Here is a 141,873-nt window from a genome sequence, read left to right on the forward strand (position 1 = left end):
TATTGTGGGATAAACTTTCCCGTTTGCCTCCTCTGTTCCGTTTCTTTCCTGCTGTGATGCCTCCTAATTCCTTAAATCTTTCTGTAGGATCTGAAACGCAGTAGAGGAGCGAGGGTCTGGTGTTTTCTGTTCATCTGATTCCCAGCACAGAGGAGCAGCGGCCAGCACTGCTGGGGCCCAGTCTGGCCCGGAGCTGCTGTCTGTGTGGAGTCTGCACGTCCCCGTGGGTGTCCTCCCACACTCCAAAGACATGTCTTCTGGGAGGCCGGGCCCCGCTGTGAGAGTGTGTCTGTGTGTATCCTTCCTGGGATAGGCCCGGGACCACCATGAGCCTGGACTGGGTGAGCTGGTATTGAAAGCGCTGTGACGAGGGTGAGCTGGGGTCCGGCGGCGGGGCTCACGGCGGAGACTCCTGGAAGAACCGGGAGCGGCGGCAGCCTGCCAGCGCCACTCTCCTGCGCCTCTCGCCGACTTGGCTGCGGGCCTGCACCAGTGACGAGTCCCGGGTTCGAACCTGCAACTCCTGGGCCACGGTGCTGGAAAGGCAGGCTGGCGAAGCCGGCAGCAGGTCCTCGGGGAGATCCCTCATGGCAGGGGAGTGGAGCGGGCTGCCGCCTGCGCGGGCGAGGGTCTCGCTGGCATCGTTCGGAGGACGCTTCCTCCCGAGTCAGTCCGGCTGTCGGGGAGCAGCTCACCGGAGTGTGTTCTCGAGCAGCCGGCACTCTGGGGGAGCCGCGTTCCCAGCGCCGAGCCCGAGGGACGTCCCCGGGATGACTGCGGGTGAAACTCCAGGATCTCTCGATCTCGCACAGACCCAGTGTGGGAGCGTCGGCAGCGCAGGGCAGGGAGCGGCACTGTCCTGCTGGGGTTCTCGTGGCCAGTCGGTTAGCCCAGCTCTCGGAGAGCATGCAGCCAGCAGGTCTTTCCTGAAGTACCTGGTGTTTCTTGTGAAAACTGGTGGGAATGGACGTCCACCAGGATGATTTGCGATTTGCCCCCGGGACACTGTGTTAAAGATGTGCTCTTGTAAATTTGCTCTCATGCAAGTCTCCAGATGTCTTTGCAAGTGCAGAGAAGTTTATTGATTACAGCAAAAGCAATGGAACAGATCTTTTAATACAGTCACAGTCTTTGTTGCTATTAAATAGCACAGAGCATGGTCAGCTAATTTCTTTTGCACAAACAGGCTCTGTTCATCTGGACAGCCACCCAGCCAGTGTCTGAACGCTGGTTATTCCTGGTCGTACTGCTTCTTCCTGGATGGGAAGCCCATTCAGCGCAGGTCACGCATACACAGGGGAAAGCTGGGTTTCCCAGAAACCAGTGAGAGAACATGCAAACTCCTCACAGAGTGGATCTGAAGGGACCTGTAGGACAGCAATGAACAGACACACCATCATGCTGACCTCACCTGCAGGAGAGTTTGGAAACACAGCAGGTTTCTCTTGGGTCTTTGTCTTATATTGTGTTGTATAAGTCTTCAAACCCCTTTCAGACTGGCAGCAGTGGTTGAAACCTTTGGCCCCGTCTACTGGAACAGACTTGTAAGCCAGCAGGTCCACCCTGTTCCTCTCCCCTGCCTCATGCTGGCGCCTGTGCTGACCGTTCTCCACCGAACGGCCCGCTGTGTCATCCGGAAAACGCAGTAGAACCCGCTCTCCAGCCAGCCCTCGCCCGCCGTGACCTGGGAGCACCGCTGACGTCTCTCGGAGCAGGGGGAGAGGGGACGGAGAAAGGCAGGCAGCCAGCGAGCCTCGCTCTGTGGCTGTCTGGGCGACAGACTGGAAAGCTGCCCCCACACCCCTGCGGTCCTGGAGTGACTCAGTGCCACTGAGAGCGTGTCTCTGCTGCTCGCAGTCAGTGCTTATTCCTGCAGCAACGTGGGCACAACGTGTGCCTTCACTGGTGGAGTTTCCACAGGAGCGAAATACTGCAGGTTCCCCCTCTGACAGACAGCGCCAGCGTCTCCGACCTGCGTCCCCAGGTGCTGTGCGGTCAAAGGTCAAAGGGCACAGCTTTGTGAGCAGGGGTCGCCGCTGGGGAATTCTGTGGAATCCGGGCGTTGCCATGGAGATCAGAACAGCGCCAGGAGATGGGGGGGGGGGACAGGGGGACAGGGGTACAGGCTGGAGGAGGGAGGGAGAGCCCAGGTCACCCCCGGAGCAGGAGAGAGGGAGACTGCAGCTCACCCAGAAGAAACACAGGGGCTCCTGCGGTTCAACAAGAGGGGCGCGACAGACCCCAGAGTTAGGGGGGAAACGTCCGCCTGTCCGCCGGTCTCCCTCCTGCCCATTCCTGACTCCAGCTCTGCGGACGTGTTCGTCACCTGCTCTGGACTACCCTGTGAAAGCTCCCCTGCGCCATCAGACACACGCAGCGAGGAAAACAAGCACTGACGTGACAGCACCTGGGCCAGTTACTGCACAAGGAGCAGATTCATCCACTTCTCTTGTCACGAACCGCTGACTGGCTCTCCCTGCCTGCTGTTCGTCATGTGTCGCAGTCAGAGGGCCTTAACCCTTCGCTGCCAGCAGCATGCTCCCAGAAAGGAATGGGACTCCCCATTAATGACTCGGGTGGGATCTTGAGTGGCTGAGAGTGAACTGCCTGATTGTGTCCTCTGGAGTTGGTAAAATAACATGGAAAAGCTGCTCTTCAAGCTGAGTTCAATTGCACGCTTTCCTCTTGCAGGCTGTTAGGAGGAACCTCCTGGGTGGGACTGGTGATCTGTGGGATTACAGGGCTCAAGATTCAGGAATTCGGGATCCGAGAAGTCAGCCCAAGAGGAAGAGCACGAACTCCAGCAGGGGCTCCGGTCAGCAAACACTTGGCCACTGAAAGCCGAATGAAAAGTACACTTGTCTTGTCGGTATGGACAGAGGGTCGTCCTTCCTCTCCTCTCTCTCATTTTTAAATCAGAAAGGTCATCTGGAAGCCCCCGGGGTGAGGTCGCGCCCCCTGACCCCTGACCTCTCCGTGGCAGGAGTGAATGTGTGAGAGGGCCCAGGTGAGGAATGGGGGCCGCGGCCACGGCGTGTCCGAGCCCGTCTGTCCTTCTCATTCCATCGCTCCTCGTCTTCAGGGCTCTGCTCTCGCCCGCCAGCGCCCTCTGTGGCAATGTCTGTGTGCAGGAGGCTCTGTGCCGTGTGTGTCGCCTGCTGACATGGGCACGCTGGCCGTCTGGACAGGAAGGAGGGGGCTGCCGGGAATCCGAGGTGACCTCACGCTGTCCGGCGGCGCTCCGTCTGTGCTGTGGAGTCCTAACTCTCCGCACTTTCTTTCTTCCAGTGGAACGGCCCCCTAGGGGCGTCCGCCATGTTCTGCTCCTCCGCGGGGCAGGCTCCTGACCTGCGAACGGATCTGAAGCAGCTCGGGCCGACAGCCGTGTCTTAGTGCTGGTAGAGCCGTCCATGTGAAAGGACTGTTAGACCCACATGAGCTGCAGCCGGACATGGGTGAGTGCAGGGTGTGCACTGGTGTGTACGGGACTCTGTGGGTGTCGCAGGTTCGAGCTGGGGTCACGTCACACAGTCAGAGGAGAGACTAGGATCTCGCAGGAGCTCGAAGCTCGTGCTGCTGCAGGACTCTGGAGCCAGTCCACCCTTTCCAGCCTGGGGAAAACAACAAGAACGTGTATTGTGCTCCTGCATTCACAGACTTCTCATCCCAGAGGACTGGGACACCAGCAGCCCCGCAGCACAACCCATCGTGTGGGCCAGTGGTCAGAGCTGAGAGAGAGAGGGGCAGTGTGGGCCAGTGGTCAGAGCTGAGAGAGAGAGAGGCGGTGTGGGCCAGTGGTCAGAGCTGAGAGAGAGAGGCAGTGTGGGCCAGTGGTCAGAGCTGAGAGAGAGAGAGGCAGTGTGGGCCAGTGGTCAGAGCTGAGAGAGAGAGGCAGTGTGGGCCAGTGGTCAGAGCTGAGAGAGAGAGGGGCAGTGTGGGCCAGTGGTCAGAGCTGAGAGAGAGAGGCAGTGTGGGCCAGTGGTCAGAGCTGAGAGAGAGAGGCAGTGTGGGCCAGTGGTCAGAGCTGAGAGAGAGAGAGGCAGTGTGGGCCAGTGGTCAGAGCTGAGAGAGAGAGGCAGTGTGGGCCAGTGGTCAGAGCTGAGAGAGAGAGGGGCAGTGTGGGCCAGTGGTCAGAGCTGAGAGAGGGGCAGTGTGGGCCAGTGGTCAGAGCTGAGAGAGAGAGAGAGGCAGTGTGGGCCAGTGGTCAGAGCTGAGAGAGAGAGGCAGTGTGGGCCAGTGGTCAGAGCTGAGAGAGAGAGAGGCAGTGTGGGCCAGTGGTCAGAGCTGAGAGAGAGAGGCAGTGTGGGCCAGTGGTCAGAGCTGAGAGAGAGAGAGGCAGTGTGGGCCAGTGGTCAGAGCTGAGAGAGAGTGAGGCAGTGTGGGCCAGTGGTCAGAGCTGAGAGAGAGAGGCAGTGTGGGCCAGTGGTCAGAGCTGAGGGAGAGAGGCAGTGTGGGCCAGTGGTCAGAGCTGAGAGAGAGAGGCAGTGTGGGCCAGTGGTCAGAGCTGAGAGAGAGAGGCAGTGTGGGCCAGTGGTCAGAGCTGAGAGAGAGAGGCAGTGTGGGCCAGTGGTCAGAGCTGAGAGAGAGAGGGGCAGTGTGGGCCAGTGGTCAGAGCTGAGAGAGAGAGAGGCGGTGTGGGCCAGTGGTCAGAGCTGAGAGAGAGAGGCAGTGTGGGCCAGTGGTCAGAGCTGAGAGAGAGAGAGGCAGTGTGGGCCAGTGGTCAGAGCTGAGAGAGAGAGGCAGTGTGGGCCAGTGGTCAGAGCTGAGAGAGAGAGAGGCAGTGTGGGCCAGTGGTCAGAGCTGAGAGAGAGAGGCAGTGTGGGCCAGTGGTCAGAGCTGAGAGAGAGAGGGGCAGTGTGGGCCAGTGGTCAGAGCTGAGAGAGAGAGGCAGTGTGGGCCAGTGGTCAGAGCTGAGAGAGAGAGGCAGTGTGGGCCAGTGGTCAGAGCTGAGAGAGAGAGAGGCAGTGTGGGCCAGTGGTCAGAGCTGAGAGAGAGAGGCAGTGTGGGCCAGTGGTCAGAGCTGAGAGAGAGAGGCAGTGTGGGCCAGTGGTCAGAGCTGAGAGAGAGAGGCAGTGTGGGCCAGTGGTCAGAGCTGAGAGAGAGAGGCAGTGTGGGCCAGTGGTCAGAGCTGAGAGAGAGAGAGGCAGTGTGGGCCAGTGGTCAGAGCTGAGAGAGAGAGGCAGTGTGGGCCAGTGGTCAGAGCTGAGAGAGAGAGGCAGTGTGGGCCAGTGGTCAGAGCTGAGAGAGAGAGGCAGTGTGGGCCAGTGGTCAGAGCTGAGAGAGAGAGAGAGGCAGTGTGGGCCAGTGGTCAGAGCTGAGAGAGAGAGGCAGTGTGGGCCAGTGGTCAGAGCTGAGAGAGAGAGAGGCAGTGTGGGCCAGTGGTCAGAGCTGAGAGAGAGAGGCAGTGTGGGCCAGTGGTCAGAGCTGAGAGAGAGAGGCAGTGTGGGCCAGTGGTCAGAGCTGAGAGAGAGAGGCAGTGTGGGCCAGTGGTCAGAGCTGAGAGAGAGAGGCAGTGTGGGCCAGTGGTCAGAGCTGAGAGAGAGAGGCAGTGTGGGCCAGTGGTCAGAGCTGAGAGAGAGAGAGGCAGTGTGGGCCAGTGGTCAGAGCTGAGAGAGGCAGTGTGGGCCAGTGGTCAGAGCTGAGAGAGAGAGGCAGTGCGGGCCAGTGGTCAGAGCTGAGAGAGAGAGAGGCAGTGCGGGCCAGTGGTCAGAGCTGAGAGAGAGAGGCAGTGTGGGCCAGTGGTCAGAGCTGAGAGAGAGAGAGGCAGTGTGGGCCAGTGGTCAGAGCTGAGAGAGAGAGGCAGTGTGGGCCAGTGGTCAGAGCTGAGAGAGAGGCAGTGTGGGCCAGTGGTCAGAGCTGAGAGAGAGAGAGGCAGTGTGGGCCAGTGGTCAGAGCTGAGAGAGAGAGAGGCAGTGTGGGCCAGTGGTCAGAGCTGAGAGAGAGAGGCAGTGTGGGCCAGTGGTCAGAGCTGAGAGAGAGAGGCAGTGTGGGCCAGTGGTCAGAGCTGAGAGAGAGAGGCAGTGTGGGCCAGTGGTCAGAGCTGAGAGAGAGAGGCAGTGTGGGCCAGTGGTCAGAGCTGAGAGAGAGAGGCAGTGTGGGCCAGTGGTCAGAGCTGAGAGAGAGAGGCAGTGTGGGCCAGTGGTCAGAGCTGAGAGAGAGAGAGGCAGTGTGGGCCAGTGGTCAGAGCTGAGAGAGGCAGTGTGGGCCAGTGGTCAGAGCTGAGAGAGAGAGGCAGTGCGGGCCAGTGGTCAGAGCTGAGAGAGAGAGGCAGTGCAGGCCAGTGGTCAGAGCTGAGAGAGGCAGTGTGGGCCAGTGGTCAGAGCTGAGAGAGAGAGGCAGTGCGGGCCAGTGGTCAGAGCTGAGAGAGAGAGGCAGTGCGGGCCAGTGGTCAGAGCTGACAGAGAGGGGCAGTGTTGGCCAGTGGTCAGAGCTGAGAGAGAGAGGCAGTGTGGGCCAGTGGTCAGAGCTGAGAGAGAGAGGGGCAGTGTGGGCCAGTGGTCAGAGCTGAGAGAGAGAGAGAGGCAGTGTGGGCCAGTGGTCAGAGCTGAGAGAGAGAGGCAGTGTGGGCCAGTGGTCAGAGCTGAGAGAGAGAGAGGCAGTGTGGGCCAGTGGTCAGAGCTGAGAGAGAGAGGCAGTGTGGGCCGGTGGTCAGAGCTGAGAGAGAGAGGCAGTGTGGGCCGGTGGTCAGAGCTGAGAGAGAGAGAGGCAGTGTGGGCCGGTGGTCAGAGCTGAGAGAGAGAGGCAGTGTGGGCCAGTGGTCAGAGCTGAGAGAGAGAGGCAGTGTGGGCCAGTGGTCAGAGCTGAGAGAGAGAGGCAGTGTGGGCCAGTGGTCAGAGCTGAGAGAGAGGGGCAGTGTGGGCCAGTGGTCAGAGCTGAGAGAGAGAGGCAGTGTGGGCCGGTGGTCAGAGCTGAGAGAGAGAGGCAGTGTGGGCCGGTGGTCAGAGCTGAGAGAGAGAGGCAGTGTGGGCCGGTGGTCAGAGCTGAGAGAGTGAGGCAGTGTGGGCCGGTGGTCAGAGCTGAGAGAGAGAGGCAGTGTGGGCCAGTGGTCAGAGCTGAGAGAGAGAGGCAGTGTGGGCCAGTGGTCAGAGCTGAGAGAGAGAGGGGCAGTGTGGGCCAGTGGTCAGAGCTGAGAGAGAGAGGCAGTGTGGGCCAGTGGTCAGAGCTGAGAGAGAGAGGCAGTGTGGGCCAGTAGTCAGAGCTGAGAGAGAGAGAGGCAGTGTGGGCCAGTGGTCAGAGCTGAGAGAGAGAGGCAGTGTGGGCCAGTGGTCAGAGCTGAGAGAGAGAGGCAGTGTGGGCCAGTGGTCAGAGCTGAGAGAGAGAGAGGCAGTGTGGGCCAGTGGTCAGAGCTGAGAGAGAGAGGCAGTGTGGGCCAGTAGTCAGAGCTGAGAGAGAGAGAGGCAGTGTGGGCCAGTGGTCAGAGCTGAGAGAGAGAGAGGCGGTGTGGGCCAGTGGTCAGAGCTGAGAGAGAGAGGCGGTGTGGGCCAGTGGTCAGAGCTGAGAGAGAGAGGCAGTGTGGGCCAGTGGTCAGAGCTGAGAGAGAGAGGCAGTGTGGGCCAGTGGTCAGAGCTGAGAGAGAGAGGCAGTGTGGGCCAGTGGTCAGAGCTGAGAGAGAGAGAGGCGGTGTGGGCCAGTGGTCAGAGCTGAGAGAGAGAGGCAGTGTGGGCCAGTGGTCAGAGCTGAGAGAGAGAGAGGCAGTGTGGGCCAGTGGTCAGAGCTGAGAGAGAGAGGGGCAGTGTGGGCCAGTGGTCAGAGCTGAGAGAGAGAGGGGCAGTGTGGGCCAGTGGTCAGAGCTGAGAGAGAGAGAGAGGCAGTGTGGGCCAGTGGTCAGAGCTGAGAGAGAGAGGCAGTGTGGGCCAGTGGTCAGAGCTGAGAGAGAGAGGGGCAGTGTGGGCCAGTGGTCAGAGCTGAGAGAGAGAGAGGCAGTGTGGGCCAGTGGTCAGAGCTGAGAGAGAGAGGGGCAGTGTGGGCCAGTGGTCAGAGCTGAGAGAGAGAGAGAGGCAGTGTGGGCCAGTGGTCAGAGCTGAGAGAGAGAGGCAGTGTGGGCCAGTGGTCAGAGCTGAGAGAGAGAGAGGCAGTGTGGGCCAGTGGTCAGAGCTGAGAGAGAGAGGCAGTGTGGGCCAGTGGTCAGAGCTGAGAGAGAGAGGCAGTGTGGGCCAGTGGTCAGAGCTGAGAGAGAGAGGCAGTGTGGGCCAGTGGTCAGAGCTGAGAGAGAGAGGCAGTGTGGGCCAGTGGTCAGAGCTGAGAGAGAGAGGCAGTGTGGGCCAGTGGTCAGAGCTGAGAGAGAGAGGGGCAGTGTGGGCCAGTGGTCAGAGCTGAGAGAGAGAGAGGCAGTGTGGGCCAGTGGTCAGAGCTGAGAGAGAGAGAGGCAGTGTGGGCCAGTGGTCAGAGCTGAGAGAGAGAGGCAGTGTGGGTCAGTGGTCAGAGCTGAGAGAGACACACCCCCTGGTCAGTGCATCACTCTCTAGGCAGGGGTGAAGCAAACACTTCCAGTGTGTCAGGCAGATACACCCTGTGCCCCTGATGCAGAAAATGACCTGTGTGTTTAAATAGCCTGTCAGGGAGAAAACCAGCAGGCGTGTCAGATAAACAGCTGCAGTAACAAGTGGGGATTAGTATTCAACTGCATTGCTTACTGCTTTATCCCCTGATGCCTCCTCTTTAAACTGAACACACCCAGCGACTGAACACACCACTGCCCAGCACCGTCCACACCCAGCAACTGAACACACCGCTGCCCAGCACCGTCCACACCCAGCGACTGAACACACCGCTGCCCAGCTCTCTATACACCAGTCAACCCTGCTGCTGTGACTCAGGCCTGAATTATCCACTCGCTCCAGGCCAGCCCAGCCAGCAGCTCCCTCTCCCCCTTCTCTCCAGCCTCCAGTTTTCTGCTCCGCGGCACCGGAGGAGCAGGGGGTCGGGGAGCCATGACAGGAGCGACCTCGGGCTCGCGGGGCAGAGACCAGGCATGCGGCGGCACCGGGCCCAGGGCCCAGGGCACACAGACACACGCGGCTCTCTGTGTGTGTTATCGCCCATCACGGTGCGCCCGTGCTGCAGTGTTTTCCTTAATGTGCATGTTTTCATCAGGCCAGAAGCGGCTCCTGGCTTCTGTTGCAGAAGTATCGGGAGCGCAGTCCTACCTGAGGTAAGTCGGGAGAAGAGCATGATCTAAAGAAACCTTCTTGGCAGACCGCGAGGTGACGTCATGCGTCGGGTCCGGGGGGGTGGGGGAGTGTCTCAGGGCTGCACGCCCAGTGGCCACATTCCCTTCCTAGGGGTTTGATTCCACCTGGCAGCTCTGCTGTCTTGGCTCGGCTGTGGGCTGTGGGCGTTGGCAGACGGGTCGCTGTCGCTCCGGTGCCGGGCCGAGGGGCTCGGGGCGGGCAGGCCCGGCGGGCTGAGGGGACCCAGCACAAGGGGAGCAGGGAGATAAAAAGCTCGGAGAGAGAGAGGTTGGACTTTGGAAATCCCAGCACATCTGGCTTCTATTAGGATGTGGGGGCCGCTAAAATAATGTTTTTCACCCTACAAGCCTCTCTTTGCTATAAATTACCCACCAGCCACTGAGTCTTCCTGACTGAAGCTCGTTCAGACAGCCCTCCCCACTCCCCCTGCCCGTCCTGTCCTGGATGGGCCTCCCTCGCTCCTGAGGCCGGCGTGTGTACGAGGGCTCTCCGGCAGGTGGAGGAGGCCCGCGCTCTCGGAGCTGGGGCAGGAGGGCTGTGCTGGGGGGTCGTCTTCCCACGAAACACCAATTAGATAAATCGGGCCTGACAGGGGCAGGCACATGAAAGGGCGGCTGGCCTAACGAGGGGGTTTGCTCAGGATGGGACACTGGCCGATTTTCTGCCAATTAAGGGCAGGTCTGGTCTGGCGCGGCCGCGAGCGCAGGGCTGTGGGGTACGAGCTGGGGGAGCTCAGAGTTTGATCAGAGTGGGCCGGTGACAGGGCTCTCTCTAGATCTGGGTAGATCGAAACGTCCTGTGACACATTCACGTACACAGGACTGCTCTCCTGGCACCTGACCTGCTCCACCATCGCAGTGCAGCACAACACTGAACACCCTGCCACTGAGACACTGAGCACACTGCAGCCCAGCACTGACCCTGAGACACTGAACATGTATCCCTTCTCTTTTGTGTTGCTGAATCAAGTAAGAAATGAAGAGCTGAAAACTTGAGAAGAGAGAGGTATGTGGAGACGTTTCTTCCTCACACTCTCTGCCTGCCATGCTAAGTTGTTTTGCCCAGTGATGTTTCTTCTCCCTGCAGGTTCTTACTGGGATGCTGGCTCAATGCCACAGTTTCCAGTGCCCATGTCTAATATCTGTTTGTCTTTCCATCTCTCCATGAGAGATGACAAGTGTGTATCTCACTGTGGTCTAATCCGTCTTGTGTGTGCTTGCCAATTTCTCACATAGTCTGTGAGCTGTTACACACTGGACAGCTCCCAGGCAGCTTCAGTCTGCTGTTACTGAGCGCTGCAGACAGTCTGTCTGTCTGTGGGGTACAGTCATTCTGTCTGTGGGGTACAGTCTGTCTGTCTGTCTGTGGGGTACAGTCTGTCTGTCTGTGGGGTACACAGTCTGTCTGCGGGGTACACAGCCATTCTGTCTGTGGGGTACAGTCAGTCTGTGGGGTACACAGTCTGTCTGTCTGTGGGGTACAGTCTGTCTGTCTGTGGGGTACAGTCAGTCTGTGGGGTACACAGTCTGTCTGTCTGTGGGTTACACAGTCTGTCTGCGGGGTACACAGCCATTCTGTCTGTGGGGTACAGTCTGTCTGTGGGGCACTGTCTGTCTGGCTGACTTTGAGGGTGACAGTGTGTTGGTCTCGGAGAGATGAGAACGATTCGTTGTTCAGTCATTAGTCAGGTCATGGCTGTGTCTGCCGCGGAGCAGTGTGACCAGGCTGCAGGGAGAGATCCTCTGTGGGTTAGAGACTGAGGAAGAGCTTCAGCCGAGCAGTCCAGCTGCCAGGGCTCAGCTCCCGTCCCAGAGCTGGCTGGTCCAGGCTGTAGCCCTCTGATGGGCTAGACTGCCCTCCTGCCCCGCTGGCTGAGATATCAAAGCCGGAAGGGTGTGTGTGTGGGGGGGGCTGTCTTTGTTCCCCTCCACCCTGAGATTCCTTGAAAAGATGGCTGAGCGAGCCGATCCGTCACGCCTCCCTGTTCTCATTGCTGATTGGACACGGTGAGCGAGCCACTGTTCCGCTGCCTGCGGGGGGCCGGAGGGGGTCCAGCTCCTCGACTTTCAGGCCCCTGGGAAGGGGCGGGGCAGGGCGGGCTACCTCGCGGTACAGCGATGTTCCTGCTGGAAGCGCTGTGACATCAGACCTCTGGAAGAGGGACCCGCGAGCCTGCAGCCCCTCGGGCAGCTCGTCCAGCGACCTGCAGGCCAGGCGCTGCTGTGAGGGGTCGAAGCCGAAGTGCACACCCTGCCTGCGGGGGGCGCCATGGAGCCAGGCTTGCTCCAGCCCCTATGCGTGAGGGGGGCGGACCACCCTGCAGATGTCTCTGGGACTGCGACAGTTGTCATTAGGACCGTGATATCCAATAAGCACAGGAGGCACTGAGCCTGGGCCCTACCACAACTACAGGGCCTCAGGAGTGCCCAATGCCTGAGTCCAGGAGTGTCCAGAGCCTGAGGACCAGGACTGTCTACTGCCTGAGGACCAGGAGTGTCCAAGGCCTCAGGACCAGGACTGTCTACTGCCTGAGGACCAGGAGTGTCCAGGGCCTGAGGACCAGGAGTGTCCAGTGTCTGAGGACCAGGAGTGTCCAGGGCCTGAGGACCAGGAGTGTCCAGGGCCTGAGGACCAGGAGTGTCCAGAGCCTGAGGACCAGGAGTGTCCAGTGTCTGAGGACCAGGAGTGTCCAGAGCCTGAGGACCAGGAGTGTCCAGTGTCTGAGGACCAGGAGTGTCCAGAGCCTGAGGACCAGGAGTCCTCTGTTCTGTACACAAGGCCAGGTAATGAACAGCAGCTGTCAGGCTGTCCAGCACTTTTGTCAAAGTGGCTTCTGAACCTTTTCATTCAGTCCAGGTGGCAGCTCTCTCCATCTCTCACACACGTGAGCGTCTCCAAGTGGCAAAAAGCGAATTTCTTCTTTCCAACACCCAGAAGCCCAGCAGCAACACCAGCGCTGGCAACAACAGTGCAGGAACACCTTTAAAAGACTTGCATACACACTCGATTTTCCACATGACTTAAAATCAGTTATCTATGGGGCGAGAGAATTATCTTAATAAGTGGAGGGAAGAAGCTTAAAATGGACGTTCTTCTGACAGACGAAGCACAGCAAGTTGAGGATCCAAATTTACGAAAGTTACAGCATAACAGCATCCAAAAACCAAAACATTTTTGCTCTTGCAAGTTCTCATACTGAAGATATGTTAACAGCTCCTCTCCCTTTCAGAATTGGTAACACAACACGTTGCTGAAACATGTGGCCTGTGTTCTGGAAACCAGATTTTCAGCGGCGAAGCAGATCTCAAGGCGCTATATACTTTGTGCACTTTATCTCGCTGGCGAGCTGCGACAGATCTGCAGCCAGCAGGCGTGCCTGTGTTCAGTTGTGGACGCTGCTTCTGAAGCCAGAGCAAGGAGCACATCCGAGTTCCAGCCTCCGTCCGCAGAGCTTGGCTTGACTTTCCAAGCGAAAGCACCCTCCTCCCGCCCCCCTCTGCTTCCAAGAAGAGCTTCGTCTCTCTCGCGGTGGAGTGAAAACAGGCCTGCTCATTTTTTAGAGGTAAGGGGAGCAGCGGATTGCCTTTAATACAAACCAAATGCCCGGCCCGTCCCTATCTCTCTCCCCAGCCCCGGGACACACAGACACCGAGATGAAAAACAGATCCCCTTCTTAATCCGGCCTCCTGTGCTGCTCCGGCTTTGTGCGGGAGGGACGTTTTGGAGCGCAAGAAAATTTTCCGACTCTTAACTCCAGCCCAGGCAGAAAGCAGAAAGTCTCCTGCCATTTTGTTCAGTTTGAGCGGACAGTTTTCTTAAGCGCAGAACTTGTGTGTGTGTGTGTGAGGAGCACATGCAGTGTGTGTGTGAGAGTTTGTGCACGTTCTTGTGTCTGAGTGAGAGTTGGTGTGTATGTGTTGGTGTGTGTGTGAGAGAGAGAGTTTGTGCATGTACACACTTGTGTGTGCACGTGCTGGTGTGTGAGTGAGAGTTTGTGCACATGCTGGTGTGTGAGTGTGAGAGTTTGTGCACGTGCTGGTGTGTGAGTGTGAGAGTTTGTGCACGTGCTGGTGTGTGAGTGAGAGTTTGTGCACATGCTGGTGTGTGAGTGTGAGAGTTTGTGCATGTGCTGGTGTGTGAGTGAGAGTTTGTGCACGTGCTGGTGTGTGAGTGAGAGTTTGTGCACGTGCTGGTGTGTGAGTGTGAGAGTTTGTGCACATGCTGGTGTGTGAGTGTGAGAGTTTGTGCACGTGCTGGTGTGTGAGTGAGAGTTTGTGCACATGCTGGTGTGTGAGTGTGAGAGTTTGTGCACGTGCTGGTGTGTGAGTGAGAGTTTGTGCACGTGCTGGTGTGTGTGAGAGTTTGTGCACGTGCTGGTGTGTGAGTGTGAGAGTTTGTGCACATGCTGGTGTGTGAGTGAGAGTTTGTGCACGTGCTGGTGTGTGAGTGAGAGTTTGTGCACGTGCTGGTGTGTGAGTGTGAGAGTTTGTGCACGTGCTGGTGTGTGAGTGTGAGAGTTTGTGCACGTGCTGGTGTGTGAGTGAGAGTTTGTGCACATGCTGGTGTGTGAGTGTGAGAGTTTGTGCACATGCTGGTGTGTGAGTGAGAGTTGGTGTGTATGTGTTGGTGTGTGTGTGAGAGAGAGAGTTTGTGCATGTACACACTTGTGTGTGCACGTGCTGGTGTGTGAGTGAGAGTTTGTGCACATGCTGGTGTGTGAGTGTGAGAGTTTGTGCACGTGCTGGTGTGTGAGTGAGAGTTTGTGCACGTGCTGGTGTGTGAGTGTGAGAGTTTGTGCACGTGCTGGTGTGTGAGTGAGAGTTTGTGCACATGCTGGTGTGTGAGTGTGAGAGTTTGTGCACATGCTGGTGTGTGAGTGAGAGTTGGTGTGTATTTGTTGGTGTTTGTGTGAGAGAGAGAGTTTGTGCATGTACACACTTGTGTGTGCACGTGCTGGTGTGTGAGTGAGAGTTTGTGCACATGCTGGTGTGTGAGTGTGAGAGTTTGTGCACGTGCTGGTGTGTGAGTGAGAGTTTGTGCACGTGCTGGTGTGTGAGTGAGAGTTTGTGCAGTGTCCGGAGACCCCAGGTGAGCACTGTGACTGTGTGCAGCGAGTCATGCAGTACGCTGTTCCAGCCCACGTCCTGGAACAGACAGAGGCCAGAGACATGGAGGAGTTCTGCTCTAGGTGTTTGTGTTCTGCATGTACTATGTATTGTATTGTATTGTATATCTTTATCCTGGATCTGGACAGGTCCGTTGCATCACGCACAGTTCATATGCCAGGCAGCGTGGGGGGGCTCCAGTCCCGCCAAGGCCTGTCGAGAGGCGCCAGAGGTGTTGCAGAGTAACTGCTGGTCTGAGAGCCGGGATGGGCGGCTACAGAACGACTCTGTGACTCGGCCTCAGGCGCGGACAGGTGGGCCCAACTTTGACTCTCTTTATACCGTTGTGTCTGGTTCCCGTAGTGCGGCGCTTGAGTCTGAAGCACCCTCGCTGTTCGGAAATCTCAAGGTGGTTTAATCTTCCCTTCGTCTCATTTTCCAGGGACAAGGACAAAGGAATGTCAGAAATGTTTTCGACAGAAACAGGTCGGTTTGGACCACTTTGCTCAGTTGTTCGATCGTCAGCCCCATGTTCCCAGGTCTCTTGGCCTGCTTTCTGTTCATCTGCACCTCGACTTCCTCCTGTGTCCCCTGGTGCCTCTTCATACGAGCTAGCTCTGCTCGCAGGGCCACTGCCAGCTCATCATGTTCTCCACTGCTGGGATTGGGATAACGAGTACTTACCCATGGGCTGACGACCCTCAGAATCAGGCACCGGGAAGGAGAGGAGTGACCTCTGACCCGGATCAGCCCGGGGCGGGGGGCGGCTCAGTGAAAGCCGTCTTTCTGGAAGTGCTGATCCTCTCCTCCCCGTCCGCCGCACGCGCCCTCCGGGCTGATCGATCGTGCAGATAAGGCCAGCGAAGAGAGGGGTCTTTCACACCCCGGGCCCCACTCTAATCCGCCCGCTGCAGGGCAAGCGCCAAGGCCAATATTAGCTCTGCTGTGGACACCGTGTGTGCGCGTGTGTGCGCGTGCGAGCATGCTCGGGTCATCCTGCCTCTGAGGGGGTAGGCACTTCTGCACTGCTGTTTGGGGATCAAGCCCCAAAGTCATTGGACTTTGTGGCTTTCCAGAACCGGCCTGCGCGTCCCAGGAGCAGCTGGGGTGAAGGGCCTTGCTCAGGGGCCCAACGGAGTAGGATTCCTCTGCCAGCTGCGGGATTTGAACCAGCAACTTTCCAGCCACAGATCCTGAGCCACAGAGCCACCGCACCGCCCTGATTTGGTTGCTCTGTGTGAAATGTGTGAGGGTTATGGTTGTTTCCAGTCCATTCTGCCCCGGTGTGCTCTCAGTAGGTATCCACGGTTCAGTCTGTGTTTAAGGGGCTCAGCTGGCTTCCTCGCTGGCGCTGTGCAGGAGAGACAAACTCAGAAGCTGATCCTCCCTGGAGCAGGCCGGAGAGAAACACAGTGTGTCTGGGGAGTCCCAGTCAAGCGAGCCCATGAGCCCCTGAGCCTGTGTCCACCTGGCCTGCCCTTGGAAAGTATATATCTTGGCGGTCTGCACTAAACACACTCAGGGTAATCCCAGTGGAGTATTTTGGCTGCATTACCACCTTGTAGCCCCTCCTCCTCGAATCTCATCCAGTTATTATTCCTAAAGTATCGTATGCTAGTATTATTCAGTACACATGAAAGGGAAACTGTGAGAAGTCAGCGAGAGTGCTACTTTTAGCTTCATTGGGTTGTTTTAATCACTAATTACAGAGGACACGAGGGGATCTGTCCAAATCCCAGCTGTGTCCTTATCCTGAGTTCTTGTCCCTTCAGAGAGCACCCCAGTGCTCTGATGAAGTGCACGGGGCTGCTGATGCCCTGATGGGGGTTGATCTGCCCCTGGTATTCCGAGTGAGAAACCGCGAACATGTGTCAAGCTGTGTCATTGTGAAACACTATCCTAGGGACACAAGTGGAAACCATGTGGAAATGTTTTTCAAACTAAAACACATGGGCGTACATCTTTACACAAAGTGTTGCGGGGGTATGGAACAAGCTGCCCAGACATTCTGTTGAAGCTGATAACCTGGCTTCTTTCAAGAGCTGCCTACCAGGGGGCTAGATGGGCTGATCGGGCCCCTCTCATTTGTAACTGTTCTTATGTGTATGTGTTCCTGTGTGTGGCACTGGAGTTGTCAAATAATTACAAACATCAACCCCTGGCGATGTTTACAGAACTGCAACGCTGTTTTAATAAGGTTCGTTGCGTTTCGTGCAGAACCCTCTTGGCTGTAAACAGCGACAGTCCTCTCGCTGCAGATCATATTTAGACAAACATTCCTCAACCTGCTCAGTTTACACTTTTTTCCCCTTAACAAGACACCTATACATTCTGGCTGTGCCGTGTCCTGTAGCTCGTTCAAGGAGCTGAGCTCGGGGTCCCTGCAGGCGGGCTGTTTTGATGTGGTATCCCGGGCGGAGTGGCTTTGCGGGAGTTTCTGGCAGCGCTTTCCGAACGTGTTGTGGAACGCAGTGCCATCCAGTTCTTCTCACTTCGAAACTCCCCCCGCTCCCCGTCTGCCTGTGCTCTCCTCTCTCTCTCCCCTCTCGCTCTCCCCCTCCTCTGTCTCCTCCTGAGGCTGAAAGCTATCTGCCCTGGCTCTCATTAAAGAGGATCAGACTGGGCAAGTTCAGAGGCTGGAAAAAAATGCCATTTTTTTTTTCCAAATGATCCTTTAACGAGGGTCCAGCCATCTCCGCGGCAGCAGGATTTACGACCCCTCTGCCCGAGATCAGAGCGCGGGCCTGCAGCTCCCCGGCCAGCCTGCAGCCTTTCCTGACTCCCCGGCCAGGCTGGGGACAGTGCTGGGGGGCTGCAGCTGCGCCGGCCGGGCTGGAATGAGCAGCTCCGACAGGGCGCCTGCAGCAGGGGTTATGATGGCGTTTGGGCCTGGTGCTAATCATGACGAACACAATAAAGAACAGAAATAAATACTGCCCCCTGAACATCTCAGCTCTTTCCAAGAGTTCAGAACGACAGGCACATAAATGCTCCCAGAGGCCGGACTCCCGCAGAAAGATCCTCCATGTTGAGCCCCTGGCAGCACAGGTCTGAGGGAAAGGAGCCCTGCCTGCCTGTCTGTCTGTCTGTCTGTCTGTCTGTCTTTCTTCTAATAAGGCATGGCATTTTGTAGCTTTTTAAAAAAAAACTCTCCAAAAGAAGTTCCAGAAAAGTCTTATTCTGATCTTTTCAAAAAACGTCCATGTGATTTCATAACATAATATTATAGTGACAATACGATCATGGGTCAGGATTGATGAGACCCAGGATAGATGTGTGACATATGCTGAAACGGTATTATGTAGGAAATGGTTTGATTTTAAAATTCTCCTTTCGCTCACCCGAGCACGGGGAACGGCCTGGACGTGCTCTGCTCAGCTGCCCCTCTCTCTCTGGTCCTCTCCAGTTCGGCCACACGCATCCTGCCCAGCGACAGCAGCCCCTCTCGAACCCGCCCTGTGCCGTGAGGAGATCTCCAGCCCTGTGCCGTGAGGAGATCTCCAGCCCCTCTTGAACCCGCCCTGTGCCGTGAGGAGATCTCCAGCCCCTCTCGAACCCGCCCTGTGCCGTGAGGAGATCTCCAGCCCCTCTCGAACCCGCCCTGTGCCGTGAGGAGATCTCCAGCTGTTCTCGAACCCGCCCTGTGCCGTGAGGAGATCTCCAGCCCCTCTCGAACCCGCCCTGTGCCGTGAGGAGATCTCCAGCCCTGTGCCGTGAGATCTCCAGCCCTGTGCTGTGAGGAGATCTCCAGCCGTTCTCGAACCCGCCCTGTGCCGTGAGGAGATCTCCAGCCGTTCTCGAACCCGCCCTGTGCCGTGAGGAGATCTCCAGCCCTGTGCCGGTGGGCCTGCCTGCTCGCCTGCAGCCGGGGGTCTTTAGACAGTCACGGCAGCTTGGGGGGACCAGCAGACAGCGTAACCGATCCCCAGGTCACCCTGGGGTCGTCCTCGTATTTCTTCTCCCCAGAACACTGATGCGCCCTCTCCGCCCGTCCACAGTGCCCCCTGGGAGTTCAAAGGGGCCCGGCAGAACCTGAGCCTGGTAACCGAGCCCGCCGCCTCTCGGTCTGGGGTGGGCTGTGTTCCCAAAGTGACCCCGTTCTGAAAAAAGAGGGTCTCATCAAGCCCCTCCCCCGCAGACACTGGCCAGGCCCGCTTGTGACCCCGAGAGCTCTGGCACAACATACCTTACGTTGCTGGCTCTTTAAATTTCCCTCTCGGGGCGCTCTTGCAGTTTTTAATTGTGTTGTTTTTGCGGCAGGACAGCAGAAAACAGGCAGCTGAGAGTGCTGGGCTTGATCCTGTGTGAGGCTGTGCCAGGCTGCGGTCAGCCGGGCCCTGGGTGGGCTTGTATAACAGGGAGAACAGGCCGTGAAATTGGGTCTCAGCGGAGAGCAGTTTAACTGCAGGTTAACTGGCCTGTAACCTCGCCTTCACCCGCCTGACTCCTGACCTCTCTGCACCTCCGTGCTGCACACCTCAGGGCCTGCAGGTGTCCTCTTTAACACGCACAGAAACAGCTAACCGGACCCCCGGCAGACACACTGGCCCAGGAGGACCGGACCGGACCCCCTGCAGACACACTGACCCTGCAGGACCGGACCTGACCCCCGGCAGACACACTGGCCCAGGAGGACCGGACCGGACCCCCTGCAGACACACTGACCCTGCAGGACCGGACCGGACCCCCGGCAGACACACTGGCCCAGGAGGACCGGACCGGACCCCCTGCAGACACACTGACCCTGCAGGACCGGACCTGACCCCCGGCAGACACACTGGCCCAGGAGGACCGGACCGGACCCCCTGCAGACACACTGACCCTGCAGGACCGGACCTGACCCCCGGCAGACACACTGGCCCAGGAGGACCGGACCGGACCCCCTGCAGACACACTGACCCTGCAGGACCGGACCGGACCCCCGGCAGACACACTGGCCCAGGAGGACCGGACCGGACCCCCTGCAGACACACTGACCCTGCAGGACCTGGCTTTACACCAGAATAGCCAACCGGGTCAGGCTCTGAGCTGACAGAACGCCAAACCGGGCTGGGTTTCAGTATCTGAAACAACAGACCCGTCTCCTGAGCACTAGGTCATGAGCTACATGTCAGCAGTTGACTCTCCCCCTGCTGGTGTCCTGGGCTCCCTGTTAGCCCTGTCTTGCAGAGATGCAGACAGAGAACAATGAGGAGCTCCTTTCGACCGGTTGTTTGTTACTCTCTGTGGTTTTGGCCAGCACTTTGGCACCGTTCATCAGAATGTATTGGCTTTCCTGTGGGCAGGATATTGTTCTTTCTCCCCATCGGATGCATTCCTGTTTTCAGTCTGGACTGGGAAAGTGCTGAATTGAGAGAAATGCGGGGCAGGGCTCTCAGAGGCGTGGAGAGGAGAGGCCGAGAGCACAGCTCGGCTGTCGCGGGCGGTTGTGTCTCGCTGTCGGGAGAATTCTGTGATAAAGATGTGTTTGTCAGGGCTTCTACCAGGAGAAAGAGGAAAGAAGCAAGCCCCTTGCTTATTAGAATAATAGCTGCAGTTTTTCTAGTTAAGATCATATTAATGCAAGAATCAAACTCACTTCTGTTTTCCTAGAAAGATCCCAGAGAAAGGTTCCGTATCTTTCATGTGCTGGGCTGAGGGCTGCCGAGTCCTTGTGTAAACAAACGCCCTGTTTGGAACTCGCTCCTCATCTCCACTGTGCCTTTCGGGGTGACTGTCTTGTGCGCGGAGCCCCTCTCTCCCCCTGTTCCCCTGCCAGTGACCCCTGCAGCCGCAGGTCAGGGATGGAGGGCGTTAGTCATGGCCGAGGAAGACAGAGGGCTCTCATGATTGAGACATCGGAGCCTCCCGCCTGGACACCTGCTCCGCTCTGTCTTCCCCCCGATCGCCCCATGCAGGAGGCAGGCGGGGGTCCGGTATCCTGACACAGAGCCGGGAGGCACAACTACAGGATGAGCACAGCCCAACGCCATCAGCTCCCATAAAACACTTTGCAGGATCTTGATGAACTTCTAGTGCCGGGATCCTTACGGAATCTTGGATTTATCCTGCATTCTGCCCCGGAATTTCACAGGAAAAGTTTAGGGCAAATCTTTCAACAATTCTTGAATCTGTCCTGCAAAATAAGACAAGAGACCAGTAGGAGCGCAGGAATCCTGTTTTTGAGTGTTTTGCAGGATATGCACCGTGAGCATGAGAAGTGCTGAGGGGCAAATCCCCAGTGCTTAACTGCTGCACAGCTGGACGCGCCAGCGGTCTGAGCAGCTCAGTTCAAGCAGAGGCAGCGAGATCTCCTGGAGGCCTGTCTCAGTGTCGGCCCCGCTCGCTGAGAGCTGGCGGAGTTCCTGGCCCAGACGCGGAGCAGAAATGATACTTGTGTTGGATGAGGTGGAGAAGGATGGGGGTCTTCACTGCTCTCTCTCTCCTTCACCTCCTCCCCACGTCCTGCTGACAGGGCCGACGAGCCACCTGTATTAACTGCAGGGGCACGGCAGGGGTAACCGTGTGCCCACATACATCTCCCCAAATTAGAGTGCCACTATACTGGAGCTGGTATTCTTTTTAAGATCACTTTATTGGCCCTTTACAATTTCTTGTATCAGGAATTTGTCTTTTCGCAGACCCCAACTTGCTCTCCACAAGGCACACGGACAGGGAGAGAAGTTGGGGGTCAGAGCGCAGGGTCAGTCATTTATACGGCGCCCCTGGAGCAGCTGGGGTGAAGGGCCTTGCTCAGGGGCCCAGCAGAGTAGGCCCCCAGTCTGTGCTAGGGCTCGTGGTGAGGATAGCGAAGGCAGTCCTCCTGGGACAAGGCTGTTTGTTTTACTACTGCTTAACAGATTCCTAGTGACAGGAAGTCCTTAAAACAGCAGCAGTTGCTATTCATGTAGCCTGGGGAAGAGTAAACAGTCCCTGCCACCCCCTCCCCCTCACTCTGCCCCCAGAGACCCTGCTGTTGAGGAATTTCCCCATTCACAAGACGGCGGCCATCTTGGGAGCTTTCTTGGCCGTTCCTGTCTCCACGGCAACGCTGTTTACCAGGAGCCCCTGCGCCCAGCAGTGCCAGTTGCTGTGGTAGTGAGTGAGAAGGGCAAACAGGAGCAGGCCCTTACACATACCCTTGACGTAGCCCTCGGAGATCAGGTTTTATATAGAAAAGCGTAGAAATGACCTATGTTTCTGAAGAGGGTTTTTGAAAAATATAAAATGAGAATAAAATAAATTCCCTGGTGGAAATCTCTGTAGAAAAGGCCCATCTGGTATCTACTGGTGACCAGTACCTTCAAGGTCAGAATGTTTCAAAACCCACCAGAGACCAGCTTATTACAGCATCGATTTGGAAGAAACGGTTATACTGTCCTGCCAGTCACTGGATGAGTCTTCTTGCACTTTCCCATACCCTTGGTGCCCCAGCTAGCCTTCAGAGCTGTGCCGTACACTGCCCTGCAAACGTGCTGGATGCCAAAGTCAAAACTGCGGTTTCTTAAACTCGTGCACTTTTATTATTGCATGTTAGCATTGATGTCCCACAGTCCCACAGTCCCACAGTGCCAGGGCCCTGGGTTCGATTCCTGGGGCGCTATCTGAGTGGAGGGCGTGAGTTCTCCCCCTGTTCAAGTGGGGTTCCTGCAGACACCCTGCTTTCCTCCCGCACTCCAAAGACACACTAGTAGCTTAATGGGCTTCTGGAAAACTTGTCCCTGGACCGAATGTGTGTGTGTCCTGTGATGGACTGGCGTCCTGTCCAGGGTGTGTGTGTGTGTGTGTGTCCTGTGATGGAGTGGCGTCCTGTCCAGGGTGTGTGTGTGTCCTGTGATGGACTGGCGTCCTGTCCAGGGTGTGTGTGTCCTGTGATGGACTGGCATCCTGTCCAGGGTGTGAAAATGCTAGAAAATGGATGGAGCTTCACTGTTAAACACATTTTATTTTGGATAATTTTGGATAATTTCATGCACACATTTGGTCATATTAGATCAAACCAGTGTTCCCCCTGGCATGAGGGATTTCACATGGCCATGAGTGCTGAGAGACATTCTCTTTCAGCAAGTTTCAGAGTCAGTGTTTGGTGTCATATCCTTTTGAGGCAAAAACTGCATGAAATCTGTGACCCATTTCCCTCTCCGAGCTCCTGGAGTAATCACTTGAGCTGCTTTGATGTGGCCTTTGAGCTCCTGCTGGTTCTTGGCAGGCGTGTTTTGATTTTCTTTCTCCTGATGAGCTCCTGGGCTGCTCTGGCCTGTGTTTGGCGAGACTTGACGTTTCTGTGAACTTCAGAACTCATTCTGCTGCTGCCCTTGTTAGTGACATCATCAGTAAAGATGCATGAGCCAGTTCCAGGTATTGCCCCATAAAACATCCAGAGGTCAAGAGCTTCGTGAGACTACCCTCAGAGGCACAACACCCTGAGTGTGGGGAAAAAAGATACACATCACCCAGGATAATACTGAAAAGGACCAAATGACAATCAATCAATTGGGCATCTTCTCAAGTGACAAGAACAGGTTAGACAGCAGACAAAGGTACCGCCCCAGTCTGGAGCAGTACTCTGTAAAGACGTCATGAGACTGGGGAGCTCGGAGCGACGAGACTGAACCAGTACCAGAGACAGAGCGACGGGCGAGACAGGCCTGGTAAACTGGGTTTATAGTGCGGGTTCTACCACCTCAACACACATGACACACACCACACATAGACTTCATACATGCAAACACATCACACACACACCCCCCCCAAGTGCCTGCTCACCAGGAAGGGACACTTCTCCATCGTGAGCAGGGCCAGTTCAATAAGAAACGCTGGACGGCAATGGAGACGGCAGTGGAAGGCCCCGAAGATGGACACGCCAGCCCCCTTATCTTCCACTGAACACATTTCCTCCCTTTACAACGCTGGCCTGGAGAAAGCCCTCTCCAGCAGGGAAGACCGCGCTGACAGGCCCTGACTCTCGGAGCACGTCCCGGGGGGACAGCGTGAGCCCCACACTGAACACCGAACGGGCAGCTTTGGTCAGGTGGGAGAGAGATTGTCCCTTGTGTAAATAAAATCTCATTGCGGACACTGTATAATGTTACAAAAAGACACTGATGCTCGTGAAGCCTTTCGAAGCGGAGCAGCAAGTTTAAAGTTCGCTCTTAAAGAGACGCCGCAGACAGAAAGGAGACAGGAACTCAGTCCCTTTAGTCTGGAAATTGGGCAGAAGTGAAACACCAGCACCTGAGGCCTGACTGAAGACTGGAGACACGTCTTACACAAAGAGAGGTGGGAGAGGGAGACAAGTGGCACGAGTCACATCACTGAACCTGACTCCAAGGGACTTTGAGAAACAGAGATCAGATCCCTGATGGGATCACTGAGCTCCTGACTCTCGCACAAACTGCTGTCAGTTCAGGATGAAGACATCGGCCAGGGACTCACATCCACACTGTCCACACTCACTGTACCCTCCGGGCACCAGGGCATCCAGCACAGAGCACTATTTCCCAGCTGCCTCAGCCAGGAGACCGGCAGCAGCCTGGGGCTCAGTCTTAGAGAGCTCATCTGTGGAGGAGAGCCTCAGCCTGGCAGTGGATTTCAAGAGCAGAAACACCAACAGTCTGTCTTCAGTGGGAGGGCTTGAAGGAGCAAGCTTCCCAATGGGTCTTGGCAGATTTCACTACCTGCTGTGACCTGAGTGACGGGACCGGAAGGCCAAAGGCGACAATGCTCATGGTTTGATATGCTTTCTTGTTGGCTTCATTGCAACAGCAAGTGTAGAATTTGGTTGGCTGGTTGTAGTTGTTAGAATTAATATTATCTATTGGGTGGCACAGCGATTGGCACTGCTGCCTCGCAGTGCTGGGCCCTGGGGTGCGGTCTGCGTGGAATTTGCATGTTCCCTCCGTGTTCATGCAGGTCTCCTCAGGCACTCTCGTTTCCTCTCACGCATGCTGGTGCTTTAACGGGCTTCTGGGAAGCTTGCCCCTGGTGCGAGTGTGAGTGTGTACCCCGCTTGCTGCCTTGTTGGGACCCCCCATCGGAAGAAGCGCTTCGGAAATAGACGGATATTATCTGTTTATCGTGCACAGACAAGGAGACGTGCGCTGTGTGCGGCTGGGCTGGGACACCTCTGAAGTGACCCAGCTTTGTGCCTCTGCAGCAGGGCCGCAGGCGGAGAGCGAGACCACTGGTGAGACACTGTGAGGCTGCTCGTGCTCTCCTGGCTGCTTAAAGCCTCCCTTGCTGTAAGCGCTGAAGTCGTTCTCACCGCTGGCCTGGGGGCGCAGGTCCGCTCCTGGACAGAGGCGCTGCGCTGGGGGAGGACAGCACTCTCCAGAAGCGGTTCGCTGTTAATGAGTACCTGCTGACCCCACGGGGTCGGGCTGGCGGGCGAGAGGCCCGGGCGCCTTGCGGGCTTTGTTGCCAGAGCCTGTGAGCACACCGGCACCCGGGCGGCGCTCCCCCTCCCCGCCCTCCTTACGTACGCGGCGCTGGGCCGGGACGCGGAGTGGCTGCGGTGATTTGCTGAGCAATCCGACACTCGCTCGCAGGCTGGCTGGTGTGTGTGTGTGTGCGTGTGTGCGGGCAGGGGGAGAGAGAGCGCGGACTCTGCTCTCCTTCACACTCGCCCGGAGTATCTGTCTGGCTACACGCGTCCGAGCTGCAGAAGCCGCTGGTCCCGCGGCCAACAAGAATGAGCCGCTTCCGATAAAGGACGGACCGCTTCCTGTGCCGTTTCTGCTCCTTTCGGACTTTATTGATCCCCCCCATGTTTCCCCCCCCTGGTTTCCGCGCTCTCCGCCCGTGCCTAATGGAGGGCCCCGTACGGATCTGCCAGCACAAGAATGCGCTCCCCCGTTCCGCCCGGCTCGCCGCGGCTCGCACCCTCCTGTGAAAGAGGTAAGCGCGGAGCCGAGAGGGGCTCAGCGGCCGGCGCCGTCCGCGGACAGAGGGGGACAGAGGGGGAGAGAGGGGGGCGGGAGGCGCGCAGCTCCCAGCGGGCCAGGAGCGGCGGTCGGCTCTTCCACCCCGCGTGTCGGCGACTTCTCTGTGGAAGCGCGGCTCGTGTCCAGCCGCGGGTCTCGGGGCTGACGCGCCGCTTGAAACAAACACGCGGTGGGTTTCTCGGGTGGAGGTGGGGGGCCTCCGTGTCTGTGCTGTTTTTGAAGTGCTGCTCGAGTTCTTTTAAAAAAAAAAAGCAAAGTTCAAGCGCCTTCGCCGACGCCTTTCGTCTGTGCGGTGGAAGCGATGGCAGTCGCCGCGCTGCGCTGGCTGGGTCCGCCGGGGGTGTAAGTGCCGAACCTGGACTCCGAACTTCCTCCGCTCCCGGCCGGAGCCGGACCCGCTCCGCGGCAGCGGGGTCGCAGCGCTTGTTTCTGCAGACTGGGCTTGAGTTGGTTATTTTCATACCACGCGTTTTTGTTTGGGTTCGGCGTGTTTAGTTTGGCTACCAATCAGTCTTTTGACTCATCCGTTGTCGCAGGTTTTTCAGTGAAAATAAAACAACATTTTAAACGTCAATCGTCGACCCGGGCGCCTTTCCACCAAGCAATGGCAGAGCTGTTCATTTGTTGTCTTTTAAAAAAAAAAAGTTTTCGGAATTTTGGTTTGTATGTTAAAACCCGGTTTAAAGGAGAAAGGGGGGTTTGGAAACAGGTTGACCCGAGCGCGGACGAGCTGGGTCTGCAGACGTGTTCACCCCGAGAACTGCGCCCGGCGGTCCGGGAGCCGTGCCGGGCGCTCGCCAGCGCGCTGCGGGCAGTACAGGTGGCTTGTCGTGCCGTCTTCCCGCTGAGCGGGGGGGGTGTCGCAAAGCGCCGGAGACACACTGGGGGAGCTGTCCTGCTCGGTCCTGGCTCGGCTCCTGGAAGTGCGGGCAGACGCGGACCTGAACCCGCAGTCCCGCTTCCCGGTTCTGAACTCGCGTGTGAAGCCTGTTGTTGATTTGCTTTCTTATCCGAGCTCTGCGTGGAAAGCGCCGCACGGCAGTCACCATAATTGCGCTGTTACTATTTCCAGTACTGTTGCGACATTGTATACAGTGACATGTTAGATTCGTGTGTTGACATTTGCCGTCCTGAAGGTTTAATCTTGTGACGATTGGCGTGGGGAGAGCCTGGAAAGACACGCAGGGCGCGCGAGTGGCCCTTGCCTCGGGTTCAGAGCTACTCCTGGAATTATTTTCTTTAGAAATATAACGTTTTCAGGCGTGGTGTTGCCCTACGTCTTTCATCGCGTTGAAGGATGAGTGTGTTTTTGAACACCAACTGCATGGCCGTGGGGGGCTCGAACGCGTGTCCTGTCTGGCCAGCGTGGAATTGCCCCAGTCCGTGGGCTGCTGATAATTCTACATTGTTGACATTGGGTACAGCAACACTTGAAAATGTGTGAGATGTGCTCCTAGCCCGCAGACAGGGTCATGCCAGACGGCGAGCGCTGTTTACCTCAGGGACTCTGGAGTGTGAACCCCGGCCGGCCCGGACACTTCTGGCTTAGTCCCGTAGTTTGCATTGCTGTCCGCACATTGGCCCCCAATTCATAGATCCAGCGCCTCGTCAGAGACGCACGAAGACGCCGAGCTGACCCTTAGTGAAATGTTAAAGCAGAAGAGGCGCAGCCTGCGGGCTCTGGGAGAGGGCAGACAGCTCTCCTCCAGGAAGCCCGTGCCAGGGAAACGGGTCTCATCACCACGACCTGCCGCGGTGCCGTTTCCTAAATCCGGCTTTGAAGACCCTTTCTGCTGTGAAAATAATATTCCAGGGCGGGTTTCTGTCCCCGCTCGGCGTCCGAGAGCTCCTCCGCCGCCTGGCGACACGCCGGCCTCAGAGATCCCCGCAGAGACGCTGGAAACCCGGGTTCACGTCGGATCAAGCACCGCTTCTGCAAACACCTCCTCCCCACCCGTCCGTCTCCTCCCCCCTCCTTCACAGAACAGGGCGCCCACACTTTTTTGGGGGGGCTCATTATAGCACCCTACATTATCGCGCGGCTTAACGGTTAATTGCACCACCACGCAGACGGCCCCCCTTCAAAACGGACCGAAAACACTGTCGCAAACGATAATCTACCGGTGCGGAGCTGAGGTTTCTGAACTGATGCTCAAGCATAACGAGTCCTCTGCTGACCTGCAGCGTGTTGTGTGACACGTCTGGTTTGCAGCGAGCCTACCGAACACTGAACCACCGCATCTCTTTCACGACGATGTGATATCTGGCGGAAAGCAAATTCTCTTTAAAAAATGACAGACAACCCGAGCTGGCTTCTGTTGATGAAGCTGTGGACGTGGGTGAGGGCAGCGGGCAGACCACGGGCAGAAGGGAGGTGATGGCAGGCTGGGCCGACCGGCGCTGGAGTCGCCATTTGACTCTCATTGATGTTGACTGCGCAAGTGGCGCGGCGCAGAAACCCGAGAAATGAAACCGTTTGTGTTAGAGGCGGCATTTCACTTCCACCTCCTCGTACAAAAAGCGTCTTTCATTCCAGCGCGTCTGTATGAGGTTGGTCTCCGTTTGCGTGTAGCTCTGCAGCCCTCTGTATGTGCCTCTGCTCTCTGCCGGCCGAGCACGGATTTTTAATTTCGTGTAGGAGTCGCGGAAGCAGAGCTGTGAGGAATCCGTAGCCCGGGGGTTAGAAAAGGTCTTTCACACTGACGTTTTAAGACGCCTGACGTGTCTCAGCCCCGCGGCGCTCATAAAAACGACTCTCTTGGGAAACGCGCAGCATCAGATCAGATCACTGTATTGGCCATATACAATGCCTCGTACCAGGCATCCCCGTCAGTCCCGTGGTCTCGGGGACGGACCCCCGGTGTCAAACCCGCGGAGGGGGGAGAGCAGCAGACCCGCGCCTCCCGGGGCTCAGGGGCTTTCTGCAGCGTCGCGCCGTCTGAGGCGCGCGAAAATACATTTCCTCTTGCGGCTGAAGAAAACCCTTTCCTGGAGTCCCCGCGGGAAGGGGCTGCGTGTGCCAGCGGCAGGAATTCTCTGCGGAGCTCTCCTGTAAGACAGGAAACGAATCGTCCTCGTTTCTCAGCACGCTCGTCAGACGTGTCCGCCCTGTGTGGGACAGGTCTGGTGGACACCAGCTCGTTTGGACGCGCAGCTGAGGAGCCTGCTCGAGTCTGACAGCATGTCAAAACACGACTGGGGCGGACCATTCCCCCTGCTCACTTTCACTTTTAGTCTTATGAACACCTTACATGCTGTTATAATTTTCCGCACCTCTGGTCCTCGCCTCCGACAACCAGCCTCCACAGTTTCCCGAAGTGAAATACTGCGAGAAGCGACGCCGGCACGACCGAAGCCTCCTGTCCAATTGCGCCGAGTCCAGAAGACGAAGCACAATCTTCTGGCAAAGAAATCGAAAGATAAGCCGCGCTTAGCAACTGTGTCGCCAGCGACCCCTTTGAAACCGCTTTCCGTTTTAACCCTAACATCTGCGCTGCCGGGCTGGAATAAATCATTAGCGTGCCTGGACTTACTGCGCTGAGCAGCGCCGCGCCATTAAGTGCCCTGGAATAATGTTTGGTCGATTAGGCTGCCGGGCTAATTAGAAACACATGTTCGTGTTGGTAGAGCTGTGCTAAACGAGCGATTCAGTCTGCGAGGACGTGCGGGGGTATAAACGCGCTCTCTAGTTAGTATTGCCCCAGGAGCCCAGTCCGCTGTCCGTCCTCGGTGGCAGAGGGGACTTTAAAAAACCCCAGTCTGGTGTATAGAGGAATCGTCTTATAGTGGAATAAAGGCTGGTGATGCGGGATTGCGCACAGGAGCTCACGGGTGGAAATGTACTGGGACACACGGAGTCCAGAGTGTTCCCCCTAGTCCCCGGGACAGCAAACACTGAGGCACTGTAGGCTCCTGTTCCTCCAGAAACGGGCCTTCGCCGCTGGCGGTGTTCCTGGCAAAGGCCCTCTCCGAGGGAAGTCACGGCAGGAGGTGGGCGCGAGGCCTCCGCGTGCCAGCTCCCGAGGCCGTGGGTGGCATTGGCTCTGCTCAGTGTGGCCCCCCGACACGGCTCGTGGGAGCGCCCCGCTCTCGGCAGCGGTGTTCCGCCTGTAGGGGAGTGTAGAGGTGAACCGGAAACAAGCCCGTGTGTTTTGTGCCCCGTCAGAGCTGTCGATTCGGGTGTTGCGGACGGGCCCGGCCAGCCGATCCAAGAACGGTCTCAGTTTGTGTGGGTAGAAGCTGCAGCATCAGGGCGATCAGCCGTGGCTGCCGCAGCCCGAGGAAGTGGTAGAGGCTCAGATGAAGTGAGGGAGGCGCCGTGTGTTCAGGTAACCGCTCATATCTGTAGCAGCTGACTGCGCTGAGAGCTTGTGTGCGACGGTGCTGCGCAGAAGTGGTGTTGAGTAAGAAGGCCGAGCTGCTTGCAGGGCGAGAATCCAGACACCAGCGTCGCAGGAATGTTTCTTCGGAGCGTAATATTATCTAGAAGGTGTTTGTTCACACTAAACTCCCAGCAGAAATTATACAGAAACTGGAGTTGCAAAGGAATTTCATTTAAATTGTAACCTTTCTGCATACTTTATTGGAGGGCTGCCAAGACACAAAAGCACCCTTTGAAATATTACCAAGTGTCCAGTTTCTGTCGCTGGCTGTGACTGCGGTCTGCGAGGCTGTTTCCCCTCCTCGCTGGCGCTCCCCCTGCTCCAGCAGGATTACATGTGTCGTGACGGGCGCTATGTAACACTACAGCCCACAAGTCAGCCCCCTACTGAGAGCTGCTCCGAGCTTCACAGGAAAGCAGGTGAATCCAGGACCGGGAGCCCCTGCAGTGTGGCGTTTGTGCGTTTGTCTTATTGTTGAAACCAACAACATATTTAGAATAGTTCTCAGGGCCGCTAGATCTATCCCGGAGTGTGCGAGCAGCAAACCCGAGACGGGCAGTGTTGGACTGTTCCCAGTTCGGCCTGAAAGCGGGGGCGGCCGCGGTGTGGAGGAGACCGACTCCGCCGCTGCAAACTGGTTTTCTTTTTTCCGAGCTGCGCATCTCTCATTTTCAGACTTCCACAGGAATGCGACGAAAAATAAATGAAAACTCTTGTGTTAACCAAAAGTAAAACTAACGCTGCTTCGGAAATTGTCGTGCCTCGTGTTCTGCGACTTTCTTGGGGTGCAAATGCGATTTTGAGTTCCGCCGAGACGGCTTTAAAACAGCCCAGTTGGTTTCTGAATGTCGTGACTTTCTTACGCCTCCAGCCCGTGGGTAGCTTCCTGCAGAGACCGCCCAGCCACACGGAGGAACAGGCTCGGGCTTGTTGATCCAGATAATCGCAGTGATGAAAACCAATCATCCTTTTCGGCGAGAAAAAGCCCGACCTGGGGCTAGCAGCAGGTCCACGGCTCGCCACACCGCGGCCGGACCCGCGAGTGGAGCGGGCTCGCCGGACCGTCCCCACGGACCGATACCGAGCTCCGGTCCTCCGTGTGGAGAAAAACACTTTCAGCTGTCAGGACACGATTGCGACAGACACGGACTATGAAAGGGACTCGTTCTGTGTGTTTTGGCGCGGGGGTGGAGGATTCCGTCTTCAAAAAGCAATGTTATTATTTGCTCGCAAGTTAATTAACATAATTAGGATGCGCCCCCGTATCCGGGGCGTCTCTTTAGTAAACACCACTCTGAGAATGTCTTTACCTCGGCCCTTCAGCCATGAAGAGCTAATAAACAGACGCCCCCGGAAGGACAAGAGCTAGCCGCGTGGGAACGCGGGGCGTGCCCAGTGACCCCGCGAGGCTCGTGGAGCCGCAGGCCGGGTGTTGTTAACGCCAGAAGTCGGTGGTGTTTTCGCGTCTGTATGTCCTAAATCTTCCCTCGACCTTGGAAACCCGCAGCTGGGGGAAAGCGCTTTGAATAAAATGAAAAACACCAGGGTGGACCTGTTAGACACACAGCCAGTCTGGAGCAGTGGAACACATGTTGGGTTGCGGTCACCTGCTCCTGCGAGTCCTGGGGCTCCCAGCCCGGGGGAGCCCCGGTCTGGTGCTTGATGAGAGCCCTCACACATGTGGGAGCCCCTGTCTCCTGAGGGCAGTCTGGGCGGGGCTGGCAGTGGGCCTGAGGCAGGGAGGCCGGTGAGATGGAGGAGAGTTCCCAGGCTGGGGCCACGGTCCCTTCTCGTCTTCCTCTGCTCACACCACACACAGTCATTCTGCACAGGGCTCTTTCTGAGGGTGCCAGGTGTCAGGGAGCCACACATGACAACACTTTGAAGCGAGCGCTCTTGTTGAGCCCTGTGTGCTTCCCATCCAGGGTGTTAATTGTGTGAAGAGAGAAACTGCGGAGCTGCTCAGGAAAGACCGCTTTCTGAAGCTGTCGGCGTGTCTCTCTCCCATCTAATGTCCAGGAGCTGCTGTAGTGCGGACGCCTGTCTTGGGTTTTTGCGTCCTCAGGGGATGATGGAGGCTGGGAGCTCTGGGCCCTGTCCCGGTGTTATTGCAGTGTTACAGTATGATTGTTTCCGTGTTTCTGGAGCGAGGCCGGAGCGAGTCTGACAGACCTCCTGCTCCGAGAGCTGCGCGGGACAGCGGGACAGCGCCCCTCCTGTGGCGGAGGTCCCGGGACGCATGCGCGGAGGTGGGGGTGCTGGCTGCAGTCCCCAGCGTCAGAGATATGGCCAGCCCCCGGCCAAATTCATCTCCCACCTCTGCTGTGGCTCTTCCAGCTACACTTCCCTCTGAGGCCTGCGCGGGGGAGGAGGCAGGTGAGCCTGGGCCAGGCCGAGAGATGTTTTCGTTTCCCCTGTGTGTGCTGGTGTTGGTGAGCAAGGCTGCAGGTGGCGTTTGAGAATGGCAGGATTGGTCACCGGTGAGTCCTGGGTCCAGGGAGCAGCCATCGCACCCTTCCGTTCGGGAAACCTCGAGCGCCTGCTCGGATTGCCAGCAGGAGCCTGGAACAGCTTGCCGGGAGCTCCAGCGAGCTTCCCCATCCCTGCTCTGAACAGCAGGAGGCGCCGCTCCTGCCCTGCCCTGCCCTGGCTCGCGTGTGTGAGAGCTGAGGAGGAGGAGGGAGGCCATGACTCCTGCAAGACACTCTCCTGGGAAGCTTCAGTGCTGCAAATATTTTTTTAAAGTTTTGAACTAGGATTAATACTTGAAGTTAAGAGTGCTTCTGGAAGGGGGCCAGGGAGCACTGTGGGGGAGATGAGGCAGAGACAGCCGGTGATGTTGCACAGGCCGGGTGCCTGTCTCTGTGCAGCAGAGTCGGGGTGGGGGGGAGAGATGGGGTGCCTGTCTCTGTGCAGCAGAGTCGGGGTGGGGGGAGAGATGGGGTGCCTGTCTCTGTGCAGAAGAGTCGGGGTGGGGGGGAGAGATGGGGGGGAGAGATGGGGGGGGAGAGATGGGGTGCCTGTCTCTGTGCAGCAGAGTCGGGGTGGGGGGAGAGATGGGGTGCCTGTCTCTGTGCAGCAGAGTCGGGGTGGGGGGGAGAGATGGGGTGCCTGTCTCTGTGCAGCAGAGTCGGGGTGGGGGGGAGAGATGGGGTGCCTGTCTCTGTGCAGCAGAGTCGGGGTGGGGGGGGAGAGATGGGGTGCCTGTCTCTGTGCAGCAGAGTCGGGGTGGGGGGGGAGAGATGGGGTGCCTGTCTCTGTGCAGCAGAGTCGGGGTGGGGGGGAGAGATGGGGTGCCTGTCTCTGTGCAGCAGAGTCGGGGTGGGGGGGAGAGATGGGGTGCCTGTCTCTGTGCAGCAGAGTCGGGGTGGGGGGAGAGATGGGGTGCCTGTCTCTGTGCAGAAGAGTCGGGGTGGGGGGAGAGATGGGGTGCCTGTCTCTGTGCAGTAGAGTTGGAGCTGTAAATATGGCACTGGAGTCCAGCTGCTGTGGATCGGGAGTCTGGGCTTGCCTGTGGCTTGTCTTCTGATAGGGCTGCCCTTCACTTACAGTCCGCAATACCAGCTTTCCCGTGCTTAGTGCCAGGAACAGAACTCCGCTCGGACATCTTGGAGCTAAATCAACCTTTGAAAAGAGCTGGCGAATGTGGGAGACCGGGCAGCGAGTGGAAACCAGCTTGCTGCTGCTGCGAGTGTCAGTCGTAAAGCAAAAGAAGAAATGATGTAGCAGTATCGAAACTTAACCAGCCTGCCAAAGTGGAGTGTCCTTACTGCACCTTTCCAAGGTAAATGATTTCGAGCATGATGGATGGGCTGGTTTGTCTATAAACAGACAGGGGCCGATTCGTTCCCCAGGTGGATTCCAGCAAAGAGGGCTGATTTAGACTCGCCCTGAGACCAAGAGGCCTTTCAGCCCATCTGGCTGATCTGGTGTTTGGGAGGTGATGAGCTCAGGAATGTCATCCAGCTGTGTCTGGAGAGGAGCCAGGGCATCGACTTCAACACTACAGCTGGGCAGCCTGTTCTCTACTCCCGCCCCTCTCTGTGTACAGCAGTGCCTCCTGTCCTGACTGGAGGAGCTCACCCAGCTGTGTCTGGAGAGGAGCCACGGGATTGGCTTCAACAACAGGGCTGGGCAGCTTGTTCCCCACTCCTGCCCCTCTCTGTGTACAGCAGTGCCTCCTATCCTGACTGGAGGAGCTCATCCAGCTGTGTCTGGAGAGAAGCCAGGCTATCGGCTCCCACAAGCTGCCCAAAGTGATGCCTTAAACAGGTAATTGCTTGTGGGCATCTTGTTCCCCACCCCCACCCCTCTGTGTAAAGTCAACAGTGACTTGTCTGTTTTCCCTTCCTCTCCTCCACTCCCTGGGTTCTTGTTTCACCAGCGGTCCAGCTCTGGGCGATATTCTGCTCTTCTTACTCTTCTTATCTACTGTTCCGGTTGCAAAAACACCTTGAACTACAGACGATGTGTATCTCGCAGCTGGTTAGCTGGGCAGCTGTTCCATCGTGCTTGTGAGCGACGGGCCAGCAGCGTGAACGAGGGCAGCTCCGGGGCTGCTGGTCTGCAGGCCAGCCTGCGGAGAGCCGCTCTCCGCTGTCAGTCCTGGGTGGGTGTGTGCGCGTGTGGGTGTTCTCCTGGTGCGGGGTGTGGGGGACCCCAGCGGTGCGGGAGGAGCTGGTTTGTGGACCAGTGGGCCTCTGGCACTGATCCGCAGGCTTGGCATCTCCTGTGCCGCCCGGGTGGCGACTGGCCTCCAGCGGATGCTGGGTCCCAGAGCTCCAATCCGGGCTTTGTTCCTCGTCGCTGGTGGAATTCGCCCGTGGGGTCCGGGGGACCCCCAGCCAGGCTGTCCGTCCCCGTGTGCCAGACGAGACAGGATTTAATTCCCCTTGTTTGTTCGCTTAATCCTGCTGTTGAAAGGCTTGGGAAACAGACGGACTGGCCCCCCCACCCCCGCCAGCCCCACATCGGTTCCCAGGAAAACAGCCAATCCAGGCAGCTCTCCAGCTGCTGGGGACTGTACCCTGGGTTCAGAGGCGCCCGGAGCGGGATCACCTGGGGGAGGGCGATGTGACTGCGGGGCCAGGCGCAGGCTCGCTGGGCTCGGGGTCTCCGGGGGACTGTCCCCCTCGTGCTGATCTCGATGGCGGCTCTGTTGTGCTGAAAGCAGCATGACGATACACTGACCTGAGAGCGGCCCTGTGTGTTCCTGCTGCTCTCTCCAACAGCTCTTACCCCCAGAGAGGGGGTCTCTCATGCCTGCGCTGGTGTTGTCCTCGTTCTGCTCGACGTCTCCAAGCGCAGGGACTGTCGCGGACTCGGGAGGGGCGAGGTGTTCGCTCGGATCGCCGCTGCGCACAGGACTCGGAGCTCCGCGGGGACGTTCAGGAATGCGTGTGCTTGTGGGGCGGGCGAGTACGGACAGGCACGGTCCTCGGCAGGCAGTCAGGAGTCCCCAAGGCTGCAGGGAGACACAGCTCTGTCCCGCCGGACTGCTGGAAAATAAAATAGAGCCGTATAGATTCCTGCTGATCTAGGTCTGGACTCATTCGGGATTCCCAGATGGATTCCTTTCTCAGGATTCCTGCAGGCCGGCCGGCGCAGGACAACCGCGAACCCGTGCGGGTTTTGTCTGCAGGAGCTAGGCAGGAATTTCTGGGTGCAGGAACGCCCCATCCTGAGTCTGGACTCTGGAGAGCCGGTGAGCTGTCCTGGAGGTGGACAGGGAAGCTGTGGTAGAGAGGATGGGACCCGGCTCTGCAGGGGGTGGGGGCAGAGGCTCAGGGTCCGAGTTCATGCCTGCTCATCATGGGAACTGAGCGGTCCCAGATTTCGTGGGTGTTTGCTGTTCACACCTGACTTGTGATGTGTCTTTTCCAATAAAAGCGCAATGTGTGATTGTGCTTGGGTTGTCTGTGCATCGTTGCCTTAGAAGGACGAGTATCTCAGAACCTGGAGGACACTCAAGTGCTCTTGAATACCACCATCTGGTATAATCACTCCCTACACTTCTATAGCACTTCTCTGGACCCTCCACTCAGAGCTCTTTACAGGTCACGGGGATCCCCTCCACCCCCACCAGTGTGTACCCCCACCTGGATGATGCTCCAGTCCGCTCCCCACACACCAGCTCTCAGTGGGGAGGAGAGCAGAGTGATGAGGCCAGTTCAGAGACGGGGGGTATTAGGAGGCCATGATGGGTAAAGACCAGGGGGAGATTTGGCCAGGACACTGGGGTAACACCCCTACTCTTCTCGAGGAACACCCCAGGATTGTTAATGACCTCAGAGAGTCAGGACCTCGGTTTTACGTCTCATCTGAAGGACGGCGCCTGTTTACAGTCTAGTGTCCCCGTCACTGTACTGGGGCATTAGGACCCACACAGGCCCCAGGGTGAGCGCCCCCTGCTGGCCCCACTGACACCTCTCCCAGCAGCAGCCTCAGCTCTCCCAGGAGTCTCCCCTCCAGGAATTGGCCAGGCTCTCACTGCTGGGCTCCAGTGGGCGGGGAGAGGGGAGAGCGAGGGGCTCAGTCTCAGGCCCATGTCTCTCTTGCGCTGTGTGCAGTATGTCTTCGCTGCTCAGTTGCGTGACCACTGGCGAACAGGAGCTCCTCCTCACCCCTGACCCGGGACTCCTCTCCCTGCGCGAGCCTGGAATTACACTCCTCCTCCTCCTCCCAGCAGACACTTCTGCTCCCGGCATGCTGACTCGGAATCCTTTTCCGGTTTCCCCCCGCCGAGATCGGGAGACCAGGGTCCGAGCTCCGAGGCTGGGGTCCTACAGGGAGTTCACCCCACCTAGAGAAACGTGGGGAAGTGTGTCTGGGGCACCGTGTCCTTCGGTCGCAGACTGTGAGCGGCTCTCTGTGAAGGCGGGATCGTACAAGTGTCCTGTGTTTTATCTGAAGGACATTCCTGAACCTATGGACTTGGGATCAGAAGGCTCCCGAACCCCTCAGTCCACGGTGATGCCACAGGAGGGGCACTGAGGGATCGGGCTGGATCTCATCCCCTTCTGGAAACGCAGCGGCTGCTCTGCCTGTGGTTAAGTCGACTGGCCACGGGCAGTGCCCCCCGGTGGGTGGGCTATTCCTCCGTGACCCTAGTGCTGCGGGCGCACCGGTTAGCCCTGCTGTCGTGGCGCCGAGCCCACATTGGCGCGTGCAGGCAGTGGCTGTCTCCTCCGGAAATCGAGGCGCGTAGGAGAGGCAGCCTGCTTCCAAGAGGCCAGAGAAAAACAAACAAAAACAGCCGAGCCCCTTATCGCTCGTCTCCCCCACGGCTCCTGTCCTGGGAGTGTCCCGGGAGCTGTGCCGGAGGCGCGCCGCGGTGAGCGATGCCCGGATCTCTCCGCGGGCGGTGGCGGCGGATGTCGGGGAGCAAGGAGCTGATAAGCCCCAGGAGCAGGGCCCTGTGTCTCGGCGGGGGCGATCAGCGTGGCGGGTCTCCCTCCGCGGATACTGGAGACGCTGACAGTCGCGCAGGCAGACGGTTTGTTTTCCCAGCAGTGGATGAAGTTTCATGGTTCTGGGAAGAGAGGGGGGCGGGCGTGTTGGGACAGGTGCGCGATCTGTGACAGCATTCCCTCTCGGTTTTCCGAGCTGACGGTGCCCAGCGGGCACGGCTGCCGCCCCAGCCAGGTGGGGCAAAAGGGGGGGAGAGGAAGAGGAGGGAGGAGGGAGGAAGGTGAAGGACACACCCAGGGTCTCTCGCTGAGCGTCATGACCGGCAGAAGGAACCGCAGGGAGACTCTGTCCCCCGTATCAACATTCATACCTGTAGGCAGACGCCATCTCTGCTCTCTTCCCGTCTGCCACGCCGTCACACTCTTGAGTGCCATCAGTATCACTCCAGTGGCGCACGCCTCGCACGCCTCGCACCCCCGCTTCCTCGCTCTCACCCTGCCCTGTTTACAGATCCAGCTTCACGGCCCTGGGAGGGAAGAGAGGGAGGGGGGCTGGGAAGTGCTGTGCCCTGTGATTCGGGCTTGTGGGTTTCTGAGTGTGCAGGCGTGTGTTCGCGTGTGACTGACGTCTCGCACGATGGCTGCTCGTGAGATACATACCCAGCACTCCAGTCATGAATGAAATCCCACTTGTGGTTTGGTATAATCCAGAGGCACTCTGCCAGCCCACAGAGTGATGGGTGCGCTGGGAGCCCCAGTAGAAGAAATCATGTTGGGGTTGTTGGCACCAGCAGACTCCAGCATTGCCCCAGGTACAGGGTACAGGAGGAGGTGATACCCTGCGCTCCGAGGCTGCAGGAATATTCCCAGAGGATGATCCTGGAGTGGCTCTGGTACATCGGAATCTGAATGAAGTCCTGAAGCAGATTGTTCTGTACGCTCGCCTTGGGATTTGTGTTCCCAGTACGACCCGGACAGGAAGCTCTGGGAATTTTGGGTGCGGGGGGCGGAGGGGGACCTGGCAGCCGTCTCGTCTCCGTGTATGGCCTTGACCTCTGACCTCCAGGATGTGTGTGTGCTGGTGGCGCGAGAGTGGGGGCAGAAGGACTGTATTATTTCCCGAGCTTCCTGCTCTCTTCCTCTGCTGCTGTGCAGATTGGGTTCGCCAGCGCCCGCCCCGCCCCAGCTCGGGGAACGTGCCGCGGTCACGGTCTGCGGATGATCGCTTCCAGTCCTTCTTGAACGTGTGGAAATGAGGCTTTCAAACCCTCCTGGGACAAAACCAGTCTAGCTGGGGTTCAGTCTCCCACTTACACATCAAACAGACGAGATCAAACAGATTGCCGAATATCCTGCATTTGTTAGACACTGCATAAGACCCAGGCTTAGCGACTTGGTGTTTAGATATCGCTCGCCTCTCATCTTGAAGGTAGCAGGATTTTATTAATCTTGCAACTGACGGGGGGCACATCATGCCTGACAGTTCTGAAAGCTTGTGGAGGAAAGGGATCGTGTGTTATAGGCTGGATAAGTCAGCCGTGGTCTTTTCAGCTCCTTGAACAGGCAGCCAAGCTCTGACTTGCCTGTGCTGTGAGAAGGGTTCAGTTCCGAAGTCAAGTTCTTGCTTGCTGACGTGCTGAAGTTCTGGCTCAGGTGGAAAAATGCTTTTTTTGGTTCGTAAAATAGTACAAATGCTCCGTATCATTGGCAATCGTATCGGGATACCTCATCATGCCCGACTGGTGGATCATTTTATATCAATTACACTGCACATAACATATTTTTACTGTTTGTTTTGTATGTATTGTGTCAAAGTGATTTTCAAGACTTTCAAAATGTGGGACACTTAAAGTTCGGTGCTAGTGAGGGTAAGATGAGCACATGAGCACTGAGAAAGTACCAGAGCTGTAGAGGTGAAGTTCTTTGGGCTGTGCTCTGAGAGACAGCCTCACTGTTCCTCAGGCTGGGACAGGAGATCACACACTGTATTATTATTATTGAGAGACAGGCTCACTCTCTGTTCCTCAGGCTGGGACAGGAGATCACACACTGTATTATTATTATTGAGAGACAGGTTCACTGTCTGTTCCTCAGGCTGGGACAGGAGATCACACACTGTATTATTATTATTGAGAGACAGGTTCACTGTCTGTTCCTCAGGCTGGGACAGGAGATCACACACTGTATTACTATTATTGAGAGACAGGCTCACTGTCTGTTCCTCAGGCTGGGACAGGAGATCACACACTGTATTATTATTACTGAGAGACAGGCTCAGTTCCCCCCTCCCTCTCCCAGTAGGGTTGGGAGTTGCTGTGATTATGGCAGGTGTCAGAATTCTGGGATTAGATGTGTAAATTTGGGAAAGAATGTTTCTCTAATCCCAGAATATTTGTCGCAGTGCAGTAGGAAGTGCACCTCTGTCTCTATTTCTCCCCGCTGGTAGTGGGAGCTAAGCCTGTCCTCTCTGGGCAGCCAGGTCTTCCTGTGTCCAGTCTCTATGGTCTGATTCTCTTTCTGATTTAAGATGACGGATCTCGTGTCCTGTTTACTCTGAATTTGTCTGGCCTCCTTGTCTTTCAAAGATGACATACTGTTGATGCTACAGTGTTGTTACACGCTGTGCGCTGGGACTCTGGTCTTGCAGATGAACTGGTATCTGTCTCTGCAGTGGCTGGTTCATTCTGGGTAGAGGTAAGAGCTCCGTGAAGGTGCCCCCTACAGACAGCACAAACGATAAACCCCCCTCATTCGTTTGTGCCGGTTTGTGCCATTGAAAGTAGCGTTTCTGCTGCTCTCGTTCCCGAGATATAGCGCCTTGTTTTCCCGGTGATGACGGGACCATGCACGGTGACTTTGACCTCCAGTGACCCCGTCTGCCGAGTTCAGGCGTCTGTTACGGGTGCGAGAGTAACAGTTCTGCAGTTGTGTTCCTCTGTTTGCCCGGGTGGGGGCGGCGGTGGATTTTGCATTTCATATCAGTTTCTTCTGTGCGTTTGTGTGAGCAGGAAAATTAAATTTGTCACGAATATCACATAGCCTAATCAGAAGAGTTGCGGGTGTACTCTCAAAAAGCGAACATTAGGTCCCAGGCCTACCCAATCAGTCCAAAGAAATCTCAGGTTTTATTTCTCTTGTTTGCGTTACATGATTTGCTTTTTAATGTTACTTGTTTGCTTTTTTCATCGTTTGTGGTTTGCTATTGGCTCGCTGTATCTTTCGTGACCAATAAGAAAGTGATGTAAATGTAGGGGGCGGGGCATGCGTAGCCGTAGCCTAATTGGCTGTCGTTGTCGTCAGACGCTCTTACAGCTCTCTAGCGCCAGTTTCTGGTTTATTAGCCAACATGGCGAAACAAATGCACATATCTACGTCTTTCTAAAAGCCGCCTGTAGATGGCCAGAGCAGTCCCGACACCAGTAAGACACATGAGATGCTACAGGCGTCTTGGGTCTTGAGGGGTACAGCCCGGCTCCCCGAGCAGTGCGGCAGTGCTCGCGTTTGCTTGTAGCGGCTCGATACTGCTCCACCTGCAGGAGCTGAGCACGCAGAGACCTAACATTTCTCCTGTTAACAAATGACACGTCTGGAATGCATGAATAACATTAAGATAATATTGACGGATAGATGCGGGTGTTTACAGATAGCTGTTCATATCGCCTCTAAATGCCCTGCAGTATTTTTAAGTGAACGACGTTTACAGAGCTCAAATACATCCAAAGTATGTATTCGACGCTTTTATTAGCAGACCATTCTTGCAATTAAAGGTACGATGAATTGGTTAGCACTGTTATGCTCAAGTCCGCTGAATATTTAAAGGCAGGTAAAAGCTCCGTGAAGTTGCCCCCCTGCAGACAGCACAAACGATGAAACCCCCCTTATTCGTTAGTGCTGCGTTTGTGCCGGTTTGTGCCGTTGAAAGTAGCGTTTGTGCTGCTCTCGTTCCCGAGATATAGCGCCTTGTTTTCCCGGTGATCACGGGACCATGCACGGTGACTTTGACCTCCAGTGACCCCGTCTGCCGAGTTCAGGCGCTCTGTTACAGTTTAGCTCGCACCTTTAACATTTCAAAGACAATATCCATAAACATATGAGCCTCCTTAGATGTGAATAATGCTAAGACATTAACCATGCTAAGGCATGCCAACACGTTAACCATCTATAACATAAACCTGTGGTTGTAATGCATGTTAAATCACCGTGATTGTAAGATCTATAGACATCTATATGTAAGATCTTTTTCCTTTTCTTTCCTTACCGTGACACGCTGTAGCCGAACGCGTAACTGTGGGATACCATCGCGACAAGACCTCCGCAGCATGTCAAGATAGGGACCCCATGTATATCGCATGTATATCGCGGCAGTGTATATCACGACTAGCGCCTTGTTTCCATGCCACCCTGGCACCGCTGTCGCAACCAAGTTCTCATATCAGGACATGATATACCCAGATAGGACGAGTCGCGATATATAAACTGTGTTGCGAAATGGGGTCAGCATATCGTGTCAGGGTATGTCCTATACCGTATGGACTGCATGTCGCGACATGGGGGCGGGGCATTTTTGTGGGGGCATGTCATATCGCGATATGCGGGCTCCATGTCGCGACATAGGGGCAGGGGTGTTTTGTAGGGTATGTCATATTGCGATATATGCACTTAATGTCGTGACTGTGGCGCCATGACAGTAATGCGCCAGTCGCAATGGGTATCGCGATGTGATCGGGATGCGCGCACTCCTATCGTCTGATGCTAACGGAGTCGTGAACGCGCTGTGGATGCCATGACATTCTTTGTCTGCGATTCAGTTTTGACCTCAGTGCGACTTCTCTTAGATTGATCAGTAACTGGAAACCAATGGACGTGTTACTGTAGATCCAGCGTGCTCGTACAGCACACACGGTTCACCGGGGCTACAGTATCTGGACCAAGAAGAGCATCCGTCGCCTGTGTGTCTACATGCTGCCCAATCAGAGTGTCGAGTCTCACTCTTCACCCAATCAGAGTGTCGATTCTCACTCTTCACCCAATCGCGGCCCGAGCTGCTCGGGGGTTTAGCTAATCACGGCTCTGAGAGCTGTTCACGCCAGCAGCGCCAGGTGGACCGGCTTGTTCACGGTCACTGAGAATCTAGTTTTAAAATGCTTCGCTTATTTGCAAAATAACTACATCGGCTTTTTTTATTCTAACGTCTTTATTGATTCACAATGTCCCGTACTCTTCGAAATAAATACATTTTTATTTGCAATATAACTGTCTCCGCTGCTTTCTGTAATGAATACATGGTATTTGAACACTTTTAATCGTATATTTAAGGTAGGGGAAACACGTTCTGCTTTGTACTTTAAAAAATGAATAGAAATATAAAGTCTATCATCATTATATTAGTATGCTCAACTTTGTTTTTTATTGTTAAATTACATCGATCTTGAAACTAATACCTAAGAATGTGAATATGGGCTCCCGTGTTGTGCCAGCGGTAATGTGGAAACTGGTGTCTCTTCACCAATGAAAGGAGTACACAAGCAGTACATTTCGAGAACAGGGTTTAAAATGAAAAGAAAACACCTTACCCAATGAACTAACATAGTAACTCCTCCCTCAATGTAAACTGTCTATTCGTGTAAAGGCTGAAAAGTCTGGGGTCAACTGGTGTATGTGTGTGCGTGCGTGCAGGGCTGTGCTGTGTCCAGTAGCTCAGTGTGTGTGTGCGTGCAGGGCTGTGCTGTGTCCAGTAGCTCAGTGTGTGTGTGCGTGCAGGGCTGTGCTGTGTCCAGTAGCTCAGTGTGTGTGTGCGTGCAGGGCTGTGCTCTGTCCAGTAGCTCAGTGTGTGCGTGCGTGCAGGGCTGTGCTGTGTCCAGTAGCTCAGTGTGTGTGTGCGTGCAGGGCTGTGCTGTGTCCAGTAGCTCAGTGTGTGTGTGCGTGCAGGGCTGTGCTGTGTCCAGTAGCTCAGTGTGTGCGTGCGTGCAGGGCTGTGCTGTGTCCAGTAGCTCAGTGTGTGCTTGCGTGCAGGGCTGTGCTGTGTCCAGTAGCTCAGTGTGTGTGTGCGTGCAGGGCTGTGCTGTGTCCAGTAGCTCAGTGTGTGTGTGCGTGCAGGGCTGTGCTGTGTCCAGTAGCTCAGTGTGTGCTTGCGTGCAGGGCTGTGCTGTGTCCAGTAGCTCAGTGTGTGTGTGCGTGCAGGGCTGTGCTGTGTCCAGTAGCTCAGTGTGTGCGTGCGTGCAGGGCTGTGCTGTGTCCAGTAGCTCAGTGTGTGTGTGCGTGCAGGGCTGTGCTGTGTCCAGTAGCTCAGTGTGTGTGTGTGCAGGGCTGTGCTGTGTCCAGTAGCTCAGCAGTAAGTATCTGGTGGTCTTTAGTGCTCTGGCAGTACTCTGATGTGTGAAACTGCCTTTTTTCACCCAGCTGGATACTGTGCATGAAACCCCTGCAGATACTTCATTCACAGCACTGGAGCGCTCCGAGAGCACTGACTCCGCGGGACTGGGCTGCAGCTGGTCCAGTCGATGTGTTCTGCGGTATCGTGCCACGGCTCCTGCTGGGCTCTCAACATGCTCTCTGTCTCTGTGCTCCTGCAGCCCAGCGGCAAGAAGCTCTTGTGTCAGAATGATGAAAGCGCTCCATAATTCTGCTCTCTCGTCTTTGTGCGGCAGGTGTCTGCTGGGGTCCCGGGACAGGCCTGTGGAGGGAGCGTGCACTATGGACTCCAGTCTGGGGGCCCTGCCTCGGCTCGTGTGCCTCAGTCTGAGCCTGGCCTCCATCCTCGGCTGCTCATGTAAGAGGGGCGGTGGGGGTGGGGGTCCGCTGTGATCGCCGTGGGGTGAGGGGCCCCTCTGTCTCCCAGCTGGTGCCCACAGCACCACCACCCGTCAGCGCTCTGCGCCGCTGGTGGCGAGAAGGGAGGTGCTGTCCCAGGCGCAGTGCAGCTCCGGTCTTGATCTTCAGCCCCTCGGCAGTCCTGCACACGAGCTGCACACGACATTGCCCCCCCTCCCCAGAGCTGTGCACTGAGCCCCCCCTCCCCAGAGCTGTGCACTGAGCCCCCCCTCCCCAGAGCTGTGCACAGAGCCCCCCCTCCCCAGAGCTGTGCACTGAGCCCCCTCACACAGACACACAGACCGGGCTGCACTGTCCTCACAGCCTGGTGTGAGTGGGTGCAGGTGGGTGTGGGTGTTAGTGAGTGGGTGTGAGTGAGTGAGTGGGTGGAGTGGGTGTGGGTGTGAGCGAGGGGGTGGAGTGGGACTCAGCCCGAGTCGGTGGAGTGGGTAGAGTGGGTGTGGGTGGGTGTGGGTGAGTGTCAGTGAGTGTCAGTGAGTGGGTGGAGTGGGTGTGAGTGAGTATGAGTGGGTGGAGTGGGTGTGAGTGAGTATGAGTGGGTGGTGGGTGTGGGTGTGAGTGGATGTGTGTGGGTGTGGGTCTCCGGATGCTCTCCCCGCTCAGGAGCAGCTCTGTCCCCTGGAGGGCTGGGCTCTGCGGACTGACTGCAGCCCCGCCTGTCCCCTGGAGGGCTGGGCTCTGCAGACTGACTGCAGCCCCGCCTGTCCCCTGGAGGGCTGGGCTCTGCGGACTGACTGCAGCCCCGCCTGTCCCCTGGAGGGCTGGGCTCTGCGGACTGACTGCAGCCCCGCCTGTCCCCTGGAGGGCTGGGCTCTGCGGACTGACTGCAGCCCCGCCTGTCCCCTGGAGGGCTGGGCTCTGCGGACTGACTGCAGCCCCGCCTGTCCCCTGGAGGGCTGGGCTCTGCGGACTGACTGCAGCCCCGCCTGTCCCCTGGAGGGCTGGGCTCTGCGGACTGACTGCAGCCCCGCCTGTCCCCTGGAGGGCTGGGCTCTGCGGACTGACTGCAGCCCCGCCTGTCTCCTGCCCAGGTGCCCGGCTGTCGTTCCGCGAGGAGCCTGTCTCTGCCACCCAGCGGCTGGGGGGGCCCGTACTCCTGCGCTGCTTGGCCCAGCCCGAGGCGGCGCGGGTGTCCTGGCTGTGGGAGGGACGCCCGCTGGACCCTGCGGCCCTGCCCCCCGAGCTGGAGCTGAGGCCCGGCGCGCTCGCCATCCGCGCTCTGCACCCGCGGCACACTGGCCGCTACTTCTGCGTGGCGCAGCTCGGGAGCAGGGCCATCGCCAGCCGGCACGCCCACATCACCATCGCAGGTACAGCCAGCCCACACGCGCCAAGTGCCCCGCACACACCCTGCCCACTGCTGCTGCAGTATACACACACACACACCCTGCCCACTCCTGCTGCAGTATACACACACACACACACCCTGCCCACTCCTGCTGCAGTATACACACACACACACACACACACACACCCTGCCCACTCCTGCTGCAGTATACACACACACACACACACACACCCTGCCCACTCCTGCTGCAGTTTACACACACACACACACACACCCTGCCCACTCCTGCTGCAGTATACACACACACACACACACACACCCTGCCCACTCCTGCTGCAGTATACACACACACACACACACCTGCCCACTCCTGCTGCAGTATACACACACACACCCTGCCCACTCCTGCTGCAGTATACACACACACACACACACCCTGCCCACTCCTGCTGCAGTACACACACACACACACACACACACACACACCTGCCCACTCCTGCTGCAGTATACACACACACACACACACACACCTGCCCACTCCTGCTGCAGTATACACACACACACCCTGCCCACTCCTGCTGCAGTATACACACACACACACACACCTGCCCACTCCTGCTGCAGTACACACACACACACACACACACACACACACCTGCCCACTCCTGCTGCAGTATACACACACACACACACACACCCTGCCCACTCCTGCTGCAGTACACACACACACACACACCCTGCCCACTCCTGCTGCAGTACACACACACACACACACACACCCTGCCCACTCCTGCTGCAGTACACACACACACACACACACACCCTGCCCACTCCTGCTGCAGTACACACACACACACACACACACCCTGCCCACTCCTGCTGCAGTACACACACACACACACACACACACCTGCCCACTCCTGCTGCAGTACACACACACACACACACACACACACACACACTGCCCACTCCTGCAGCAGTATATACACAAACCTGCCCACTCCTGGTGCACTATACGCACACACACTACCCAGTCCTGCTGCAGTACACACACACACACACACACACACACACCCTGCCCACTCCTGCTGCAGTATATATACACACACACACTGCCCACTCCTGCTGCAGTATACACACACACACACACACACACCGAGTGCAGAGTTGACCCGCGGTGTCTTGGCAGAGATCTCGGCGTTCAGGGAGCTGCCCCGGCGGCTGGTGAAGGCGGAGGAGGGCGGCACGGCGCTGATCCGGTGCCAGCTTCCTCCGAGCACCCCTCCGGCTGTGCCGCGGTTCAGGGTTCGAGGGCAGTGGCTGGAGCAGTCCACAGGTAGATCCTGGGTGCCCGTGGCCGAGGGGTGGGAGGGACCGGGCCTGACCCGCACAGCGAGAGAGGAAGCTGTAAACTCTGATAAAGTAAGGCCCATCTGGGGGTTTCCTGTCTTCTGCATTTCTGCTGACGGTATGGGGCGCACAAGTTCGGGATGGCTTCTCCCCATGACTGCACTCACCCGCTCTTCCCCTCCTCCTGCCAGGCGACTTCTTCATCTTCCCGTCTGGGAGCCTTCAGATCCGGGCCGTGTCCCCCCAGCACCAGGGCACGTACAGGTGCGGGGCGCACAACCCGCTGACCCAGGAGACCCGGCTGGAGCCCCACGGCCAGAAGCTGGCAGTCACGCGTGAGTCCGGCCGCTCCGACGGGGGGGTTCCAGTTCTGGGCTAGGGGTCGGGGACAGCCGGCCCTGACTTCTCCCACTGTCTGTCCCCCCGCCAGGCCCGGCCGACCCCGCCGCCCCCCTGCGGATCGTGTACCCCACCTCCCCGCAGACGGTGTCCGTGGTCGAGGCGCAGCCCCTGGTCCTGGAGTGCATCGTGGCGGGACGGCCCGCCCCCGCCGTGCGCTGGACCCGGGAGGGGCGGCAGGTGGCTCTCGGGCCGGGCCGGAGCCTGCAGCACCACAGCCTGGTGCTGGACAGTGCGGCGAGGAGCGACGGGGGCGCCTACCGGTGCTCGGCGCGGGACCAGACGGGCAGGGTGGTCAGCGCTAATTACACCGTGGAAGTGCTCGGTGAGTGGCGGGCCGTGGCAGAGCCGTGCGTCTCCGTCTCGGAATCCTGTCTTCTGCGCAGGGCCTCCACCATGTGGCACAGCCCGACGGCATCATCCTGTCTGGCCTGTTGGCTCCTGCATCGCTTGGGTTTCCAGTCCATTTCAAGCTGTCTCTCTTTTCCCCCCTCTCTTCCCCTCTTTCCCTCGCCTCCCTGCGACAGAGCCGGCCTCGGTGTCGCGGGGACTGTCGGACCGGTCCGTGTCTGTGGGCTCGTCTGTGAGCTTCACCTGCGCGTCCAAGGGAAACCCCGCCCCCAACATCACCTGGCTGCTGGACTCCGCCCCCCTCGTGCCCTCGCCCCGCCTCCAGCTCTCCGGCTCCTCCCTCCGCATCGCCTCGGCAGGGCCCCAGGACCAGGGCGTGTACCAGTGCCTTGTGGACAACGGGATTGGCTCTGCCCAGTCCTCTGGGATGCTCACCGTCCAATCAGGTGCTGTCCCATTTGTTCTGCTTCTGAAATGACAAGGATGACGCAAAAGCCTGAAGATTCATTAGAACTTCTTGGGTCAAATGAAAATACATTCATTGGCAAAAAAAAGGGAAATATTTTCATTGGTTGTGGAAATAAATGTTCATCAGTCTGCTGATTAGCTTAAACAATGATTCAGAGCTGAAAACGCCCATCAGCCTTTCCTGGAAGTGTTTCTGGGCTGCTCTCTTCTGGACTTGAGGCAGAGGTGGGGGAGGAGGCTGGGCTCTGGTATGTTAATGGCCCAGGAGAGGAATGTGGGACAGCTGGGCTCGGTCCCGGTGTAGAGTTACTGGCTCAAGGCTAGTTTGTTTTGTAAGATAAACCCAACAGCCTGGACCAGTGCCCTGGACACTCAGATACCTCTCCTCTGTTTTCATCCTCTTATTGTTGCGTTTATTTACTTTCTTTTTCTGTATGGGATATTTTTGTGTTTATCTTGGTGTGTCTGAATTTCTTCGAGCACCTTCCCAGCAGCGCGGAGGAGATGAGCGGAGACTGAGCTGTACAAACACTATTTAATACAGCGATGTGGAAAAGAACGTTTTACAGAAGAAGATATAGTCCTCACCAAGTCCAGATAAATCTAGATACATCTAACCGCATGTGACAAGTAACACACGCGTCTTACTCGTTATTTAGCATGGACCCTTTCTAAATGGTTTTATTTAACGGTGAGAGTTCAGTTCTCTTGGCAAGTACTGGCCTTGAAAACAAAGGAGCTGGTCATTGATTTAAGAGAAAATGACCCCCCAGCCTACTGTAATAAAGGTCAGAGAGTCAGAAAGGTCAATGACTTCAAGTACTGGAGCTGCTCACAGACAGACAGTTGGGACGAATGTTGCGAAACTAAGCTATTTCAAGGCAGATAGAACCATCCTAACACTTTTCTGCAAGTTGTTTTCTTGAGAGCGTATTGAAAACACTGTCTCACCTGCTGGTTTGGTAACATCAGTACCATTGACTGCAATAGGCTGGGAAAAATTAGGCAAACTAAGTAGCAGATCCACTGGGGCAAATCAGATCGCTTTCAATGTCCTCTACAAGCAGAGAGTGACAAAGAGCATAGCGCGTTATGGATTGTGTCTCACCCCTCCACTGCAAGTTCACACCAACGCCTCTGCGTCCCAGGGGTGAAACTAACAGATACAGGAAGTCTTCACCCCCACTGCAACATCTCTTTCAAACAACGTGTCCTAACTGTCTTCTCTTGCTTGGTTGTTAATTCTGTCCGTCTGTCATTGTGTTGTTGTGTTGTGAGTGTGCTGTAAAACGAATTTCGCAAAGGAGACAAGAAAGCTTGAACCGAACGGCACAGCAGAATAATCGTCCAGCAGTCAGTAGGCTTGTGTGAGTGCACCCTTACTGCTGCCACATCGGCGGAGAAGGGAATGAGAAGCAGGTGCTGCTGGACAGGTGCACGTGATTAGCTGATCGTGAGGAGCTGCTGCCACCTGTATATCAGATCAGAACCTGGCAGTCTGGTCTGGGGCTTCAGGTTTGTGGGTCAGAAGATATCTGTAACGGTCTCAGACACAGGATTGTTGCTGCTCTCCAGTCTGGGAAGGGTGCCTTAATGTATCCCATTAAATACTATCTTTAATATATTCCCCATCCTTCGTTCCTTATTGCCAGTCAGTGACAGGTGTAGTTAGAGCAAGTAAAGTTTAAAGAAAAACAAGCTTGAATTTTGTCAGGATTCTTATTCTCCTAAACTATTTCTTTTGTGCTGTTGATACACGATTGTATTTTTTGGTTAGTTAATTAATCCTGGAGTAAACCTTAGCATAGTCATTAGTGCTGAATAAAGAAAACTGAAACCTTGTTTCTTTTTTACAAAGTTCCAAGGAATCTAACAGATTTTCTTCATTGTAGGGGTTCCTTATTTTCCTGGTTTCTGGACTGCACTGCCCTAGCACATGTCCTTCTTTGTGGAAATCATCGCTTTATATCTGAAACCCTTCCCAGCAGCTAATAACATTCCTCTTCTGCTTGATTGACAGCACGCTTGGAGACCAGCACAGTGGGTGTGGCTCCCGAAGCTCCGCCTTCAGCTCACCCTGTCCAGAGTGATGAGGGGGAGGAGCCACCTGCACAGGAGGAGGGGCTAGGAGGCAGCCTGGCCCCGCCCACAGAGAGGACCAGCGACACGCCCACCCCTGAAGCTCCAATCATCACCAGCCCCCCACAGACTCACAAGCCGGACATGTATGACCTGGAGTGGCGGGCTGGCCGGGACTGGGGCAGCCCCATCATTGCCTACTTCGTGAAGTACCGAAAGGTGGGTGTCCACAGGCATGCTCCCCACGTTTCAGCACTGTACCCCATTCCACACTGTTACCCTGTATGCACCCTCCACTTCCTGGCTGCTCCAGACAGGTCCGCGTGAGCCTGTTGCAGCAGAGGTGTTCTTAGTGATAAGAGTGAGCGATGTCCGGAAGAAAGGAGAGGCGATTTCCATGTAGCGGAGCCCTACAGCTGGCGGGGCAGCTGGTCCCTCCTGGCCTCCTGTCTCGTGTGCGTGGGGCTGTAGGCAGCAAGCCCCGTCACAGATGTCCAGACTCTGACAGCTCCTCTCTCCTCTCTCTCTCTCGTTTTGTTTTTGTGTGTTGTTTATTCTCGTGTGTGTGGTCTGTGTCCTGCGACCCCGCGTGCCGCCCTGCAGCTGGACGAGATGGGCACTGTGCTGGGCGGCTGGCACACAGTGCGGGTGCCGGGCAGCGAGAAGGCCCTGCGCCTGTCCGAGCTGGAGCCCTCCAGTCTGTACGAGGTCCTCATGGTGGCCCGCAGCGCCGGCGGGGACGGCCAGCCCGCCATGCTCACCTTCCGCACTGGCAAGGGTAGGTCCCAGGGGTGCTCCACACAGCACCCCACCGGCTGGGGGGAAGGGGGAGAGCAGAGCTTGAGGCCACTCCAGGGTGTCAGCTGGTCCACAGATCCACCACAGGGAACTAACTGGGAACGTGCTGAGAGCCCCTGTGGTAGCAATAACAGCAGCTCTATCACCCTGCAGCTCCCAGCTGGCCGCCCACTGGAGCCCAGCAGTGAGAGCCTGGCCAGTACCTGGAGGGGAGACTCCTGGGAGAGCTGAGGCTGCTGCTGGGAGAGGTGTCAGTGGGGCCAGCAGGGGGCGCTCACCCTGGGGTCTGTGTGGGTCCTAATGCCCCAGTACAGTGACGGGGACACTAGACTGTAAACAGGCGCCGTCCTTCAGATGAGATGTAAAACCGAGGTCCTGACTCTCTGTGGTCATTAACAATCCCAGGGCGTCTCTCGAGAAGAGCAAGGCTGTTACCCTCCCCCTGGCCCTTTCCCCTCATGGCCTCCCAATAGTCCCCAGCTCTGAGCGGAGGGTCCGGATAAGAGCTACCGAGGCGTAAGGGATGATGAATTACTCTACTGGAAGACAGCTCTTCCGTGCAGGAGGGGTTACCTCGCGGCAGTGACCAGCGTCTTCCTCTCCCTCTCTCTCCCTCTCCTCGCTCCCCGCAGAGCGCAGCGGCCCCTCCAGCAGGAGCCCCCAGCCGCAGGGCCCCTCTGCGCCCGCGGGCGGGCCCGAGAAGCTGCCCTCCAGCGAGGCCCTGAACACGCACTTCGGGGTGGTGGTGCACGAGCGGGGTAAGAGAGCAGCTCAGGGCTGGGTCAGCACGGGGGCAGGGGCGCTGTTCCTCCGGGACCGGTGCCCAGGTGTGGTGACGGGGGCACTGTGCCATCTTTCAGATGGGACGTTAGGCCGAGCTCCTGACTCTGGGACAGTAGAGACATTAGAGACGCCGGGCACTGCTCGTATCAGCAGGGGTGTCCACTCTAGTGTGCGGACTGAATTCCTCTCCGGGCTCGAAGGGTCTGGACTCCCCAGAGCCCCCCTTCACCTCGATTCAGATGGCGCAGGTGGGCTGTGGACTTCAGTGGGTCTCCTCCAGCATGCAGGGCTGCATCACCATCACCATCATGATGAAATGATGATACTGAATAATACTGAAATGTGTTGACTATATTCTTTTGTGTTTGTTACCGGGAAAGTGTTGTATAGTCTCATTTTACTCTCTGGACTGTTGATGAGGCCATGTTGACATAGTGTGACACGACACCAACCACAAGAGAGAGCCACCACAAACACACCGGTTCTGGGCAGCCAGTTCTTGCTACCCATGGCTTATCCACACATCTTGCCTTGGAAATGTTAGAGCATGAGGTCGCTTGTCAAAAAGGCTGGCTTCAACCTTGTGCGCTGGCCTCCTCATTCAGCCAGTGTAAAGTGCACAGACATGATGAGGATGATTGTCCAGACATCTCTTGGTAGCAACATCACGCCATCGTTTGGGGGTCTTAACAACCACGAGCTTCATGTGCATGACCGACACGCAGTCGGAGATCAGCCCTCGGGCCGCGGGGCAGTTCGGTGGCCTCACTGTACTTACTAACAGTCCAGAGAGCAGCGTGTGTGTCTCAGCACCACATGGTCCTGAAAGCCTTTGAGCAGCTGGGCTCGACAGTGCAGGGTGTTATCATTCGCTTCTTCAGCTCGTGCTTTTTTCCAAAGTGATGCTGTACATCGCTTCTGCTCAAGTGGTCTGACTCAGGTCTCCAAGTCAAAGGTACGAGAGCAGTGACCCACCCAGGATGTGAGCTCACAGTCCTGCCCACTGCTGTGTGTGTGTGTGTGTGTGTGTGTGTGTGTGTGTGTGTGTCTTCAGTTGCTTCTCACTAACCCTGTCTCTTGCACTCTCTCTCCCTGGCTCTCTGGCGCAGTGCCTGCACAGTGAGTACTCTTTGCTCCTACAGCATGCTTGTCCTGTGAGTGTAGTGTCTAGTTTGGTTCTTTATTCGGTGCTGTTTTTCTGTTTTTTACAGCCTGAACATCTGTTTGAGTTAACAAGGGGAGGGCAGGGATAGATGCACATTTAAAATCTTAACAAGTTAAAGGTGGCAAAAACAGTGGAGCAGTCTGACCCAGAGTGTACACTGGGCATCAGAGGAAACACGATGCATTGACCGCGATATCAGGAACATGAGCAGATATTTTGTTTTGGAGTGTCACTGAACGGATGTGACAGGTGAATTCTCTGGGCCTGTAGGGGCCAGTGTGAAACTGCAGCACTAATCCCGGTCTGGCGAGGAGGCTGAGGACTGGGGGTAGGAGGAGGGCTAGGGAGAGCAGTCAGACGAGCCTGCTGTACAGCAGGTAGAGATCGCGCTCTCCGGCGCCTGTCGGGCAGCAGCTGTGCGCGGTGCGCCTGTGGCACGACTCAGCGAGAGACTGGCCAGCCAGCGGGGTCACTGAGGGTGCGAGACAGCACGGTGATTGGCTGCAGATGCTCCCAGCCCCCTGATTGCTTCTCTCCTCCCCAGTGCCCGAGGCTCCAGACCGGCCCACCATCTCCATGGCGACGGAGAGCTCGGTGTACGTCACCTGGATCCCGCGGGCCAACGGCGGCTCCCCCATCACCGCCTTCCGGGTGGAGTACCGCAAGCAGGGCCGCGGCGCCGACTGGGTCCCCGCGGCCGACAACATCTCGCCACTCAAGCTGTCGGTGGAGGTCCGCAGCCTGGAGCCAGGTGAGCCCGGCAGCGCGGAGAGGGGGGTCGCGGCTTCTGCAGGGTTCAGACCGCCGGCGCGTCGCGAGGACCGCGGGCGCGTCTCAAAGACTGCGGGGGCGTCTCGAGGGCCGCGGGCGCGTCTCAAAGACCGCGGGGGCGTCGCAAGGTCCGCGGGGGCGTCTCGAGGACCGCGGGGGCGTCTCAAAGACCGCGGGGGCGTCGCAAGGGCCGCGGGGGCGTCTCGAGGACCGCGGGGGCGTCGCGAGGACCGCGGGGGCGTCTCAAAGACCGCGGGCGCGTCGCGAGGGCCGCGGGGGCGTCTCGAGGGCCGCGGGGGCGTCTCAAAGACCGCGGGGGGCGTCGCGAGGGCTGCGGGGGCGTCTCGAGGACCGCGGGGGCGTCTCAAAGACCCCGGGCGCGTCGCGAGGGCCGCGGGGGCGTCTCGAGGGCCGCGGGGGCGTCTCAAAGACCCCGGGCGCGTCGCGAGGGCCGCGGGGGCGTCTCAAAGACCGCGGGGGCGTCTCGAGGGCCGCGGGGGCGTCTCAAAGACCCCGGGCGCGTCGCGAGGGCCGCGGGGGCGTCTCGAGGTCCGCGGGCGCGTCTCAAAGACCGCGGGCGCGTCGCGAGGGCCGCGGGCGCGTCGCGAGGGCCGCGGGGGCGTCTCAAAGACCGCGGGGGCGTCGCGAGGGCCGCGGGGGCGTCTCAAAGACCCCGGGCGCGTCACGAGGGCCGCGGGGGCGTCTCAAAGACGCAAAGTTGCTGAGCACCTGTACTTTGGATTGTTGGGACAAGTGGGATACAATAAGCAAATGTTCATGAACCCTTGAGATCAAAAGACTGATGGTTTGTTGGTGTTTTTTCGGTGCTGCAAAAACATTGAATTTGTCAGACCGGGAGCCAGTCTGTTTATCGTGCGGTTTAGCTCCACACCCCTACGACAGGGACTTCAGATACCAGCTACCAGCTCTGCTTCTCCTTGCCTTATTGTGCCAGAATTCCTGTTGATGTCCCCACAAAAATCAAGCGAATTAAAAAAGACTCATTTCAGACAGAGAAAGGGTTTTTCTGAGTCAGAGGCGCCATTGGACGCCAGTGTCCCCACCTCACCGCGCCGTATGCACACCACACTCCCGGAGTGTCGGAGCCGGAGCCCTGCGGGACGCCCCACACTCCCGGAGTGTCGGAGTCGGAGCCCTGCGGGACGCCCCACACTCCCGGAGTGTCGGAGCCGGAGCCCTGGGGGACGCCCCAGACTTTGTAAGACTCTGGAAGGTCGTGACCTCAGGTTCTTCCTGCCTCACGCGGTCACCACTGTTCTGTTTCGAGACGCCTCTCTGTCCTCCTGTGTTCCAGGGGCAACGTACCGTTTCCGGGTGATCGCCATCAACACCTACGGGGAGAGTCCGCACAGCGCCCCCTCCAGGCCGTACCACGTGCCTGCGGTCAGCACGCACTTCACCACCCGTCCCGTCGCTGGCCCCCACATCTCCTCCACCGACGCCGTTAGCGACACGCAGATCATCCTGCGCTGGACCGTAAGTGGCCACGACGCGCTTGCCCCCGCGGGCTGGGCGTGGGTTCAGGACAGCGATCCACCTCCCGAGCTCGAGCGCTGTCTGTGATGGCGGCGGTGCGCTCCTGCTGCGCGGGGGTTGTTGGTTGCTGGAGCGGGCCGACCCCACGAGAAACGGCGCGATGGGATTGCAGGATCTCCGGCTGGGGAGCCGTCCGCCACCAGGGGAGCTGTGGAGCCATGTGGACGTTGCCATGAAGCAGAAGGCTGTTTTTCTCGCGGAAAGGCCGCTCTGAAGGAGGTGTCTGGGGTCCCACGCGCAGCTCAACGCGTCGTGCTTACACAGACCGTCAGGCCTCCCATCAGACACCCGATAGTGTCTGCGGGGCCGGGGACAGGGGTTGTTCTTGAGGTGCTGACAAGAGCCAGAGACCGGCAGGACGGCTTCCCCGTGATCCCACCTCCTCCATCACTCGCTCGTCAATCACAGCCCCCCTAATCTGCGCTCGCTGGGAGCCGTGATTCCCTAATCCCGTTCCTGTGCCCTGTCTTTGTAATGAAAGCCTCCTGACTTCTGAGAACATCGAACGGGTCCCAGATACAGAGAAAGGCTCCCATCGCTTCAGAGGGATTATCCATGATAAGATCATTCCCCGCAGTCGACAGAGTACTGTCTGAGTACTGTCTCTGAGCCTCTCCATCTCTCTCCCCGCAGTACACACCCTCCAGCAACAACAACACCCCCATCCAGGGCTTCTACATCTACTACCGCCCCACGGACAGCGACAACGACAGCGACTACAAGAGGGACGTCGTGGAAGGTGAGGGCGCTCCGCCGAAGAGGCGCTGGAGGAGCTGCGCTCTTGAGCCAGGAGTCACCTGGGGCTCGTTCCAGCTCTCCTCTTAACGAGCCGAATCCGCTCGCTCTCCCAGCTCCTCCAGGGCCAGCACTGATATAACCAGAGGACCCGCCCCACTACGGAACCCGGCTCGGCTGGGGGCGTGGTAGAGCCCAGCTTGGCCGATTGCTCTCGTGGCTTTTTACTTCTGACCACTCTGCGTGGAGTGTGTCTCCCACAATCCCCTTAACAAAGGGAGCAGAGGTCTGAGAGAGCTCAGCACCCCGAGACGCCAGCAGGAGGCGCTGCGGGAGAGGTGGAGAGGGCGGCAGCAGGATTCCGATGGGAAGAGTGGGAGTGCTGAAGGGCTGTGGAGGTCAGCGAGGTCAGCTGCTGTGCCTGAGAGCAGGGCTGGGTAATGAGGCTTTAATGAATGACTGCCTCACTAATGGCCCAGAACTGAAACCTGACACTTGGCAGGACAGGCTCTCAGGTTGCAGTGAGGAATGTTAACAGCCTGTGTGCTGGGTCTTCTTCCCAGCCTGCTCTGCTCCCCGTCTCCCAGCCTGCTCTGCACTGACAGTCCCTTCACTCCCCCTTGCTCTTGTGGATACAACACACACACACATACAACACGCACTGCACACACCCACACACCACACACACACTCCACACACTCCACACACACACACACACTCCACACACTCCACACACACACACACACTCCACACGCACGCGCACGCACGCACACATGCACACACGCACGCCCGCACGCCCGCACGCCCGCACGCCCGCACGCCCGCACGCCCGCACGCCCGCACGCCCGCACGCACGCACGCACGCACGCACGCACGCACGCACGCACGCACGCACGCACCGGTGAGTCTGTGTGGTGCAGTGTGTTGTAGAAAAGCTGGACCTCTCCAGGTCTTGTAGGAGACTAGAGGAGCAGGGGTGGGGGGTGCGCTCACGAGAGGAGCAGTACTGGAAGATAAGGGCAAGGAGAGACCCATCCTAGAGTTCCTCTGCTCCTGTACTCTGCCAGTGCTGCTCCCATTGCTCACCTGAACAGAACAGCACAGTTCTTACCTTCACACAGAGTCCCAGACCTCCTGCAGACAGCAGGGGCTTCTCCCCTGGGCGACAGACCAGGGAGGAGTACCCAGCTGCCTGCCCTCCCCTGGCCACAGCACTGAGCCTGGACCCCTCCGGAAGAGCAGGGCCAGGTCCCAGCCTCAGTTTCATGTCTTCCCTCAATCTGGGACACTGGTTTGGACATTTGTGCCTGGAGGTTAGGTTCACCAGCACCACTCTTTTCCCTGGAGGTCTTCCCTGCATTGAGTAGACCCCTCCCTGCTTGCAGAAGGGTGCGGAGTAGGAAGGGACAGGCGACCCTGGGCAAGGAGGGTGTGAGGGCAGTGAGTGAAGAGTGAGTGAGACCTGGTGTCAGTGGAGATAAGGAAGAGAGAGCAGAGAGAGACGGCGCACTTTCCGCTGCACTCCGAGAAACCCTCTGAACAGAGCTGCAGCCCAGTGTGTGACCTCCTGTCCCAGCCGGGGGACCAGAGACTGGGCCTCTCCAGTAATACTTTATTGTCGTAAATGTTTGTTCATGTTTTGCCAAGATGTTTTTGCTTTGGCAACACTGTAGATCATCAGTCAGGCCAATAGTGCTGGTTGAGTTTGATTCTGACAGCAGGCGTGAGGGGAGCTGAGGTCATTCCAGGCGCCGCTCAAGCCTTGACTCACAAGATGAAGTGGTCCTCTGTTCAGTATTTTCCATGCAGAAGTGTCCCAGGCCACCTACAGACTGCTGGCTGTCGGCACGGGCTTTCCAGCCTGGCCTGGCCGCAGCTCAGAGTGCCTTCTGTCCAGAGCAGTCAGAGCGAGCGTGAGGCACAGCACGTGGTGCGACTGTCGTCATGAGCATCATAATGATCGTAATGATGATGCTCCAGTCTTCTCCCCACACACCAGCTCTCAGTGGGGAGGAGAGCAGAGTGATGAGGCCAGTTCAGAGAGGGGGGTATTAGGAGGCCATGATGGGTAAAGACCAGGGGGAAATTTGACCAGGACACTGGGGTAACATCCTCTACTCTTCTCGAGAAACACCCCGGGATTGTTAATGACCTCAGAGAGTCAGAACCTCAGTTTTACATCTCATCTGAAGGACGGCGCCTGTTTACAGTCTAGTGTCCCCGTCACTGTACTTGGACCTGCACAGACTGCAGGGTGAGCGCCCCCTACTGGCACTCCTAAGTATCAGCACCGCAGCCATCATACTTTCCTCTCCATTTGCTTGGGCCTTTAAAGCTGCTTCCTGCTCTCCTCGGCTGAGGGAGTGCTCAGCGGCTGCAGAAGAGACGCCATGGCCAAGCTAAGCAACTTGGAATCCACTCCAGTTCCTGAAAGACATTGTTGGAAACGGAGGACGCCAGTTCTCACATCTGCAGCTCCTCTCTGGCCCACTTGTCTGCCTGCATGTGTATCTGACCTGTTCTGTGAAATCCTTCAGTGAGCCCAGGTGGCCGGAGGGCTGTGTGAGGCTGGGAAGCTCTGAACTCATCCTTACCTCTGTTCCTAACAGGCAACAAGCAGTGGCACCTGATTGGCCAGCTGCAGCCCGAGACGTCCTATGACATCAAGATGCAGTGCTTCAACGACGGCGGAGAGAGCGAGTACAGCAACGTCATGATCTGTGAGACCAAAGGTGAGTGAGACAGGAGTGAACACAGGGAGGGATCTGGGAGAGAGACAGGAGTGAACACAGGGAGGGATCTGGGAGAGAGACAGGAGTGAACACAGGCAGTGATCTGGGAGAGAGACGGGAGTGAACACAGGCAGTGATCTGGGAGAGAGACAGGAGTGAACACAGGGAGGGATCTGGGAGAGAGACAGGAGTGAACACAGGGAGGGATCTGGGAGAGAGACAGGAGTGAACACAGGCAGTGATCTGGGAGAGAGACGGGAGTGAACACAGGCAGTGATCTGGGAGAGAGACAGGAGTGGACACAGGGAGGGATCTGGGAGAGAGACAGGAGTGAACACAGGGAGGGATCTGGGAGAGAGACAGGAGTGAACACAGGGAGGGATCTGGGAGAGACGGGAGTGAACACAGGGAGTGATCTGGGAGAGATGGGAGTGAACACAGGCAGTGATCTGGGAGAGACGGGAGTGAACACAGGCAGTGATCTGGGAGAGAGACAGGAGTGAACACAGGGAGCGATCTGGGAGAGAGACAGGAGTGAACACAGGGAGCGATCTGGGAGAGAGACAGGAGTGAACACAGGGAGTGATCTGTGATCTCAATCTCCTGCCTCTGCAGCCAGACAGGCCCCCGGCGTGTCTCCTGGAGGGGGGGCCGGAGCTGTGACGCCCCCAGGGCCCCCGGAGCGGGGGGGCGGCGGCGCAGGGGGTGTCCAGAGCCAGCGGGGAGGGGACATGCTGTACCTGATCGTGGGCAGCGTGCTGGGCGTGATGGTCCTCATCCTGCTGGCCTTCATCGCCATGTGCCTGTGGAGGAGCAGACAGCAGAGCAGCCTGCACAGTGAGTCCGGCGGCACGCCAGTCACGGCAGAGCTCTGTACAGACCCGCGCTGACCCCCGCCTCTCGTCCCGCAGAGTACGACCCCCCCGGGTACCTGTACCCGCCCGCGGAGATGAGCAGCCACGTCCTGGAGTACGCCGCGCTGCCCGGCACCAGCCACGCCAACGGCGGCCTGCGCCCCCTGCCCGGCAGCTGCCCACACCTGCACCACAAGCTGCCCGGCGGCCCACCGCTGCTGGCTGGCGCGCACCGCCCGCACAACGTGAGTGACCGCCCCGCCGCCCGCCTGCCCGCCCGGCCGGCTGGATCCCCTGACCGTCTGTCCGGCGGTCTGCCTCGCTGGGCGCGTCCGGACCCCCGCCCAGGAGTAACCCTCTGCTCTTGATTGGCAGGGGGGCGGCATGTACACGGCGCTGCCCCAGTCGGACCCCTCGGACTGTATGAGCTGCCAGAACTTCTGCAACAACAACAGGTGAGGGAGCCCCTGCCCAGCTGGCGCTTGAGTGGCCTCGGGACCCCCCCACACGCGCGGCTCTGTTGACTCTGCGCGCGGCGGCCAGCCTGCTGACGAGGCCTGTGTTTATGGAGCTCGCGGCGGCCCCAGGGGGAGGGGGAAGGGGGGTTCACAGCTGGCCGTGCTGTCGGGGGGATATCCACGTCTCAGGACTGCAGGGAACCCCGGGAATCTTTCTCATCTGGGCCAGACAGTGGGGGTCCCGGTCGGCCCCACTCTTGTGGCGCTTACAGGGGAACCGCAAGGCTATTTTACAAGACTCAGCATGGAAGAGCGCATTTCAAACCACAATGAAAGTAAAATGTACACAGTCACTTGTAGAACCTCCAGTTTACATCACAAAATAGACATACTCTGAGATTCAGATTGAGGCAACAGTGCGTCTGGTGAGATGAAGCAGCCCTATTATAAACAAGCAGGCTCGTGAATCCAGCTCTTGACTATAGCTCTTGACTTCCAGAAAGTTTTGCCAAAAAATACGACTTGCTTGTTAAGTCTGCAGGCAGATCATGTTGAAATATTTCTGCAGTGAAATGTCTGCTGCACAACCTGTACTTATTCACTTGTACATCTCATTACATTAGGACAATTACAGGGACTAGTGAGCAGGAAGGGCTACTTCCATCACAATTCGGTGGAGAGCAGGGGTTTGTGTCAACATGGTGATCATAGAGTACTCCACAAAGTTTGCTATTTTGATCTTAATTCAGTATTTGTAAAAATGTGCGATACCTTTGATTAATCCATTTTGTTACCGAGATTTAAAAACTGGTCTAAGAACTCAGGACTGCAGTCCCTTCAGGTGTCTTCTGATATTTTGTCTGTAATCCTGATTTCCATGTTCAGCATCGATCTATGGCCCTGCTTTGACACACCAGGCCAGGCTGCTTGATAGTGTTGAAGTAGCGCACGTCCCCTGCTGAGATGTGAGCTGTGCCAGGATTTTTCATTTATTTTAAAACCTGAATGTTTCTCTCTAATGCTGCTTTTTTGGCTTTCCAGATGCTACACAAAGACCAACGGGACGTTCTCTAATGGCACTCTTCCCATGATGCATCACATGTCACCCTGCCAGCAGGATGGGCTGGAGATGATGCCCTTGGCTCATGTGACCCCGGGCTGCGACACCCCCACTGTCCCACAATGCCCAGGGGAACTGGGCGAGGGAGGGGAGAAAGGCAGCATGACCCCTCTGCCTTCCCAGCATTCCTGCTGCCAGGCAGGGGAATACTGCCAGCTGGGAGGGAGAGGTAAGAGAAGGGCATCATCATCATTTACAGGGGCAGTTTGAAAAGAGTGAACCATCCCTGTGCTGTGCTGCTGTAGCCTCTGGATTGTGAGTGTGCAGTGGAGATGGTCACGTCTGGGCACGGAGTCCCACAGTTCTGCAGGTTTTCTGGTGACCGTCTAAAAGACACAGAAGGAACATGGAAATGTGATCAAGTGGTTCTGTTACTGATCACTTGGGCCAGTTCAGAGCTTCTCCAGACCTCAGGGGTGGGTCAGCTGGCAGATTATTTCCCCAGTGTAAAGAACAGCCGAGTCTCCTGCTAGAAGTGCTCGCTGGCACTGGCCACCACGAAGGACTGACCCCGACCAGAGAGCATCAATGGCTCTGAACCGCCTGCCCGTTCAGGATGAGCTCCGTGGAGCACGTTCCCAGTTGTCCGTCTTCCTGCGAGCTCCAGAAAGCAGGCAGCGCTCCCTGGCGCCTGTCACACCCCGGCCTGGGGGAGCGTGGACAGTCCTCTGACCACGCACGGGCCTTGGTGCTGCGAATTACACATCTCTCACAAAACAAGAAAGTTAGCATTGACCCCTTAAAAAAGTGAATATGAAAGAAGTGAGAAAAACAGACATATGTATTGTTCTTAGTATAATCAAAACACCTTTTGCTTTTCCTGGGGGTCTAGGACTTCAGCGTCTTGAAGATAGTGTCCTGTTCCTATGGAAACGAGACGTAGTTGGACAAGGAGTTTGCACAGTCAGGCCTGAGACCATCATCTCCCCGGTTCCCAACCAGACTCCCAGATCTGGGTTCTGTTGGGACCGGCCCAGAGAAGTTTCCCTGGTGAGGGCCACATGGGCCCCGAGTCTGTCCCCGGACAGCTGGGCCACGCGGCTCTCAGTGTCGAACAGCGTCGAATTACTCAGGCCGTTCCTTTCCTCAAAGAGGCAGGAAAAAACGACCCTGCATTGTGACGCAAAAGTGTTTTTGTGAGAGCTGGACACAGTGTTGCCTTGTAAGTACTGAAGTGGTCCATACTTCAGCCCTTGGGATTTAAAAACAAATCGGTCGACGCGACCGAGCCGCAGCGTGATTGGAAATCCGTCTGTCTCGCGATTGTGCCGTTGGCCTGTTCCGCCTCACAGGCGAGTGTCGTGTCTCTCGGGCAGGTGAGGAGCCACACTGTCGGGAGGCGGAGGGACCTGTGGTGGTGTGCTGGGAGACCCGGGGTCTGCCGGTCCTGGACTGTCCCGAGACAGTGGGCTGGACTTCAGCAGGCACGGCCATGGACAGACCCGTTGGGGACTTCTCACAGCCGGAGCTGCAGGAGACCTGAGGGGGCGTGAGTGGCGGTACAAGGACACAGGAGGGAGGGTGGAGAGAGAGGATCGGCGTGCACAAGCGAGGCAGGAAAACAGCAGTGACAACTTTTTAGACACTTATTTATTTTTTGTAGTAGTAAAATATTATTGCATATGAATGTATCTGTTTTAAGAAAAAAAGTTTGTCTTTTCTATTATTTATGCTTTTTGATGAGATTTTTTTATTTTTGTCTTCCACACAGTGGGGAGTTTAGCCTTTTTCTGTATAAAGTTTTGTAATAATATAAAGAGAAACTATGGAAGATACGAGCTTCTGTTATTTCCTGCGTCGTTAGGAGCACGCTCGTTAAGGCGTGTGGAAATACAAAGGGCTGCCAGAATTATGTCAGATCTATGTGGGCCTGCTGTTTGTGCTGTTAATCCTGGGGTGCTGCCATCAGCGAGGTGACTGTCCTCTGCAGGCTGAAGCACACTAAGCCCAAGAGGAGAGAGGAGCATGGTGTGAAATGTCTGACTCTGATCCAGTGTTGACTTGACGGCTCATCTGGGCTGCGCACCAGAATCCCAATCGGAGCCGCTCGGGGCCTCATGACCGCGAGTGTATTCATGGATAGAAGCCACCCTGTGGTCCTGGATCTTTTGCGCTTGGCGCTTTAAGAGCAGGGGGCTCATAAAGTTAGTCGTTCAGTTCCTGTAAGTGCATCGCGGACACGGCGGCCTTCGGTGTGCTTACCTGGATAGCAGTGTTGAGGACTCTTCACTCAGAACTCTTAACTTGTAATGAGGAGGCTGCGGGTTCAAATTCTGGGTGACAGAGCTTCGTCACAATGCCCAGCTTGTAAATGGTGTGAATATAAGTCTTTTGGGGGGAAAAAGTATTAGCCAAGCTAATATCTAATTCCTATTCTAATGAGATTAATGGACAATGACCATGTGGATACAGAAGCACGTGTCTCCTGCCCACATAAGGAATTCTAATAGGCGAGTGTGGACTGTCATTGCCAGTGATCTCTGGTATTCATGATAAAGTGGTTCTTGAAGAGTCCAGCGAACTTCATAAGCACCCTGTGTCTTGCCCGTCTATCAGCAGCAGTTTCACACTCGTGCTGGAGGGTTCAGCTGGTGTGTTTAAGCCTTCATTGATGAGCTGAAGTCTGCCAGTGCTCTTGTCCTGATGATCTAAGGAGGCCTGTTGAGCCTGCGGGACTGTTGCTCGTGAGCAGAGGATCTGAGAGTCTTGCCTTAAACAAAGCAGCGACAGCTCTTCACGTGCTGGGAATGACACTTGCCTTTTACAGGCACAGAGCTCTTGTGTCGGCTTATATGGCGAATTTATTGCAGCCCCGATCAGCAGTTAATCTGCTTCGGCAGCGGAACGTGCTCGGTGCTCCGGCTTGCCAGCTGGCGAGCAGAAGCAGATCACAGATCTCCCTGTGAGATCTGCTGGCTGAGAGCAGTGCTGCGCCCGTACTCGCCAGCCACAGCTGCTGCCTGTCGGTGTGCTGACCGCGCCGCAGAGAGCTCAGCGCCTCACCGTGGCACCTGACCGTCCAGCAGCCACACGCGCATCACTCAGAGCTGAGCTTGTGGGCTGGTGGTGATGAAGCGTGCCCAGACTCTGCTGTGACTGAGACATGGAATACTACTCTCATTTGTTACGGATGAGTTTTTCTTTGTCCATATGTCAGCGGGTTTCTTCTCGTTTTCTTCGGCAAGACTATGGGACTGGAAACACTGATTGTTTAAACCCCCATCCCCACCTCCGATCCTCGGCTGATTCAGCCTCTAGCAGACCCAGTGTAGCCTGTAACCTGTATGTCAACAGCTGTGGTGTGTCAATCTGCTGGGGTTGTATGATTGCGTTCTGTGTGTGAATTTCCTGTGAGTGCTGTGTGAGATCGCAGTGTGTGAGTGCGCTGTGATTGCTGTGTGTGAGTGCAGTGTGAGTGCAGTGTGAGTGCGCTGTGATTGCTGTGTGTGAGTGATGTGTGTGTGTCAGTGCACTGTGATTGCTGTGTGTGAGTGCACTGTGATTGCTGTGTGTGAGTGCAGTGTGAGTGCGCTGTGAGTGCTGTGTGTGTGAGTGCAGTGTGAGTGCGCTGTGATTGCTGTGTGTGAGTGCAGTGTGTGTGAGTGCACTGTGATTGCTGTGTGGGAGTGCTGTGTGTGGGAGTGCTGTGTGAGATCGCAGTGTGTGAGTGCTGTGTGTGTGAGTGCTGTGTGAGATCGCAGTGTGTGATTGCTGTGTGTGTGATTGCTGTGTGTGTGAGTGCTGTGTGAGATCGCAGTGTGTGAGTGCTGTGTGAGATCGCAGTGTGTGAGTGCTGTGAGTGTGTCAGTGCACTGCGAATGCTGTGTGTGTGTCAGTGCACTGCGAATGCTGTGTGTGTGTCGGTGCACTGCGAGTGCTGTGTGTGTGTCGGTGCACTGCGAATGCTGTGTGTGTGTCGGTGCACTGCGAGTGCTGTGAGTGTGTCGGTGCACTGTGAATGCTGTGAGTGTGTCGGTGCACTGTGAGTGCTGTGAGTGTGTCGGTGCACTGTGAGTGCTGTGAGTGTGTCAGTGCACTGTGAGTGCTGTGTGTGTGTCAGTGCACTGTGAGTGCTGTGTGCAGATGCTGCAGGAGGAGTGTGACTCCCAGTATCCTGTGAGCCTCTTGGTGATTGAGTATGGCTGCTTTCTAATCCTGGCTCAACCCGCATTCCTCGGCCCTGATGTGGCGCGTCGGTTGCTGGCACCCCAGCTGGTGTGCCCTGCCCGCCTGCGTGTAGCCAGCGCGCCCTCATTTCCTCCTGTTATTTTTGGAGTAAAGCACATCCCTCCTTGCTCCTCCACCCCAGCGCCAGTTGTGGGCGTGCCTACCCGCCTGCGTGCCAGTCCCTGCCCTCCTTTCTTCCATCAGCCCCTCTGTCTGTCTCCCCCTGCTGGCCAGGCCCTGGACAGTCCCTTCCTCCGATCACTGCGGTTCAAATACCGCCAGGTCACGCCAGGACTGGCCCGTCACCCTAGACACAGTCCCCAAGCTGCAGCCTGGAGATCCCGCTGCTTTTCGACACTGCTGTCCATTTCAGAACTGTGCAGCTCGGCAGTGAGAAAGTGGTCCGTTCACCGAGCTTTAAAAGGTCTTGCCAAGTGAAATGTTTATTGGTGACGTCAGTGCTGCTGTGCACAGATGAGCAATGGGTATATACAGGACAGGCAGGCCGAGCAGCTGAGCGGACAAGAGCTCTGGTACCGCGCCTGACCTCCTGGTATCGCGGTTTGGCTCGTTTCTCCTGAGCTTGACAGCTGTCCTGATCGCCTCGCCTTCTTACTGGACACACAGTACAGAGTTCCCAGCGCATGTGATATCAGGGGCCATTGTCACTCTGTCACGGTGCAAGGTTAGGAGCAGGGCGGCTGGGTGAGTTGGGGTAGGCAGACAAACACCAAACAAAATCCTCACAAATCCATCATAACAGCAAAATCCAGCATAATTGATTACTTATGCCTGTTCTGTGATGCAGTCATTGATTATTTTTGTGTGCAAAGAGGGACGTGGGAAACCCGAAGTACAGTTTGCGTTGCCTCGGAAGTTATTGTGAAAATGTTTACATCACAGCTCCGGCCTGGCATAGTCTTTTAAAGAAAACAGAAGCTGCCCGGATGACGTTCTGCTCCCCCTCGGGCGCCGAAGGGCCACGGCCTCAAAGCCCTGGCCCAGCCTTCTCCCACCAGTGGCCAGTGTTGAGGCCCCCTGTGCTGCTGGGAAACGCAGCGACGCTGTGGGAGGCCGAGGCTCAGCGGTGGCCGTGCCCTTTCCAAACCCCTGTCCGTCCCAGCAGCCCCCTTGCCTCCTGGCGTGGAGGAGGTGCCTTTTGAATCCAGTCCCGCGCTTCCTGGACCCTTCCTGTCGCCTGTGTCCCCCTGGCCCGGTGGACCCCCCTGCGCGTGGTGAGAGCCAGGTCACTGCCCCACTCGTTTGCGCGAAGGGACAGTGAGGACGATTCCTTTAACCTTTTCAGTGCCTTTCAGGGGTTTGCACCCATAAAATCTTGTGTTTGCAGGCTCCGCGATACAGTCTAGTTGCTCTTTTCTCAAGCACTTTCTGGTGAGCCAGTGTCCATTTTTTATCGTGCCCTGAGCTAGGCATTGGTGTTCCCTCCCACTGCTCTGAACACAAATATCTCACTCTCTGCAGCCACAGCTGATTCGAACCCACGTCCGGACTGCCGTCGGCTGCGATCGCAGGGAGTGTCCAGGGGTCATCATGAACGCTCGCTGTAGTGTGACATCAAAGAGGCCAGCGATGCCTTTCCATGTCCATATAGGAGCCGTCATTTAGCTTCTGAGTCTCTCTTTGGGTCTGGATCATCGCAGGCTGAATGGAAAACTCTGCCCACGGCTCTTTCCCTGCTAAAACGGGAGCTGTGTGAGCAGCACTGTCAGTGCCAGTGAATAATGGACAAGCGCTCTGAAAGGGCATGTGGCATGTGGTTCCTGCAGGCTGGGGTTGTTAGCAATAACAAGATAGAGAGTTTGTTCTAAACTTTGCAGATTTTTAGAATAATATAACTCTTACACTTCTATAGCTCTTTTCTGGACCCTCCATTCAGAGCTCTTTACAGGTCACGGGGATCCCCTCCACCCCCACCAGTGTGTACCCCCACCTGGATGATGCTCCAGTCCGCTCCCCACACACCAGCTCTCAGTGGGGAGGAGAGCAGAGTGATGAGGCCAGTTCAGAGACGGGGGGTATTAGGAGGCCATGATGGGTAAAGACCAGGGGGAGGTTTGGCCAGGACACTGGGGTAACATCCTCTACTCTTCTCGAGAAACACCCTGGGATTGTTAATAGTTTTACGTCTCATCTGAAGGACGGCGCCTGTTTACAGTATAGTGTCCCCGTCACTGTACTGGGGCATTAGGACCCACACAGACCCCAGGGTGAGCGCCCCCTGCTGGCTCCACTGACACCTCTCCCAGCAGCAGCCTCAGCTCTCCCAGGAGTCTCCCCTCCAGGTACTGGCCAGGCTCTCACTGCTGGGCTCCAGTGGGCGGCCAGCTGGGAGCTGCAGGGAGATAGAGCTGCTGTGTTTTCGATCGGTGCTCTGTGCCCAGTCTCCAGTGCTCCATGCTCTCCTCGTCTCTTCTGTGCACACAGTCCAGTGCCCTGAGAGAGACCCCATCCACCCGTTTCTAATCGGTCTATCCACTTCACTCTCACAGCGGTGCCAGAGCCTGTCCTGGTAAGCAATGTGTGCTGTGGGAGGAAACCCCCAGGAGCACAGGAGAACATACAGACTCCACACGGAAAGCACCCCAGGTCTGTTGTTGAACCCAGGGCCCAGCTCCGCCAGTATCCAGCGATACTGACCCCTGGCCCACTGCTCCCAGAATGAGCTCGTTTTCTAGTCATTGTTTTCAGCGACGGTACAGCAGCAAAGACTTCATGTCAAAACAAAACACTGTCCTGCAGATGGGTATAGCGTGTATTCATTCATGCCAGGAGAGCTCACAGCTTTGTGGCAGTTCAGACTTTTTTGTTTTAAAACAAAACGTTTTTTTCCACCGAGCAGTAATGGATTGAACTGAAAACAGATAAGACTTGACATAATGGTTACAGTATGTTACGCGATGAATATCAGTAGCTGCGCTGGATCTCTCAGCAGATTTCTAGACAATCTTTTTCATGATGTCACGCTGAACAATTCTGAGCAATCTGGACCTGCTAACAATTACCCTGAAGTACAGTAGAAACAAGCCTTAAAACATTCCAGGTGGCCCTCGATCAGTGGGATCAGAGCAACAGCCTGGCGATGCAGAAATACAACTTTTTATTTTAAAGACCGTACGTGGAAACCACCATGATCATTCCCCTCTGGAAACAAAGCAGGACAGTGTTTCCTCTGCATCAGGCAGTGGCGACAGCCAGCTGAGAGTGTGGTGTGAGGAATTCAGCAGGACAGAGCCAGCACCGTGCAGTTCACGTGGCGGATATACTGCTGGAGCAGGTCCTGCGAGATTCAGCTTTCAGGTTAGGAATCCTTCACTCTGTGCAAAACGTAGCTGTGCCCGGGACTTGAACTTTGTCAAAATTCAGTTTTTACATCTGCCTTCCTGAAACACCATCCCCTCTAACGCATGCCTGTGGCTGTAAGTCAACTCTGGCCTCTTTTGTCATGTTCTTGATGTGGTTGGGTTAGGGGTTCGAGACCTTCCCTGTGTGCATGACCTTCTGATACCCTCTGCAGCATTACTCCTGCTCAGAAAACCGAATGGATTTCATCTGCAGGCGTCTCAGCCCATAGCAGCCGTGCTTTGAGGGGTTCAAATGTGAAGAGCAGATTGTAAATTATGAACTGCATATTTTAAAGTGTATGTTTGTAAGATTTAACATTTACATGCATTTTTTAAGTACACCCTTAGAGTCTACAATTTACAAATTAAAAAAGCAACATCACAGAAGCCCCTTGGATTACAAGGTAGGATATTTATTATATTATTTTGAGTTGATCTAAAACGTAACCAAAATGTCCACAAAGAGTAAGCCGAGCTGATCCTTGCATTCAAAAATAGTCAAATCGAGTTTGTGTTGCTGGCAGGGCAGAGCAGGAATGTTGAAATGGGGGACAGGCAGGGAGTTTGGGGTTCTGGGTTCGGAAATGAACCTCCTCTCCCCCTCTGCTGGGGACAATTGTAGTTGTGTGTGCGTGCTGTGTGTCCTGTCTGTGCACAGTGTTTGTGTATGCTCTCAGTGTACTGCGTGTGTGCAGAGTGCGTATGCTGTGTGTATGTGCGCTGTGTGCTGTGTCTGTGTTGTGTGTGCTATGTGATCTGTCTATGTGTGCTGTGCTGTGTGTGCTGTTTCTCTGTGTTGTGTCTCTGCTGTGTGTGGTGTGTGCTGTGTGCTGTGTCTCTGTGTGCTGTGTGCTGTGTCTCTGTGCTGTGTGTGGTGTGTGCTGTGTCTCTGTGCTGTGTGTGTGCTCTGTGCTGTGTTTGTCTTTGTGCTGTGTGTGTGCTCTGTGCTGTGTCTCTGTGCTGTGTCTGTGTGTGTGCTGTGTGCTGTTTCTCTCTGTGCTGTCTCTCTGTGCTGTGTGTGGTGTATGCTGTGTCTCTGTACTGTGCTGTGTGTGCTGTGTCTCTGTGCTGTGTGAGTGCTCTGTGCTGTGTGCTGTGTCTCTGCGTGCTGTGTCTCTGTGCTGTGTGTGGTGTGTGCTGTGTCTCTGTACTGTGGTGTGTGCTGTGTCTCTGTGCTGTGTGTGTGCTCTGTGCTGTTTCTCTGTGCTGTGTGTGTGCTCTGTGCTGTGTCTCTGTGCTGTGTGTGCGCTGTGTCTGTGTGTGTGCGCTGTGTCTGTGTCTTTGTGCTGTGTGTGTGCTGTGTCTCTGTGCTGTGTGTGAACTGTTTCTCTGTGCTGTGTGTGTGCTGTGTCTCTGTGCTGTGTGTGCTGTGTGCTGTGTCTGTGCTTTGGGACTGCGTGAGTGAGGGACAGGCCTCTGCTGTGCTGCCTCTCAGCTGGTTGCCGTGACGGTGATGGTGACGTTGACGGGCTCGTTGCCATCGCCAGGGGGAGGAGCCTGTGAAGGAGGGGAGGAGCCTGAGGGAGCTTCTTCTGGAAAAGACAGGGAAGCCAGGAACAGAGTTGGTTCATGCAGGAAAGAGCCGAGTTCAGACATCTTATGTCTTGTTAAACAGCAAGTGTACACTGCACCACGACAGTCTTTCATATTTCGCGTTTACTGATTTCGCCCTGTTTTCCCTTCCTCACACATACATACACAATTCTGCACCATTCCTCTACTGAAATTGTAAACATTTTTTCAACTAACGGTTTCTGCTGACAGATCTGTGGTTTGTAGTGGCCTTGAGGCCTCACAGAGCTCTGTAACAGAGTGGCACTGAGCCACGCCTGAGTCCGACCCGTGGGGTCTGACTGGCCAGCCTGATGGGCGAGCTGCTCCTGTACCCATGACCTCAGGCCCGTGTGATCAGGCTCTGCCGGGCCTGTGGGGACCGAAGACGGCCACCTCTCCTCTCACCCAAACCGTCCGAAGGGCCTTCACTAGAGTGTCCAAGGCTAGCTCCCAGAGGGGTGTGACATTGTTCTGGGGGGTGACGAACAGTCTCCGGTGGGGTGCCCCTGGGAATGACCCCATGTGTGCAGTGCCTGGCTGTGAAGGAAGTGTCTTCAGGACCAGGGTGGGACACTGTCCTCGCCTGTTTTACCTCACAGAGGAGGCTGGTGGGACTGATCCGGGCTCACGGTGCCAGCGGTGGCTCGGGCTGAACGGGAGCCGGAGTGACACAGGCGCCACAGCTGGGCCAGTGAAATGAGCCTGACCTTCATCAGGGAAACGACACCATCGACTGCCTTAATGACAGACTGTGTAACCCCGAGCTCCTCGGGAGCTGGTGCTGCACCTGCCCTGGTGCTGGCGTGGCCACTGCTCAGAAGCGCACAGCCGCTGTGCAGCTCGTGGAAATACTGAGCCTCCTCTCCCCCGGCTCTAGAGTTCAGCTAGTTTTCGGCATTCAGGATGGCTAAAATATACTGGGGAATTGTGGCCATAACACTGTAAAATTAGATGTAAACATTTGATCTCTAAAGGTTGATCCAAATGTTGGATTGCAGTATTAGAAAAGCAGACTTTGAAGACATGAGGCAGAGCTCACAAGCTCTGAAATGGTTTTGAAGTCAACAGGATTATTATAAATTAGAAACATGCCGTTACAGTCAGAAAACAAATTCATCCCTAAAACAGATAGGTCAAGGAAAATGAGAAGAACGGAGAGAATAGATGAAAAGTGAGAAAGAACAGAGTATTCTACAGTCTACAAGACCTCAGCATGCTTCAGTGGAGTTTAAAATAATGCAAAGCCATTTTTCATGGCCCTGTCAGAAAAGGACCTGCAAGAGTGTAAGTAAACAGCTTGCAAGATTAATGTTAGGAGATTAAAATGATTAGTAAACCTGCTGAATGAATATTTCATGGAAGGGTTTTACAAAAGATGTCTTTAACTTGCCCCAGTTTAAGCGATAGAACTGAGTAAGTGACACTGATGTCTTACAGGAACTAGATAGATCACTTTGGACACCTGAAATAGTTGATTACTTTCTGTTTTTTCCTTCTTAATTCAGTCTGGGAGCAGTTATTGATTGTAAGGAGTCATATCTGCATTCAAAGCGCCCACCAGATATGTCAATTTAGGAGTGCGACACCTGGTGTGGCTCTACAGCCCTTCTCCTAACCAGGGCGAGGCGAAGAGCTGTAGGCTCTAGTCATGCAGGAAGCCCGTGTCATAGTGGACAGCTGGCAGGCACCTGTGCTGGAGGCAGGAGTGTGGCCCTCTTCTCCCGCCCCTGGCCCCTGCTCATCCTCGGGGTAGCTTATGTTCTCCCTGGACTCCGCAGGCTGTCTGCAAGCACAAACACATGCTGACAACACCCGGTGACATCACACTCCACCCTGCTATGACATCACATCACACTCTACTCTGTAGTGACATCACACACTGCCTCATGGAGGCACTGTTCTGCAGCTCTGCCCCCGTGTCTCTTGTGCACTTCCTCCTTCATCCCTGCAGTTCTTTTTGGAGTTTTTTTCTGCCCTTCTGTCTGTCGTGTGCCGAGACCCCAGACACCCCCTCTCCCCCGCCCTACAGTGTTAGCCTCCAGCTGTGCTCCTGCAGTCCAGATGTGCTGTTGTTCCACTACTGACTGGGGCAGCCTCTGGGCCTCGGGCGTGCCCTCAGCGGGCACAGCATCCCGGTACTCACATGCCAAAGAACATGTTGTGTAGACCTGAAGAGACAAAAGCCAGGAGTTCCAGTTAGAGTCCTCCTCGGTTTCAGCTGTGCGAGCGCTACCAAAGGCCAGCTGTGTGGCTGTGGGTTCGAATCCCAGGTGTGCTGCTGCTCTTGCCCCTCTGAGCAGGACAGCGCGCTGCTGTAGAAGCATGAGGCACTTTTCATAAAGGCTCCAGCCCAGTAAATGAATAAGACTGTGTAGAGACCTGAGAGGGCTGGCAGGGCCTGGGTACGGGTGGGCTAGAGTCGGCTGTGCTTTGCTGGGTTCTTCAGACAGGGGGTGAGTGCTGCTGCTACGTTCTTCTGGTTTGTTTTGACCAGATTTAGAGTTGATAGTATACTAACTAGTACACACAGAGGAGAGGAAACCAGAATCTCTGCTCTGTGTGAAATGTGTCTAATTAACCTGTCGTCATTTACCCTTGCTCTGAATTTTAAGTTGATGCAAGGAGTTATGAATACAAGTTTATGCTGTAATATAATTAAGGATCAGTCTGTTGACCTAATTATTGCTAATGTCTGAGTGTGTCAGAGTTAAGAAATCTAGACACGCAAGCAGCAAGCTCTCAGAGGTAAGAGAGTTGAGAAACGTGTATCTGACATGATAAGGAACATGAATATTTTTTTTAATTGTAGGACTTACTAGACCTTCCAGGATTCTCGGGCCACGTTTAGCTCTGGAGAAGTGGCAATCTGCCCCCAGGGTGGACTGATTACTGAGTGAGTGTGTGTTTGTGTTTGTGTGTAGTCTGTGCGTGTGTGTGTGCTGTACTCACGGGGGTTGTCGGTGCGGTTCCTGATGACGTACTGGAACACCAGCACAGTGCCCACTGTGGCCACGATCATCCCCGCGATGGCTGCCCCAATGACTGCTGGGTAAGCGTTGAACGGGGGATCCGCTGAAAGACAACATGTGGCCTCCCTTTACTGCCATCCAACACACCTGGACCTCTGGGGCAGACAGCTCGGCCCATCACTGCACTGACACAGGCCCAGAGCCAATCTATACACACACTGCACTGACACTGACACAGGCCCAGAGCCAGTCTATACACACACTACACTGACACTGACACAGGCCCAGAGCCAGTCTATACACACACTGATACTGACACTGACACAGGCCCAGAGCCAGTCTATACACACACTGCACTGACACTGACACTGACACAGGCCCAGAGCCAGTCTATACACACACTGACACTGACACTGACACTGACACAGGCCCAGAGCCAGTCTATACACACACTGCACTGACACTGACACAGGCCCAGAGCCAGTCTATACACACACTGCACTGACACTGACACAGGCCCAGAGCCAGTCTATACACACACTGACACTGACACAGGCCCAGAGCCAGTCTATACACACACTGACACTGACACTGACACAGGCCCAGAGCCAGTCTATACACACACTGACACTGACACTGACACAGGCCCAGAGCCAGTCTATACACACACTGCACTGACACTGACACTGACACAGGCCCAGAGCCAGTCTATACACACACTGACACTGACACTGACACAGGCCCAGAGCCAGTCTATACACACACTGCACTGACACTGACACAGGCCCAGAGCCAGTCTATACACACACTGATACTGACACAGGCCCAGAGCCAGTCTATACACACACTGACACTGACACTGACACAGGCCCAGAGCCAGTCTATACACACACTGCACTGACACTGACACAGGCCCAGAGCCAGTCTATACACACACTGACACTGACACAGGCCCAGAGCCAGTCTATACACACACTGACACTGACACAGGCCCAGAGCCAGTCTATACACACACTACACTGACACTGACACAGGCCCAGAGCCAGTCTATACACACACTGACACTGACACTGACACAGGCCCAGAGCCAGTCTATACACACACTGACACAGACACAGGCCCAGAGCCAGTCTATACACACACTGACACTGACACTGACACAGGCCCAGAGCCAGTCTATACACACACTGACACTGACACAGGCCCAGAGCCAGTCTATACACACACTGCACTGACACTGACACAGGCCCAGAGCCAGTCTATACACACACTGACACTGACACAGGCCCAGAGCCAGTCTATACACACACTGCACTGACACTGACACAGGCCCAGAGCCAGTCTATACACACACTGACACTGACACAGACACAGGCCCAGAGCCAGTCTATACACACACTGACACTGACACTGACACAGGCCCAGAGCCAGTCTATACACACACTGACACTGACACTGACACTGACACTGACACAGGCCCAGAGCCAGTCTATACACACACTGCACTGACACAGGCCCAGAGCCAGTCTATACACACACTGCACTGACACTGACACTGACACAGGCCCAGAGCCAGTCTATACACACACTGACACTGACACAGGCCCAGAGCCAGTCTATACACACACTGCACTGACACTGACACAGGCCCAGAGCCAGTCTATACACACACTGACACTGACACAGGCCCAGAGCCAGTCTATACACACACTGACACTGACACAGGCCCAGAGCCAGTCTATACACACACTGACACTGACACAGGCCCAGAGCCAGTCTATACACACACTGACACTGACACTGACACAGGCCCAGAGCCAGTCTATACACACACTGCACTGACACTGACACAGGCCCAGAGCCAGTCTATACACACACTGACACTGACACAGGCCCAGAGCCAGTCTATACACACACTGACACTGACACAGGCCCAGAGCCAGTCTATACACACACTGACACTGACACTGACACAGGCCCAGAGCCAGTCTATACACACACTGCACTGACACTGACACAGGCCCAGAGCCAGTCTATACACACACTGCACTGACACTGACACAGGCCCAGAGCCAGTCTATACACACACTGACACTGACACTGACACAGGCCCAGAGCCAGTCTATACACACACTGACACTGACACTGACACAGGCCCAGAGCCAGTCTATACACACACTGCACTGACACAGGCCCAGAGCCAGTCTATACACACACTGACACTGACACAGGCCCAGAGCCAGTCTATACACACACTGACACTGACACAGGCCCAGAGCCAGTCTATACACACACTGACACTGACACTGACACAGGCCCAGAGCTAGTCTATACACACACTGCACTGACACTGACACAGGCCCAGAGCCAGTCTATACACACACTGACACTGACACAGGCCCAGAGCCAGTCTATACACACACTGACACTGACACTGACACAGGCCCAGAGCCAGTCTATACACACACTGACACAGGCCCAGAGCCAGTCTATACACACACTGCACTGACACTGACACAGGCCCAGAGCCAGTCTATACACACACTGACACTGACACTGACACAGGCCCAGAGCCAGTCTATACACACACTGACACTGACACTGACACTGACACAGGCCCAGAGCCAGTCTATACACACACTGCACTGACACAGGCCCAGAGCCAGTCTATACACACACTGACACTGACACAGGCCCAGAGCCAGTCTATACACACACTGACACTGACACTGACACAGGCCCAGAGCCAGTCTATACACACACTGACACTGACACAGGCCCAGAGCCAGTCTATACACACACTGCACTGACACTGACACAGGCCCAGAGCCAGTCTATACACACACTGACACTGACACAGGCCCAGAGCCAGTCTATACACACACTGCAATGACACTGACACAGGCCCAGAGCCAGTCTATACACACACTGCACTGACACTGACACTGACACAGGCCCAGAGCCAGTCTATACACACACTGCACTGACACAGGCCCAGAGCCAGTCTATACACACACTGACACTGACACAGGCCCAGAGCCAGTCTATACACACACTGACACTGACACTGACACAGGCCCAGAGCCAGTCTATACACACACTGACACTGACACTGACACTGACACAGGCCCAGAGCCAGTCTATACACACACTGCACTGACACTGACACAGGCCCAGAGCCAGTCTATACACACACTGACACTGACACAGGCCCAGAGCCAGTCTATACACACACTGACACTGACACAGACACAGGCCCAGAGCCAGTCTATACACACACTGACACTGACACTGACACAGGCCCAGAGCCAGTCTATACACACACTGACACTGACACTGACACAGGCCCAGAGCCAGTCTATACACACACTGACACTGACACAGGCCCAGAGCCAGTCTATACACACACTGACACTGACACAGGCCCAGAGCCAGTCTATACACACACTGACACTGACACTGACACAGGCCCAGAGCCAGTCTATACACACACTGACACTGACACTGACACAGGCCCAGAGCCAGTCTATACACACACTGACACTGACACTGACACAGGCCCAGAGCCAGTCTATACACACACTGACACTGACACAGGCCCAGAGCCAGTCTATACACACACTGACACTGACACAGGCCCAGAGCCAGTCTATACACACACACTGACACTGACACAGACACAGGCCCAGAGCCAGTCTATACACACACTGACACTGACACTGACACAGGCCCAGAGCCAGTCTATACACACACTGACACTGACACTGACACAGGCCCAGAGCCAGTCTATACACACACTGACACTGACACTGACACAGGCCCAGAGCCAGTCTATACACACACTGACACTGACACAGGCCCAGAGCCAGTCTATACACACACTGACACTGACACTGACACAGGCCCAGAGCCAGTCTATACACACACTGACACTGACACAGACACAGGCCCAGAGCCAGTCTATACACACACTGACACTGACACAGGCCCAGAGCCAGTCTATACACACACTGACACTGACACAGGCCCAGAGCCAGTCTATACACACACTGACACTGACACTGACACTGACACAGGCCCAGAGCCAGTCTATACACACACTGACACGCTGACACAGACACAAGGGCCCAGAGCCAGTCTATACACACACTGACACTGACACTGACACTGACACAGGCCCAGAGCCAGTCTATACACACACTGACACTGACACAGACACAGGCCCAGAGCCAGTCTATACACACACTGACACTGACACAGGCCCAGAGCCAGTCAGAGCCATCTATACACACTGACACTGACACTGACACAGGCCCAGAGCCAGTCTATACACACACTGACACTGACACTGACACAGGCCCAGAGCCAGTCTATACACACACTGACACTGACACTGACACTGACACAGGCCCAGAGCCAGTCTATACACACACTGACACTGACACTGACACAGGCCCAGAGCCAGTCTATACACACACTGACACTGACACTGACACAGGCCCAGAGCCAGTCTATACACACACTGACACTGACACTGACACAGGCCCAGAGCCAGTCTATACACACACTGACACTGACACAGGCCCAGAGCCAGTCTATACACACACTGACACTGACACAGGAGACTATCCCACAACTGACTGACACAGGCCCAGAGCCAGTCTATACACACACTGACACTGACACAGACACAGGCCCAGAGCCAGTCTATACACACACTGACACTGACACCGGCCCAGAGCCAGTCTATACACACACTGACACTGACACTGACACAGGCCCAGAGCCAGTCTATACACACACTGACACTGACACTGACACTGACACAGGCCCAGAGCCAGTCTATACACACACTGACACTGACACTGACACTGACACAGGCCCAGAGCCAGTCTATACACACACTGACACTGACACAGGCCCAGAGCCAGTCTATACACACACTGACACTGACACAGGCCCAGAGCCAGTCTATACACACACTGACACTGACACTGACACTGACACAGGCCCAGAGCCAGTCTATACACACACTGACACTGACACTGACACAGGCCCAGAGCCAGTCTATACACACACTGACACTGACACTGACACAGGCCCAGAGCCAGTCTATACACACACTGACACTGACACTGACACAGGCCCAGAGCCAGTCTATACACACACTGCACTGACACTGACACTGACACAGGCCCAGAGCCAGTCTATACACACACTGACACTGACACTGACACAGGCCCAGAGCCAGTCTATACACACACTGCACTGACACTGACACAGGCCCAGAGCCAGTCTATACACACACTGACACTGACACTGACACTGACACAGGCCCAGAGCCAGTCTATACACACACTGCACTGACACTGACACAGGCCCAGAGCCAGTCTATACACACACTGACACTGACACAGGCCCAGAGCCAGTCTATACACACACTGACACTGACACTGACACAGGCCCAGAGCCAGTCTATACACACACTGACACTGACACAGGCCCAGAGCCAGTCTATACACACACTGACACTGACACAGGCCCAGAGCCAGTCTATACACACACTGACACTGACACTGACACAGGCCCAGAGCCAGTCTATACACACACTGACACTGACACAGGCCCAGAGCCAGTCTATACACACACTGACACTGACACTGACACAGGCCCAGAGCCAGTCTATACACACACTGACACTGACACAGGCCCAGAGCCAGTCTATACACACACTGCACTGACACTGACACAGGCCCAGAGCCAGTCTATACACACACTGACACTGACACAGGCCCAGAGCCAGTCTATACACACACTGACACTGACACTGACACAGGCCCAGAGCCAGTCTATACACACACTGACACTGACACAGGCCCAGAGCCAGTCTATACACACACTGACACTGACACTGACACAGGCCCAGAGCCAGTCTATACACACACTGCACTGACACTGACACAGGCCCAGAGCCAGTCTATACACACACTGACACTGACACTGACACAGGCCCAGAGCCAGTCTATACACACACTGACACTGACACAGGCCCAGAGCCAGTCTATACACACACTGACACTGACACTGACACAGGCCCAGAGCCAGTCTATACACACACTGACACTGACACTGACACAGGCCCAGAGCCAGTCTATACACACACTGCACTGACACTGACACAGGCCCAGAGCCAGTCTATACACACACTGCACTGACACTGACACTGACACAGGCCCAGAGCCAGTCTATACACACACTGACACTGCACTGACACAGGCCCAGAGCCAGTCTATACACACACTGACACTGACACAGGCCCAGAGCCAGTCTATACACACACTGCACTGACACAGGCCCAGAGCCAGTCTATACACACACTGACACTGACACTGACACAGGCCCAGAGCCAGTCTATACACACACTGCACTGACACTGACACTGACACAGGCCCAGAGCCAGTCTATACACACACTGACACTGCACTGACACAGGCCCAGAGCCAGTCTATACACACACTGACACTGACACAGGCCCAGAGCCAGTCTATACACACACTGCACTGACACAGGCCCAGAGCCAGTCTATACACACACTGACACTGACACAGGCCCAGAGCCAGTCTATACACACACTGACACTGACACAGGCCCAGAGCCAGTCTATACACACACTACACTGACACTGACACAGGCCCAGAGCCAGTCTATACACACACTGACACTGACACTGACACAGGCCCAGAGCCAGTCTATACACACACTGACACTGACACTGACACAGGCCCAGAGCCAGTCTATACACACACTGACACTGACACAGGCCCAGAGCCAGTCTATACACACACTGACACTGACACTGACACAGGCCCAGAGCCAGTCTATACACACACTGACACTGACACAGGCCCAGAGCCAGTCTATACACACACTGACACTGACACTGACACAGGCCCAGAGCCAGTCTATACACACACTGACACTGACACTGACACAGGCCCAGAGCCAGTCTATACACACACTGACACTGACACAGGCCCAGAGCCAGTCTATACACACACTGCACTGACACTGACACAGGCCCAGAGCCAGTCTATACACACACTGACACTGACACAGGCCCAGAGCCAGTCTATACACACACTGACACTGACACTGACACAGGCCCAGAGCCAGTCTATACACACACTGACACTGACACAGGCCCAGAGCCAGTCTATACACACACTGACACTGACACTGACACAGGCCCAGAGCCAGTCTATACACACACTGCACTGACACTGACACAGGCCCAGAGCCAGTCTATACACACACTGACACTGACACTGACACAGGCCCAGAGCCAGTCTATACACACACTGACACTGACACAGGCCCAGAGCCAGTCTATACACACACTGACACTGACACTGACACAGGCCCAGAGCCAGTCTATACACACACTGCACTGACACTGACACAGGCCCAGAGCCAGTCTATACACACAGCACTGACACTGACACAGGCCCAGAGCCAGTCTATACACACACTGACACTGACACAGGCCCAGAGCCAGTCTATACACACACTGACACTGACACTGACACAGGCCCAGAGCCAGTCTATACACACACTGCACTGACACTGACACAGGCCCAGAGCCAGTCTATACACACACTGACACTGACACTGACACAGGCCCAGAGCCAGTCTATACACACACTGACACTGACACAGGCCCAGAGCCAGTCTATACACACACTGACACTGACACTGACACAGGCCCAGAGCCAGTCTATACACACACTGCACTGACACTGACACAGGCCCAGAGCCAGTCTATACACACACTGCACTGACACTGACACTGACACAGGCCCAGAGCCAGTCTATACACACACTGACACTGCACTGACACAGGCCCAGAGCCAGTCTATACACACACTGACACTGACACAGGCCCAGAGCCAGTCTATACACACACTGCACTGACACAGGCCCAGAGCCAGTCTATACACACACTGACACTGACACAGGCCCAGAGCCAGTCTATACACACACTGACACTGACACAGGCCCAGAGCCAGTCTATACACACACTACACTGACACTGACACAGGCCCAGAGCCAGTCTATACACACACTGACACTGACACTGACACAGGCCCAGAGCCAGTCTATACACACACTGACACTGACACTGACACAGGCCCAGAGCCAGTCTATACACACACTGACACTGACACAGGCCCAGAGCCAGTCTATACACACACTGACACTGACACTGACACAGGCCCAGAGCCAGTCTATACACACACTGACACTGACACAGGCCCAGAGCCAGTCTATACACACACTGACACTGACACTGACACAGGCCCAGAGCCAGTCTATACACACACTGACACTGACACTGACACTGACACAGGCCCAGAGCCAGTCTATACACACACTGACACTGACACTGACACAGGCCCAGAGCCAGTCTATACACACACTGCACTGACACTGACACAGGCCCAGAGCCAGTCTATACACACACTGCACTGACACTGACACAGGCCCAGAGCCAGTCTATACACACACTGACACTGACACTGACACAGGCCCAGAGCCAGTCTATACACACACTGACACTGACACAGGCCCAGAGCCAGTCTATACACACACTGACACTGACACTGACACAGGCCCAGAGCCAGTCTATACACACACTGCACTGACACTGACACAGGCCCAGAGCCAGTCTATACACACACTGCACTGACACTGACACTGACACAGGCCCAGAGCCAGTCTATACACACACTGACACTGCACTGACACAGGCCCAGAGCCAGTCTATACACACACTGACACTGACACAGGCCCAGAGCCAGTCTATACACACACTGCACTGACACAGGCCCAGAGCCAGTCTATACACACACTGACACTGACACAGGCCCAGAGCCAGTCTATACACACACTGACACTGACACAGGCCCAGAGCCAGTCTATACACACACTACACTGACACTGACACAGGCCCAGAGCCAGTCTATACACACACTGACACTGACACTGACACAGGCCCAGAGCCAGTCTATACACACACTGACACTGACACTGACACAGGCCCAGAGCCAGTCTATACACACACTGACACTGACACAGGCCCAGAGCCAGTCTATACACACACTGACACTGACACTGACACAGGCCCAGAGCCAGTCTATACACACACTGACACTGACACTGACACAGGCCCAGAGCCAGTCTATACACACACTGACACTGACACTGACACAGGCCCAGAGCCAGTCTATACACACACTGACACTGACACAGGCCCAGAGCCAGTCTATACACACACTGACACTGACACTGACACAGGCCCAGAGCCAGTCTATACACACACTGACACTGACACTGACACAGGCCCAGAGCCAGTCTATACACACACTGACACTGACACAGGCCCAGAGCCAGTCTATACACACACTGACACTGACACTGACACAGGCCCAGAGCCAGTCTATACACACACTGACACTGACACAGGCCCAGAGCCAGTCTATACACACACTGACACTGACACAGGCCCAGAGCCAGTCTATACACACACTGACACTGACACTGACACAGGCCCAGAGCCAGTCTATACACACACTGACACTGACACTGACACAGGCCCAGAGCCAGTCTATACACACACTGCACTGACACTGACACAGGCCCAGAGCCAGTCTATACACACACTGACACTGACACAGGCCCAGAGCCAGTCTATACACACACTGACACTGACACAGGCCCAGAGCCAGTCTATACACACACTGACACTGACACAGACACAGGCCCAGAGCCAGTCTATACACACACTGACACTGACACAGGCCCAGAGCCAGTCTATACACACACTGACACTGACACTGACACAGGCCCAGAGCCAGTCTATACACACACTGCACTGACACAGGCCCAGAGCCAGTCTATACACACACTGCACTGACACTGACACAGGCCCAGAGCCAGTCTATACACACACTGACACTGACACTGACACAGGCCCAGAGCCAGTCTATACACACACTGCACTGACACAGGCCCAGAGCCAGTCTATACACACACTGACACTGACACAGGCCCAGAGCCAGTCTATACACACACTGACACTGACACAGGCCCAGAGCCAGTCTATACACACACTGACACTGACACTGACACAGGCCCAGAGCCAGTCTATACACACACTGACACTGACACTGACACAGGCCCAGAGCCAGTCTATACACACACTGACACTGACACTGACACAGGCCCAGAGCCAGTCTATACACACACTGACACTGACACAGACACAGGCCCAGAGCCAGTCTATACACACACTGCACTGACACTGACACTGACACAGGCCCAGAGCCAGTCTATACACACACTGACACTGACACAGGCCCAGAGCCAGTCTATACACACACTGACACTGACACAGGCCCAGAGCCAGTCTATACACACACTGACACTGACACAGACACAGGCCCAGAGCCAGTCTATACACACACTGACACTGACACAGGCCCAGAGCCAGTCTATACACACACTGACACTGACACAGGCCCAGAGCCAGTCTATACACACACTGACACTGACACTGACACAGGCCCAGAGCCAGTCTATACACACACTGCACTGACACAGGCCCAGAGCCAGTCTATACACACACTGACACTGACACAGACACAGGCCCAGAGCCAGTCTATACACACACTGACACTGACACAGGCCCAGAGCCAGTCTATACACACACTGACACTGACACTGACACAGGCCCAGAGCCAGTCTATACACACACTGCACTGACACTGACACAGGCCCAGAGCCAGTCTATACACACACTGACACTGACACAGGCCCAGAGCCAGTCTATACACACACTGACACTGACACTGACACAGGCCCAGAGCCAGTCTATACACACACTGACACTGACACAGACACAGGCCCAGAGCCAGTCTATACACACACTGACACTGACACAGGCCCAGAGCCAGTCTATACACACACTGACACTGACACAGGCCCAGAGCCAGTCTATACACACACTGACACTGACACTGACACAGGCCCAGAGCCAGTCTATACACACACTGCACTGACACAGGCCCAGAGCCAGTCTATACACACACTGACACTGACACAGACACAGGCCCAGAGCCAGTCTATACCCACACTGACACTGACACAGGCCCAGAGCCAGTCTATACACACACTGACACTGACACTGACACAGGCCCAGAGCCAGTCTATACACACACTGACACTGACACAGGCCCAGAGCCAGTCTATACACACACTGACACTGACACTGACACAGGCCCAGAGCCAGTCTATACACACACTGACACTGACACAGGCCCAGAGCCAGTCTATACACACACTGACAGTGACACTGACACAGGCCCAGAGCCAGTCTATACACACACTGACACTGACACAGGCCCAGAGCCAGTCTATACACACACTGACACTGACACAGGCCCAGAGCCAGTCTATACACACACTGACACTGACACTGACACAGGCCCAGAGCCAGTCTATACACACACTGACACTGACACTGACACAGGCCCAGAGCCAGTCTATACACACACTGCACTGACACTGACACAGGCCCAGAGCCAGTCTATACACACACTGACACTGACACAGGCCCAGAGCCAGTCTATACACACACTGACACTGACACAGGCCCAGAGCCAGTCTATACACACACTGACACTGACACAGACACAGGCCCAGAGCCAGTCTATACACACACTGACACTGACACAGGCCCAGAGCCAGTCTATACACACACTGACACTGACACTGACACAGGCCCAGAGCCAGTCTATACACACACTGCACTGACACAGGCCCAGAGCCAGTCTATACACACACTGCACTGACACTGACACAGGCCCAGAGCCAGTCTATACACACACTGACACTGACACTGACACAGGCCCAGAGCCAGTCTATACACACACTGCACTGACACAGGCCCAGAGCCAGTCTATACACACACTGACACTGACACTGACACAGGCCCAGAGCCAGTCTATACACACACTGACACTGACACTGACACAGGCCCAGAGCCAGTCTATACACACACTCCACTGACACTGACACAGGCCCAGAGCCAGTCTATACACACACTGCACTGACACTGACACTGACACAGGCCCAGAGCCAGTCTATACACACACTGACACTGACACAGGCCCAGAGCCAGTCTATACACACACTGACACTGACACTGACACTGACACAGGCCCAGAGCCAGTCTATACACACACTGACACTGACACAGGCCCAGAGCCAGTCTATACACACACTGACACTGACACTGACACAGGCCCAGAGCCAGTCTATACACACACTGACACTGACACAGGCCCAGAGCCAGTCTATACACACACTACACTGACACAGGCCCAGAGCCAGTCTATACACACACTTACACTGACACAGGCCCAGAGCCAGTCTATACACACACTGACACTGACACAGGCCCAGAGCCAGTCTATACACACACTGCACTGACACTGACACAGGCCCAGAGCCAGTCTATACACACACTGACACTGACACAGGCCCAGAGCCAGTCTATACACACACTACACTGACACTGACACAGGCCCAGAGCCAGTCTATACACACACTGACACTGACACTGACACAGGCCCAGAGCCAGTCTATACACACACTGACACTGACACTGACACAGGCCCAGAGCCAGTCTATACACACACTGACACTGACACTGACACAGGCCCAGAGCCAGTCTATACACACACTGACACTGACACAGGCCCAGAGCCAGTCTATACACACACTGCACTGACACTGACACAGGCCCAGAGCCAGTCTATACACACACTGACACTGACACAGGCCCAGAGCCAGTCTATACACACACTGACACTGACACTGACACAGGCCCAGAGCCAGTCTATACACACACTGACACTGACACTGACACAGGCCCAGAGCCAGTCTATACACACACTGCACTGACACAGGCCCAGAGCCAGTCTATACACACACTGACACTGACACAGGCCCAGAGCCAGTCTATACACACACTGACACTGACACAGGCCCAGAGCCAGTCTATACACACACTGACACTGACACTGACACAGGCCCAGAGCCAGTCTATACACACACTGCACTGACACTGACACAGGCCCAGAGCCAGTCTATACACACACTGACACTGACACTGACACAGGCCCAGAGCCAGTCTATACACACACTGATACTGACACAGGCCCAGAGCCAGTCTATACACACACTGACACTGACACTGACACAGGCCCAGAGCCAGTCTATACACACACTGACACTGACACAGGCCCAGAGCCAGTCTATACACACACTGACACTGACACTGACACAGGCCCAGAGCCAGTCTATACACACACTGACACTGACACTGACACTGACACAGGCCCAGAGCCAGTCTATACACACACTGACACTGACACTGACACAGGCCCAGAGCCAGTCTATACACACACTGATACTGACACAGGCCCAGAGCCAGTCTATACACACACTGACACTGACACTGACACAGGCCCAGAGCCAGTCTATACACACACTGACACTGACACAGGCCCAGAGCCAGTCTATACACACACTGACACTGACACTGACACAGGCCCAGAGCCAGTCTATACACACACTGACACTGACACAGGCCCAGAGCCAGTCTATACACACACTACACTGACACTGACACAGGCCCAGAGCCAGTCTATACACACACTGACACTGACACTGACACAGGCCCAGAGCCAGTCTATACACACACTGACACTGACACTGACACAGGCCCAGAGCCAGTCTATACACACACTGACACTGACACAGGCCCAGAGCCAGTCTATACACACACTGACACTGACACTGACACAGGCCCAGAGCCAGTCTATACACACACTGACACTGACACTGACACAGGCCCAGAGCCAGTCTATACACACACTGACACTGACACTGACACAGGCCCAGAGCCAGTCTATACACACACTGACACTGACACAGGCCCAGAGCCAGTCTATACACACACTGACACTGACACTGACACAGGCCCAGAGCCAGTCTATACACACACTGACACTGACACTGACACAGGCCCAGAGCCAGTCTATACACACACTGACACTGACACAGGCCCAGAGCCAGTCTATACACACACTGACACTGACACTGACACAGGCCCAGAGCCAGTCTATACACACACTGACACTGACACAGGCCCAGAGCCAGTCTATACACACACTGACACTGACACAGGCCCAGAGCCAGTCTATACACACACTGACACTGACACTGACACAGGCCCAGAGCCAGTCTATACACACACTGACACTGACACTGACACAGGCCCAGAGCCAGTCTATACACACACTGCACTGACACTGACACAGGCCCAGAGCCAGTCTATACACACACTGACACTGACACAGGCCCAGAGCCAGTCTATACACACACTGACACTGACACAGGCCCAGAGCCAGTCTATACACACACTGACACTGACACAGACACAGGCCCAGAGCCAGTCTATACACACACTGACACTGACACAGGCCCAGAGCCAGTCTATACACACACTGACACTGACACTGACACAGGCCCAGAGCCAGTCTATACACACACTGCACTGACACAGGCCCAGAGCCAGTCTATACACACACTGCACTGACACTGACACAGGCCCAGAGCCAGTCTATACACACACTGACACTGACACTGACACAGGCCCAGAGCCAGTCTATACACACACTGCACTGACACAGGCCCAGAGCCAGTCTATACACACACTGACACTGACACAGGCCCAGAGCCAGTCTATACACACACTGACACTGACACTGACACAGGCCCAGAGCCAGTCTATACACACACTGACACTGACACTGACACTGACACAGGCCCAGAGCCAGTCTATACACACACTGACACTGACACTGACACAGGCCCAGAGCCAGTCTATACACACACTGACACTGACACTGACACAGGCCCAGAGCCAGTCTATACACACACTGACACTGACACAGACACAGGCCCAGAGCCAGTCTATACACACACTGCACTGACACTGACACTGACACAGGCCCAGAGCCAGTCTATACACACACTGACACTGACACAGGCCCAGAGCCAGTCTATACACACACTGACACTGACACAGGCCCAGAGCCAGTCTATACACACACTGACACTGACACAGACACAGGCCCAGAGCCAGTCTATACACACACTGACACTGACACAGGCCCAGAGCCAGTCTATACACACACTGACACTGACACAGGCCCAGAGCCAGTCTATACACACACTGACACTGACACTGACACAGGCCCAGAGCCAGTCTATACACACACTGCACTGACACAGGCCCAGAGCCAGTCTATACACACACTGACACTGACACAGACACAGGCCCAGAGCCAGTCTATACACACACTGACACTGACACAGGCCCAGAGCCAGTCTATACACACACTGACACTGACACTGACACAGGCCCAGAGCCAGTCTATACACACACTGACACTGACACTGACACAGGCCCAGAGCCAGTCTATACACACACTGACACTGACACAGGCCCAGAGCCAGTCTATACACACACTGACACTGACACTGACACAGGCCCAGAGCCAGTCTATACACACACTGACACTGACACAGGCCCAGAGCCAGTCTATACACACACTGACACTGACACTGACACAGGCCCAGAGCCAGTCTATACACACACTGACACTGACACAGACACAGGCCCAGAGCCAGTCTATACACACACTGACACTGACACAGGCCCAGAGCCAGTCTATACACACACTGACACTGACACAGGCCCAGAGCCAGTCTATACACACACTGACACTGACACTGACACAGGCCCAGAGCCAGTCTATACACACACTGCACTGACACAGGCCCAGAGCCAGTCTATACACACACTGACACTGACACAGACACAGGCCCAGAGCCAGTCTATACCCACACTGACACTGACACAGGCCCAGAGCCAGTCTATACACACACTGACACTGACACTGACACAGGCCCAGAGCCAGTCTATACACACACTGACACTGACACTGACACAGGCCCAGAGCCAGTCTATACACACACTGACACTGACACAGGCCCAGAGCCAGTCTATACACACACTGACACTGACACTGACACAGGCCCAGAGCCAGTCTATACACACACTGACACTGACACAGGCCCAGAGCCAGTCTATACACACACTGACAGTGACACTGACACAGGCCCAGAGCCAGTCTATACACACACTGACACTGACACAGGCCCAGAGCCAGTCTATACACACACTGACACTGACACAGGCCCAGAGCCAGTCTATACACACACTGACACTGACACTGACACAGGCCCAGAGCCAGTCTATACACACACTGACACTGACACTGACACAGGCCCAGAGCCAGTCTATACACACACTGCACTGACACTGACACAGGCCCAGAGCCAGTCTATACACACACTGACACTGACACAGGCCCAGAGCCAGTCTATACACACACTGACACTGACACAGGCCCAGAGCCAGTCTATACACACACTGACACTGACACAGACACAGGCCCAGAGCCAGTCTATACACACACTGACACTGACACAGGCCCAGAGCCAGTCTATACACACACTGACACTGACACTGACACAGGCCCAGAGCCAGTCTATACACACACTGCACTGACACAGGCCCAGAGCCAGTCTATACACACACTGCACTGACACTGACACAGGCCCAGAGCCAGTCTATACACACACTGACACTGACACTGACACAGGCCCAGAGCCAGTCTATACACACACTGCACTGACACAGGCCCAGAGCCAGTCTATACACACACTGACACTGACACTGACACAGGCCCAGAGCCAGTCTATACACACACTGACACTGACACTGACACAGGCCCAGAGCCAGTCTATACACACACTCCACTGACACTGACACAGGCCCAGAGCCAGTCTATACACACACTGCACTGACACTGACACTGACACAGGCCCAGAGCCAGTCTATACACACACTGACACTGACACAGGCCCAGAGCCAGTCTATACACACACTGACACTGACACTGACACTGACACAGGCCCAGAGCCAGTCTATACACACACTGACACTGACACAGGCCCAGAGCCAGTCTATACACACACTGACACTGACACTGACACAGGCCCAGAGCCAGTCTATACACACACTGACACTGACACAGGCCCAGAGCCAGTCTATACACACACTACACTGACACAGGCCCAGAGCCAGTCTATACACACACTGACACTGACACAGGCCCAGAGCCAGTCTATACACACACTGCACTGACACAGGCCCAGAGCCAGTCTATACACACACTGCACTGACACTGACACAGGCCCAGAGCCAGTCTATACACACACTGACACTGACACAGGCCCAGAGCCAGTCTATACACACACTACACTGACACTGACACAGGCCCAGAGCCAGTCTATACACACACTGACACTGACACTGACACAGGCCCAGAGCCAGTCTATACACACACTGACACTGACACTGACACAGGCCCAGAGCCAGTCTATACACACACTGACACTGACACTGACACAGGCCCAGAGCCAGTCTATACACACACTGACACTGACACAGGCCCAGAGCCAGTCTATACACACACTGCACTGACACTGACACAGGCCCAGAGCCAGTCTATACACACACTGACACTGACACAGGCCCAGAGCCAGTCTATACACACACTGACACTGACACTGACACAGGCCCAGAGCCAGTCTATACACACACTGACACTGACACTGACACAGGCCCAGAGCCAGTCTATACACACACTGCACTGACACAGGCCCAGAGCCAGTCTATACACACACTGACACTGACACAGGCCCAGAGCCAGTCTATACACACACTGACACTGACACAGGCCCAGAGCCAGTCTATACACACACTGACACTGACACTGACACAGGCCCAGAGCCAGTCTATACACACACTGCACTGACACTGACACAGGCCCAGAGCCAGTCTATACACACACTGACACTGACACTGACACAGGCCCAGAGCCAGTCTATACACACACTGATACTGACACAGGCCCAGAGCCAGTCTATACACACACTGACACTGACACTGACACAGGCCCAGAGCCAGTCTATACACACACTGACACTGACACAGGCCCAGAGCCAGTCTATACACACACTGACACTGACACTGACACAGGCCCAGAGCCAGTCTATACACACACTGACACTGACACTGACACTGACACTGACACAGGCCCAGAGCCAGTCTATACACACACTGACACTGACACTGACACAGGCCCAGAGCCAGTCTATACACACACTGATACTGACACAGGCCCAGAGCCAGTCTATACACACACTGACACTGACACTGACACAGGCCCAGAGCCAGTCTATACACACACTGACACTGACACAGGCCCAGAGCCAGTCTATACACACACTGACACTGACACTGACACAGGCCCAGAGCCAGTCTATACACACACTGACACTGACACAGGCCCAGAGCCAGTCTATACACACACTGACACTGACACTGACACAGGCCCAGAGCCAGTCTATACACACACTGACACTGACACTGACACAGGCCCAGAGCCAGTCTATACACACACTGCACTGACACTGACACAGGCCCAGAGCCAGTCTATACACACACTGACACTGACACAGGCCCAGAGCCAGTCTATACACACACTGACACTGACACAGGCCCAGAGCCAGTCTATACACACACTGACACTGACACTGACACAGGCCCAGAGCCAGTCTATACACACACTGCACTGACACTGACACAGGCCCAGAGCCAGTCTATACACACACTGACACTGACACTGACACAGGCCCAGAGCCAGTCTATACACACACTGATACTGACACAGGCCCAGAGCCAGTCTATACACACACTGACACTGACACTGACACAGGCCCAGAGCCAGTCTATACACACACTGACACTGACACAGGCCCAGAGCCAGTCTATACACACACTGACACTGACACTGACACAGGCCCAGAGCCAGTCTATACACACACTGACACTGACACTGACACTGACACTGACACAGGCCCAGAGCCAGTCTATACACACACTGACACTGACACTGACACAGGCCCAGAGCCAGTCTATACACACACTGATACTGACACAGGCCCAGAGCCAGTCTATACACACACTGACACTGACACTGACACAGGCCCAGAGCCAGTCTATACACACACTGACACTGACACAGGCCCAGAGCCAGTCTATACACACACTGACACTGACACTGACACAGGCCCAGAGCTAGTCTATACACACACTGACACTGACACAGGCCCAGAGCCAGTCTATACACACACTGACACTGACACTGACACAGGCCCAGAGCCAGTCTATACACACACTGACACTGACACTGACACAGGCCCAGAGCCAGTCTATACACACACTGCACTGACACTGACACAGGCCCAGAGCCAGTCTATACACACACTGACACTGACACAGGCCCAGAGCCAGTCTATACACACACTGACACTGACACAGTTGTTCTAGTTTTGCATCAGACCCCAGGGTTTCTATCTGATGAAGGACCACTTTTAATCACACATTGCCATGTTGTACCTGTGACGTCACAAAAAGTTTAATAACCAAAGCTTTGTTTAAAAATAAAGAAAATTGATTCTGTGAAAACATACGAAAATCTCTTTAAAATGTTTTGAAAATGGAATCTCTGTAAGCTTTCGCAAAAGCTGCTGAGCACAGAGAAGTAAACCATTGTGTGGGCAACATGTCAGCTCTCTCCCGCTGCAGAGGGGCTGTTATCAGGCAGGAGTTAAGATGGCTGAGTCGCAGTTCATCACAACCTTTCAGTCAGGTAAACCAGCGGGAGCTCAGCAGCAGAAAACGAAGGGCCCAAGTGTAATTGTCCTGCTCAGTCGCGGCTAGATAATGAATGTGTTCCTTCCCTGTCGACAGGCTGCTCCGAGCCTTGACCTCTCAGTGGTGTGTAATTTATTTGTTCTGTGCATCAGAAGAGCCCCTTCTTGCTGATGAGCTGTTTGTTCTCTCTCTTGGCTCAGGGCTGCATCAGCCTTAGGGATGACTCTTCCTGTCCACAATCACTGCCGCCTGCTGTCACAGAAAGCATCCTTGTCAGTGACTTATCGTTTCTATCCTGGGCCCAGCCTGTCTGGAACAATCCCATCCCCTCTGCAATTCCGTGACCCTGAAGCACAACACGTACCGGAAGTATCCTTCATCAGGAAATCAGCAGTAAGGAATGTCTGGGTCAGTTCAATCCAAGAGTAGTTACCACCGACAGACACACAAATGCCACACACACTCGGTCACGTTCAAAATGTTTGGCAAGAACTGAGGATGAATATTTTACAGGCCAGCAGGGAGAGAGTAAAGGTCAAGATCGGTGCAGGGGACAGGTAAGCCACAGTTCAGGAGAGTAGACAGAGGTCACGTGATGGGGACAGGGAGATCACATGACTGTAGACGGCTCGTGCACACCCAGGTCACATGACAGGGGACAGGGAGCAGAGTAAGATCCACAGGAGGCCAGGTGTGATTGAGAGGTAGTGTGGGGTAGTGATGTAAGAATGTGTCTTTCACCTGAATGGAGAGCAAAACAGAAAAACATTAGTTTCATTTGCCCACTGACACATCTTTCCCTTCAGCCTCCTACATTCCTGGACTGCCGGAACGACACTGGCAGAGGAAGGAGAGTGAGGAGCTGCACCTGTCTGTCAGGAAGTGCCCCAGAACTCTCAGGACACAACTTCTAAACTTCAAAGCCCCCGACTGGGCTCATTATCCCTTATTATTTTAATCTTTTTTTAATTGTCCTGTAGCACCGAACCCCTTAAATTATAGTTCCTCTTAGCTTTCCCCATTAGTTCAAGGTTAAGTTAAGGGAAAAGATTTCTATCTGAGGGCAGTTTAATTCTGAAGCTTTGATATTGAGCGCAGCCTGTCCCAGCTGGGAGCAGTTTGTCCCAACGTAATGGAGATCCCAGTATGTAATCTCTCCCAGCCCAGCCTGACCGTAGGGATACAGCTGTGGGATACATGATAAGGCCAGGAGTGGCTGAGCCTCCCCACTGCAACCACACGCAGGGCCTGAGCTTGCTGCTGGAGAGCCACAGTCAGGCAGGGTCCGCTGGACATCAGCCCAGTGTGGCCAGTTAGCCCCAGTACTGGAGGGACAGCCTCTGGTCTGCCTGACACCCTGAGCACCCTGCCCTGAACATCTTGTCCTGGGAGATCTAGCCTCCTTCTGCTGCTTGCACGAGCGTGCTTCTCCGCCTCGGTTCTCAATCCGGAACAGCAATCCGTCTCCTCCGACCTTGCCCACAGACTGCTGGCAGGGCTGGCGTGAAGGAGGAGCTGGGAGTCAGGCCGCACACTGCCGCTCCCAGGCGAGTTGTCTTCAGAAGCCAGCCAGGCTCTAACAAGGTTAATGCCTTCCGAGGTAGGGCAAGCACTGAGAGTTGCCCGGAGACCCGGGAAGATGTCAGCATCATTGGACTGGAGAGCTTCGTGACCAGCTGGGGGGGAAACAGCTCCGAGGTGGAGGAGTCTCAGCCCCTTGGGGTCTTGTTCACGAGTGGGGGTAGAGAGGATCGTGGGATTGATCAGAGGATTGGGATTGGCACAGCAGATACAGGGGTGCGGACTCTGTCCCAGTCCATGGTGGTGAAACTGGAGCTGAGCTTTCCGATGAAGCTCGCGGTTTTCAGGTTGACCTAAATTCCCCTCCTCCCCATCCCCACCTGCGGTCACGAGCTCTGGGTCGTGGCTGAAAGAATGACAGTGGGGTGCCAGCGGAGGAAATGAGGTTCTCCTGGGGGATCTGGAGTCGAGTCGCTGCTCCTCCAGATCCGGAGGAAACAGTTGATCTGGCTCAGGGACCTGGTGAGACTGAGGGAGTACCAGGCACAGCCTCTGAGAGCGACGGGGAATGCTGACAAGGTGAGATACCACACAGGGAAAGGTATCTCCAGGGAAAGTATTGGGTTTGTTTCATAGAGAATCTGGGGACATTCATTCTTGACTTACTGAATTTTCTTTCCTACACGATCGCCCCCAGCAAAGAGTGTTGCTGTTGATCTTCCAACACAAAAGCAAGGTGAAGAAGATGACGAGAGCTCAGAGCTCGTCAGAGGGCTTGAAGTAACAAACCGGTTTCAAGAGTGCGTCCGCTCTCTAACGCCCCTGAGACTCACGCAGACGGTAAGAGACAGCGACAGGTCCGCTTTCATCGCAGCTGGCCCTCTCCTTATCTTTCCCACTCCAGCTTTGAAACGCTAGCCGAGCTTTCCGAACGTCACTTCCAAAGAATCCGGCCAGCTGCCTGGGCTGCCAGCAGAGGCTTTCCGAGCACCTCGATCCGCCTGACGTCGCTGCTGGGGTGTCTCTTGTCTTGTTTGCGCTTATTGGCCAGATGATTGGTTTGTGTTTTGACAGGTTACACAAGTTAGGTGGCCAGCAACCTGAGGTTTAGTGTTTCTTTCCGTTGCCTTACAAGACTCTCCTCTTTGAAGCTTCTCGTCTTTGAGAAGCAGCAGTCAGACCTGGCGGGCGTGTGAACCGAGGGGCTGTGGGAGGTTTCTTTGTCAAACACACACGTCCTTGTCACCCCGTTCTGACTGCAGACCCCTGCTGGCCTTTTCTGGGATTTGGGATTGGACAGGATGGGTGAAACCTGGTGCTTCTCGCCTTTCTCACTTTCTAGCCATCCCCCCCACTTTCTAACCACTTTGTCTAGTGTGGGGCTTAGGGGCAGCCAGGGCAGCTGGAGCAGACGGGGCAGACGGGGCAGACGGAGCAGCTGGGGCAGCTGAGGCAGCCGGGGCAGCCGGGACAGCTGGAGCAGCCGGGGCAGTCGGGGCAGCTGGAGCCCATCCTGGTCACCCCAGGGAATGCTAGCTCCCTGCAGACCAGCACATCGTTCCCACTCTTTGGACACCTACCTTCTCTCAATTTCCCAGGCCAGGGCCGCGACACCAGGATACCCCGGGAAGTCCGGGGCCCTGGGGGCAGTCTCCCCACCCCCATCACGTGGCGCGAGTCAGTCGGCACTGCCACGCCTGGCCTGACACTCCAGTCTGCCCCTGCCTCCTCTGCCTGGTGGCTCGACCGCGCAGCCCTGGGGGATGGCGGGTCGTGCAAGGCGCTATATGGACCGAAGGGCCGCGTCGCCCGCTCCCTCACCTGGGGTCTTGACCTCGGAGGGGTACCCGCGGGTGCGGTGGTTGACGGCGATGATGCGGAAGGCGTACTGCGTGGCCGGGTCCAGGCCCCCCAGCTTGTGCTCGCGGACCTGCGGCTCGATCTGGCCGGCCACCGTCTCCCAGGCGCCGCCCGCGGGGGCCTGCTTGGCGCCGGAGCGCCGGGACAGCCGCTGCTCCACGATGAAGCCGGTCAGGTCGCCCGAGCCCTGGGTGGCCCACTGCAGGTCGATCTCAGTGCGCTGGCGGCTGTTGTACAGGATCTTGCTGATCGTCACGTTCGGGGGGCTGGGGTACCCTGAGATTGGGAGTCAGAGTTTAAGACGTTACTGTGAGTTTCATGAAACACTGAATCACTACAGCATGGCGCCGTGTATGACTATAGCACACAGTTGTGCTCGTGGGGGTAGGAAACACAGAAGGGCAGTCCTGTCCCAGGGCAAGCCAGAAAACTGCACCTCTGTGTCTTCATGGACAAGCTGGAGCTCCAGTGGTCTTAGATGAACCTTATTATATTGCTGGAATTATACAGGGGATTTTCCATGAGACGGAAAACACTAGCTACGTTCTGCAGGGACGGAGATTGAGAAGGATTTCTGTGACCTGACTGAAACGTTATGGGGTATTCCACTGACATAACACCCCTTAATTGTGTATCTGCAGGATGACTGCCTCTGAATTGTTTAGTCAGCATGAATGAGTCTGAGAATTGTGCAGTTGAGCCTTCATTGTGTTTTTGTAGTGTGGTTGTGTCTAGATTGTGTTTCTCAGTGCTTTGTGTCAGGATTGTGTTTCTCGGTGGTCTCTGTCTGGACTGTTTCTCATTGCTTCATGTCAGGACTGTGTTTTTGGTGCTATGTGCCAGGACTATGTTTCTCAGTGCTCTGTGTTTCTCAGTGCTCTGTGTCAGGACTGTGTTTCTCAGTGCTGTGTCTGGACTGTGTTTCTCAGTGCTCTGTGTCAGGACTGTGTTTCTCAGTGCTCTGTGTTTCTCGGTGCTCTGTGTCAGAACTGTGTTTCTCAGTGCTCTGTGTTTCTCGGTGCTCTGTGTCAGAACTGTGTTTCTCGGTGCTCTGTGTTTCTCGGTGCTCTGTGTCAGAACTGTGTTTCTCAGTGCTCTGTGTTTCTCAGTGCTCTGTGTCAGGACTGTGTTTCTCAGTGCTCTGTGTTTCTCGGTGCTCTGTGTCAGGACTGTGTTTCTCAGTGCTGTGTTTGGACTGTGTTTCTCAGTGCTCTGTGTCAGGACTGTGTTTCTCAGTGCTGTGTCTGGACTGTGTTTCTCAGTGCTCTGTGTCAGGACTGTGTTTCTCAGTGCTCTGTGTTTCTCGGTGCTCTGTGTCAGAACTGTGTTTCTCAGTGCTCTGTGTTTCTCGGTGCTCTGTGTCAGAACTGTGTTTCTCGGTGCTCTGTGTTTCTCGGTGCTCTGTGTCAGAACTGTGTTTCTCAGTGCTCTGTGTTTCTCAGTGCTCTGTGTCAGGACTGTGTTTCTCAGTGCTCTGTGTTTCTCGGTGCTCTGTGTCAGGACTGTGTTTCTCAGTGCTGTGTTTGGACTGTGTTTCTCGGTGCTCTGTGTCAGGACTGTGTTTCTCAGTGCTGTGTTTGGACTGTGTTTCTCAGTGCTCTGTGTCAAGACTGTGTTTCCCGGCGCCCCCGTGTGGCCGGATCTCTTACTCTGCACGTTGAGGGTGATGGGGATCTGCGCCCCGCCCACGGCGTTGGTGGCCGAGCACCAGTACTGGCCGCTGTCCCGGCTGCCGTCAGTTTCGCGGACGGTCAGGTTGGACCAGGAGGCCTCGCGGTGCAGGAGGTACTTCTGAGGGGCGTCCCAGACCTGCTGGTTCTGGTTGTTGTACCAGGTGATCTCGGAGGCGGGGTAGGTGGCCTTGAGCACGCAGGTGAGCTGGACGTCACTGCCCTCGTACACGGACACCACGCTGCGCTGCGTCACCAGCACCGGGGCCTCTGCCGGACACAGGGGGAGGTCAGGACCGGGACAGGGGTGGACACTTCTGCTCTGCACAGCTAGGGGCCTGTCCAGGTCCTGTACCTGTATAAAATCTCCAGTGCGCTGCTCTGCACAGCTAGGGGCCTGGCCAGGTCCTGTACCTGTATAAAATCACCAGTGCGCTGCTCTGCACAGCTAGGGGCCTGGCCAGGTCCTGTACCTGTATAAAATCACCAGTGCGCTGCTCTGCACAGCTAGGGGCCTGGCCAGGTCCTGTACCTGTATAAAATCACCAGTGCGCTGCTCTGCACAGCTAGGGGCCTGGCCAGGTCCTGTACCTGTATGCCTGGTGATAGTGATGAAGTTTAGACATCACCCTCTCTTATTCCCAGCTCCTGGCCAGTGAACACCCCTCCTCCAGGTCCCGTGTGTGTCCCAGTTGGAATGAATTCCCGCCGGCCTGCTGCATTAAGGCAGGGCTCTGGACAAGCCAGCGAGCCTGACAGGCAGTGCTGCTGCTGCGCAGCTGTGACAGGAAGTGAGCAGGAGCTGTCAGGGCAGGCCGGGGGCTGGCCCGGGACTGGTCCAGGGGTCGCTCGGACTTGATGGCTCTGGGGTATGTTTGCAAGATGTCTGAAGAGGCCGTCCAGCCCCTCCTGTCCCGCAGGACGGAGCTCGGCCGGCGGCCGGGTCCTTACCCAGTTTCAGCTGGCACTGCCTGCTGCCAGCGGACAGCGGGTGCTTGGCCCGGCACACGAACTCCTTGCCGCTGTAGGTGCCGCTGGACTTGAACACCAGGATGTTGGCGTTCTCTTCGGAGCTCCCCAGCACGGCCCCGTCGCCCGCCGCCCACCAGAGCAGCGCCCGCGGCGCGCCGCCCTCCCAGGCGCAGGACAGCATCAGGTACTCGTTGTTGCGCGTCGCCACCGCGAAGCAGCGCGGCTCGCCGGGGGGCAGCACTGCGAGCACAGGGACAGGGGCCCGGGAGGGACAATCAGGACCGATAGTTCGAGCGCGATCGTGGGAAATGCTCTGTGAACACGGCGCTCCGAGCAGACAGTGGCAATACGCTCTTCAGCAGTACAGCGGTTTAAGAGGTGTGAGAAACTGCCCTTGGAAGCAGGTACATTGGACTGAAATGATCTAGGTGAGTGATAGGGATGAAAATGCAGACCTAGCCCAGGGAAAGTGGCAGTGAACGGGCACGAGGTCCTGGCGCGATGTGATCGGACAGCAGAGGGAAACTCTCCAGGTGGGCCTGATGAGGACCGGGCAGCCCCGACGCTCATCTTAACCTCGACTCAAACTCCCGCCTTTAGCACCTGGAAAGGCTGCAGGTGTTACTGGTTCATCTTTTCAGAGTCAAACTCAGCCTGGCCTTGTGTCCAGAGGGTTAAGGGTGTTGGCCAGGGTGTTCAGTGTCCAGGGGGTTGAGGGGGTTGGCCATTGGGAATAAAGAGGTTCGTGTCATGAGCGCCAGAGTACAGAGGAGTAAGCCAGGCAGGTGTTATTCGAGAGTGAGCTCCTGCCTGGTGTCAGCGGTGAGCCTGTGGCCCTGCGCCTGTGGTGGGGGCCCACTCACCCACGGTGACGTTGCACTGGGCCGCGGCTCTCAGCGCGGGGTGCGTCGCGCGGCAGGAGAAGGTGGAGTTGTCGGGGGTCTGGGCGCCCACGCGGATCTGGGTGGCGTTGGAGAGGGTGGGCTCTGCCTCACTGCCGGCGCCCCCAGGCGCAGAGGGGGCCCAGCGCAGCGCGGCAGCCGGGGAGCCCCCCTCCCAGGAGCACCAGAGCAGGAGGTCGGTGTAGTTGCTGGCGGGCAGGACGGCGCAGGTGGGGCTGCTGTCGGGGAGGTCTGAGGGGAGACAGGGAGCAGGGAAGAGCGAGGGACAGAGACGGGCCAGCCGACGAGGTGGAGGACAGGACATCAGTCGAGGGTGTTAAATCTGTCCTAAATTCCTTTTCCAGCCCTCCTTTAATTCCGGGTTTTCCCTAAATCACTCCAGGTGTGATCACGAGCGGTAACAGAGTAACTTAGCTTTCCTGGTCTGTGGCCCCTGGTGCCAGTATCTTAACTTCATCTTGCTTTTCTAATTGATATTTCTGATGTTTATTAAATCCCTTCCTGGATATTTTCTGTTTGTTCTTTTTTTCCAGTTGCTGTATTTTATGAAATTATTCTTAGATGGTGCGTTTTTCAAATCCAATTTTGCCATTTGCGATATTGTGAGACTTTTAAATCTAGAAACAAATTATTTCCACTTGCTAAAGTGTCACTCTTTCATACACACAGATCATGGGTCCCGCAGTGTAGATTCAGAATCAGATGTTTGATAATCGTGAAAAACAGCACAAAACATGAAGGAATAAGGAAATGAAATACTAAGGAATAAAGATGGGAAACATGGGAACTGCAGAGAAAGAGGGGAATTCTGGAAGGGAAAGACAGAGTGGCAGTCATGGCGGCGATGTACCTGTGCTTCTGGGAGTGGACGCACTGCTCCGCAGCTTCTTCCCAGAGAATGAGCATTCTGAGACGTGAAGCTGAATTCCTGCTCGTCCCAGTTCAGGCGACAGCAGTCAGGGGCCTCGGCAACGGCTGTGTGTGTGTGTGTGAGTGTGAGACTGCGAGATAGTGTGAGTGTGTGTAAGTCTGTGACAGAGAGCAAGAGAGTGTGTGCGATTGTGAGACAGAGAGTGTGTGCAGCTGTTAGAGTGTGCACAAATGTGTGCGAGTGTGAAAGAGTGGGAGAGAGTGTGTGTGAGGGGAGGAGTGGTGCGTGCTCGGGGGCTGGAAATCGAAAGAGAAGCGGGTGTGAAGGGCGGAGGAGAGGGGAAATTCAAGGGGAGCTGGAGAAAAAAAGGCCGAAGGGATTTGGAACTGGATCCCGTGCGCTGGGGCTGGAGCAGACAGACGGAGCGGGAGACGGGAAACGAGCTCTGCTGCGCCCGTGTCCGGACTCACAGTAGACGGTGAGCGTGACGGTGGCCTTGGTGCGGGTGTTGAGGTAGGAGTTCTGGGCCAGGCAGGTGTAGTAGCCCGTGTGCATGCGCAGGATCTTGCTGATGGTGAACTGCGGGCCGGCGTACACCTGCGAGTTGTTGTAGAACCAGACGTACTGGCTGGGCGGGTTGGAGGGCGCCTGGCACAGGAGGGACACCGTCTCCAGCTCCACCGCCGAGAAGCCGCGCTCCGTCACCGCGTAGGGCGTGATGTTGATCATGGGCTCGTCCGGCCCGTCTGGGACAGGGGAGAGAGCCGTGAGCCTGCGGAGCGGGCCCGGACTGGGGGGCTGGTCGTCAGGGAAGGGGAACACGTCGTGGTAATCAGGGCTCAGAGATCACACTGTGGGATTGTCTCTGTGGGAGATTTGCCCTGTGTGCAAGAATTCCTGTTCTGCTGTTGCCACAGAAGAAGCTGAACAAGCACCCTGTCGTCTCACATACATGGAAGTCTGTCGGAAGGGTCAGAGGTGAACTCTGAATATACTGATCCTAAAACATGTGCTGCTCCAGTACCACGTAGGGGAGGGTCTAAAAGGATGCTGTGAACTCTTCTGTACTCACAGATGACGTCCAGCCAGGCGCGGTCGCTGCGCTGCTCGTTGACCTCGTTGCGCGCCAGGCAGCTGTACCAGCCCGTGTGGTTGCGGCTGACCCTGGTGAGGTTGACCAGGCTGCCGTCGGCCTCGGGGACCCCGGCCCTCGCGCCGCCGCGCCCCTCCCGCTCCCACACGAACTGGACGGGGCCCGTGCCGTTCTCCAGCCCGCACTGCGCCCACGCGGCGCTGTTCTCCACCGGGGTGGGCTCGCTCAGCCGCACGGAGGGCTTGGACACGGGCACTGCAAGGCAGGCAGAGCGCAGCTGTAGCGCGGGCGTGCGGCTGTGCCACGGCAGGTGGCGGCCGGGGCATCCCGCGCCTCACTCACCCAGCACCAGCAGCTGGATGTAGAAGTAGGTGAGCCGGACGCCGTCCTGGGACTCGTACAGCGCCTGGCAGGTGTACAGCCCCTCGGCGGCCAGGGGCAGCTTGTCGATGACCAGCGCGGCGCTGTCGGAGATCACGCTGACCTCGCCCAGGCTGCTGGCCAGCTTCTGCACGCGCGGGCCCTGGCCGTAGTTGTAGACCACCGCACGGGTGCCCTCGGCGCCGGGCTGCGTGAAGCCCCAGATGTAGATGCTGGGCAGGGTGGAGCCGCACTCCAGCACGACAGAGCGGCCCAGGACGCCCTTGGTCAGGACGCGCTTGTACTCCACCTCCCCCGGGCTCAGGATCTCCAGGCCTGGGGGCAGAGACACGCAGCGAGGAAGACTCCGCAGGCCAGCGACGGACCAGCGTCCCCCCTCCCCCAGGAACACTGGACCAGCGCCCCCTCTCCCCCAGGAACACTGGACCAGCGCCCCCCCCATCCCCCAGGAACACTGGACCAGTGCCCCCCCTCCCCCAGGAACACTGGATCAGAGCCCCCTCTCCCCCAGGAACACTGGATCAGCCCCCCCTCCCCCAGGCCCACTGATGGACCAGGATTTTAAGGGTAAAGAAAAACTGGCACTGCAGCACTGGCATACTGGTACCAGTCTCACCAGTCTCGTTCTTCCTGAGCCCACAGGGACAGAGCAGGTCCTGAAACTACAGCCTCATTGAAAACTGTACACTCCAGGAAACCAGTCGTGTTTTCGACATGCAGTATAAATTCTGGAACCGAAGCGGCGAGATGCGTTCATTCATCAGTTTCAACAACCTTCTCGCACACAGAGCGCTCGAAACGCTCCACCGTCTGAAAACGTCAGTGACCTCAGCCACCGCAGGCTGCTCGGAGACAACGACATTACAGCCCTGGAGGGGTCCGGCTTCAGAGGCAAAGCCTTCGAAACCCAGCATCCACCTGCTGGTCCAAGCCCCTGAAGAGTTCATGAAGACTGCTGCTGGAGAAGTTATTCTGTCTTCCACCACGAGCCCGGGGCTGGGAGAGGGGTCTCGGCCTCACAGGGCTTGACTCGGGACGCAGGACAGTTTCAGGGGAATCGGGAGGCAGCTCCGTGGTGTGGAGAAGACCCTGGGGAGAGGCGAGGAGCCGGCCGCCCCAGTCCCCGGAGTGACAGACTGAGCCAGCCAGAGGCACGGCTCTCCCGCCCCCCTCCTCCTGGAAGACCCCCGCCGGCCGGTGTCTTACCTTGCGGGACGCCGAGGAGGAGACAGAGAGTCAGGGAGAGGACGTGTGCCCCGGCTAGTCTGCCCCCCATGGCGCCATCGTGTGCGGGAGAGCTCCCCGGAACCGCGTCCCACAGCGGGAATGTCGGAGCAGCGTTCCCCGGAATCCTGAGAGCGTCGCTGACCTGACTCCGGCGCTGGCTGGCACGCAGACTGCCGGTCCGAGACGAGGGCACCGACACAAGATTGGCGGTGAATTATTGACGACCACACTCCGCTCCCCCTCGCTCCTCGCTCCTCGGGGGACAGGGTGTCAGGATGATACCGGCGGCTCATCTATAATTGACGGCAGAGAGACGAGCAGCCTCCAGCCCAGCGCCCCGTGAGCAGGACGCCTTCGAGCAGAGCGCACGTCTGTACGGCATGTGGGCTCGCTGCATGTGCACATTTTCAATGAGCCATTGGTGTCATAGAAAGGGGAACCTCCTGTAGCACTGTCCGAGCTCCTTACAGACTGGGGGCTGCCCCTCACTGCGCCCTGAAACGAAACCTGCGCGGCTCCCACTTACTGCTGATGCAGTGTTTGGCCGCAGCAGGCCTGGGCCCTCGCTTGCCGACTGTGGAATCACTGCCGAAGTGATTCGGATACGAGGGCCCGGCGTTTCTGATTCTGCAGAGCAGCACTTCTGCCGCAAACCCGCTGTCTTCCCAGGAGGGGTATCAGGTGCAGGAAACTGGATCCCAGGCTGTAACAGGATACAGATGCTCAGAGGTCCTCATCTTTCACAATTACATGTAAACTTTAATGACGTGTAAAAACTTCTAGAAGCATGAGTACAAGCATGTGCCGTACGAGCCACTCCAGCTGGCGGACGACACCAGCGAGCGAGCACCACCAGGGCGGCGCTGTTGAGGCTGGTCTGTCAGCAGCGCGCCGATGCGCGGGGCAAGTGTCTCCTCTGTACCCCCACGCAGTGCCCGCAGGAGTCCCCAGGGTCTGCTCCTCACGGGGTCTGATCCGCGGTGCCGCTGTCCCCCTGCAGGCGAGGGGCGAGGCTCAGGGGACAGCTCCGCGGCTCAGGGAGACACAGCTGGATTCCTAGAGCCCTGGCTGAGCCCCAGCGCTGCGAGTCGGGCGCAGAAGGGGTTAAACACTGCCGGCTTTCGACAACAAACTGACACAAATAGCATATTAGGGAGCTATAAAAGCAAAAGAAGGCATGCAGCTTGGTCTGTAATTAGGAGGGGGATAATGAACTGTTGGACTGCAGCAGGCTGGGCGAATTCTTTCACAGTGAAACAGCACTTATTTTCAACTCCTCTCTTCACATGGCAGGGCCTGGTTACAGGGACAGACTCCATCTGCTGCACCAGCTCAGAAAACACGTGTGGTTTCACAGCAGACACGGGGAGCTGCCAGGTCTTATCTGCTTCACTCAGCTCAGCGGCCTTGTGCCCCAGTGTGAGTGAGCTGAGCTGTGGCTGTGCGTGTTCAGTGTCCCAGTGTGAGCGAGGGGGCCGTAGTGTGTTCAGTGTCCCAGTGTGAGCGAGGGGGCCATGGTGTGTTCAGTGTCCCAGTGTGAGTGAGCTGAGCTGTGGCTGTGTGTTCAGTGTCCCAGTGTGAGCGAGGGGGCCGTGGTGTGTTCAGTGTCCCAGTGTGAGTGAGCTGAGCTGTGGCTGTGTGTTCAGTGTCCCAGTGTGAGCGATGGGGCCGTAGTGTGTTCAGTGTCCCAGTGTGAGTGAGCTGAGCTGTGGCTGTGTGTGCTCAGTGGGCAGTGTGTTCAGGAGAGCCAGTGGACAGATGCACACTAGATCTCCTTCGCCTGCCTGCACTGCTCTGGCAGTGTGTGCAGTGTGTGGAGTTCAGTGTGTTCTTCTCAGGCTCTGCTCACGCTGGCAGCAGCTCTGCACAAACACAGCCCTCAGCTCATGGCTCAGTCGGGGACCACACACTGAGCGCCGGGGGGGCTGTCGGGCCTCGGAGACCACAGAGCTGGGCTGCAGATATTCCTCTTCCATCATCACGTCTGTTTGAAAAACAGTCTCCCTCAACACCACACCCTCGCCTGCCTGCTCTCTCCACCGCCGCCTCACTCTCTCACACTGTCTGCACACTCCCTCACAAACTCCTGCCTCACTCTCTCACACTCTCTGCACACTCCTGCCTCACTCTCTCACACACTCTCTGCACACTCCTGCCTCACTCTCTCACACACTCTCTGCACACTCCTGCCTCACTCTCTCACACTGTCTCTGCACACTCCCGCCTCATTCTCTCACACACTCCTGCCTCACTCTCTCACACTCTCTGCACACTCCTGCCTCACTCTCTCACACACTCTCTGCACACTCCTGCCTCACTCTCTCACACTGTCTCTGCACACTCCCGCCTCATTCTCTCACACACTCCTGCCTCACTCTCTCACACACTCCTGCCTCACTCTCTCACACTCTCTGCACACTCCTGCCTCACTCTCTCACACTGTCTCTGCACACTCCCGCCTCATTCTCTCACACACTCCTACCTCACTCTCTCACACTCTCTGCACACTCCTGCCTCACTCTCTCACACACTCTCTGCACACTCCTGCCTCACTCTCTCACACACTCTCTGCACACTCCTGCCTCACTCTCTCACACACTCTCTGCACACTCCTGCCTCACTCTCTCACACACTCTCTGCACACTCCTGCCTCACTCTCTCACACTGTCTCTGCACACTCCCGCCTCATTCTCTCACACACTCCTGCCTCACTCTCTCACACACTCCTGCCTCACTCTCTCACACTCTCTGCACACTCCTGCCTCACTCTCTCACACTGTCTCTGCACACTCCTGCCTCACTCTCTCACACTGTCTCTGCACACTCCCGCCTCATTCTCTCTGCACACTCCTGCCTCACTCTCTCACACTCTCTGCACACTCCTGCCTCACTCTCTCACACACTCTCTGCACACTCCTGCCTCACTCTCTCACACTGTCTCTGCACACTCCTGCCTCACTCTCTCACACTGTCTCTGCACACTCCTGCCTCACTCTCTCACACTGTCTCTGCACACTCCTGCCTCACTCTCTCACACCCTCTCTTACACACTCCTACCTCACTCTCTCACACACTCCTGCCTCACTCTCTCACACACTCTCTGGACACTCCTGCCTCACTCTCTCACACTGTCTCTGCAAGATGAATTAGTGTTGCCAAAGCAAATACAATTAACCCAACATTTACAGCCATTTACAGTACCGACATATTGTTGGACATTTGTATTGCTGCCCAGCGGTCCAGAGAGGACAGGCTCAGTGACCACAGCCTGGACACAGAGACTGGACACAGGCGGACCTGGAATCACTGCAATTCATCGCTCACGCAAGAAAGCTCTTTGATTCTGATTGGACACTTTATTGTGCAAGAAAGGCACTGGAACATCACGTGGTGCTTCAGGGCAGCACAGTTCAAATGAGAATAGATATGAAAGCTTTGGGAGACTCTGATCTCTGCAGAGATGATGGAGGATGTTACAGATGAGACAGACCATGTTGCCTCGTGGTTGCTGTTGGACACACCTGGTGATGGCGAGTGTCTATCCCAGTGCGCTCTCCGCGCGAGCCGAGGGGTTGGAACAGTGAGGGAGGGAGGCAGTGTGGACCCGGGGGCAGAGCTGAGGAGAGACCCAGATGCAGGCCCGTTATTAGAGCTGAGGGGCTGGGGGTCCAGGGGACGCTGCTGGGGGATCTGGGGTCTGCAATATTGGAACAGGGGGAGTCGTACGTGCTGTAGCCAGTATTGAGTGGGGGAAACAGAAAGCAATCTCAGAGCATTTCATAGTGATAGAAATATCTGTTTCCCCTGCGTGGTTATCCCTTGAATAATTGATGGCGATGTATTTAAATCCCAAAGCACCTGCCTGTGATCGTGTTTCTCTCCTCAGGGTGCTGCCACATAGCGGAAGTGGTGTTGGGGGACTTTGGCAGAAGTGGGGGGCCGGATCGCTGCACCCCCTCGATAATTCATGAGTTTCTCACTTGGCACGTTCATGTGCAGGAGAGGCAGTGACACACACACCACAGGCAAGCCAAGCGCAATCGACTGACTGACACGCAGGACTGCTCCGTTTCATGCTTGGTGTTGTCTCCACAGCACACTGACTCCTACTTTCCATTCCAACACCAAGCCCTGGTTTCCAACAGGCAGGTAATAGATATTAAAGCTCTGGGCAACCTGGGTTATTCCCCGTTCAACCTCTGCAGAGATTATTTAGGATGGAGAAGGATGTTACAGACGAGACAGACCATGTTGTCTGATGACCGAGTGTCTCCCAGTGCTGTACAGTCTGATGACCGAGTGTCTCCCAGTGCTGTACAGTCTGATGACGGAGTGTCTCCCAGTGTTGTACAGTCTGATGATGGAGTGTCTCCCAGTGCTGTACAGTCTGATGACCGAGCGTCTCCCAGTGCTGTACAGTCTGATGACAGAGTGTCTCCCAGTGTTGTACAGTCTGATGATGGAGTATCTCCCAGTGCTGTACAGTCTGATGACAGAGTGTCTCCCAGTGTTGTACAGTCTGATGACAGAGTGTCTCCCAGTGCTGTACAGTCTGATGACCGAGTGTCTCCCAGTGCTGTACAGTCTGATGACGGAGTATCTCCCAGTGCTGTACAGCCTGATGACCGAGTGTCTCCCAGTGTTGTACAGTCTGATGACAGAGTGTCTCCCAGTGCTGTACAGTCTGATGACCGAGTGTCTCCCAGTGTTGTACAGTCTGATGACAGAGTGTCTCCCAGTGCTGTACAGTCTGATGACCGAGTGTCTCCCAGTGCTGTACAGTCTGATGATGGAGTATCTCCCAGTGCTGTACAGTCTGATGACAGAGTGTCTCCCAGTGTTGTACAGTCTGATGACAGAGTGTCTCCCAGTGCTGTACAGCCTGATGATGGAGTGTGGTGCTGTGGATGAGCCAGACTGGGCTCAAGATCTCTGTGGATTGCATGTTAGAGCTGAGAGGCAGAAGAAGAATAATAGAGATCTTTAAGAAGTGCAGTTTAAGTATTTAACCAGAGAGTGGGAGAGAGTGCTGTATAGTGCTGCACAGGTCATTGACAGAGAGTTTGCTTCTTGATGAACTGATGGCAATATAAGCACCAGTGAGGCTTTGTATAAACCTCATTTAGAAAGGCTGTAGCTGCTAATGGAGCATGAAGGCTTTATATACTGCACACAGCGCAGACTGTGTCCATCAGACCAGGGAAGAACAAGCAGTATAGGCTTCTGGAAAAACACTTAACCCTGGGCACAGTGTGGAAACCACACGATCAGTTCAGTGTCGTAGTGTTTCGTCACACTCACAGTGGATGTAATGAGCATGCTGGGTTATTTTGATTTTTAAAATTCTATTATTTTCCTTTCTCGATGAGTTTTTCCCAGTGTTTCACAGAGACCAGAAAGGCAAGACTACCCCCGAGCAAGACCGAAATCCAGAGTTGAGCTGTCACCCAGGAGGGGCTCTGTCTCTGAGCTGTGTTAGACGATCGCCACGGGTTTGAATGGACCTGCAGATGAAGTTCAACCAACTGGCAGAAATACAGTGTTGACACTGTTTTGGTCTGATGAGTCCCATGCTTGATTATTTTTAATATAGGTAATGCCAGCTTCTTCTGAGAACAGCTATTATTGCAGAGATCTTCACTTCTCAGCAAGACAATGAGGCAAGAGATCCGGCAGAGATGCCTTCAGAGGCATGTTGCAGACTAACTCTGAACTTGTGCTGGATCTGTGGATCTGTGGACCTGGGGTCTTGTGGACCTGAGGTCTTGCGGACCTGTGGACCTGTGGATCTGTGGATCTGTGGTCCTGTGGTCCTGTGGTCCTGTGGTCCTGGAGACCTGGAGACCTGGAGACCTGTGGACCTGTGGATCTGTGGATCTGTGGACCTGTGGACCTGTGGATCTGTGGCTCTCTGAATCTGTGGATCTGTGGTCCTGTGGTCCTGGAGACCTGGAGACCTGCAAATCTGTGGTCCACATGAGCTGCAGTACCCAGCACGGCAGAGCTACTGCAGACAGACTGGTACGCCCAGTGGTGTGGGCTCTGGGGATGCCATCAGGACCAGTGACAGGACCCAGCCTGATCTTGTGTGTGTCCATAGTTACTGTCCCAGTACATGTTCCTCTGCGTTCCGAAGTCTCCGGCTATCGTCTCTGGGATCGGTTACTCTTCCATGGAGATCTGCGGGCCTACGAAGAGCTTGCAGCCCGTTTCCCCACGGAGCTGTGTGTCCTCACAGCTGCAGGACAGCACTGCAGTGTGAGTGTGCGGTCAGGTCTCCAGGGCAGGTGCCCCACACACACTCCGGCAGCATTATGAGGGCGTGAATTAGCGGCTGCCTTCAGATAAGGGGACTCCCGCGATGTCCTCACAGCTCACATGATGAGGTCAAGTCGTATTACAGGCTGCCGGGTGTTATCATGAAGCCCGGGACAGCCCAGAACCTGTTGTCAGCAAGAAATCCAGGACAGTGCACTGGTGAACATGCTGCTTTGCAGTGCTGGGGCCCTGGGCTTAATTCCTGGTGTGCTCTGCTCTGTACCCACTACCCCACAGTGCTCCCTGGCCAAGCACAGGCACTATTCTACTTAATGCAGCTGGGGGTCTTTTTTGAAGTAGAGGGCTTCAGAGCATTCATTTTTTTAAGCAATAAACTCCAACACTCAAGTATCGCTCCCATCTGGAATCAGTATGAGGCTTGTCTGAAAGATAAAAAGATATAAATTGTTTCTGGCAACTCAAATATTCACTCTGGGATCAATTACATAATGGGAAAGGCTACAGTGGGGGCTTTGGGTAGGTGGGGGCAGTGTTATAAGCAGACTTTGCACCAATACAGCACTCTTCCTCTCTCACACACACATACTGTACTTACTGCATTTGTAAAATGTACACAATGCCAATTGAGACTTTACCTTCCCTCTTCCACAGTTCTTACTGCTAAATCTGACCACTATCCCCTCTCTCTTTGTCTCTCAGCTCTGACCACTGGCCCACACTGCCCCTCTCTCTCTCAGCTCTGACCACTGGCCCACACTGCCTCTCTCTCTCTCAGCTCTGACCACTGGCCCACACTGCCTCTCTCTCTCAGCTCTGACCACTGGCCCACACTGCCTCTCTCTCTCTCAGCTCTGACCACTGGCCCACACTGCCTCTCTCTCTCAGCTCTGACCACTGGCCCACACTGCCTCTCTCTCTCAGCTCTGACCACTGGCCCACACTGCCTCTCTCTCTCTCAGCTCTGACCACTGGCCCACACTGCCTCTCTCTCTCAGCTCTGACCACTGGCCCACACTGCCCCTCTCTCTCAGCTCTGACCACTGGCCCACACTGCCTCTCTCTCTCAGCTCTGACCACTGGCCCACACTGCCTCACTCTCTCTCAGCTCTGACCACTGGCCCACACTGCCCCTCTCTCTCAGCTCTGACCACTGGCCCACACTGCCTCTCTCTCTCAGCTCTGACCACTGGCCCACACTGCCTCACTCTCTCTCAGCTCTGACCACTGGCCCACACTGCCTCTCTCTCTCAGCTCTGACCACTGGCCCACACTGCCTCTCTCTCTCAGCTCTGACCACTGGCCCACACCGCCTCTCTCTCTCTCAGCTCTGACCACTGGCCCACACTGCCTCTCTCTCTCTCAGCTCTGACCACTGGCCCACACTGCCTCTCTCTCTCAGCTCTGACCACTGGCCCGCACTGCCTCTCTCTCTCAGCTCTGACCACTGGCCCACACTGCCTCTCTCCCTCAGCTCTGACCACTGGCCCACACTGCCTCTCTCTCTCAGCTCTGACCACTGGCCCACACTGCCTCTCTCTCTCTCAGCTCTGACCACTGGCCCACACTGCCTCTCTCTCTCAGCTCTGACCACTGGCCCACACTGCCTCTCTCTCAGCTATGACTACTGGCCCACACTGCCTCTCTCTCTCAGCTCTGACCACTGGCCCACACTGCCCCTCTCTCAGCTCTGACCACTGGCCCACACTGCCCCTCTCTCTCTCAGCTCTGACCACTGGCCCACACTGCCTCTCTCTCTCTCAGCTCTGACCACTGGCCCACACTGCCTCTCTCTCAGCTCTGACTACTGGCCCACACTTCTCGCTCTGCCTGTACTTCATCTTTTTCACAGGCTGCTGATGTTCCTTCCAGATGGGGGCTCCTCCAGCTGTGCCTGTGATGTGGGCAGCTGTGAGTATTTTTGGCAGGGTCAATAAAGCAGTGCAGCTACACCCTGCTCCACATGCAGGGATCTCCCCTCCCAGAGCTGGTTCTTTATGAAGGGGTACCCCCACGTGGCCTGTGGCCCGGCTCCACACTTTTACCTGTTTAGACTGGGCATGAACCCCAACACCCTGCCTCACAGGAGCCAGCAGCCACAGGTGTGTGCCCTCACACACAATCACACGTACACACACACCCTCAGACACAATCACACTAACACACGCGCTCACATACACACTCACACACACACTCTCGCAAACATGCACACATTCACACATGCACACTCAGACACTCGCACACTTGTACACATGTGCACACTCACTCGCACACATGTGCACACTCACTCGCACACTCGTACACATGTGCACACTCACTCACTCGCACACTCGTACACATGTGCACACTCACTCGCACACCCAGCACTGCGACACGTGGCGCAGGGTGCAGGGTGCAGCCGGGGACGCAGGGCGTCGATGCGAAGCAGCAGGAGAGACAGCAGAAGGGTGCGTTTCGGTGTCCAGGCCTCTCCAGCTCTTCTCCCGGTGCTGCAGCAGCGGCCTGGCTCCCAGAGGGACTCGTGCAGCCCGGTCTCGGGCTCCAGGGCCACGCGAGGAGGAGAGTGTCGGCAGGCGCGCGGAGACAGAGCTGGGCCAGCGCGTCGCGCAGAAGAGACTCTCGAGGGTACTCGTGAAAAATAAGAGTCAAAAGCCATTTTATTTATTCCATGGGGCACAGAGTTGTTGTAGGAGACCAAGACAGGGTTGTTGAGAAAGTCGGGGGGAGGGGCGCTCATTTTAATGTGCCCGGACCGTGTCTCTGAGCATCGGAGATCAGTGCTGCGCAGCCAGTTGTGTTGGTGTCTGTCTCTCCTCCAGGTTTGAAGGGCGGGGGCTCACCAGCTGCGCCACAGGCACATGGAATATAGGGCTTTGCTGCCATCTAGCGCCCAGCCTGGCGAACTGCGAGCCTCGCTGGTGACCCGTTCACGCTGCCTGTCTGCGCCTCGTCACTGCCTGAAAGTCCCGACCTAAAGAAATCTGTTCTCTTCCTGTCCAGGGAATGCGTGATCCCACCCCAGGTGAGTTTTTTTAAGTCTTATTTTATTATGAAACGTTCTGTAACTGTATCGTTAACTAAAACAGTTGACTTGTAGACAAATATATGCTCGTTGCAGGAACGCGGACGCAGCTGTGCAAACTTCCTCACGCTCAGAGAAGCGGTAAGTTTGATCTTATAGACACCATCGAGAAATCGAGAAGTGCCAACAACCCTACTCATGCTTTCATTCACGCGTGTTTATATCACGTGCGGTGCTGTATCAGTTACCCTGAGGCTGTCAGATGGAGACGGCAGCCCGTGGATGTGACGGCAGGGGGCGCGCTGCCGTGCCGCGGGGCTCTGGGGGCGCGGGCAGCCGGCGCTGTTAATTGAAAGAGTGATTATTACGCGCTTAGAAGTTCATTACTGTTCGCAGCAGCGTCCCACGGCGCCCCAATTAGCACTCAGCTGCGCGAGAAAGGCACTGCAGAAACAACAGATAATGAATCATGATCAGAGCGAGTCCTCGCCCCCCACACGAGCACGCCACAGCTTGTGCTCCCCAGAATCCCCCGGGACGGCGCAGACGGCCCTGAAACCCTGTGCTTCCCTGCGCTCCTGCCAGGAGCTGACGTGGCCGTGGGCGTGCGTGGGAAGGCGCTGCTGTGAATGCGGGGACACGCAGCCGTGAGCGCTCTCCGGGCAGGGACGCCCTCACGATGTCAGAGGCGCGTCACTGCGGGTGCGGGTCCTGGTGCGCGTGTTGTATTTGAGAGAGACCCGAGCTCCTGAATGAGCTTCGGGAGGGCCTTGCGCAACCCTAACGCTGAGCCTTAGGTCAAAGGCCAAACACTGGGAGTCCCCCAGTCAAAGTTTCTGTTGTCATGCAGTGTGACTGCGCGACTTCGGGTCTGTAGCGTGAGCAGCTCCCGCAGACAACGAGAGCGATTGTGACCTTTCTGGGACCTGTGACCTTTTGCCCCGATCAATCTGTAGACGTGTCTTCTGGAGCTGCTGGGTTTCTTTTTCCGAGCCGGGTGACGCCTAGCTTGTTTGTTGCGAAAGCAGGGTGACATGTCGGGAGCGCTCCTGTGCTGTGTTGAGCTCGGTGTGTGGCGATGTGTGTCGGTGCGCTGAGGAGCTGCTGTGTTTTGTGGGTGTCAGGAAGGGGGGCGCACTGTGTGTGTGTTTGGGGTTAACTGCTCAGTTACTGATCTGGCAGCAGCGTATTCCTATCACCACGGAAACCATTAGTTGCCAGGCAACCAGCCCATCATCTGTAGCGGAGTCTGAGAGTCGCATCTAATTAAGGGATCGCAACAGCTCTCTGTGAATCCAGCAGCACTGCCTGCCTTGGGGGGCCAGCGAGGGGGGTGAGACCAAAAATAAATGAAAATGTTAGAGAGGGAGGGTGAGGAGAGACCGAGGGCGCAGAGATTACTACAGGGCGAAGATGAAAGCGAGGGAGATGTCGGTGTGTAATGCGCTGCTCATCTCTAGTCCATTCAGCCTGGCCCACTCATTTCTGGGTTAGAAAGCAGAATCTCAGCCTCCTCGTGTAAACCTGACCCCGTGTCGCAGACACCTGCAGCTCTCTGTGTAAAGTGCCTCCTGCTGTCAGTGTTCTGGGGTCTTGGGGTTCTTCCGGGTGGGTCTGTGTGCTCATGTTCCAGGTGGGTCTGTGTTCCAGGTGGGTCTGTGTACCAGGTGGGTCTGTGTGCCGGTGTTCCAGGTGGGTCTGTGTTCCAGGTGTGTCTGTGTGCTCGTGTTCCAGGTGTGTCTGTGTCCTCGTGTTCCAGGTGGGTCTGTGTGCCGGTGTTCTAGGTGGGTCTGTGTTCCAGGTGGGTCTGTGTGCCGGTTTTCCAGGTGGGTCTGTGTACCAGGTGGGTCTGTGTGCCGGTGTTTTAGGTGGGTCTGTGTTCCAGGTGGGTCTGTGTACCAGGTGGGTCTGTGTGCCGGTTTTCCAGGTGGGTCTGTGTACCAGGTGGGTCTGTGTGCCGGTGTGTCTGTGTTCCAGGTGTGTCTGTGTGCTCGTGTTCCAGGTGTGTCTGTGTGCTCGTGTTCCAGGTGGGTCTGTATGCCGGTGTTCCAGGTGGGTCTGTGTGCCGGTGTTCTAGGTGGGTCTGTGTTCCAGGTGGGTCTGTGTGCTCGTGTTCCAGGTGTGTCTGTGTGCTCGTGTTCCAGGTGGGTCTGTGTTCCAGGTGGGTCTGTATGCCGGTGTTCCAGGTGGGTCTGTGTGCCGGTGTTCTAGGTGGGTCTGTGTTCCAGGTGGGTCTGTGTGCTCGTGTTCCAGGTGTGTCTGTGTGCTCGTGTTCCAGGTGGGTCTGTGTTCCAGGTGGGTCTGTATGCCGGTGTTCCAGGTGGGTCTGTGTGCCGGTGTTCCAGGTGGGCCTGTGTTCCAGGTGGGTCTGTGTGCTCGTGTTCCAGGTGGGTAGGAGTGTTGGCTCACACATGGCAGCCTGTCTGTGGATCGCTCATGTTCACAGTCCTGTGTCCCACTCTGTATCTGTCACTCCTTCTGCTCGATCTGCCGCTCTCAGACCTGACACTGCCTCTGTCCGCAGCCTGTCTTCCTCCCTCTCCATCCCTCCACCCTCTCCCCCTCGCTCTGGGTCCCCCAGTCTGTCTCTCGGCACAAGTTTTTTGTTCTTTTGCATTTCCCGCTGAATTCCATATGATTTCTTCCTCCTGAGGTGATCGCCTGCTGCTAACGAGCCTAATTAAACGTGCAAAACAGACAGGAAACACCGCACGGGCGCCACAGCCACAGGGGGAGCGGCTCGCTCGCTGCCCTCCGCCCTCCCAGGCCAGATTGAACAGCGTGCTTCGTCACGGGCACCGCAAATTAATCCCTTCTCTTTGTGGTTGTTTTCTTCCCTCTGTTTCTGTCTTTATCTCCTTATTTGAAATGTTTAATAATCCATTTAAATAGCTTCAAATTGACTCACCTCTGTGAAGGTCTTGCCTCAAAATGCTCAGCACTTTTTTAACCAGCTTTTAGTGTTTGTTTTATTTCATATCCATGATAATTACAGCCTTAAATTAGAGGTATAATTTACCTCTTTCCTTTGTTCAGCATTGTTGCCCTTTGAGAGAAGAAGACGTTTGTCAAGAGTTCATATTGGGGTGTCAGGTGCTGTCACTGTTGATAGAACTCTAAATTTAAACATTTTCATGTAGTTGTACTACAGCTCACTATTGTAACTTGACTAATTCACTATATTTTTACTACAGCTCACTAAGAAACGTCTGTTATAGTGCAATGTATTAAAATAATATAACAGTTGCTAATAAGTACTAATCTAGTCATGACTATTGTATTACCGTCTTATCACTACTGACTACTGAAACATGACTATTATACTGTATTTGTATCTAATACCATTGGAGCACGACTTTTCTAACATACCTTCACTACAGCTCACTACTGAAAAACAACTATTCAAACCTGCCTTCACTATAGCTCACTACTGAAATATGACTATTCAAACCTGCCTTCACTACAGCTCACTACTGAAACATGACTATTCTGAAACATGACTATTCTGCAGCATTTGCACTGCAGCCTCCTGAAACACAGTGCGGTTCCACAGTGCACTGCCTCTGTGAACTCGGGAGGTCAACAGAGGCAGCCAGCCTTAGCTCTACTTTAGGATGTTTCAAGCCCTCAGTACGTACTTAGTAAGTTCGATCAAGTGTTTTATGTCACGTGTCCACCCCTTCAGTTATGGTCATGCTGTATGAAGAGTGGTTACCTCCCGTGTCTGGACGAGACAGAGCAGGTGTCGGAGGGAGAGTGCAGGCGCTAGGGGCACAGTAGTGCAGTAATAGACTCCCCCCGCCTGTGACTCTGTCTGTCTCTGTGCAGTTCGCCTGTTCCGGCTCCCTCTCTCTCTCTCCGCCGATAAACCCATTTACATTCTTATTTCGGCCTTCAAATCCGCCACCGTTTCCATGACAACACCCCCTCCTGTCGTGTTTTCCTCCTCTCTTTCTTTCTCTCTGCTGCCTCTCTCTCACTATCCTTCCCTCGTCTCTCGTCCCTCTGAGCGCCTCCCTCTCTCGCTTGGCTGAGAGAGGCACAGACAGCGCCGCCTCAGAGCTGTCCCTTCCACCGGTCCGCCACTGTACGCCCCAGCATCCAGAAGGAACCTGTCGGGAGTGCTCAGAGCCGAGGTCAACCGAGCGCACCTGCTATCGTTCCCCAACACACAGTTCCCCACTCTGGATCTGAGCCCTTCACTTCAAACTGCTCACTAACAAACCGCTTCAGGAAGAGAACAAGATGAACTTTTCTGGAGTTTTCTCACAGAATCATTTCCAAACGGGAAGGACGTTGGAGGTTTTCACCTGTTGTCATCATCACAGCTGCAGCAGCAGGGAGGGCAGTGTGAGCTGCTCTTTATACTGCTCTAATTACCCCTGACGGGCTGGGGCTGGGCTCCAGGACTCTGGAGCTCTGGGGCTCTGGGGCTCTGGGACTCTGGGACTCCGGGACTCCGGGACTCCGGGGCTCCGGGGCTCCGGGACTCTGGGACTCCAGGACTCTGGGGCTCTGGGACTCTGGGGCTCTGGGGCTCCGGGACTCTGGGGCTCCGGGACTCTGGGGCTCCGGGACTCTGGGACTCTGGGACTCTGGGACGCCGGGACTCTGGGGCTCTGGGACTCTGTGGCCAAGAGGAGAACGCGAAAGCAGGAGGAGACAGGCAGACGCCAGGAAGCTGTTCAGCCTGTCTTACCTGACTGCTTGTGAGCAGATGATTAATAATAATTATTAATAACTCCTTTCAGCTCTACAGCTCTTTTCTGGACCCTCCACTCAGAGCTCTTTACAGGTCATGGGGATCCCCTCCAACCCCACCAGTGTGTACCCCCACCTGGATGATGCTCCAGTCCGCTCCCCACACACCAGCTCTCAGTGGGGAGGAGAGCAGAGTGATGAGGCCAGTTCAGAGACGGGGGGTATTAGGAGGCCATGATGGGTAAAGACCAGGGGGAGATTTGGCCAGGACACTGGGGTAACACCCCTACTCTTCTCGAGAAACACCCCGGGATTGTTAATGACCTCAGAGAGTCAGGACCTCGGTTTTACATCTCATCTGAAGGACGGCGCCTGTTTACAGTCTAGTGTCCCCGTCACTGTACTGGGGCATTAGGACCCACACAGGCCCCAGGATGAGCGCCCCCTGTTGGCCCCTCTGACACCTCTCCCAGCAGCAGCCTCAGCTCTCCCAGGAGTCTCCCCTGCAGGTACTGGCCAGGCTCTCACTGCTGGGCTCCAGTGGGCGGCCAGCTGGGAGCTGCAGGGAAATAGAGCTGCTGGCCAATATTAATCCTCATGCTTCGTCCAGCGTCTCCTCCGATCAATCCTGAAATATCGGCTTGTGCGTTTGGGCAAGGCCCACTGTCGCCCACCCTGTCGCTCCTCCATAACTCCGCTGTCGGAAGAACTTCTCTGTCCCTGCAGGGGACAGCTCTCCAGACGCCTCCTTCCCGAGACGCGCTCGGGGCCGAGCAGCTGCCAGCCCTGGGTGCTGCTGTGATGAGCGAAGCATGTGGCTGCGGTGGGGCCTGAGCAGACGGGAGCTCTGGATTCCCAGATTCCCAGCTCCGCAAGAGCGACACGGCCACACACAGGTGCAGGACGTGACATCCTGCTCAGCTGCTCGGAAACCCAGCGCGTGATGCTCCCAGAGTGCCCCAGGGCCTCAGGTAACAAGACGAGTGCGGGTCGGGAGGTCGCCCCTCGAGCGCCCCTCGTGCCCCGGAGTGCTGGCACACTCCTTGTTGACGCTCCTGATGAGGCGCAGGCCGCCAGGATGTGGCACGCGGACACCCCCCAGGGGCTGATGACCGCCGAGAGGGACAGATCGTAACTCCTCCCTCGCTCTCTGAGGTTCGCCTCCTTCTCCTCTCCGAGCTTCTGAGCGCGCAGCACCGTCACGTGAAGAGTCCGCCCTCCCTCTCCTGCCTCAGGCTGTGCTCAGTCTCGTGAGGCCAGGGCGAGCAGTGCGACCCGTGGCCCCTGGCTGAGTGCTGTGGTCACGGACACGGGACAGCGCTGTACCCCGGAGCCCTCAGTCACTGAACACCAGGTAGCGTTAAATTGACAGATCCTTTCTTCCATTTGCATCATCGCGAAGTTCTCTCACCTGTTCTTGCACAGATTTTCTTTTTAAGCGATAGCCAAATGCTGACCTTTCTGGAGTAGACACGAGTCACTGATCTATACTGAAGCGTGAAGTCAAGTTTCGTATAGCTGTAGCAGCTTGGGATTGTCAGGCTAAACAAGGGGACCCCAGCCGAGCACTTTCTGGGGTGTCCTTGATACAGCTGGCTCAGTCTGTGTCTTGCACAAGCACCAGTCTTAACAAGAGCAGCTAGGTGCTGTCTGCTTGGGTTTTATACATTTCGCTAATTAAACTAATCTTAGTCTTAGTCTTAGTCTTAGTCTTCCACTTAAAAGATAGTTCAAAAGTTGAGCACTAGCCTGTGTTCCCAGGTTAATGGAAACTTTTAAGAGGTGAGGGGAATTTTCAGAGTCATTGTATCACCTCACAGAATTGCTTCAAAAAGCAATTAATTCACTGTAACTCGAGATCAGTATCTCTCTCCAACTGAACTTTAAAAAAGGAAGACTGCTTTCCCCAGTATTGTGTGGGGAGACAAGTCTGTTTCTGACTCATGGCACTGTGGCTCTGTTATTAGTGTAAATGGGTGATCTAAATGTCTAAGTGCTCATGTTATGATTTGTCATGTTGTCATGATCTTAAGGTCAAGAGGCCAGTTAGCAAACCTGGTGTTTTATTGTGGTGTTTTGTGGTATTTCTGAACAGCACCAGACCTCGCTGTGTGTTGTATCCCCATGAAGACAACACAGAGGGTTAATGCCTCACAGTTTCAGGGCCCAGGTTCGATTCTGGCTTGCGGTTGCTGTCTGTGTGGAGTTTGCACGCTCTCCTCGTGTTGCCAGGCGTGCAGCTGGAGGTTTCTGGGGTGGAGGGTCCCAGGGGGACCTGCACTGACCACACCCCAGCCATCAGTAACAGGACCTGGTGAGAGCAGTGTAAAAACCTGCCTGTGAACCTGTGCTTGTTCTGATGTCATGGCTTGGCTTTACAGGATGAGCTTTCTTTGCCAGTGGAAATAACAGAGCAAACGGTGTGGAAGGAAATGCTATTAAATTGGAGTGTATGAGTTAAAATACAATCAACGAGGTGGACACAGGCCCTGTGTGGTGTTGCCCCCCGCGGACCCACGGCCACCAGCCTGCAAAAGTACCGGCTTCAACCACATGGCTGGGGAGCTTGTTCCACACTCCCGCCACCCTCTGTGTAGAGACGTTGCGTGCTCTCAGCTGCGAATAAGCACGTGCCACGAGCAGAAGCTAGCCCGCAGACAGGTTGAGGACCAGCGGTTAGCTGACGGTGACGATGACAACCCGCTCTCTGGCCTTTCCCGCACAAAGTGCAAGCCCCCGCGGCGCTATGCCCCTCGGCTTCCGTGAGGGTCCCCTGGCTGCGCAGACCGCCCAGCACTCGCGGGGGACGGTACAGCGGTCCTCTGTTTCCAGGCCGTGTGCGGCGGCGCCGGGCCGGAGGAGGTCTCCTTCTGACGCGGGCGAAGCGAGCGGTTCTCTTGTCCCGAAATGATCATCCCGCCTCGGGGGGAGAAGCCGGGCTGTGCTTCGACAAGATCCGGCCGGGCATTGCCGTCTCACCGGGGACACGGAGCGCCCCGACCCTCCCCGTCACTCGTCGCCTTCCCCTCCGAAACTTCAAACGCGCACGACAGCGGGAGCGCCGCGCTACACACAGCCCCGCGATCGAGCACACGGCGGCGCAAGGAGACGGGAATAAATAAAGAAAAAAAATGGAAACAAGGCTGCGTTTTTTAAAAAGAGCTGTCACGGTAGCCACCAACAATAACAAAAAATAAAAAACAAACAGCTGAAAGGGAATCTGGGGCGCGTCTTCGGTGCCAGCCTGTCCCGGACTCGCACAGCACTGCAAGGCGAGAGACTGCGAAGCAGGAAGAGGGGCTCGCCTGTGCTGTGTGTCAGCCAGGCGGTGACTTCAGTGATCTGCGTGTGTGTGTGTGTGCGTGTGTCTGCGTGCGGGGTGGCCGCGATGGACTCCTCTCTCCGCGCTCGGCTCCCGTAGAGGGGCCATGAGAAGCTGCCTTCGCCGCCGGGACTCGTCTTCCTCCCCGAGCAGCGAGCTCCAGCGCCGGCCGCCCGGCACCGCCTTCCCCTGCGCGATCCGCCCGGCCCGAGCGGCGGGGCGCTGGGCGTGAGAGCCGGCCGGTGCCGCCGCCACAGCACCGGGGGATCCGCGGGGTCTGTCGGCTGCCCGTGCCCGCTGACAGCGGCCTCCCTTCTTCTCACGGCGGAATGAGGTGAGGGCGACACCGCCTGAGCGGCCGGGGGCGAGCAGCTCGCCGCACACTGCAGCGGGGCCTGTCCGAGGGACGCCAGCTCCTCTCCCGGCTCTCTTGCTGCCTTCGTGCTGCTCCGCGCCGCTGCTCCGCTCCGCTCCGAGGCGCTGCAAGGCTGTTATGAGGGGTTATAGTTTTGCGCTGCCATATTTAAATACAAGCGTCCGAGGCAAAGGATTTTGTTTTTACTGTCGCTTAACTGGCAAGTAGAAAACCCCATTAGGAACGGACTAGAGGCGCAAGAGCGGCGGTGTTTGTTCCCCCTGACGAGCCGGTCCTGCACCGTGCGTGGCCGGGCAGCGGAGAGTTCAGGAATGTGCCTCCGATCCGGGGTCCCGGCGGGGCGCTGCGCGGCTCCTAACAGCTACGGGACAGGCAGCATCGGACTGGAGGGGTCTAGAGTACAGACCGAGCTCCGCTCAGCAGCCTGACCGCTGGGGTCTAATTCGGATTAGGTGACGGGCGAGCAGGTACAGTGGGCTCTGGAGGGAGAGGGAGAGGAGGTACAGTGGGCTCTGGAGGGAGAGGGAGAGGGGGTACAGTGGGCTCTGGAGAGGGAGAGGAGGTACAGTGGGCTCTGGAGGGAGAGGGAGAGGAGGTACAGTGGGCTCTGGAGGGAGAGGGAGAGGGGGTACAGTGGGCTCTGGAGGGAGAGGGAGAGGAGGTACAGTGGGCTCTGGAGAGGGAGAGGAGGTACAGTGGGCTCTGGAGGGAGAGGGAGAGGAGGTACAGTGGGCTCTGGAGGGAGAGGGAGAGGGGGTACAGTGGGCTCTGGAGGGAGAGGGAGAGGAGGTACAGTGGGCTCTGGAGGGAGAGGAGGTACAGTGGGCTCTGGAGAGGGAGAGGAGGTACAGTGGGCTCTGGAGGGAGAGGGGGTACAGTGGGCTCTGGAGAGGGAGAGGAGGTACAGTGGGCTCTGGAGGGAGAGGGAGAGGAGGTACAGAGGGCTCTGGAGAGGGAGAGGGGGTACAGTGGGCTCTGGAGAGGGAGAGGAGGTACAGTGGGCTCTGGAGGGAGAGGGAGAGGAGGTACAGTGGGCTCTGGAGGGAGAGGGAGAGGGGGTACAGTGGGCTCTGGAGGGAGAGGGAGAGGGGGTACAGTGGGCTCTGGAGAGGGAGAGGAGGTACAGTGGGCTCTGGAGGGAGAGGGGGTACAGTGGGCTCTGGAGAGGGAGAGGAGGTACAGTGGGCTCTGGAGGGAGAGGGAGAGGAGGTACAGAGGGCTCTGGAGAGGGAGAGGAGGTACAGAGGGCTCTGGAGGGAGAGGGAGAGGAGGTACAGAGGGCTCTGGAGGGAGAGGGAGAGGGGGTACAGTGGGCTCTGGAGAGGGAGAGGAGGTACAGAGGGCTCTGGAGAGGGAGAGGGGATACAGTGGCTCTGGAGGGAGAGGGAGAGGAGGTACAGAGGGCTCTGGAGAGGGAGAGGGGGTACAGAGGGCTCTGGAGGGAGAGGGAGAGAAGGTACAGTGGGCTCTGGAGAGGGAGAGGAGGTACAGAGGGCTCTGGAGGGAGAGGGAGAGGAGGTACAGAGGGCTCTGGAGGGAGAGGGAGAGGAGGTACAGTGGGCTCTGGAGAGGGAGAGGGGGTACAGTGGGCTCTGGAGAGGGAGAGGAGGTACAGAGGGCTCTGGAGGGAGAGGGAGAGGGGGTACAGTGGGCTCTGGAGAAGGAGAGGAGGTACAGTGGGCTCTGGAGGGAGAGGAGGTACAGAGGGCTCTGGAGGGAGAGGGAGAGGAGGTACAGAGGGCTCTGGAGGGAGAGGGAGAGGAGGTACAGTGGGCTCTGGAGAGGGAGAGGGGGTACAGTGGGCTCTGGAGGGAGAGGAGGTACAGAGGGCTCTGGAGGGAGAGGGAGAGGAGGTACAGAGGGCTCTGGAGGGAGAGGGAGAGGAGGTACAGTGGGCTCTGGAGAGGGAGAGGGAGAGGAGGTACAGAGGGCTCTGGAGGGAGAGGGAGAGGAGGTACAGTGGGCTCTGGAGAGGGAGAGGGAGAGGAGGTACAGTGGGCTCTGGAGAGGGAGAGGGAGAGGAGGTACAGTGGGCTCTGGAGAGGGAGAGGGGGTACAAGCTGTTATGGGACCCAGACGCACTCAGACTTCCTGGAGGTGTTTGTGTCTCCTGTGCTTTTCAAGCGGTTTCAGTAGCTGTCATGAGCTTCTTCTGCACATCAGCAAGCAGTATGTACATGTACACACCGACACCAGAGAGCAGGAGATCCGAGCTTCATATGGCATCTGCGCCAGGAGGCGTTCAAGCCGATATTCGCCCTCCGAGCAGTGAGCTCCTCACGCCGGCTGATGTCTTCATCACCACCTCGCCCGTCCAGCGTCCCTCAGTTCAGATTAATTTCAGCTGCGTTCCGAGGGCGACTGTGTGAGCGAGAGACGCGGGGGCGGGAACGGCCGAGGTGGTGGGCCTATGAGAATCCTTGGGGCGCATGACAGGCTGCGGGGTCGTCCAATCGCTGCGCTGTACAGGTTCAGACACGCCCACTCCCGGCAGGTTTCTCTGAGAGCACGCTAGCAGCCTGTCGGAGGTGGGAGGCTTAGTATACGAAGCAAAGTATAGCGACTACTGAATTCACCATGGAACTGTCAGCCACAGCCCCCAGAGGTTCACGTTGTGCTTATTTCAGGAAGCGTAAAAGCTCCAATCCCGGCACTAGGGGGGTTACTGCGATCAAGACAGTGCTACACCGTGTTAAACTACAAATATTAAACTACAATTCTCCTGAATTGAATTGAAAGTTGAATTGAAATATAATAACCACGGATTGTTCTGCAGAACAGTTCAAATACGCTGTCTCTTGCAAGCTTTTCCACTGTCGTGCCTGTTCACTTAGGTAGCTTACAATATATAGTTGACCAGACGCGCAGGAACAGAAAACGAGCAGTTTGCTCGCGATGAAGCCCCTCGCTGTCACAGTAAACCCCCAACGCCTTCCCCCAAGGCCTTCAGCACGCCAGGAAACACCACAGGCGCTGCGGGGATGTGTGCGGTAATTAATGTGCGTGCGGGGCTGTCGGCTGGTGCATGCGCACAGGAATAAGGAAGTGTGTGAGGGCTGTGAATGTCGAAACGACGTGCTGTGCAGGTCTCTTCCAGTGAAGTTGTACTTATTCCCTTTCAACTTGCGGAGGGTTCATGGATCGAGTCCAGAATAATAACAGAATAGGTGCCGGCACGCAAGACACGGCCGAGAGCCATCGCGTCAGCCGCTCCAGTAACAGCGTGTGCTGCAGGCCCCACAGGATAGTTAATTTTCCGTTTCCTGCCGCGGTCGCGAGTGGCGTGGGAGAGTCCTCTCAGGCCCGTGCGGGGCAAGCCCTCGCTTCGTCTTCTCTGCATTCACTAATAACAGCTCCTCGCGTTTCCTCCCGAGCTTTCGCCCAGAAGGTGTGGTTCAGGGCAGGGCAGAGACGCGTCCTGTAGCCGCGACCGGGAATGTTACTACAAGAGAAGTGAGGTGCTAGTCTGTTGTCCACCGGGAAGGCAGCGGTGTGTGTGTCTACACTACCAACAACAGTGGTTTCCTTAAAGGCGCTGAAGCAGAGTCTTGAAAGCTACCATCACTGTTCACATTTTGAGTGTGATGTTTTCCAGCGCAGTATATTTAAACCTGCTAATGAAGAAGAATGTACAGGGAGCTGTGCACGCCCCCGTATTTCAGTGTTTCTGCTGACAAGAACTAAACTGTGTGAGGGGTGGTGATGGTTGCACTCTGGCTTTCTGGCAGGGCGAGGGAGTAGCAGAGGCAGTGGCGTGGCACACCGCGGAAACACCGGACCGCAGAGTGCTGGGTGAGGCTGGAGCGGTGCGCTCAGTGCAGGTGTGTCAGGAGAGATGAGAGGGAGCCCAGGGCCCAGCCCGCTCTGTCCTGCAGGAGAGCGGACCTCTCCCGGGACAGAGGGCGGGGCTCAGGCAGGACCTCTGCGCCCGTCCCAGTGGCCGACTGGCCTGGCTCACCTGCGGAAGGCCCAGGGCACACAGGTGTAACGCGCTGCTGACGGAGCTGCGCTTATCTGGCGTGGCGATCTGAGAGCTGCAGGGCTCCGGTTACAGGCCCGCTTCTGAGACGAGGCATTAAAGAGTCATGAGACATCGAGAAGCAGCCTGCTGCATTGTGAGAGACCCAAGGGTCAGAGCTGAGACGCTGAGGCTGGGAGAGGGAGGCAGTGTGAGGCTGTGACTAGAGCTGAGAGACGGAGGCAGTGTGAGGCTGATAAGAGCTGAGAGACGGAGGCAGTGTGAGGCTGTGACTAGAGCTGAGAGACGGAGGCAGTGTGAGGCTGTGATTAGAGCTGAGAGAGGGAGGCAGTGTGAGGCTGTGACTAGAGCTGAGAGAGAGAGGCAGTGTGAGGCTGTGACTAGAGCTGAGAGAGGGAGGCAGTGTAAGGCTGTGACTAGAGCTGAGAGAGGGAGGCAGTGGGAGGCTGTGGGAGGCAGTGTGAGGCTGAGAAGAGTAAACGCAGCACTGCACCACTGTGCCGCCCTCTGGCTCTTGTCATCTGTATGAAACTCACCTGCCCAACCCCAGTGCACATGTTTTCTTGGAGGTGGGCGCTCGGCTCGGTGCTGCTACCTTGCTGCTGCTGGTCATGGCTGGGTCCTGCTGGGTCCTGCTGGGTCCTGCTGGGTCCTGCTGGGTCCTGCTGGGTCGTGGCTGGGTCGCGGCTGGGTGTCCTGTGCCAGGAATCTGTGCTTGACTCCCTCTGCTGTAGCCCACTTTCAGGTCGTCCTCTGTGGAGAGAGGTGGAGCCTGGGAATATTCCTTTCTTCCCCCGCGTGTTCCCAGGAGACACTGGCTATAAATACTGACCGGCTCTAAAAATACAGCCGGCTGTGTGATTTACTGGGGGAGTCCAGAGAGGGCTGCGCTCTCTCCCTGCACAGCTCCTGCAGCCTTTTCCTCTGGCTCAATCAGTCCCAGACGGGCTCGATCAGACCCAGACGGGCTCGGTCAGTCCCAGACGGGCTCGATCAATCCCAGACGGGCTCGATCAGACCCAGACGGGCTCGGTCAGTCCCAGACGGGCTCGATCAGACCCAGACGGGCTCGATCAATCCCAGACGGGCTCGTTCAGTCCCAGATGGTTCCGATCACACTCAGACTGACCTGTTCTCCTCTGGCTCCAAGCAGTCCCAGAGGAGTCTCACTGGAGCTGTCTGCTGCACACGAGTCAGGGAGAGCAGATCTGAAGCAGGACATCTAGACTGGTGTGAGAAATCTTCGCTCAGCCCAGCTCACAAGAACTCCCTGGACCCAGCGGTCCTCTCTCCTCAAGAGCTTCGCCAATGTCTGTTTACACCAAAGGGGCAAAAGTCAAGCAGCACTAGTATGTTGTGTGTTTTTACTTGTATCACATACAGCCTAAAACACAACAGTACTTATCCAAACACAACAGGACATGACAGTGTTACCTTCACTGGTCGTTACAGTCTTGGCTGTCTGTAAAAAACAGCTCTGTCTTGAGTGTGGTTTTGAAGCTGGTGGCGTTTCTGTTGTGTGTGTGTTTCCTCCACATGCTGAGCTTTCTCACAGCGGCGACGAGCCCACAGTTTCCCCTACATCGCTGTGCTCAGCAGCTGTGTGTGTCGGGTTTTCCAGACGCGGCCTGTCGGTGACTCATTGCTGCCAGGTATGAGGCTCGCTTCACCTGAAGAAAGAGGGGGAGGGCAGATCAGAGAGGGAGGCGGGGAGAAGTCTGGGACAAGCTTGGATCCGGGCTCACAAGGTCTCAAGGCGGCAGGGCTGTGACTCCGCCAGTGATGTCTCAGCAGCAGAAGACACTTTGTGTGTTTTCGTCTCCTCACAGACAGCAGAAACCCTCGTTTCTCCCAATCCTCCTCTGGGGAAAGTACGCTCACCTGGAGTAAAACCTGTACTGCTTCTGTCCTTCCACAAAGCTCCAGTCGATCGCTTTTCCCATCGGAAGAGGAGCTGCTAAAACTCTCGGATTAGAAATCCATGACCTGTTGGTGCTGTTGGCCAGAATGCCTAACGAGCATAATATTTCGCCCTTGTTTTAAAGTTGCTCCAAATGTTCAGGTAAAAAAGTTGATTGCATTGCAGCTTTTCTTGGTTTGCGATTTCTGCTTAGTGCATAAAGGTCTTCGTATGGCTCAAGTGGACACAGGTACAGACAGATCCAGGAGCAGATTGAATCCATAGCTATACTCACAGGCATCACAAACTGCAAACTAATCTAAGATATTTTTTAATCTGGACCAAAAACACGTTTTTTTGAGCAATTGGGACGCTTCAAGTGAGAAAGGACTTCTTCCCTGCTTGTGATTCAGGAAGGTATGTGTTCAGAAGAAGTGCAGCTGACTCACAGTGACTCAGACAGTCACACCTGCCCACTCCTGCACCCGAGACGCCCCTCACAGGCCCAGTGCACTCTTCAGCTGCAGGCACCTGTTAACCCTGTCTGTGCTGCCGCCTTCCAGCAGCTCTGAGACCCCTGAACACTGGCACCGAGATACTGACACCCAGAGACTACCATCTGAACACGGCCACCAAGACACTGACACAGCGACACTGCCACCTGAACACTGGCACCGAGATACTGACACCCAGAGACTGCCACCTGAACACTGATTTTGAGACACTCCAGTCTCACCTGAACACTGCCACAGCATTGCTCAAGAGAGGTGGTTGAGCGCATGCTGGCGTTGATTTCGCCCGTCTGCGCGAGGTCTCTGAGGTCTGGAGTAAGAAGGTTCTGGTTTTGAGTCTGTGCAAACCCTCGGTCGAGTCAGTTCAGGACCGTAACGGTGGCCAGTGTTGGTCTGTTCTCAAGCCACGCCCTTTACTGGCGCTGTCTCTTACTGGTGTAATTCTCACTCCGCTGTGCGGTTCCAGTTTCACAGATGTGAATTCACTTCTAAATCTGGATTTCTGGAGCAAAGTGTGGCTGCTCCCAGAGTGGCCGAGGGAGGGCGTGTGAGGACGCGTCGAGCCGCGGTCTGCTTCGCCGGTGCTCAGTGAGGAGGTGAAGAGCAGGCTGTTGCAGCGTTCGCTCCTGTGTCCACATCCGCTAGCTAACACAACGACTGGCGGGAACGCCGGAAACGCTCTCCGGCTGCAAGTGGCAACGCGCAGGTTCGCCCCCTGGGTGCGTGTGAAAGGTCGAAAGCATCCGTTAGTGTTCAGGTAGCGTGAGTAATCCACCATTCGCCCAGGGTGTTCAGGTGAACTCAGAACTGGTGAAGAGAGGAAGGTGCGCTCACAGCTCACGGCAGCTGGGTTTGATTCGGCCCCTGGAACACCCTCTGTGTGGAGCACACGTGTTCTCCCTGTGTTTGTGTGGGTTTTCTGCAGGTGCTCCAGTTTGCTTCGAGATGCCCCGAGCACCCTGCGGATAGGGTAACCGCAGTCTCCGACATGTCCCTGTGTTGTGCGCCCTGTGATGGACTGGCGTCTCGCCCAGGAGTGATGTGGGTGGCCAAGGACCAGGAAGGCTCATTTCTGTCTGGGGACACTTCCCTGCTGTGCTCAGCCGTCAGTAACAGACGGGCTGCAGGGCTGTCGTGCTGTACTTCTTCAGACAGCAGCGGGGGTGAGGGCGGTGAAGGCTGTAGTTTTCAGAGACCCTGAGTCGACTGCAGTAAGGTCCTACATAAACGACTGCATCTGGAGCAGGGGTGGGGTTTTACACACGCCTGTGCGGTCAGGAGTCAACACAGTGACTTGTCAGAGGCGCAGCTTTTAGCAGTGAAGTATTAACTAATACATAATGATTAGTTTATGAGCAGATGATGCCTGACGATGCACCTGTCCTGCATCCGGTCTGATGTGAGAGGTGGGCAGCCTGAGGGGAGGGGCAAGTCTCTCCGGTGTCTCTCTCCTGAAGAGATGGGGGACGCTGTCTTGGGGTGCAAGCCCCCCGACAGCGCCGTGCTCTTCCTGGAAACACAATCCTGGCTCTGCTGGATCGGGGAATTCAGTTTTCTCTCGCAGTGTGTGTGCACACAAAGAAAGGACGTCCTTCATTTTAAAGGGACAGTCTGATGTAAGATTATAATTATCTGAAGCACATTTTGTATTAGTGTTTGTTCTCGACTGCAGTTCAGTGCACAAAAGGAAACATGCTGAGCCAAGGACAGCCCACTGTGTGAAGGCCTTGAAAGACAGTAGCCAAGAAAGTCAATGGTGACTCATTACCAGCATAAAACAAAGAAATAAACTCAAAACACCGTTCAGATGAGATGTGGTCCATTGCAGGTTCACTACCTACACAAGGATAGTGCAGTACTGTCACCATGTCGGCTCCAGTATCAGTACACTGTGTCAGCTCCAGTATCAGTACTCTGTCAGTGTGTCAGTGTGTCAGCTCCAGTATCAGTACACTGTCACCATGTCGGCTCCAGTATCAGTACACTGTGTCAGCTCCAGTGTCAGCACACTGTCAGTGTGTCAGCTCCAGTGTCAGTACACTGTCAGTGTGTCAGCTCCAGTATCAGTACACTGCCAGTGTGTCAGCTCCAGTGTCAGTACACTGCCAGTGTGTCAGCTCCAGTATCAGTACACTGTCAGTGTGTCAGCTCCAGTGTCAGCACACTGTCAGTGTGTCAGTGTGTCAGCACACTGTCAGTGTGTCAGTGTGTCAGCTCCAGTGTCCGCACACTGTCAGTGTGTCAGTGTGTCAGCTCCAGTGTCAGTACACTGTTAGTGTGTCAGCTCCAGTATCAGTACACTGCCAGTGTGTCAGCTCCAGTGTCAGTACACTGTCAGTGTGTCAGCTCCAGTATCAGTACACTGCCAGTGTGTCAGTGTGTCAGCACACTGTCAGTGTGTCAGTGTGTCAGCTCCAGTGTCAGTACACTGTCAGTGTGTCAGCTCCAGTGTCAGCACACTGTCAGTGTGTCAGTGTGTCAGCTCCAGTATCAGTACACTGTCAGTGTGTCAGCTCCAGTATCAGTACACTGCCAGTGTGTCAGTGTGTCAGCTCCAGTATCAGCACACTGTTGCTGTGTCAGGAGTTTTAACAGCAGGTGTGCTATGTGGCCAGCAGGTTGCTCAGCAGTATCTAACTGTGCTTCTGTCCACAGGCTCGAGTGCGGTCAGTGAGCTGGACTGGCAGGCAGTATGCTTCTCTGGGTCGGCCGCCCCTGGCTGCATGTCCGCTGTGTGTCTGTGTGAGGACAGGTCCCAGGTGAGTCTGCTGCAGTACTTATCCGTGGTCTGAGAGGTTCATCGCTCAGAAAAACATGCCCTAACTTTGACAGGTGGGAAATCTCTTCTTTAGTGAGCAAACTCAAATCTCTCTCATGGCTCGTGACAGATAGCAGCACGCTGTCAGTCATGACCTCTCTCCGGCTGAAGTGGATAATAATGGACTAGATGCTGAGTAGAGTCCAAATGCGTAGACCCACCCAGAACCTTGGTCCGATTCCTGACCGGATGGCACCTGGACCAGAGCTGGAAGAGGCTCAGGCCCGTTGTGCCGATGAGGTTCTGGAGACTGCAGGTTCCTCCCAGTTCCCAGAGGCCACTGTGGACAATCGCATGAGCACATCATCTCTGGACACGCTGGGCCAGCGGCTGGAGTGAGCTCAGTGGGGTGATCTCTGTGGACAGCGTGTGGTCAGTCACTCCTGTCACAAGCTAGGGCTCCTCCTGTTGTTGTTAAAGCAAATGCGATCTGTACCACGTTTTCCGTCTCACTCTCTCTGTGCTGAAACCCACTGGATGTGACGTGGCATTTGTGAATCCTCAGTTCTTTTCCAGAGATGTTTATCTTATTATTGTTAAATTCTAGACATTCTGACCAAGTAGTGGTCAGAGCTGGGCAGGAGGAGTGGTCCCCAGGGGCCCGAGAGCCACGGAGCGCACGGGGCTGCGGTGCCGCCAGCGAGAGGGGAAGTGAGGCTCGGCAGCTCGGCGGGGGCAGAGTGTGGGGCTTTCCCGTGTGGCGGGGGGGGTGTCGAGCTCGTCAGCTCCCGGAGAGTCCCCAGGCCTGCCGCTTCTGGTAAACCTGGCTTTGCACTGGGCGGGGGGCAGACCCCCCCCCCCCGGACTTGGGGCAGGCAATGTCAAGAGGCACAGGAGCCTGCCGGTCACTCGGACGCCCGTGTAGCGAAGCCCAGCTGCTCCCTGGCCTGGGACCTGCACTCTGTGAGGAGACCAGACCCTCTTGATGTTTACAGGCAGCAGCTCTTCTGAACCTGTTTTCAATGCCAAGCTCCCTGGGTCTCAGGAGAAGGGATTTTATGTGAAATAAATGAAAAATTAATGTTGTTTTTCTTTTGATTTCGCTTTGACTCAAACTTTGAATGCTGGTTATAGCTTGTAATAGCCTCCCTCTACTCATTTGGTGTCTCTTTCCCTTTCCCTCCCCAGGTAACGACAGAATCTTTCACCGACGCCGCAGACTCAGGTGAAATCCTGCCTGCCCCCCCAATCCCCGCCTCCCCAAACCCCAGCCAATCAAATGCACCCGGACAATAAACTAACCAATCATGGCAAGCAAGTGAACAGCACTGCCCAATCCCAGCTCCAGAATGTAAACCAGCAGCCGGGCTCCGCCTGCAGCCTGGGGTCAAAGGGCGTGGGGGCGGGGAGCCATGCTGCCAAGGCCAATCAGATCTCCCCGGGCAGCTCTGGGCTGAAGAGCGCGGGGCAGGCAGGCGTGGCCCTGGGGGGGCCCACGAAGGGCAAGGCCAAGCGGGAGAGGAGCGTGTCGGCGGACTCCGGGGAGCAGCGGGACGCCCTCACTCCCGCCCTCGAACCCGACGCCAAAGGTAGGCACAGGAGCGCGGGCAGGAACAACCTCCGCCTGCAGAGTCTGTCCCTGCGGGGTCAGCCGGTGAGCGAGGACAGGCAACGTCTGGGCTGAGGGGTCTTCTCCAGGCGCGGAGAGGAGAGGGGACGGGGCTGTAGAGACGAAGAGGCGAAGTCTGAGACTCTTGGCCTTTGCAGGATCTCTGCTCCCTGCTGCTCTGCCAGGGCCCCCAGAAATCCCTATCCCCGCTGACCCCTGACCCCTGACCCCATCCTGTGATGAAAGGAAGTGTCAGTTCTCCCAGCTCACTGCCCCTCTGGCTGGGCTTCTCTCGCTGTGCTGCGCTCCCTCCTCACGCCCCTGAGGAAGATCCTGCAGCAGCTCGGGTGTCTGGGGGGGTCCGGGGGGGGCGAGGGTGACTCTGCTGCAGGCTGTTTTCGGTAAGCCTGTCGCTGGGGCTGGGTGAGTCGCCCGCTCAGGAATGAGAAGGGGTTTGTTTGCCGGTTGTATGCGTGCTGAGGGGGGGAGTGACTGATCTTTGCACAACTGAGTCATTCTGGGTTTCCTGCAGTTTCGTTCACCCACCCCCTCGTCCTGCGCACATGTACTCTACACACACACACACAGAGCATTACACACACACACACAGTCACACACAGAGTCACACAGAGCATTACACACACACACAGAGCATTACACACACGGACAGAGTATTACACACACACACACAGTCTGACAGGAGGGGGGAGGTTCTCGCAGGTTTGCCACTTATCTGCCCTCCTGCCTCACTCTGCCTCCAGGACTGAGCAAACAGAAACCAAGCTCAGTGCCAGTCCTCCGGAAATCTCCCTGCCCAGGGCTGCCGAAACCGCAGAGAGCAGAAGTAAAAGAAGAAGGAGAAACGCCAACTTTCTTACCTGGACAAGCAAGACTCAGGTTCAGAAACAGCCCCCTGGAAGCGTTGGCTGCAGTAGAAATCTTCTCTGCCCCTTGTCTTTCCCCCAGTGCCCCACACTGAGGTCGAGAGCTACAGGAACCGGCCCCCGTCTCCCCCACTCCCTCTGAACGCTTTCACCAGAATCCGGGCCTCGTTCAAGTAGCACAATACCTTCACCCCAAATTCCCTGGGACGTTGTGCACGCCCGTCCTGAGTCACACGCTGGAACGCCTCCTTCTGTGACACTGGAGAGGCTTGTTTAGGTGGAGAGGCCGTGGGGCTGTGCACCAGTGGGGCTGTGCACCAGGGGATCTGTCCACCGGTGGGGCTGTCCTCCAGGGGATCTGTCCACCCGTGGGGCTGTCCTCCAGAACCATTGCGAAAGAAACCAGCCTGAATGGACCCAGAGCTCCTTCCTGAGCTCCATGGTGTCTGCTTGGATTCATTCCAAATTCTCAATCCCAGAATCTGACCTAATTACCTACTTAATTAAACTGCTATCTCACTGTGCTTTTTAACAGTTGTGCATTTCAAGTTACAGATGAAAATTTCCAGATTTTTACAAGCTAGAATCAAATTAAATTGAATTGAAGTGAGGGGCTTAATTAACACACAGCTCAGTGTAAAGCAATAATGAATTTCTGAACACCAGCCTAAGATCTGAGTCTGGGGTGACAGCAGCTGGAGTGATCGTGTGTGTTTTATCATGGACACTTTCCATTTGTGTAAGAAAATATTTATTTTGTATATTTTGGGGGTTATTTGGTTTTTTTCACCTGTATAAAACATGCTTGACAATTTAAAACCCATTCTTCACCTTTCAAAACTAGTAAGACAGTGACAATTCAAGTTAAGACAGAGACATACGAATGAAATATAAGGATAATCGCTCCTTTTTCAGTGGATAAAAAGACGTGTCTATCCCTGAGGTAAATGATCCGAGATGCCTTTAGTTTAATGGGTGAAGCTCCCAGCCTCTGGTCAGGCCAGGTGTTCCAGGTGATGTGGAAAGGGAGGATGCGGTTACATGTGGGGGATGTTCCTGATGTGCTTTCCGTCATGTCCAGCAGAGGGCGTGCTGCGCACCAAGCGCCGCTGTGTCCTGGAGAAGAAGCAGCCGTACAGCGGGGACGAGTGGTGCTCGGGGGCTGACACTGACGACGACGACAAGCCGCCTGCTGCCGCCCACCGTGAGTGCACGCTGGGAAGGTCGGGCAGTTACCGAAACATTCACACTGTTTAAGTGCCGGTCTTCTGTGCACGTGGCCCCTTTTATAGTAGAATTATCGATTAGCTCGTCAAACGTTTCTTGCTAAAGTCGTAAAACGACCTGTATTAAAAAACAGTGGTTTTTGACAGTCCTGGAAACACACCCAGGATAGAGCTGCTCTCAGGACATGTGACAGGCAGAGGGGTTAAAGCACCAGTGTGTATCTGCAGTGCTCGTGGACTGAAAGACAGGACTTCTAGGTCTCAACAGCTGAAGACCTTAGAAGAGTGTTAAACTGGCCTGATTGAGCTCATGATCAGCTCAGTTAGGAGCAGAGGTGGAAAAAAGCCCCTGCAGACACAGCGCCCCCAGGCCTGGATCTGTGCACTACTCTCGAGTGGTGGCCAGAGGAGAGGAGACCCAGCGCCCCCCAGGCCTGGATCTGTGCACTACTCTCGAGTGGTGGCCAGAGGAGAGGAGACCCAGTGTCCCCCAGGCCTGGATCTGTGCACTACTCTCGAGTGGTGGCCAGAGGAGAGGAGACCCAGTGCCCCCCAGGCCTGGATCTGTGCACTACTCTCGAGTGGTGGCCAGAGGAGAGGAGACCCAGTGCCCCCCAGGCCTGGATCTGTGCACTACTCTCGAGTGGTGGCCAGAGGAGAGGAGACCCAGTGTCCCCCAGGCCTGGATCTGTGCACTACTCTCGAGTGGTGGCCAGAGGAGAGGAGACCCAGCGGCCTCGTTGACCGGAGGAGTGAAGAGGCAGTGGAAGCAGGTTTAGCTTGTGAGCTGCTGGGTGAGCCCACAGTGCCTCCTAGCGGGGAGGCATGAGAAAATTCCTCAGCAAGGTCAGGAAGCTTTTCATTCTTCCCAGGTAGTGGGGGGCTGGCAAAGACCTGGGGGGGCACAGAGGCAGCAGGGTGAGGATTTCCCACTCCCCACTCCAGCCCAGCCCAGCCCAGTCCACTCCATTCCAGTCCAGTCCAGTCTAGCCCACTCCAGCCCAGTCCACTCCACTCCAGCCCAGCCCAGTCCACTCCATTCCAGTCCAGTCCAGTCTAGCCCACTCCAGCCCAGCCCAGCCCAGTCCACTCCACTCCACTCCAGTCCAGTCTAGCCCACTCCAGCCCAGTCCACTCCAGTCCAGTCTAGCCCACTCCAGCCCAGCCCAGTCCACTCCACTCCACTCCAGTCCAGTCTAGCCCACTCCAGCCCAGTCCACTCCACTCCAGCCCAGCCCAGTCCACTCCATTCCAGTCCAGTCCAGTCTAGCCCACTCCAGCCCAGCCCAGCCCAGTCCACTCCACTCCACTCCAGTCCAGTCTACCCCACTCCAGCCCAGTCCACTCCACTCCACTCCAGTCCAGTCCAGTCCAGTCTAGCCCAGTCCACTCCACTCCAGTCCAGTCCAGTCTAGCCCACTCCAGCCCAGTCCACTACACTCCAGCCCAGTCCAGCCCAGCCCACTCCAGCCCAGCCCTGGGTGTTCTGATGAATCCACAGCGGAGCCCGACACTGTGCAGGTGTGTCGGCTCGCTCCGCTGTGCTCTCTCGTGCCCTCCTGCTTGGCTCCCCCGGGCGTGAGCGTGCTGCCCTGTCCTGCCGTCGGCTCTGCGGGCAGGAGGAGGGCAGGAGGGTGTTCTGGGTGCCCTGGCTGGCGTACAGCAGCTCCTGGGATCCTGGGGAAGAGCCCGGATCAGCTGAGGGTGCAATGGTGAGGGTGAAATGGGTGAAATCATTGGAAATTCCACTTTTGTTTGGGGAGGGAAAAAAAGAGGAACGTGAGTGGTGACTGTTTTTCCAGCCGCTCTCGTCTCGGTGCTTTCCAGTTTTTGTGTTGGGGCGCCACCTAGTGGGCAGACTGGGTGCAAGTGCACGCCAGCTGTTGCAAGGCTGGCACTGGAGAATTGAATTCCACTGCCTAGAAACACATTGCCACAGTTTTACTCTAGTCCTATAAAAGTGCTGTTTTCCCAATTATCCTGTAATCCCAGTTTTCCGATTTTACCCACTTTTCTATTATTTTTGTCTGAAAGAGTCCTGCAAGAAGCACCCCAAATTACTGTGTATGACGTGGGACACACCAGCCCTCGCCACATCAAAGACCTAGAAATGAAACTCGTGTGTGTGTTAGAGAATCCTGCTTTATAAAGTAGAAACAAGCAGGCAGGCGCGGCTGTATTGAACCTCCTGCAGACGTGCGCGGGGTCTGGGCAGCTGCTGCAGACCCAGCTCAGCTGCGGAACGGACAACACGAACAGAAAAGCAGAATGAACTGCCTGCCGCCCAGGACGATGAGCTGTGTGTGTAGCAGAGGGCGAGCGCTTGTTTTCCTAGCCCTGCAGATTTGTGCTTCTAATCTGAGATGACGGCAGAGGCTTTCTGTGTGTGTGTGCATGTCTAACATGTCCCCTCTGCCTCTCTGTCTCTCTCAGGGGAGCGCTCACTGGCAGGCCCCGCCCAGCCCCGCCCTGGCCCCTCCCCCCTGGGCCCCCTCAGTGAATCCGGTTCGTCCTCGGCTGGGCACGGCCTGGGGGCGGGGCTGCACCCCGAGCTGGGCTCCGCCCCCAAGCCTCTGCAGCAGGTGGTGTACGTCTTCACGACCAGCCTGGCCAACAGGTCAGTCCCCTTCTCCATGGCAACGGCACACACGAACTCTCGCCACGGCAACCAGGCAACGCACAGGCTCCACCTCTCACCATAGCAACAGCGTAGGGTACAGCAGGACCCCCACAATCTTACGAGCCCAACTCCCCTTACTGTGTCTTGGACAGCCTCGGCAATCGCACCCTCCTTCACCCCAGCAGCTGCACACCTCACACAGCTCCAAAACACACAGTTAACAGCACGTCACACACCTTTATTGTCACTTTATTGTTAGAAGTAATAATAATAACTCCTTACAGATCTATAGCTCTTTTCTGGACCCTCCACTCAGAGCTCTTTACAGGTCACGGGGATCCCCTCCACCCCCACCAGTGTGTACCCCCACCTGGATGATGCTCCAGTCCGCTCCCCACACACCAGCTCTCAGTGGGGAGGAGAACAGAGTGATGAGGCCAGTTCAGAGACGGGGGGTATTAGGAGGCCTTTCACAGTATAACGCCCCGTCACTGTACTGGGGCATTAGGACCCACACAGACCCCAGGGTGAGCGCCCCCTGCTGGCACCTCTCCCAGCAGCAGCCTCAGCTCTCCCAGGAGTCTCCCCTCCAGGTACTGGCCAGGCTCTCACTGCTGGGCTCCAGTGGGCGGCCAGCTGGGAGCTGCAGGGTGAGATGGCTGCAGGCTGCTTCTCTTACTCCTAATGCTTCCCTGCTCCTCCAGGGCGGCAGAGGCAGTGGTCCACGGGCACGCAGACTCCATCCTCGTCTTTCACCAGCAGAACGTCCCGCGGGCCAAACTGGACCAGGTCAGTGAGGGGAGTCCTTACAACAGTTACACAGGCGAAAGGGGACCTCTTGAGCTCCTCTTTGAGGTACTAAATATCTTCCTGTGTCGCTCGCTCTCAGTAAAACACAGACTCGGAGCTCCACACCTTTCGTCCTCTGCCAACCGGTCAGGTGACCGAGATGGCATGCCCCCCACAGCATTCTGGGACATGTGGTACAGGCCAGAGCTGCCATCTTGCCCGGACATGCTGCTCAGTAACCCGACGAACACCGGTGTTCAATATTACTGCACAGTAAACCTCTGGGGGCGGAGCGGTGGCTCTGTGGCTCAGGATCTGTGGCTGGAAGGTTGCCGGTTCAAATCCTGCAGCCGGCAGAGGAATCCTACTCCGTGGGGCCCCTGAGCAAGGCCCTTAACCCCAACTGCTCCAGGGGCGCCGTACAATGGCAGACCCTGCACTCTGACCCCAGGCTCTCTCCCTATCTGTGTGCCTCATGGAGAGCAAGCTTGGGTCTGCGAAAAGATAATTCCTAATGCAAGAAATTGTAAAGTGTTAATAAAGTGATGTTATTATTATTATTATTATTATTATTATTATTATTATTAAACAGTACCAGAGCGAGGACTGAGTCATTAGCCTGACCTAGTGGCATGGAGTGAGTTGCTATTTAACAGCTGTCAGAGTGTCTTCCTTCACACCTCTGTTACTGATGCGAAGTGTTAAAAGCTGATGAGCTCTGCAACGCCAAGGTGTCGGTTTGCAACACCTAACGCCCTGAGGCCCTGGAGACCGCGAGAGCTCGGGGAGCGGGGGGCCCTGTTTAACGCAGCAGGAGACGGGTTTGCAGACGCGCTCGGCGCTGTGTGCAGCAGTCGGTCTGCAGGTGTGCTCCTCACGCAGACTGCGTGGGTGGCTGCTTTTGTCTGACAGTGAATAGATTATTTCACAGTTTTAGTTGTGTTCCTCTTTCTATTTTTGCTCGATGTCCTGAAGAGGAACTCAACCAGGCGCCCGGAGAGAGCGTGCAGTTGCGTGTCTTTTGCCTCTCGGTGGCTTCTGGGTGTCCTGTCCTCGCCCAGGGGAGGCCCAGGCAGATGGCTCTTTCTCCCCTTGCTCATTTGGTCTTAAAAAAGCAGAAATCAACAGGAACCAGCGAGCTAAGTGCTGTGATCACGGGTTTGAACCTGGGCCAAGTCACCAGCTCACTGGGGTGGCAGAGACGGAGCAGAGAGACACAGTCCTCTCCCGTGGCCTCCTGGTTGCCTGCGCTGTCAGTGAGGGACACGGACACACCTCTCCTCCAATCAGCACTGCTCCTCCGGTCCGGGGCTGTGGGGGAGGGACGTCTCTCCTCCAATCAGCACTGCTCCACCGGTCCGGGGCTGTGGGGGAGGGACGCCTCTCCTCCAATCAGCACTGCTCCTCCAGGCCAGGGCTGTGGGGGAGGGACGCCTCTCCTCCAATCAGCACTGCTCCTCCGGTACGTGGCTGTGGGGGAGGGACGCCTCTCCTCCAATCAGCACTGCTCCTCCGGTCCGGGGCCGTGGGGGAGGAGTCTGTCTGCTCTTCCTCTCTCCCCTGTGTGCGGTCACAGGGTTCATGGTTGAGAGTCAGGCTGGTATCACAAGAACGATTGTCACTTGTGAACAGATGACGAGAAGCCGCTCTGCTGTTTGGTTTTGTGAGAGATGAGCCCGGCAGTGAAGGATTTATCCCGTCTTTCCTCTCCCTCTTCCCCTCAGGGCCCCCATCCGGGGACGAAGCTACCTGGCCTGTCCGAGCAGCTGAGCTCGGGCGGCACCCCTCCGGGCGGCACCCCGAAATCGCAGAGCGGCACCCCCCGGCCAGCCTCCGCTGGCGCAGGTGTGGGGGCCCACCTACACCCGGGGGGGACGCCGTCCTCAGCAGGACCCCCCGAAGAGGGTGAGGCGGTGACGCGACCTGGCGGCGGCGCCGTGGCGTCCGCCAACCCGGGGCCCGGAGCTGGGGTGCCCGGGGGGTCCCCCCTGCCCAGCGCCACGGCTCCCCCGGGCCCCGGGCTGGGCGGCGCGGCGGACGGGCTGTCGAAGGAGCAGCTGGAGCACCGCGAGCGCTCGCTGCAGACGCTGCGGGACATCGAGAGGCTGCTGCTGCGCGGCGGGCCGAGCGGCGGGAAGAGCCACCAGCCCGGCGAGGGCGCGGGCACCAGCAACGGCGGCCTGCCCGCCCAGGGCCCCGGCCGCAGGTACGAGGAGCCGCTGCTGGGGCCGGACGGGCTGACCCCCGAGCAGGCGGCCTGGCGCAGGCTGCAGGAGGAGTACTTCCAGGAGAAGCGCCGGCAGCAGGACGTGCCCCCGCACGCCCACGCCCACGCCCACCCCAGGATGATGCCGGAGGCCGGGCTCGTCACGCGGGGGCCCCCCCCGCCCTACCACAGCAAGCCCGGGGAGCCTCAGTGGCCCGGGCCGGGGGCCGGGGGCCAGGGGCGGCTGATGGAGGGGCCCCAGGAGGGGCCCCGGGGGCAGCGCTTCCTGGGGTCCATGCAGAGGGGCCCTCCCGGCGCGTACCCGGGCGCAGTGCTGCCCATGGACAGCGTGGGGCTTCAGAGGCCCCCCCGGCCGGGCTGGCTGGAGGATGCGCCCCTCAGCGTGGGCTCGGGGCTGCCTTTCCAGGGGTGCTACCAGGCCCCGGGGCCCCCCCAGCACCTGGCTGGGGACCCCGAGCGCCTGCTGCTGGAGAAGAGGCCGGAGAGGTTGGGCAAGCAGGCCCCGGCGGGAGGTGGGGGGGGGTACCCGCGGGGCGACCCCATGGAGTTTGCGGGCTCCCGAGCCCTGCTGGGGTCCCCCGGCGGAGGGCCTGCGGGGGACATGGCAGGCTCCCCGCTGGGCGGCGGGCTGAGCATGAGCATGAACGTCAACATGAGCCTGAGCCTGCAGCCGGGCGGCCAGCAGCCGACGGCCCAGAAGCTGATGCTGGGGCCCGAGGAGGTGTCCCGGCTCCGGGCCGCCCAGAACGGGCCGGGGGGCGGCGGCAAGGCCCTGCCCTACCCCGGCCAGGGGCCCTTCTCCGGGTACCTCCCCCAGGACGCGGGCCCGGACCTGTTTGGCCCTGAGCAGGGTGTCTCTCCCCTGGGCGGGACGTCCCGGCTCAGCCACCTGCCCCTGAACCCGGCCGGCAGGGGCCCCGGCCTCGGGCCCCGCCGGCCTTCCGACCTCTCCGTCAGCATGAACCCCATGGGGTCCCCCAGCGTGGCGCCGCCCCACCACCTCAAGTCCCCCTCCGTCAGCCAGGCGCCCTCCCCCTCCGCCCCGGGCCTGAAGTCGCCCCAGCTCGCCGGCCCCCCGCCCCCGCCCCCGACCACGCCGAGCGCCGGGACGCCCTCCCTGAAGTCGCCGCAGGTGGTGGGCCCCTCCTCTCTGGGGGTGCTCTCTCCTTCGGGGTCCCCCGGGCGCCTGAAATCGCCATCCGTGCCCGTGGCGTCCCCCAGCTGGGCCGCCTCCCCGAAGACCACCCTGCCCAGCCCCGGAGGGCCGCCGGGAGGCAAGGCTGGGGGCAGCGGCGTGGACACAGGTGAGGACGCACTGCTCAGGAAGGTTCTGGGGCGCGGCGCCGCGGCTGGGGCATCTCGCCGCCTGCGCTGCGGACAGGACCGAGCTCCTGGAGCTCCTGGAGTAACGTTGGCGTTGCCTCTGTGAGAAGAGTTTTAAAGCTGTCCACGTCGTGGCGAGTCCTCCCACTGATCAGATTTACTTTGTTTCCTCTGGTCTCTTTCCTCCCTTCTGTCTCTGCTCCCTGCCCTCTGGTGTCTCCCGCGTCCTGCTCTGTCCTCCCCGGTGTCCGTCCGCAGGCCCGCCGCTTCCTCCGCGGAGCTCCAACTCCACTCCCCTCAGCAACCCCAGCATGCCTTTCACCTCCTCCCCGGACGCCCCACCTTCTCAGAACCCCCTGTCCCTCATCATGTCGCAGATGTCCAAGTATGCCATGCCCAGCAACACGCCCCTCTACCACGACGCCATCAAGACCATCGCCACCTCCGATGACGAGATGATGCCGGATCGCCCCCTGCTGGCCGCTGTCAGCATGGCAGGTGTGTGTTTTGCCACTAGAAGTGTAAGAGAGGCTACAAACGAGAGGTGACGCCCTTGGACTGCTCATTTTTTCACATTTAGAACAGCCGTTTATTTTGTGTTAAACCCACCCAATGTGTGTTTTTTTCTGCTGCCTCACACCATGAGCCAGCCACTCAGTCACTAACCCTGTGACCGCACACAGGGGAGGGTGAGGAAGAGCAGACAGACTCCTCCCGCACAGCCCTGTACCAGAGGAGCGCAGCAGTTGGCTGGTTTGTTCAGTGTGTGACGTTTACCTGCCCTGCACTCCAGCTGCACAGAAAGCCACACTAACATTCTGTTGTAAAAAGCAGGAAAGCAATTAAACTTGAATTGCTGAAAGATTAACCTTTGCCACTTCCTGCTGCATACTCCCTACAGACAGCCCTACAGGCAGTCAGTCGGCACATCCATTTCGACCGAGAGAAAAGAGGGGTGAGCTGGGGTTTTTCTTCAGTCTTTTTTGGCGACTGTCCTACGGCTGTCCATGGGTTTAGTCAATACTTTTCAAGGTCTTGAGTTCTTGGATCGAATGACTCATAGTCTCCTTCAGC

At 56.3% G+C, this 141,873-nt stretch overlaps 3 protein-coding genes across 7 annotated transcripts in view; 2 read left to right on the forward strand and 1 right to left on the reverse strand.

Moving 5' to 3' along the window:
• Nucleotides 1-24,776: 24,776 nt before the first annotated feature.
• On the forward strand, nucleotides 24,777-62,519 carry cdon (cell adhesion associated, oncogene regulated). Its single transcript, XM_088939488.1, has 19 exons — nucleotides 24,777-25,171; nucleotides 43,657-43,778; nucleotides 44,872-45,150; nucleotides 46,318-46,464; nucleotides 46,670-46,813; nucleotides 46,909-47,202; nucleotides 47,405-47,674; nucleotides 49,717-49,994; nucleotides 50,379-50,553; nucleotides 51,206-51,331; nucleotides 53,066-53,272; nucleotides 54,608-54,789; nucleotides 55,483-55,588; nucleotides 58,194-58,316; nucleotides 58,932-59,153; nucleotides 59,228-59,415; nucleotides 59,546-59,625; nucleotides 60,670-60,917; nucleotides 62,065-62,519. Exons 2-19 carry the CDS (start codon nucleotides 43,703-43,705, stop codon nucleotides 62,229-62,231), a joined length of 3,312 nt encoding a protein of 1,103 aa, XP_088795614.1. The 5' UTR covers nucleotides 24,777-25,171; nucleotides 43,657-43,702; the 3' UTR covers nucleotides 62,232-62,519.
• Nucleotides 62,520-68,800: 6,281 nt separating this feature from the next.
• LOC148816915 (V-set and immunoglobulin domain-containing protein 10-like 2) lies at nucleotides 68,801-102,490 on the reverse strand. Its single transcript, XM_088939467.1, has 11 exons — nucleotides 102,010-102,490; nucleotides 101,647-101,922; nucleotides 101,045-101,320; nucleotides 99,665-99,934; nucleotides 98,781-99,041; nucleotides 97,809-98,099; nucleotides 96,121-96,435; nucleotides 72,781-72,903; nucleotides 71,975-71,999; nucleotides 71,520-71,614; nucleotides 68,801-69,809 (listed from the first exon to the last, which is right to left on the reverse strand). The coding sequence occupies exons 1-11, from the start codon at nucleotides 102,488-102,490 to the stop codon at nucleotides 69,709-69,711; spliced, it is 2,514 nt and encodes an 837-aa protein (XP_088795593.1). The 3' UTR covers nucleotides 68,801-69,708.
• A 17,193-nt stretch (nucleotides 102,491-119,683) lies between these two features.
• bcl9l (bcl9 like) overlaps nucleotides 119,684-141,873 on the forward strand; it is a 24,308-nt gene continuing 2,118 nt past the window's right edge. For 2 of the 5 annotated variants that reach the window (XM_088940085.1, XM_088940089.1), the window contains exons 1-8: nucleotides 119,684-120,930; nucleotides 130,019-130,122; nucleotides 131,310-131,710; nucleotides 133,696-133,818; nucleotides 136,274-136,457; nucleotides 137,165-137,249; nucleotides 138,974-140,780; nucleotides 141,058-141,297. In XM_088940085.1, the coding sequence (XP_088796211.1) occupies nucleotides 131,401-131,710; nucleotides 133,696-133,818; nucleotides 136,274-136,457; nucleotides 137,165-137,249; nucleotides 138,974-140,780; nucleotides 141,058-141,297 (2,749 nt within the window). In that variant the 5' untranslated portion in view covers nucleotides 119,684-120,930; nucleotides 130,019-130,122; nucleotides 131,310-131,400. Of the gene's footprint in view, nucleotides 120,931-124,700; nucleotides 124,765-130,018; nucleotides 130,196-131,309; nucleotides 131,711-133,695; nucleotides 133,819-136,273; nucleotides 136,458-137,164; nucleotides 137,250-138,973; nucleotides 140,781-141,057; nucleotides 141,298-141,873 lie in introns of all 5 variants that reach the window. The other 3 variants (XM_088940086.1, XM_088940087.1, XM_088940088.1) reach the window with 3 other exon arrangements.

This window comes from Atractosteus spatula, chromosome 22 (assembly GCF_055471065.1).
Source record: "Atractosteus spatula isolate fAtrSpa1 chromosome 22, fAtrSpa1.hap1, whole genome shotgun sequence".
NCBI classification, from domain to species: domain Eukaryota; kingdom Metazoa; phylum Chordata; class Actinopteri; order Semionotiformes; family Lepisosteidae; genus Atractosteus; species Atractosteus spatula.

Bases quoted from the DNA above. Each gene is read 5' to 3' on its own strand.
- cdon (XM_088939488.1), top strand. From the start codon at position 43,703: ATGGACTCCAGTCTGGGGGCCCTGCCTCGGCTCGTGTGCCTCAGTCTG. The intron at 47,203-47,404 runs GTGAGTGGCGGG...TCCCTGCGACAG, and splicing joins TTACACCGTGGAAGTGCTCG to AGCCGGCCTCGGTGTCGCGG. The intron at 49,995-50,378 runs GTGGGTGTCCAC...GCCGCCCTGCAG, and splicing joins ACTTCGTGAAGTACCGAAAG to CTGGACGAGATGGGCACTGT.
- LOC148816915 (XM_088939467.1), bottom strand. From the start codon at position 102,490: ATGGGGGGGGCGCTGGTCCAGTGTTCCTGGGGGAGAGGGGGCGCTGGT. The intron at 98,100-98,780 runs GTAAGGACCCGG...TGTGTCCGGCAG, and splicing joins GCAGTGCCAGCTGAAACTGG to AGGCCCCGGTGCTGGTGACG. The intron at 96,436-97,808 runs GTAAGAGATCCG...TCCCAATCTCAG, and splicing joins CATCACCCTCAACGTGCAGA to GGTACCCCAGCCCCCCGAAC.